Source organism: Sarcophilus harrisii, chromosome 1, assembly GCF_902635505.1.
Source record: "Sarcophilus harrisii chromosome 1, mSarHar1.11, whole genome shotgun sequence".
Classification (NCBI taxonomy): Eukaryota; Metazoa; Chordata; class Mammalia; order Dasyuromorphia; family Dasyuridae; genus Sarcophilus; species Sarcophilus harrisii.
This window is the reverse complement of record NC_045426.1, coordinates 689,377,743-689,504,837: the sequence shown is the minus strand read 5'-3', so window position 1 is coordinate 689,504,837 and position 127,095 is coordinate 689,377,743. Positions and strand designations below refer to the sequence as shown.

General features: G+C 43.1%; 4 protein-coding genes and 1 pseudogene across 5 annotated transcripts; 2 read left to right on the top strand and 3 right to left on the bottom strand.

The window, feature by feature from the left end:
- Positions 1-8,075: 8,075 nt before the first annotated feature.
- Positions 8,076-11,304, bottom strand: ERP29 (endoplasmic reticulum protein 29). The gene is given in 4 exon segments (XM_031948608.1): positions 8,076-9,022; positions 10,046-10,083; positions 10,085-10,170; positions 11,032-11,304. Coding segments are annotated over 4 exon segments (774 nt in total). The 5' UTR covers positions 11,179-11,304; the 3' UTR covers positions 8,076-8,519.
- Positions 11,305-12,796: 1,492 nt separating this feature from the next.
- On the top strand, positions 12,797-82,766 carry TMEM116 (transmembrane protein 116). 2 transcript variants are annotated; one of them, XM_003761138.4, is made up of 11 exons: positions 12,797-12,911; positions 30,247-30,293; positions 31,490-31,553; positions 52,198-52,329; positions 71,420-71,524; positions 73,928-73,971; positions 74,374-74,457; positions 75,819-75,957; positions 79,126-79,270; positions 80,102-80,175; positions 82,004-82,766. In XM_003761138.4, exons 2-11 carry the CDS (start codon positions 30,280-30,282, stop codon positions 82,208-82,210), a joined length of 1,008 nt encoding a protein of 335 aa, XP_003761186.1. In that variant the 5' UTR covers positions 12,797-12,911; positions 30,247-30,279; the 3' UTR covers positions 82,211-82,766. The 2 variants fall into 2 exon arrangements, with proteins under 2 accessions (XP_003761186.1, XP_031804467.1); XM_031948607.1 differs by lacking the exon at positions 12,797-12,911 and adding an exon at positions 27,718-27,863.
- A 2,735-nt stretch (positions 82,767-85,501) lies between these two features.
- Positions 85,502-88,497, bottom strand: LOC100931641 (disintegrin and metalloproteinase domain-containing protein 1a-like). Its single transcript, XM_003761147.3, has one exon. It carries the CDS (start codon positions 87,828-87,830, stop codon positions 85,629-85,631), a length of 2,202 nt encoding a protein of 733 aa, XP_003761195.2. The 5' UTR covers positions 87,831-88,497; the 3' UTR covers positions 85,502-85,628.
- A 6,402-nt stretch (positions 88,498-94,899) lies between these two features.
- Positions 94,900-98,029, top strand: LOC100931906 (disintegrin and metalloproteinase domain-containing protein 1a-like). Its single transcript, XM_003761148.4, has one exon. The coding sequence runs from the start codon at positions 95,295-95,297 to the stop codon at positions 97,860-97,862; it is 2,568 nt and encodes an 855-aa protein (XP_003761196.1). The 5' UTR covers positions 94,900-95,294; the 3' UTR covers positions 97,863-98,029.
- Positions 98,030-120,361: 22,332 nt separating this feature from the next.
- On the bottom strand, positions 120,362-122,966 carry LOC116420829 (annotated as a pseudogene).
- Positions 122,967-127,095: the final 4,129 nt, after the last annotated feature.

The window sequence follows — 127,095 nt, the reverse complement described above, 5'->3', positions numbered from 1 at the left end:
GGCGTGGAAGAGATTAGACTACTGTCTATGCCCCAAGAGCTCTTGGTTTTATTTCACCGGTGTCTCGTAAGTGTGAGATCCACCCTCCCAAGCGGACGCGGAGGTGCAATCACGTCGGTGGGCAGCGCTCGATCCCGGCGCGCGGGAGAGGAAGATGACCGGTCTGGGACCCGGGAGCAGCACACAGCTCGCCTGCTCACGGCCCCCCTCACCTGCGTCTATTTTAACCGTTCCAACTTTGTGTTTCCATTTTGCAATCATTATGTTCAATCAGAATTTGTCTTTTTTTTTTTTTTTTAACGTACGGGGTTCCGTTGTACCTGCCATTTTGTTTTCTCTACTTTCTCATGAATTATTTGATGTAATTTATGAATGTAGAAGGCCGCATCTGTCCTTCTTCAGAATTAAGTGACACGGGCATAGCAAACCTGCTTTAAACTGGATGGGTTAATAATTTATATAAAAGATAGTTTCATTACAAGTTAGCCTGGTTCCTGTCATTGTTGTTCTTTCCCGTAGGGACCCACCTCCCTAATAGTGACCCAGTCCTGGGCTTATGCATGGAAGGGATTACTTGTGCATCTTGACATGCTTTTCCAAGAGAATCGGTCCTTAAAAAGCGAAATGGCTTTGATGATAAGAACGAGAGCCCTGGGTCCATGTCCCGGTAAACTGTTGTGATGGAGGAGGTCCAGCTGCTTACAGGGCCTTAGCCCAGGGGGTCCCCGGGCCCTGGCTGGCTCCCAGAACAGGGAGAAGAGTTAGCCTGGGGGAGTGGAGGAAATGTCCAAACTTAGACAAAAAGGTAATGATCTTTGGCAAGGGAAGCCTTTCTGTATGGCTGCGGCCTCCCCCTTTCCAGGTCCGCAAAACTCATGTTAGCTCTTGGTAGTGTGAGTGTGGACTTTGTTCCGATTTTACAGATGAGAAAACTGATGCTCTGTTTTCTGGGATCTCCAGGATCCCAGAGGTGCCCCACTGCATGGCCCCGTGCTCAGTGCAGGTGCCAGATGTGGGGCAAAGGACTGGATTCAAATCCTACCTCTGATCTTAGCCAAGTCACTTTCTGCCTGTCAAAAGAGAGGGTTGGACTTGGGCTATGAGGTCCTTCCAGATCCATGCCCAGGGCCCATCTGGCTTCCTCTCCGTCCTGCAACAAGAGCCTCCCGGGATCGGGCACTGACTGAGGTCGGGCACCGTGGGTCAGGCCCTGGTCACCAGGAAAAGGGCGAGCGAGCCCCCTCAGGCCTCTTCTAGGGTCGTTCCCCTCTGGGACTCGGAAGCTGGAGGAGACTTCCCGCCATATCCAGTAGATGGAGAAGGGACCAGGCTGGCCACACGACCCTCCTCCCAGCCTCAGCTCTCCCGCCAGGCCAGCCCTGCGGACTGCGACCGCCCAGCTCGGGAACAAGCACTCATTAAGTGCCTGCTGTGTGCAGCCGCCGCTTCGTGCTTTGGTACAGAGGCTGGCGTGAGTGAGAAGGGCTGTGTGTGTGAGCCAGGGGAGCAGGGGCCCCAACGCAGCTGGGTCATGCCGGGCCAGCCCCTTCTCTGTGGAGAGTTAGGTGAGCGCCCTCCTCCCACGGACCTCCTCCCCAGCAGCACTGATGGCGGGGCTGGCTCACTCTGGGCAGTTCCCAGGGCCCTTCCACTGGGGTGGGCTCCGGCCGGCGGCCAGCCCACCTCTCCTTCTCTATGGTTCCTTTTATGTCCTAGACTGCTCCCAACCCCCCAACCCTCCTCCCTCTTCCCCGCCCCCCCTCCGCCACCTCCACCGTCCCAGCCTCCGCAGGCTACAGGCAAGGGGCAGCCGGGCTCCATGTCTCAGTCACGCAGAACGTTAGTATTAAAGGCATGAGCCTGTTCCTTGAGGAGCTTGGGGTCAGGGGAAAACTTGGCTGTTTCCTAAAGGAAATCTAATTGACTCTTCCAGCTGTTCAGTTCTGGGCCCAATTCATTCATGTGAACTTTTTGGCCCGGTTGTGTAGCGCTTTCTGTCTGTCTCTGTCTATCTCCCTCTGTGTCTGACTCCAAGTCTGTCTCTCTGTCTCCCTCTTCTTTCCCACCTCTATCTCTATCTTTGTCTCTATTTCTCTCTGTATCCCTCTTTCTATCTCTCTCGTTCCCCCCTCCATCTCTATGTGACTATGTCTCTGTGTTTCTCTGTCTCTCTCTCTCTGTCTGTCTCTCTCTCTGTCTCTCTTTCTGTTTCTGTCTCTCTCTGCCTCTGTCTCTCTTTCTGTCTCTCTCTCTCTCACTCTGTCTCTGTCTCTTTCTGTCTGTCTCTCTGTCTCTCTCTGTCTGTCTCCTTTTCTCTGTCTCTGACTCTGTCTCTCTGTCTCTCTCTCTGTCTCTGTCTCTCTGCCTTTCACTCTGTTTCTTTCTCTCATCAGTCTCTTTATTATATACCACCCTTCTATTTCTGCATCTAGTTTATCTACCTAAAATCTCTACGTTCTACTACTTCCCCATCTCTGTAGCTCCCATCTGCTTCCTACCTTTCCATTTTCCCTCTCTTCCTGTCCTCCCTGATGACAGCATCTCCAGATTGCTGTTCTTATTCCACGTCTTCATCTGGGCCACAGACAGCTTTTTGTAACCTTTTTGTTTTCAAATCATATACATGGATAACTTTGAACACTGACCCTTGCAAAACGTTGTGTTCCAAATTTTCCCCTCCCTTCCCCCAGCCCCTCCCCATAGACAGCAAGAAATCCAGAATATGTTAGACATGTGCAATTCTTCTGTACGTATTTACCCAATTATTGTGCTGCACAAGAAATATCATGTACGCCGAATTTGGATTTTACATATATTTTTTTTACCATGTTTAACATATTGGATTATATGCCATCTAAGAGAGGGGGTAGAGAAAGGGGGGGGGGATTGGAACACAAGGTTTTTCAAGGTTCAATGTTGAAAAAATTATCCTTGTATATGTTTTAAAAATAAACTTCAATAAAAAATTTAAAAATATTAAAAAGGAGAAAAATGAGTAAGAAAACAAAATGCGAGCAAACAACAAAAAAGTGAAAATACCATGTTGTGATCCACATTCATTTCCCACAGTCCCCTCCCTGGGAACAGATGGTTCTCTTCATCATAAGATCATTGGAACTGGCCTGAACCATCTCGTTGTTGAGAAGAGCCAGGTCATAGACATCTTTCATCCACTTGGCTTTCCCTGTGTGGATGGTTGAGTCACACTCCTCTGCCTAGTCCACGACCTCTCCCAGGAGGCTCTGTGGTATCCCAGCAGCTCTCACTGTTGTCCTCCAATGGGAACACCTGAAGGACCTCAACAAGCCCGGGGACTCCCAAGAGGATGCTTCTCATGGGCCGACAAAAGGAAGAAATGGACCTGGGGGAAGGGGGAGAAGCAGTTTGCCCAGAGCCACCCAAGTAAGAAATAGATGAACCTCATCCAGTGGCTCCAAATCCACCAGGAACTGAAATCCATCTTTTTTTTTTTTTTTTTTTTTTTTTTTAAACAGGGATTCTCTTTTTCAGATCAACCATAGGACTTTACTGGGACCATCATGAATCTTATTTTTTATTTTCATTTTTGGTAACTGCATTTCAATATATTTGGAGTTTTTTTTGATGACTGGTATTTTATTCACTTAAAACCATGATTCTGAGAAGGCTTCCATAGTCTTCCCCAGGGGGCCCAGGATGTAAGGCTGTCTAAGGCAGCCCTCTCAATTGGCAGTGATGTTGAGGAAAGCTGGACTAGTTAGGAGAAATCGGGTTTCCGATACCTCCTCTGACGTGATCGCTGGTGATCTGTCACATCTCAGAGCCTTGGCTGCTCCATCCAAAAAATAACAGTGATTCCTGTAATTCCTATAATCACCTCTCGGGTTTGTTAGAGGCAGAGGCGAGTCCTAGTGGATAGAATTAGGAAAACCAGAATTGGAAATCTTCGGATAACTTGTGTGAAGACTCTGGGCAAGTCATTCATTCTGTTTCCCTCACTTTCCTCATCTGTAAAGTAGGGATAATAAATAATTGCACCTGCCTTCCAGGCATTGATCCATATTGATCCAGGGAGGATCCAATGAGTCAATAAGAAGAGCATTCTGCAAATTAAAACATCGTGTAAAAAGCTAGTTATTCATAGGATTGAGATCAAGTGAGAGAATGTTTGGAACATAACTTGTAGACTTTAAATCTCTGTGCAAATGTCAGTTGACTTTAGGGGTCCTGAGAGTGTAAGTGATTTGGGAATATTCTCGTAGGCCATAAAGAGTGGAGGAATGACCTCTCAAATCAGATATTTGAGAAGAGTTTAGGACCGTGCCTGGTATAGACACTTTGCAAATGTGCTTGTTCCCTCCTCGAGGTGATGCTAAATTGGATTTGGGATTAGGGTAAATCATTCATATCAAGGCCAGATTTGTGGGTTACCAAATCAGCGCAGCCCAAGCCCTTCCTGTATATGACAAAGGCTGGAGACCCAGGCAAGAGAAACACTCCCCTGCCTCCAACCCCTCCTGAGCAACAGCAAGAACACCATGGGGGCATCTCGGGTACCAGCAGTCCTTGGAGAGTCACCCAAAGTTCTCTGGTCCCGAGCTGGAGAAAGCGTCTGGACTCCCAGTTCTGCCCCCCATTACCTAGAAGCCTCAGTTTCCTTATCTGTAAAGTGAGGGGTTCCCATAAATAAATCTAATGATTCCCCTGCCCTTTCTCCAAATTTCCTTTTATTTTTTTCTTCTGTTGAGGGCATGTAATGAAATGCTTTCTAAATTTTCATTGGTTAATATCTATCCCATAGGGATAAATTCATAGCCTCAGACACCCTTATTTGCCTCATCTTCTCCCACATGCAATCTGTTGTCTTTTTTTTTTTTTTTTTTTTTTTTAAATGCTGAGGCTATTGGGGCTAAGTGACTTGCCGAGGATCACCCAGCCAGGAAATGTTAAATGTCTGAGGTAAGATTTGAACTCAGGTCCTCCTGACTTAAGGAGTGCCAACTTCTGTGCCACCTAGCTGCCCCCTCCCAGTCTTTCTGATTACACATCCAATACATGTCTTCTGCCTTCAATTGGCCAGCCCTCCCTCCTATCCGGACTATGGCAGTAGCCTCCTAATTGGTCTTTCTCTTGAAACCTCTTCTTTCTCCATCAATCCCCTCAATACAATGGAAGAAAATATCCTACCTAAAGTGGAAATCTGACCTGTTACACCCCTGCTTAAAAAACACTTGGTGACTCCCTACTGCCCCGAGTCTCCTATTGCCTCCTCCTCCAGTGTGGGGAGGCCATCGCCATCTGCCTCCTACCAGTAGATCCAGGCTTAATAAGCCTGGGTAACACACATTGCTCTCCTTCACACTTTTTTTTAATTATATTTTTTTTATTTTCAAAATATATACAAAATATATGAAGTTTTCAACATTCGCCCTTGCAAAAGCCCATGTTCCAATTTTTTCTCCCTCCCTTCTCCCACCCACTGCTCTAGACATCAAGTAATCCAATATATGTTAAGCATGTGCAATTCTTCTACACATATTTCCACATTTACCTTGCTGCACAAGAAAAATCAGATCAAAAAGGGGGAAAAATGAGAAAAAAAAAGAGCAAGCAAACAACAAAAAAAGAGTCTAAATACTATGTTGTGATCCATGATCAGCCTCCATAGTTCTGGATACAATGACTATCACAATTCCATTAGAAAGTGACCGGGCTCCTTGTTGAAAAAGAGCCACGTCTGTCAGAATTGGTCATCGCATAATCTCGGTGCTGGCTCCCACATTCCTCATGGGGACCACCACATGTCCTGGGCCCACGTCTCCACCTCCACATCTTAGGCCTGAGTTGTCTCCTCCTAAAGGAAGCATTTTCCTTTTCTGGCACTCTATCTCCTCACATCAGCACATATGCACACCACTGTTTACACGTGCATATGTAGGCCACATGCAGTTCGGAAGGACCGGACAGTTGGTGTTTGGGGGCTTCGTCCTGCCCCTGAGGGGCGTCCCTCAGAACGCCACCGGTTTACCCATGGGAGGGGCATCTTAAAAATGCCCATGGCAGCAATAGGATAAAGCAGATTAACTCCCCTTTTCCACTTGTGTCACAGGAGCCTTGCCAGTGGGGTCCAGGAGGACCATGTAGTCCAAACTGTTTTTACAGAGAAGGCAATTGAGGCAAAAGTTTACCTGAGCACTAGGGGTTGGAGATGAAGTTTGGACCCAGATGCCCTGAGTCCAGAACCAGCCCATCAATATGGCTGCTTTGTGATTATTGTGGATCCCTTTCTGGGGGCTGCTTCCCTGCTATTCTGTGGCCCCTCCAGGAGCAGCCCCCAACCCAGGCAGGCTTTGTTGTAGGATCCTCCATGCAGAACTGACCTGAATCAGGGGAATAGGCTGGGAAGATCACTGGGTTTAGAGAGGGACATACCCCCCATCTGCCTGTGATCTTGGGGTGGGTCAGCCTCTCTGCTTCATTTTATTCATCTGTAAAATGGGCACGAGGAGTGGTGGTCTTGGGGGGGACAGGGAAGTTGGATAACACTTCTTGAGTTTTCCCTAGCCATGGATCTATGATCAAACTCAATTTTAGAAGAGACTTAAACAAAGACTTGTTCAGTGACCCAGCCATGAAGTAGCAGAATCGGAATCCGAACTCAGGTCTTGATACCAGATCTGGCCCTCCTCACATGGGATTCCACGTGCCTCCTCCCCCTCCGTGCCCCACAGAAATGATTTTGGATAGAGCTGGTGGGAAGGGAGGGGAAACAGCCCTGTAGATGTGGCTGACTCGGTTGGGCCTGTGCGACCCTCGTCCTGCTTAGATGGTGACCGATAAGGGGAGGAGGGAGCTCAAGCTCCCCAGAGCCTCCCATGCCCCTGCAGAGAACTACCTCCCTCTCAGGGGAATGGCTAACAGGGTCACGGTGCAGTAGTGTATTCTGGTTCCGGGTCCTTCCAAGGACGTGCTGGCCCAAACGCCATGGGCAGGGACGGTGATTTGTGCCAGGGAGGAGGAAACGAGCAGGTGGGGCTGCCTGGGTCCAGTTCCCCTGAACCTGCTGCCTGTTTCCTTATTTCTACAACGTTGGTCCACATGAGACCCTCTGGGCTTATTTCATTACCTGCAAATGGCGAGTGTTAGATCTGATATATTTTTTTCTTTATTCATTTTTATTTTTCTGGTATATTAACTTTTTACTTCATTTTTATTTTTAAAACACATGAAGGATAATTTTTCGCCACTGACCCTTGCCAAACCTCGCGTTCCAGTTTCTTTCCCCTTGTGGCAATTAATCCATATGTTAACTTTTTAAATACACATTTCTTTATGAACCATGTTGGGAGAGAGAAAAAAAAAAAAGCAAAGCAATATAGCAAATGTTGATTGACATTCAGTCTCTGTGGTTCTTTTTCTGGATGCAGATGGCGTTTTCTATCCAGTTTACTGGGATTACCTTGGATGGACGCACTATCTGTGCTGCTGTGGATTTATGATTTTATAGGGAATGGAAAGAAGATTTATTAAAAACCTACAAAATGAGGCAAACAGGTAGAAGTGATTCGCCCAGGCTCACACAGCTGCCAAGCTCTGAGGCTGCAGCAAACTCAGATTTTCCTGACTCCGGCTGCCCCGTTTTTTTCTTCTAAATAAGACCTAATTTTAAGCACAAAAAAGCCAATTTGTGGGGTCTTGATCTATGAACCTGCTCCTCCCCAGCAGTTCCCTAACAGAGTGGTCTGGGGGCTCTGGCTTTTTAAAACCCCTCAGAGTTGGGGGGGCAGGAGGCTGGGAATGGCTGATTTTCATGATGGTGGCAGGAGTTCGTCCCACTGTGGAAATCTGGATACGTACCCGGCAACTAGCCATGTTCGGGTCGGAGATTTAAAAGCTAGTCCCACATCTTGGGGAGAAACCGGAGCCCGGACTGGCCATGTCGCAGCAGCACCGTCTGAGCCCAGGGCCCCAAACCCACCATGCTGCCTGGCCCAGCCTCAGAGCTGCCGGCTAAGCCCGGGGTCTCCACGGGAGGCAGTGCTGGGACCCCTGGGCCATGAGCAGTGACAAAACTACACACAGGGACTGAGGGCACAGACTGTGCAGGAAGTGAGAAAATATATTGTTCCACAGAGTGGGACACAGAAAACACAGCAGGGTCCATCCTTGCCTCCCATTCACACCCCGCAGTGACCCCAGCCTCCCGGAGAAGCTTTGGTTGCTCAGAATCAGGGATCCCAGGGGGGACCATCTGCGACAGGACGGGATTCGAATCCGGACCCACTTGATGCTCATCACCCTCAACTGCTATCAAAAATGGGGGGCAGGGAACCCCTGGGCAGCAGGAGGAGGGGAGAGGGCGGGGAGGGGGCTGTCTACCAAGCCGGAAGAGACTCACAGTCAGGGGCCCAGACAGCGCACTGTTTATTATAGAGATTAGCACCGGTCCTTCTCTGGGGCAGGTTTACAGCTCTCCCCTGGGTCACCATTCGCCCCCCGAGATTCCTGATCCTTCCTGCTCCCGCCCCCCGGCGCCTTCCTCAGAGCTCTTCTCTGCCTTCGCCCTTCTTCTGGAAGGCGGTGAGGATGTTGAGGGTCTTCTGAAGCTCCTCCTTCTTCCCTTCGCTCATCTTGTTCTTCTCGATCAGCTTGGAGATCCTGGCCGTCTCTGTGGCCACGAAGCCCTCACCCTGGTCCAGGATCTTGCCCATGATCTTTAGGTACTGCTCGGCCCACTTCTTCTCGGCCTCCTTGACCCCCTCCAGGCTGGCCTGGCCCTGCTCCATCAGGGCCTTCCGCTGCTCGGCCCCCGCGGCGCCCAGGAACTGGGCAGCCAGCGTGTCGTAGGGGAGCAGGCAGCCGGGCATGCCCAGGTAGACGCCCTGGCCCTTCAGCCAGCGCTGGATGGCGCCCACCTTCACCGGCCCCGCGTAGGGCACGGGGTGCTCAAAGTCCCCGTTCTGGAAGAGGTAGAACGCCGGGTAACTGTCCTTGCTGAGCTTGTACTTCTCACCCAGTTCCAGGTTCAGCTTGTCGCCGTAATCTGCGAAAGGAACCGGTCATCAGGGGCAGGGCCAGGGACCCCCCAGATGGCCCTGCCGCCTCCTCCCCCCGACTCCCCCTGGCTGCGCCCCAGAGAGAGGGAGGGGCAGTGAAGACCCAGCCCTTCCTCAGAGGCCCAAAGGAGCTTCATTGTCACAGGGAGCTGGAAAAGGGAGAGACAGAAGGGAGACAGAGACAGACAGAAGGGAGACAGACAGATACAGAGATAAAGAGACAGACAGAAGGGAGACAGAGACAGAGAAAGGAGACAGGGACAGAGAGAAGGGGAGAAAGAGAAGAACAAAAAAACAGACAGAAGGAGAAGAGACAGAGAAAGGAGAAGGGAAAAGAAAGAAAAAATAAAGAAAAGAGAAAGAAGAAGGGAGACAAGAGACAAGAAAGGGAAAGAGGGACAGAGAGAAGGGAAAAAAGAGAAGAACAAAAAGAGACAGACAGAAGGGAGACAGAGAGACAGAGAAAGGAGACAGAGGGACAGAGAGAAGGGAGACAGAGAGACAGAAAGAGAAAAGGAACAAAAAAACAGAGAAAGAAAAAAGGAAGAGAAAGGGAAAAGGAAAAATCGGGGACAAAGAGACGAAAAGGGACAGAAACAAGAAAGGAAAAAGAGGGACAAGAGAAGGGAAAAGGGACAATAAAACAAAGAACAGAAGAAGGGGAACAGAGACAGAAAAAACAGGGGCAGGGAAAGGGAAAGAAGGGAGTCAGACAAATCCGGGACCCCAAAAGAAGAGAGAGTCCCTCCCTCATTTTGAGCGCGTGTTAAAAAACAGCTTTTATCTTTCCAAATACAAGAAAAGACAGTTTTCAACATTCATCCTTGCAAAACTTTGTGTTCCAGACTCTCCTCCCCTCCCCTAGAGGCAAGTAATCCAATATAGGCTAAACACGGGCAGTTCCTCCCTATGTCCGCACTTGTCTTGCGCCATCAAAGGCCCCCCACCCCTGGCCCGGGCCCCCAAGTCGCCTCCCCCAGCCTGTGCCGCCAGCCCCCGGCCCCCCCGACCTGAGATCCCCACCATCAGGAGGTCCCGGAGGCCGCCCCGCCAGCGCCTTGAACTCGTCCTGCTTTTCCCCGTAGGGATACTGGGTGTCGAACTTCACCAGGACATACTTGCTTTTGGGGATGACCTGAAGGGGGGAGAAGAGGCTGAGCCGGGAGAATGGGGGAGGCGCGGGCGCCCCGAGAGGCCCAGCGGGAGAGAGCAAGACCAGCAGAGCTTCTGCCTCTGCCCTGGATTCGGATCCCCCTGCACAGCCGGACCCGTGGGAGCGGGAGGGTCAGAGCCCCGGTCCCGCCAGTTTGTTGGGGACAAGGAAATCCTGAGAAATGAGGGCATCTGGGCAAAGTAAGCAGCAGGGGCAGCACCGGAACTCGGCCCCGGGGCCCAAGATCCGGGCTTCCTCCGTGTCATTCCATTCTCCGTGCTGCACACAGTAGGCGCTGGATAACTGCTCAGGGAAGCCCTGGCGCCGAGCTCCGAGTGGGGGGAGGCTCCCAGCCCTACCTTCGGGGGTCCCGGTACTCTGTGTTCTAAGGCCCTCTAAGCGCCCCCAGCCCTCCCCTCCCCCCCGCCAGTTTTGATCCTGCCGTTCTAAGGCCCCTCGAGGCTAGAACACAGCTAAGCGGCAGGGGTGGGATTCGAACTCGGGGCCCAAGACACAGAGCACGTGGCTCCCCAGTGGCCGGCTAGCAATTGACAAAAGGCAGCTGGGAGGGGGGAGGGGAGCAGCTCCCGGGCTCAGGGGCCCGAGCGCAGCCAAAAGCGGGGGAGGGGCTTTAGGGGCCGCCCAGCAGCCCCCGCGGCGGGAGCGCCGGCAGAACCTCCCCCCTTCCCGGGCCCCCGCCCCCTCCCGAGCCTCGGGCTCCCGCGCCGCAGGCGCGGCCCCGGACTGGGCCGCGGCTCCCACTTGTCCCCCGGGGATTGGCCCCCAGTGGCGCCGCCCCCGCGCCCCGCCCGCCGTCCCGGCCTCCCCGGGCCCGGCGCCCACCTTGTAGAAGGTGATGGTGTCGAGGGGCAGCGCGCCCTTGGTGTGCAGAGCGCGGCCGCCCGGCGGGGCGCCCAGCAGCAGCAGCAGCGCCAGCAGCAGCGCCCGCGCGCAGCGGGGGAGCCCGCCGCCGGACCCCGCCGCCGCCATCGCGCCCCCCGGCCTGCGCTAGCCGGCCCCAGCAGCAGACGCCTGGCCGCGGGGGGCGGGGAGGGTCACGTGGCGCCGCCGCCCCCGCCCCGGAGGGGGAGGAGCAGCCGCCCGCCGCCGGCCGGGCCTGGGACCCGGGGAGGGGCAGCATCCTAGGGAGGGAGGGGAGAGGGGGAGGAGCAGCCGCCCGCCGCCGGCCCGGCCTGGGACCTGGGGAGGGGCAGCATCCTAGGGAGGGAGGGGAGAGGGGAGGAGCAGCCGCCGCGCCGGCCGGGCCTGGGACGGGGGAGGGGAGGGGAGGAGTGGGAAGAACAGCCTAGAAAGGCTGGAGGGGCGGGGGGAGGAGCCGTCTGGTGAGCCCGGGAGGGCGGAGTTCCAGGCTGAGGGTCCGCCCCTTCCCCCTCTCTCAGCCAGCGCCAAGCGCCCTTTCGTTGTCCCGCGGTGGGCGCCGGAGTCCAGAGCAAAGGGGGCTTCCCCGGGAGCTGCTCCTAGCTCCGGCTCCGCTGGCCTTCAGGCCCCTCTTCCTTCGGGGCTTCCCCGCCGGGCCGGCCACAGCAAGCCTGGCTCTGCCCAGGCTATAATTTAATGCAGCAAATGCGACTTTAGAATGACACAGCGGCTCTGAACAGCCCCGCAGAACGGCCGTCGTTCGCTCGCTCGCTCGCTCTAGGTAGCGAGGGGAGGGGGTGTATCAAACTCGTCACATTTTTAACATTCATTTTAAACTTTTGAGTTCCAAAAGGACTGAGCTTGAATCCGACCTCAGAGATTTTTTTTTCCTGAGGCAGTTGGGGTTAAGTGACTTGCCCAGGGTCCCAACCCAGGAAGTGTTTGTTAAGTGTCTGAGCCGGGATTTGAACTTGGCTCCTCCTGACTTCAGGGCTGGTGCTGTATCCGCTGCGCCCCCTGGCGGCCCCTGAGAGACATTTTCCAGTGTGTACTCCTGGGCACCTCATTTAATCACTGACCACCTCAGTTTCCTCAAATATAGAATGGAGGAAATAGTAGCACCCGGTTCCCAGGGTTGATGTGGAGATCAAACGAGATTGTAACTGTACAGTGCTTAGCGTAGTGCCCTGCACATAGTAGGTCCCATATAAATGTGGCATTATTATTATTATTATTAATAGCATCTACTTCCCAAGGTTATTGTGAGAATTAAATGAGATGTTTGTGAAGTGCTTTGCAGACTTTATGTAAATGCTCATAAGTATATTATGTATAATTCCATATGCTTACTTTTTTATATTATATATAATATAAATACAATCTATAATTATATATTGTATAATATAAATATAATATATAATTATATATTATATAATATATTATATATAATATAAATAATTTACAAATTATGTATAATTTTATATATTATGATATTATATATAATATATAATAAAATAATATTATATATAAAATTTTATATAAACAATATTAACTGTTCACTCATTTAACAAGCTAGAAACCCCTACTGTGGGCCAGGTATACACCTAATGTGCTGGGTGCTTTGGATAGGAGACCAAAATAAACCAGTTCCCTGCTCTTGACACGGCTTCATTTTTGCTGTTGCATCCCTAGCGGCCAGCACAGAACCTGACATTCAGCTGACATTGAATGAATTCTTTCTGGATTGTACTTTGGGAGAATTTTGAGGGTTGAAAAGCTTCCGGGAAGTGTATTGTGGGAGAATCACTATCACCATTTGCGGATAATGAACCCAAAATTCAGAGGTAAAAGAAGTTACTTACTTGGGTTACATGTCTGGACTCTAACTTGAGTTGAACCTTATACATACCATTTAATTAAATAGACATGTATAGATATATACAATAAGTAGTTCCTATCTGTCTATAATGGACAAAGGAAGAGACAGGGTGTCTCTACAATCCCTTCCAGCTTCATTATCCTATGATTCTGTAGTCTAGGGATGTGTACTCAAATTAGGAGGAAGGCAAATAACTATTATGCAAAGCAGAATGAGATCTATATAAAGGAGAGATCCAGACAAAGGATTTAAGAAATACAATGAGGGAGAGATCACTTTTACTTGATGCTGGCCACAATCAGAGAATCAGTTGATCAGTATGTCTTAAATAAGTTCCTACTAGGTGCAGGTACTAGGGATGCCCAGAGAAAAGCTAACAGACTCTGCCCTCAAAAAACTTACATTCTAGCAGGGGAGGCAAGGTATATATGTGTAAGACACATGTCTTGGGAGGCTGGCCAACGAGTCCGGTCCTGATGAGCTTAAAGAGCAGGCTCATCTTCACGTGGACTTGAACTACAAACAGTTCCAGTCTGTAGCAGGAATCTTGGCGCCAGAGTCTGCCTTCTCCCGAGTAGGATCCTGGCTCCAGGTGTCAAATTCTCGATTCTTTTTGCTGGCTCAATTTAATTCCAGCTGGACTTTGCTCCAATGGATGCTGCCAAGTGTCTTTATGCCAAGTTGTCATAGCACTTAGCAAAGTGCCTGGGTGTGAGGTGATACCTCAAAGTTGTTTTGATCTACATTTTTCTAGTTAGAGTATTTTCATATGGTTATTGATGGATTTCTTCCTCAGAAAAATGCCTATTCATATCCTTTGGCCATTTTTCATTTGGGATCAATTGGGAAACAGCTCTTGTTCTATTATATATTTATATACATATTAAATGTATCCTATATATCATTATTATGTTAAACATTAAATATATAATTATATCAATGATTATTAAATATTAAATTATATTAAATATATCATATATAATATATACTTATACTATGTATTATATATTTATAATATGATTCAGTTCCCCTATATCTTAGAAATGACACCTTTGTCAAAGAAACTTGCTGGAAAGCTTTTTTTTCCCCTGTGTACCTGCTTGCTTTTTAACTTTAACTGAATTGATTTTGTTTGTACAAAACCTTTTTAATTTTATATAAGCAAAATCATACCTTCTTTGATCTTCTCTATCTCTTACTTGTCATTTCCCTTAGCTAGAGATCTGTCAGGTAATTTCTTCCTGGATCCCCCAATTTATTTATGATGTCAGGCTTTTGTTTAAGTCACACATCCACTTGAAATATACGTGTGTGTGTGTGTGTGTGTGTGTGTGTGTGTGTGTGTGTGTGTTGAATGTCTTTGTATTATCTGGTGTGAGTTGCTGGTCTAGATCTAGTTTCTGCCAGATTACTTTCAAGTTTTCCCAATAGCTTTTGTCTTGCCCAGTAACTGGAATCTTTGGGTTTATCAAACCTTGTGTTACTTATCTGTTCCTTTGATCTGTGCCTTATCTGTTCCATTGATCCCACCTCTATATTTTTTACTCACTTCCAAATTGTTTTGAGGATTACAAGCTTTGTAGCATAGTTTGAGATCTGGTTTCCTTCTTGTAAATTGAAGATAATAATAGCATCTATCTCCCAGGGTTGTTGTGAGGATCAAATGAGATAATAATTATAAAGCACTTAGCAAAGTGCCTGGCACATAGTAGGTGCTATATACATGTTGAATGTTGTTGTTGTTACCAAAATGCCAACTCCTGGGCATAAGATGGTTCATATCCTTGCAGTTCCTCTACTAATTCAACATCACTACATAAAGGTAAGGAGAGACTTGGGACTATTTGTAGACAGGAGGGGAAGAACAAGCAGATAGAGACAATATTAGCAACATTCTAGAAACCATCTGTTGGAGAAGATGGGATGGGAGGGGATCGCGGGTTCATCTGAAGTGAGAGAAATGAGAACATGGTGGGAGATGAGAGTCAAGGGATGACGATGGCATGGAGGAGGAGGAGAAAGAGGAAGTTCCTGGATTTTCTAGTTTCACTTGAGACAAAGTCTTCGGTGGGGAAACTGAGGAGGAGAAAATGTGGGAGGCTTGAGAAAGTCTGGAACAGCCATTGTGGAGAATAGAATCGATAATCAATTAGGGAAGAGTGAAATAAAATGTCTATAGTGCAGTAGATAGAACTCTGGACCTGGCGTCAGGAAGCCCTGAGTTCAAATCCATCTCATCTGTAAAATGAGGATAACAATAACATCTCCCCCTGAGAGTTGTGATGAGGATTAAATGGAATACTATTTGTAAGGTGCTTAGTTCAGTGCCTGATAAAAGCTGGATACTATTATTAGCTACTTTTCTTGCTATGTTATCTTAGTAAATTATTTTGGTTTGATCTTGTTCTATCTACTGATTGTTAAAGGTAAACTTCCTGATTATGATGTAGCTGATGTAGACCCTCAGTGGTTCTCAAAGTATGGTCTAGAGAATCCTGGGGATCTCTGAAACCCTTTTAGAGGGTCTACAAATTCAAAAATAGTTTTTATTTCCAATATGGTAAATGTCTATAAATATAATCCAGATAAACAAAAACTCTTTGGAGAGATCCTCAATCATTTTTAATAGGATAAAGATATTGAAAACAAAAGTTTGAGAACCACTGCCCCAGATGATGGCAGGCACCTAAAGTTGGGGTTTGGAGAATTCACAACGGCCATTCTCTTTGGCAAAAGGCAGATTTATTTACGGGAATAGGTATCAGACAAACTAAAGGGATGCAATAGACACCAGGAATAGTAAATATGAAAGAGAGTTGGGAGAGCATATGTAAGACAAGTTCCTCAGTGGAACTCACAATTACCCAGTAAGTGGAACTCCCAATTACCCAGGGTGCATCCCAAGAAGTTGGGTCATATCCTTAGCTGCCAGACTAAATCCTGAAAGGGACTTAGTCCCCTAAAAGAGTTAGTTAGCTGTGAGGAGAAGTGGGGTTGGAAGCATAATGGAGTTAAGAGAGAGACTTAGGGATACCGGGGAAGGGGAAAGGGAAAGACACCACGAGACAGAGTGCCATGGAGGATTGATCCAAAGGAGAGCAGCAGCCATGGGATGGGCCATAAATAAATTTATAGAGAGAATTTAACCTCAGGGAAATGACTGGGATTTCTGACAGGACATGGCAAGGAGAGGCTGCCCAAGACTCACAGAGGGTAGGACTCAGGGGTTTGACATAGCTTTGATTTCTGACTGGGTGACCTCCCCAGAGGGTGGGACCTCGGAGCTAAAATGAACCCTATCAATGCCTTCTTCCATCTTGCCACAGGGATCAATTTTTCAGCTTCTCACTGCCCAACAATTAGAACCCATGAGCTGTAGTTTTAGAAAAGTGGGCTCACAGGGTCCTCTTTAGAATTGTTTAATTCTGGATTTTGGGTGTGAGTATTGACTGAAGGAGGTAACCCAGAGGACGTGCAGCATGTAGCTAAGAAATTCAAGGTGATTTTTTTTTTTTTTGAGGGAGCTAGAAAAACCCAAAAGAGCCTCAGGGAGGAGATAGCCAATAATGGACCAGCTTGTATGGACTCCAAGAGCCAATTCTTAAATTGGAAATCACTAAATGTCACAAATTGGGACTTGATCTGTTGTTTTCTTGATCGTCCAGACCTAAAAAAGGGGTGTGTATAATGCAAATTAACCTTAAAAGTATGTTGAGCTTTTTGGAGAGATGTTGAAACACATTTACCAGCACACCCTTGGAGGTGTCTGGTGCTGAGCTTTGAAAGAAACAAGAAATTTTAAGAGGTAGAAGTGAGGGCCAGGTATGAGGGACAGCCTATGCAAAGGCACAGAGGTGAGATATGAACCGCAAGGTCAGGTAGGCTGGCCTTTAGGCTTCCTGAAATGGAACACTGGGTAATAAGCCAAGAAAAGAAGGCTAAAGCCAAGTTTTGCAGGGTTTTAAATGGGGAACAGGAGTAGCTAGGTGATATAGTGGAGAGAGCACCAGACCTGGAGTCAGGAGAACCTGAGAACAAAGCCAGCCTTAGGCACTTAACAACTTGTGACCTCAGGCAAGTCATTTTACCCTGTTTGTCTCAGTTTCCCCTTTTATAAAATGAGCTGGAGAAGGAAAGGGTCAATCACTGCAGTATCTTTGTTAAGAAAACATCCAATCTGACTTCACACTAGGCAATCACTTTACCCCATTTGCCTCAGTTTCCCCTTCTATAAAATGGCCAACTACTTCAGTATTTCTGCCAAGAAAGTCCCAAATAGGGTTCAGAAGAGTTGATTGAATATCAATAACAATAAAATGATAAGCAGGGTTTCTAAGAGAAAAACCTGGAGATTGTTCCGCTAACTAGGAAGATAAATGAGAGAGAAGAGGGCTGTGAAAAGCTAGAGAGGAGAGGGTATGGAGGAGACTGGAGTGGTCAACTGTGTTGAATATTAACCAGAAGGAGCCAAAACCCGGTTATCTATTCCTGATCTTGGGGACATTGTGAGCAAAGGCAGTGAGTAAGACAGCAAGGGTGGCAGGGGATAGAATCCTGAGTTTAAATCCTTCCCAGTATACTTTGCTATGTGATCCTAAGCAAGTCACAATCTCTTAGGCTTTTAGTTTCCTAACTTATAAAAAGAAATGGCAGTTTCCAAGATGCTTCTAGCTCTAAATGAAGGCCCCTAGGGCAATAATATTTAGAGGTCAGAAAGAGATCCTGAGATTTAGATCTGAAACAAAAGAGAACATGAAGTCCAGTGTCATCATGTTGTTGCTGAGTTGTTTTTCCACTCACGTCCCCATGACCCCATTAGGGGTTTTCTTGGCAAAGATACTGAAGTGGTTTGCCATTTCCTTTTCCAGATCATTTTACAGATGGGGAAACTGAGGCAAACAGGTAAAGTGACTTGCTCATGGGCTCCCAAATTTGGTTGGCAGCCAAGAAAACGTGGACATGCGGGGGCTACCTAGAAAAGTTCTTAAACTCTAGTTGATGTTGCAGTCAAGAACATGGCAACTGTAAACTGTCCCGATCTGGCCACTCCTTGAACAATCTGAGGCCTTGTTCTCGGCAGAGACAAGAGATCTTTGTCTGAAAGCATCTTTCATCAGTTGGCAATGGTTATTAGCGCTCTCACCCTTATTATAGGCCTGATGAGCTCTGCCCGTGAGAATCACTGACTCAGGAATGTTGTCCATGGCAGATTCACCCCTATCACGAACATTTAGGATCCCCTTCTCTCCCAACAGTCTTCCTCACTTAGTATTTTGTGTGTCATACTGCTAAAAATACACTGAATTTGGAAGCTATCGGGAGAAATGCATTCTGGCTCTGCTAGGATAAGTCCCTTGCCCTGGCTTAACCTCAGTTTCCTTGTCTGAACAAGAAGGAAATTAGATTGAATAATGTCTAGATCCTTCCAGTTCAATATTCCATGAATAATCATGATAATAAAAATAAGGAGATTGGATTAGATAACCTCTAGATCCTTCCAGTTCAATATTCCATGAATAGTCATGATAATAAAAATAAGAATAGTTAATATTTAACTAGCACCTACTATGTGTCAGCCGCTGTGCTAAGCACTATACAAATATTTCATTTGATTCCCTTGTTTACTTTTCCTAGATTATTTTGAATTCATTGCAGCCGACATTTGGGGGCCATATCTTGGGGGACAATCTCTCACAAGACTTCATTTAAGAGTAGAGTATGATCCCCATGTAAATAAGCAGAGAATAATAAGAGACAGGAACTTCTTCCACTTGCTCCTATAGCAAGAGTTCTGGGACTGGTAGATAAGTGTTAGGAAGCTGTCTGAGGACTTGGCTGTAGCTAAACAACACACACTTGAACCCCGGTCTTCTTGAGTCTAAAGCTAGCACTCTTTCTATTTCCCTCACAAGCAACTGGTACAATAGAAGGTTCACTGGATCTGGAATCCAAGGACTTCTGGCCTCGATTTTCTCATCTGTAAAATGGAGATACTGGATTTGATGTCCTTTAAAGACTAAATGATGGTGCAGTGGATAGAGTATCTCAGTACTGATGTCAGGAGGACCTGAGTTCAAATCCAGCCTTAGAAACTTAATATTTCCTAGCTGGGTGACCATGGGCAAGTCACTTAACCCCAATTGCCTCAGCAAAAAAGAAAAATAAAATTGGCAAAGTGGATAGAATTGGGGGAAACATCTTCCTCAGTTCAAATCTGGCCTCAGATGCATACTAACTTTATAACCCTGGGCAAGTCACTTAACCTTGTTTGCCTCAGTATCCCCATCTGTAAAATAAGCCAGAGAGGGAAATGGGAAACCAATCCAGTATCTTGGCCAAGAAACCCTAAATGGATCATGAACGGTGAGACATGACTGAAATGACTGTACATCAACAAAGTCTCGTCTCTTAATCTGTGCACCTAATAAAAAGCAAATGACACTTGTTGAGTATATCATAGTGAGGATTCCTTTTGCAGCTGGATTGGACTAGGTGGCCACTGAGGTGCCTTCCAACCCCAAATTCTGGGATTTGGGGACTTGTCTCAATTACCTAATCTAGGCCCCAGTTTCCTCTTTAAAATGATGGAGTTTAACTTAATGATCTCTGCAATATCTTCCACTTCTAAGTTTATGATCCTTGATAGTGTAATTTGAATTTTATAAAATATTTCTAGGTATGAGAAATGCTGTCTTTATGTAAAGTGTGTGTATTATACTACTAACTCTAACCTCCTGCTATCCTACCTCAATAAGTGTACAAGAGGGAAGGAAGACCTACACATATCTATTGAATCAATCTATCAGAAGCATAAACCAAATGTGACAAAGGTTTCGATATCTTTATGGACTAATCAAAAGTAAACAACTAAGTGTAATTACCTTGGGAGACCTGAAATCCTTTTTAAATAATTGGATGAACCTGAAAGGGCCATTGGGATTGGCCAAAAGAATGATGCTCACTGACTCACTAATGTATTATTGGTGGAGTTGTGAACTGATTCGGCCAAAGGGCTATCAAACTGTGCATACCCTTTGATCCAGCAGTGTCTCTACTGGGTTTGTATCCCAAAGAGATCTTAAAGAAGGGAAAGGGACCCACATATGCAAAAATGTTTGTGGCAGCCCTGTTTGTAGTGGAAACTGAGTGGATGCCCATTAATTGGAGAATGGCTCAACAAGTTATGGTATGTAGCAGGAAGATTTCAGAAAGGCCTGGAGAGACTTACAGGAACTGATGCTGAGTGAAATGAGCAGGACCAGGAGATCATTATATACTTCAACAACAATACTATATGATGATCAGTTCTGATGGATGAGCTCTCTTCAACAATGAGATGAACCAAATCAATTCCAATAAAGCAGTGATGAACTGAACCAACTACACCCAGCGAAAGAACTTTGGGAGATGACTAAGAACCATTACATAGAATTCCTAATCCCTCTATTTTTGTTCGCCTGCATTTTTGATTTCCTTCACAGGCTAAGAGTACACTATTTCAAAGTTTGATTCTTCTTGTGCAGCAAAATAACTGTTTGGACATGTATCCTTATATTGTATTTAATTTATACTTTAACATATTTAACATGTATGGGTCAACCTGCCATCTGGGGGAGGGGGTGGAGGGAAGCAGGGGAACAATTGGAACAAAAAGTTTGGCAATTGTCAATGCTGAAAAATTACCCATGCATATAATTTGTAAATAAAAAGCTATAATGATAATAAAAAAACAAGTTATGGTATAGGAATATTATGGAATATTATTGTTCTATAAGAAATGATCAGGAAGATGATTTCAGAAAAGTCTGGAAAGACTAACATGAACTGATATCGAGGGAAGTGAGCAGAGTCAGGAGAATACCATGTATAGTAACAATAAGATTAGGTGATCAACTATGATAGATCTGGCTCTTCTCACAATATGGTGATCCAAGAGAATTCCAATAGACTTGGGATGGAAAATGCCATAAAATGCCATCTGCATCCAGAGAGTGCGAGCTATGGAGACAGAAAGCAGATTGAAGCACCTTATTTTCATCTTTTTGTTTGTTTGTTTGCTTGCTTTTTCTTTCTCATGGCTTTTCCTTTTTGATCTGTTTTTCTTTCATTACATGACTTAATGATTAAAATTAAATGATTTTACATTAGATTTTATATTACATGATTCTACATTACATGACTAATGATTAAAATTAAAATGATTAAAATGATTGGACATGTATAACCTACATCAGATTGATTCTATCTTGGGGACGAAGAAAGAAAGGGAGGGAGAAAAATTTGGAACTCAAAATCTTGTGCAAATGAATAATCATGTAATTAGAAAAAACTACTGTTGAAAAGTAAAAAAAAAATACTGCTCAACTTTGGGTTTCTGTCTCTGTTAGAGAAGGGATTCTTGCAGGAAGGCAATAAGGCTTCAGGAGAGAAGCCTTGAGGAGACAGAATCTTCCCTCCAGCCCCCCACCTTTGTGCTTGTTCTTTGGGACAGCAAAGTAAAAGATTATATACACCATTTTCAAATTTACCCCATTGTTCAAGTGACAATTTTATGAACTTCTGAATATTGGCAGATTTGGGATTCTGAGTCAATAGGGTCCTCCGAGCCAATGGCAGGGCACCTCCAAGCACCAATGCATGATGGGAGTAGCATCTGCACCGGGATCTGAGAGATACCCTAAAGAGAACTAGACACCTATAGAAAAAAGCAATTCTGGAATTCTATAGGGAAAATGCCTCTTAGAGCCCGGTGGAAAACTACCTCCAAGGGAGAAAAGGACTCCCAGTAATCTGAAGCTGTTAATCTACCTCTTAGCTGCATGAACTTTCTAAATCTGAGTCCATCTTGAATAGAGACCTTGGCTGTGCAAGGGAAGAGAGTGCCCTAGTTGGGAGGATGTTTCTATGATAATTGCTGTTATACTTGCTTAGTAAATACCCCTTTCTAAAAAACAAAATCAGGCTGGCTAATTAAAAACCATTGGGGAGCATATCAGATGGGGGCTTGTAAATAGCAATAGAGGATAAGGGAAAGGAGTAAGCATTTATATAGTACCTACTATATACCAGGCACTGTGCTAACACCTTTTACAAATATTCTCCCATCTGATGCTCATAACAACCTTGAAAAATAGATGCTACTGTTATCCCCATTATGTAGCTGCTGAAAACGAGGCAAAAAGATTAAGTGACTTGCTCAGGGTCGTGTCTGAAGCCAAATTTGAACTCCCTAGACCCCTGAGGGCAGATGTAGTTTACCACTGTTTGGGAATCCAGCCTTTAAATATTAATGACGATCTGGGGAAAGGAAACTCAGTTTAAAACATCTTGATAATTATTCATTCAATTATTTCCATCCTCATTTTACACATGAGCAAACTGAGACCCAGAGAAATTAAGTGATTTGTCCAATATTATATAGCTGGTGAGCAACTTGTAGCATCATTTGAACCTAGCTGTCCTGATTCTAAATCTAGAATTCCTTTCACTGAGCCACAAGACCTGTTCCTTTCCTACTTTTTCAGTTTTATTCCTTTATGTGTATTCTACAATCCAGGTCTACTGTCCTATTGGTTGTTCCTCAAACAGATTCCTTCATTTCCCATCTCCATACCTTTGTTCTAGCTGTCCCCTACACCTGGGATGCCATCCCTCTGCCTCCTGGTTTCCCTGGCTTCCTCCAAGATTCAGCTCAAGCAAGACCTTCTCCGGGAGCTCTTTCCCTGTGTCCTCAGGTGCTAGTGTTATCTCCTCTGCACTAACCTTCCTACTACTCTGTCTGTATCTTTGTATTGTTTTTCACGTTAGAACAGCACCCAGTGTTCATTCCATTAGAGTGGAAGTGGTTTTGCATTTGTTTTTATCCACCTAAAATTTAGCACATTTAGTAAATCTAAAGGATTTCAACAGGTAGAGAAAAGAAGAGGGAAAAGAGAGTGATCAGAGGCCAGAGAATAAGCATATTTAAGGGTGGCTAGCATGTTCAACCAGATGTTAATAAAGCCTGAGTTCAAATGCTGCTTCACTTATTAACTGTGTCACCCAAGTCACTTGGGTATCTAGAGAACATCATAATGCACGGATCACCAAGCCTCGAATCAAGGAGGCTCACTTTCCTGACTTCAAATATGGTTTCAGACACTTACTAGCTGTGTGACCCTGGGCAGTCACTTCGCCCTGTTTGCCTCAGTTTCCTCATCTGTAAAATGAACTGGAGAAGGAAATGGCAAAACACTCCAGTGTCTCTGCCAAGAAAACACAGTGGGCTCATGGAGATTGGACATGACTGAAAGAATTGAAAAACAGCAAAACAATCACTTAAGTGCTGCCTGTCTCAGTTTCCTAATCTGAAAAATAGGAATAATAAGATCACCTACCTCTCAGGGTTGTTAGACTGTTATGAGAATGAATTGAGATAACATTTGTAAAATCCTCTGCAAATCTTAAAATGTTATATAAATGCTCCATATTATTATTGTTGTTAAGAATCAACTCGAGAAATCTGTAAGAGGAATGGAGACGAAGTAGGGTAGTATTTGACTGCAGAATTAAGGAACTCTGACAAACAGAGTAGTTTAAACTTTGTAGCTGGGTAATGGGGAGTCATGGAAGATGCTTGAGTAGTCAGGAAATGAACTAAGCAATGAATGTATAAGGAAGAAGAATTTGACAAATGAAGAGTAAACAAAGAGAAGCAAGACCTGTTGTATATCTATGGATTGAGGAATCCTTGCGGGTAGGATTTTAAGATCACAGATTTAGAGATAGAAGAGCAGCCAGTCCATCCCCCTCATTTTAGATTTAAGGACGCAGATCTAGAACCCCCAAGTCCCCTCAAAAAGTCACCAGTGAAGCCAGTTTTTTGACTTCCTCCTTCTTTCCACTATTCCAAGGAGTAATGGACACCTAGGCTAGAGTGATGGTAATGAGACCAGAGAGAAGGGATCTGAGGCATTGGAATCCGAGCCAATTAGCTATAAGAGGGGAGGGAGAATGAAGGGTTAAAAATAGCATGAATTTAGGGCAGATAGGTTAGGCAGTGACTAGAGCCCCAGCCCTGAAGTCAGGAGGATCTGAGTTCAAATTTGACCTCAGACACTTAACACTTCCTAGCTGTGTGATCCCGGGCAAGTCACTTAAACCCAATTGTCTCAACAACAACAACAACAACAACAAAGGCATGAACTCAAATATTGAGCCTCTGGGTGGAAATCCCAGGATGTGTTTGGGAGCAGATTAATCCAGCTTGGTTTTATCTGAAAATCATGAAGGAGGCTTAGAGGAACTGATCCCTGAGGGCCTTAAATGGCAAGCCAAAAACAAAAACAAAAACAACAACTAGATTTTATTCCATTTAGAAGAAAGGAAGTAATCATTTATTAAGCACTTACTATGTACAGAAAACTACACTAGGCTGTTTATGACTATTATCTCATTTGATTCTGGCAACCCCAGAGGAGTAGGTGCTATTTTAATCTTCTTTTTACAGTTGAGGAAACCGAGGCAGACAAAAATAAAGTGTTTTGTCAGGGACACATGCTATTATTATTCTTATTTGACAGATGAGGAAACTGAGGCTAAGAGCAGTTAAATGACTTGCCAAGGCTCACACAGATATTAAGCTAGCAAGAAAGAGAAACAGGATTCAAATTCAAGTTTACCTGGTCCCAGGTGCAGGGCAGCATCAGCTGAACTACTCAGCTGCCTCTGCACAGGGATGATCACTATGATTGGTATAAGGATGTCCTAATTAAGGAATATTGCAAAATGCACCTTCTTTACAATTTATAACCTTCACAACGCTTTCTAGGACACTGAGATATTAAGCAATTTCCGAAGGGTCAGGTTACATGGGATCTGTCATAATTAGGATTTGAACGCAAGTCTTCCTGGCATTGAGGCCTGCTAATTAGTATCAGTTAATTTTTTGGAGAGGGCCGGGGCAATTGGGTGGCTCGGGAATATTTTTATGTGGAAAAATGGCACTTGTGCTGAATTTCTAAGGGATTTTGAGAGGCGAAGTGAGGCGAGGATACATTGTAGGGATGAGGTTAGAACAGTGTAGATGGGAAATGGAAAAGCTTGTGTGAGGAATAGTACAAAAAACATGATGGCCATTCTGCCACACAAGAGGTGAGCTGGGACAGGGAAACAGAGGCTCAAATCTCCTGCCCTCAGGGAGCATCACTTCCATTTATTTATTCCCCAAACAAGATAGATTCTCTTTCTTTTTTGTTTTCCTTTTTAAATTTAAATTCTTTTTAAAATTGGAACAAGAAAGAACCTTTTTATTTATAAGTCATATGCATGGGTAATTTTACAGCATTAACAATTGTGAAACCTTTTGTTCCAATTTTTCCCCTCCTTTCCCCCATTCCCTCCCCAAGATGGCAGGCTGACCAATACATGTTAAATATGTTAAAGTATAAATTAAATACAATATAAGTATACATGTCCAAACAGTTATTTTGCTGTACAAGAAGAATCAAACTTTGAAATAAGGTAAAATTAATCTGAGAAGGAAATCAAAAATGCAGGCGGACAAAAATAGATTGGAAATTCTATGTAGTGGTTCTTAGTCATCTCCCAGAGTTCTTTCGCTGGGTGTAGCTGGTTCAGTTCATTACTGCTCTATTGGAGCAGATATGGTTCATCTCATTGCTGAAGAGGGCCAGGTCCACCAGAATTGATCATCATATAGTATTGTTGAAGTGTATAATGATTAGAGTCTCTGTTCTTCTATTGAACCTCAAACTCTTGATACACTTTATGTAGCCCACACTACATTCTGCATTAAAAATATTTCTATATTTGTCATATCTCCCCTAGTGGGCTGGCTGTAAATTGCTGCTGCTTTTTGAGGTGATCAGCATGAAGTGACTTGCCCAGGATCTCACTTCTGGCTAAGTGTCTGAGGTTGGGTTTGAATTCAGCTCTTCCAGACTCCAGGGCCAGTGCTCTCTCCACTGCTGCACTTCTCGAAGCCAGGGACATGTCCGATTTTTTAAAATATCCCCCACAATGCCTGGTCTAGAGTAGATGTTCCATAAATATTTATCCAACTGATGTGTCTTTTCTTTCACTCTTCAGTCACCTTTATCCAAATCCCCAAATTCAGTGTTGACCTCCCTCCTTCAGCAAGGAGCAAGGCCTGAGTTCAGTGACCAGTTCTGCTACCCAGGTGCCCCTACCTCGTCTCACCTTGGTCACACGGGCAATGGGAAGGATGTGAACTCGGTAGCTGTTGTCTCCAGAGCCAGCATCCATCCCCTAATACCATGATGAGATCTGTTCCGCCAGCTCTCCCCACGATACAAAAACACATCCCTCCAGATGTGGACAGAACTGGGGGCAGCCGGAACCCTACAAAGTGGGCTGGAAAAGAGTCAGGAATGAAACAGAAGTTTAATTTCAAAGTTCGGAAACTGCTTGCAAGCAAAGAGGCTTGTCCTAGAGCCCTGCTCCTAGTGGGTATGGAGGTGAAGAGGTGGCGGGAGGGGGGGGGGGGAATAGGACCTGGGAGGGGGAGGAAATGAGGCAGTGTTGGGGAGACCTTGATACTTACCCCAATGACTGTGTTTTGAGCACTAGCCCCGACATTGAGGGTAACAGCAATATTGTAACAACTTTGATTCCTGATAGGGCTTCCCGACCAAAACAATTCTGAGTTTTTGCTGTGGCTGAAATCATCCCCAGGGGAGTGCAGAGGATTGTTGTTATGTCAAGTTCAGGGCACAGCCTGTTTGCTGTGCCTTAGCTCTGGAAAATAGTGCATCCCCTGATATCTTGCCAGTAGTCTCCATGAGATATCCTTGCCTTCATGGGTTAGAGCTGGAACTCTTAACTCATATTTCAGAAAGAGAAACTGAGGCACAAGGAAGTGAAATGTCTTGATGAGAGTCACTCAGGCTACTGGGTCAGAGGAAAATTTGAAACCCGGGCTTCTGACTCCAAAGCCAATGTTCTTTCCCTTCTTCCTGCTTCAGGGCTCAGCTTGGGGTCACTTCTTCTATGAAGCTTTCCCTGATCCACCCCTTTCCTCTTCGAACTTGACAAGGTAGAAATGTATAGGGGTTCTAATTTTGCCTCTCAAATTTATTCCCTTGGGATCTAGCAACTATATTCTGGGGTCTCTGCCTCTCCACTGTAGGGGAATATTCCATGAATTCAGCCTCTCCAGGGGGCCTGATGTCCCCAGATCCAACTTCTCTGCACCTCCTTTCCCTCATTTGAATTTGGAACAAGAAAGAATCTTGCCTGCTTCTGGGTCCTGGTGACTCTCTTTTTAGGGTGACTCACTGAGCATGAGCGCTCTTAGTTGTGAGAGCTCAGTCACTGCAGCAGGGCCCCCTCTCTGCTGCTGCCTTCTTTCCTAGTGATCTACCCCTCCTCCTACCACTTGAGATCTCATTTTCTCCATTCAGTTTTTCTCCTCTTATTCCCCCTTCCCTCCCCCTCCTCCGATCCCACTCTTCTCACTATTTTTTATCCCTCTTCTCTGAGTCTTTGTTCTCCTTTTACTTACTCTCCTAGACTCAATTCTTTGGATGAGTTACGAGAGGTCCACTCTGAGCCTGGGCTCCTTATCTGTAAAGGGAAGGATATTGGATGGCCTTATCTCCAGGGCCCATGAACAATTCTACCATATTGTGCGTCAATGAAATCAGAACTCAAGTGAGGGAGAAATGGGTTTACCTGTGCTTTCCTCCTCCCCCCTCCTCCACACTCCCTCTTTGACCTCAAGGAGCCTGGCTGGAGGGGTAGGGGAGGAGCTCTCCAGGGCTGGACTAGGGGTGGAGTCAGCCAGCTGAGGCTTCGGGGATTCAGAGCCAGGGGAATTTGACCAGAGAGCACTGGGACCCGGGGCCCCATGGCCCTCCCATCCGAGGCCAGCTATCTGGAAGACAAGTGGGACGTGGTAAGGACGCCGAGGGGACCCTGAGGGAAGCGCCAGCTCTCTCTTTTTTTCCTTCCTTCTTCTTCTCTTCATCCTCCTCTTCCTCCTCCTTCCCTCAGTTTCCTTTTTTTTCTCTATTTTCTATTCTTTCCCCACCCTCTAGAACTGTGGCAATTGAACTCTATTCAGTGTCTCAGAAGCACCCCCCCCCATTCTTTTTCATTTCTCTTGTTAGTGGTCTTACATTTCTTTTCTTTTCTCTTCTCCCCACCTCTCTTCTTTTTTTCTGTCTCTATTTCTCTTTCCCTCTTCTATCTTTTTTATACTCTTTCTCATCCATTTTTCTCCCCTCTCTCTCCTTATGTTTTCCTTTCCTCTCCCTCTCTCCCTCTCTCTCTATATCTTTCACTCTTTTCCCCAACTCTCTCCTCTCTGTCTCAGTCTCTCTCTGGCTCCCTTTTTCTCTTTCACCCTCCTTCCTTTCTCTCTCTGCCTCTCTCACTCTTCTTCCCATCTATGTCCCATCTCTGTCTCTCCTCTCTTTTTCTCCCAGTCTCACTCTGTTTCTGTCTCTGTCTCTCTCAGCCTCTCTCTTACTCTTTTTCCTTTCTCCCTCCCTGTCTCTCTCTCTGTCTCTCTCTCTCTCTCTCTCTCTCTCTCTCTCTCTCTCTCTCTCTCTTTCTCTCTCTCCCTCTTCTCTCCCCTTCCTCCCTTTCTTTCTCCCTCCCTTCCCCCATCTCCTTCCTGCCTCCCTTCCTCTTTCTTTCTCTTTCCCCTTTTCTTCCCTCCCTTCCCCTCTCTCCCCCCTCTCTTATTTTACTCCTCTCCCCATCTGTCTCTCTCCCATCTCTTTCTGTCTCTCTTCTCAGTTTCTATCTCTCACTCTTCCCCATCTCTTTGTCTCTGTCATACCTCTTTTTCTCTTTTCCTCTTACCTTCTATCCATTTTCTCACTTATTTCTACCTTTTTCCTTTTCCCTCTTCCTCTATTCTTCCCATTTCTCAGGCACAAATGGGCTTCCCAAAGGTGATCCATGAATTTGAGCATTTTGAAGAAATCAAGTTATCCAGTCCCCAATGTGGGGTTTTTACCCTTTAACTTTAGGACCCTTTGAGCTCGTGGAGAGAAGGGAAAGCCCCTAGTTTAGCAGCTATTTCTCCACCCTTTTATTCTGTTCCCCTTCTTCTCATCTTCATCCCTTCTATTCAGTCTTCATTTGCTATGGAATTTTATAGAACTAAGTCGAAGACCATGTTCTACCACAAGCCTTTACTGATCCCCCAGCTCCTAGTGTCCTCCCTCCCCAAACTGTTGCTATTCTTGTTGAGTCATTTCAGTTGTGTTCAACTCTTCATGACCCCATTTGTGTTTTTCTTGGAAAAGATACTGGAGTGGTTGGCCATTTCCTTTTCCGGTCCATTTTACAGATGAGGAAACTGAGACAAATGGTGAAGGGCTTGCCCAGGGTTACATAGCTAGTAACTATCTGAGGCCAGAGTTGAACCCAAGAAGATAAGTCTTCCTGAGCAGTTCCAGTTCTCTATGAACTATGGTGGTTCCTAGCCTTCCTCAACTGCCTTGCTTTTAGCTGTCTTGTATTTATTTAGGTCTATTTTCTTTATATTTATTCTATATATTTGTGCTTATCTCCTTGATTAGAATGTAAACTCATTGCAGAAATTGTTTCATGCTTGATATTTGTATCTCCAAACGCCTAGCAGAATATCTGGCACATAGTAGGCACTTAATAAATGCTTATGGTTTGATTTTGGTTAGACAGTTGTGTGATGCTAAGTGACATTGGAAGCAGGCTTCTGGTCAGAGGGCCTGGGTTCAAATCCAAGCTCTGCCTCCTTGCACTCTGTATGACCTCTCTGGGCAAAGTTTCCTCATCCATAAAATAAGAGAGCTGGGGTAGATGATCTCTAAGGTTCCTTCTAGCGGGAATTCTTAACCCGTTTTTTGTCATAGATCCCTTTGGCAGTATGGTGAAACTTCTGAACCCTTCTCAGAATTATGTTGTTAAATGCATAAAATAAAATATGTAGGGTTACAAAGGAAACTTGATTATAACATATAGTTATCAAAATGTTTTTTAAAATCAAGTTAATGTGCCCCAGACAAGAATTAGTGTCTTAGAGGTAGGATCCAATGATTTTAGGCAAGTTACTTTAACTTTCTAGGTCTCAGTTTCCTCATTTATAACATGAGTAATTGTTCTAGGTGGGCTCTAAAGTCCCTTGCAACTCTGTAATCTTATGATCTCGAGCTTCAGTTTCTCTATCTGGAAAATGAAGAAATTAGATCAGAACTCGAATCTCTTCTAGCTCTTAGATTTTTGGTTTTGGTTTTTTCCCACTGAAAACCTTACTTCCATATTTCTCCTTTTCTTTCCCTACTTAGGTTTTTTCTTCAATACAATGGATTCAGTTTGTCATGGCCACTCTCAGGTATGTATGTCCATTTTACCTGGCTAAGGTAGGGAAGACTTTGCTGAGTCTTAGCAAAGCTAGACCTGTTTTGTCATAATGTTCTTCCCTTTAGAATGGTCTAGTGTTCTTTCCCCTAATGATATCTCAAAAGTAAAGCATGATGCAACCAGGTTGAGACTCTTCCCCCCCCCCCCCAATGGAATGGTTGACATTTAAAGCATTAGCTGAAATATTTAGAGTACTTTAAGGTTTGTGGACCTATTTGACTTATGTCTACCAACCTATTTGATCCTCATAATAATCCTGGGGAAGTTGTTGCTATTATTATCATTCCTATTTTATAGATGAGCAAACTGAGGCAGGCAGAAGTTAAGCTAACTAATAAGTTGTACTATAGGAGCAGAGTGTCATAGATGAAAAGCTAGAGGAAAGCTCCCAGGCACAACCCCATCATTTTAAAGAGGAGAAACCTAAGGTACAGTGCCTTTCCCAAGAGCACACAGCTATTTATTTAAGTGTAGGATTCAAATCCAGGTCTTTTTTATTCCATATTCAACATTCTAGTCATTTCTTTTTTCTTTCTTCTCTCTTTCTTTCTCTCTCTCTCTCTCTCTCTCTCTCTCTCTCTCTCTCTCTCTCTCTCTCTCTCTCTCCTTCCTTCCTTCCTTCCTTCCTCCCTCCCTCCCTCCCCCTCCTTTCTTTCTTTCTTTCTTTCTTTCTTTCTTTCTTTCTTTCTTTCTTTCTTTCTTTCTTTCTTTCTTTCTTTCTTTCTTTCTTTCTTTCTTTCTTTCTTTCTTTCTTTCTTTCTTTTTATTGGGGTTAAGTAACTTGCCCAAGGTCACACAGCTAGGAAGTGTTACGTTTTTGACACCAGCTGGTGCTCTATCCACTGCACCACCTAGCTGCCCCATTCTAGTCATTTCTTGCAAAACCTCCTTACAGTTATGCTTGCTGGCCAAACAAGGCCACTTACTTTTTAATTAGTCATGTCCTGATATAGCCTCACCCCCACTTACAATCCTCTCTTGTAACAAAGAAAAACTGTTAAAAAATCTAACTACACAGTGCCCACACCTGAGGGTACATACAATATTCTACGCTAATAGCTCTCCACTGTTTTACTCAGAGGGAAAAAATGTGTTTCTTCACTGATTCTCTAGATCAATATCTTTAAATGGCTCTTGATTAATGAATGACTCTTTTTTTTCTCCCAGCATTATAGGATCAAGTTCAATCATTGCCTATACTATCTTCCAGAATATAATGAAGTCCCCAGAGGTAAGCAGACCTCTACTTTTGTTTAGGTTCTGAGTATTTTTATGATTGAGTTCTTGGAATAATAAAATCATAGAGCTAGGTTTGGAAAGGACCCAGAGGCCATCTAGTCTAATCCCCTCATTTTTACAGTTAAGGAAACCGCTAGCTAGCTAGCATTTATGGAACAAAATGCTTTACAAATATTATTTCCTTTTATCTGCACAACAATCCTAGGAGGTCACTGTTTTTATTATTCCCATTTTTCAGGAAAGAAACTGAGGCTGATATAAATGGGACAGGATTCCTGAGGAATCTTGAGGCAGGATTAGAATTCAGATGTGCCTGTTTCCAGGTCACTTGGCTGCTTAGGGAGATTAAGTTATTTGCTTAATGTCAAATGGCAGCCAATGGGCAGATACTTATCTGTGTATATACAAATCAGCTTGTTAGTTGGGCAATGCTAATTACATGGCACTCATGATATATGGAGACTTATGTCAGGTCTGATGAGGATGAGGAAAAATCTGCCTCCAGTTCAGCTAAAACTGGATGTAAATCTAGGCCAACTTGCCCTAACAGCTCAAGAAAAACATTAGAAGAGCAGTAGTAATATTAATAATAACAGTAGCTCATATTCTTTTTTTATAATTATATAGCAATGGAATTCGCTATTTTTATTTTTATTTCTCTTCTCCAGATGCCAGGTTATCAGCTATCATTTCTACTTTTGTCACTGTACTTTTTTCCTCTTTGATTTTATTTCATTTTTTAAAAAATAATAGCGTTTTATTTTCAAAATATATGCCCAAATAGTTTTCAACATTCACTCTTAAAAAACCTTGTGTTCCAGATTTTCCTCCCTCCCTTCTCCCACCCCCTCCTCTAGACAGCAAGTAATCCAATTTATGTTAAATATGCAATTCTTCTATACATATTTCCACAATTATCATGCTGCACAAGAAAAATTAGATCAAAAAGAAAAAAAATTGAGAAATAAGAAAAGCAAGCAAACAATAACAAAAAATGAAAATTCTGTGTTGTGATCCACATTCAGCCCATTTTCTAGATGTAGATGGCTCTCTCTATCAAAAGTCTGTTGGAACTGGCCTGGATCACCTCATTGTTGAAAAGAACTATGCCATCAGTATTGATCATTGCATAATATTGATGTTTCCATGTGCAATGATCTCCTAGTTCTGCTCATTTCCCTCAGCATCAGTTCATGTAAGTCTCCCCAGGCCTCACTGAAATCAGCCTGTTGGTCATTTCTTACAGAACAATAATATCCATAACATTCATAGACCATAACCCATTCAGCCATTCCCTAACTGATGGGCAGCCACTTAGTTTCCAGTTCCTTGAGTGGCTCATATTCTTATAGCATTCTACACTTTCCCAAAGCCTGTCACTACAACACCCTGGAAAGCTAGCACTAGACTTGGATACAGTTGTAACCCCAGCTCTGCTAATGTTCTGGCTGTGTGATTCTGGGAAAAGTCACCACCTGTGAGCCTGCTTCCTCATCTGTTAAATGAGGGAACTGAACCAGATGAGTTCAAAGATCCTTTCCAGCTCAAACTCACCAGGATGTTGATTTAGAACTGGAAGGGATATTAGAGATCATTTGGCTCAACTCCTGCGTTATACAAAAGAGAAAAATAAGGTACAGTTGAGATCATTCAACCAAAGAAACAGTGGAAGAATACTGGATGGAGCAGGGGAGTTGGAGTTGGGAAGAGCTAAGTTCAAATTTTGCTGTAGACACTGATTAGCTTTGTGACACTGGGTAAGTTATATAAATTCTCTGAGCCTCAGTTTCCTCATTTGTTAAATCAGAGTTAATAATGGGGCAGCTAGATTGTACAGTGGATAGAGCACCAACCCTGGAGTCAGGAGAGCCCAAGTTCAAATCTGACCTCACACTTGACACGTTTTTAGTTGTGTGACCCTGGGCAAGTCACTTAATCCTTATTCCCTTGAAAAGAAAAGAAAGAAAAAAGAAAAACAGAATCAGAATCAGTAAATAGGTATGAAGGACCTGTTGTGTGCCAGGCACTGTGCTAAGTGTTAGAATACAAAAAAAAGGCATTAGACAGTATACCCTCAAGGAGCTTACAATCTAATACAGAAGTCAAGACATAAAAAGAAACTGAAAAGGATTGGGAGGAACTGGGGAGGGGAGTGATACCCAAGCTAGGGATATGATGAATTTATGAAAAGGAAGAGGGAAATGATCTGAGGAGGTGAAAAAGTTGATTTCCTCTTTCAGAATGATGGGTTTCTGGCTAACTCATAACTCATAAGGTCATATTCCTTCAAATGGGGATCCAATAAAATAATGAATCAATTGCTTTGCAAACTTCCGGGCAATATAAATGTTACCATTATTTTTGTTGCCATTATTGCTGTCCTAGATCATACAGGAGGAGTTGGAATTTGAACTCAGGCCCTCTGATCCCAAATCTTTGAGGTCAACTGCTATCCACTATACCATGGGGCCTTATTGGGAGGCCTGGATTCAAATTCTGCCTCAAACAAATGGCAGAGCTGGGATCCGAACCCCAGGTTCTCTCATTCTAAGTCTAGCACTCTCTCCTTTACATCGAGATAATTCTATTTTTACTATTTTTTTTACTAATTTAATTTACTAATTTTTACTAATGAGGAAATTGGAGAATGGAAGTTGCAGAGATGCAAATTGAGACACAAGCATCTAGGTGGTGCCGTAGGGCATACTCTGAGCCTGGAGTCAAAAGTTATACAGGAGTCATAAGTTTACATTCTAGCTGTGTGACCCTGAGCAAGTTACTTCACCCTGTTTGCCTCAGTTTCCCCATCTGTAAAATGATATAGAGAAGGAAATGGGAAACCAATCCAGTAGCTTGGCCAAGAAACCCTAAATGGGTCATGAATAGTCAGATATGACTGAAATGACTGAACATCTACACATTGATACTTGATGCAAGGGAATTTTTTTTTAATAACTAGAACTATTTAATAAATGGGCTTTGACCCAGAGATAAATGGACTGTTTGTGGTCTAAGGATCAGTTGGACTAAATTCAGAGACATTTATTACCATGTTGACTTCAGGTATGACCTTTTTGACCACAGCAGCTCTTGAAGATCATCTCACAAGCTTTAGGAGGGTGTAGGAGCCATATCATAGAGAGGCAACCTAGATCTGATGAAATCTAGGATTCTTAACATACTCAGGTATTGATAGGATATAGCCAGGAGTTAGGTCAGTTCTATTAATTCAAATCAAACAGCATTTATAAATCCCCAGCTATGTGCCAGGGGGCCAGACTGCCAAAAAACCTGGCTGGGTCCTGCTGCATTGTATTAAGGGAAAATAAAATAATATGATGCAGTATAAGTAAATATGAAATATATTCATATGAATAAATAAAATGTAGAAAATAAACAAAGAAATTTCAGGATAAGTTTGTTCTTTAGTCATGTCTTCAAATATTTCCCTATTTGAGGTTTTCTTGGTAGAGATAATGGAATGGTTTGACATTTCCTTCTCCAGATCATTTTACAGATAAGGAAACTGAGGCAAACAGAGTGAAGTGATTTGCCTAGGGTTACAAAGCTAGTAAATGTCTGTGGCTGGATTTGAACTCATGTCTTTCCAACTCCATGGCCTGAACTCTGTCCACTGCATCGCTTAGCTGCCCTTCGGTGCCAGGTTAGGTAGAGGGGGCTAACAACAGGTGGGATCAACAATTAGCTCCTGGAGAAGGGGGCTGGTGTGTGTATCTTGATTGACACTCTGGGTAGAGATGAAGAGTAAAGTATTTTAGACCTGGAAGCCAGGCCTTGAAAAGGAATGGATAAAGGAAGATGGAATATCAGGGAGAGGACCAGTTTCCCTGGGATATAGAAAGCACTTGAGGGTGGGGGGGGGTAGTAGGAAAACAGACTAGAAAGTTATGGTCATGTCAGGTTGTGGGCAGGAAGAAGGATCAACCCTGTCATTATCCTGGTATAAAGAGGAAAAATCTTCTGCCAACAGGTTGGCATTTTTTATGCAATTTACTGACTCAGAACAGTGATTCTCAAACTTTTTCTCCTCAGAACCCCTTTATGCCTTTAAGTATTATCCTTTAAGTATCATTGTGGGACCTAAAGAACTTTTTTTTAATGTGGGTTATACCAATCAATAATTACCCTAGTAGAAGTTAAAATAGCTTACTATCATTAGGAAATAGTTTTGACCTCATTGGACCTCCTAAAAGGTCTTGGAGAATCTCAGAAGTCCCTGCTCTATACTGTGAGAACCATTGGCTTCCAGAGTTACTTTAAACTGAGTTACTGAAAAGTTAGGTACCTTTCCCAGTATCACATGGTGGATAGATGGCAGAGGTGGGACTCACAGGCTTTGAGGCTGTCCACTTCTGTAATGCTGCCACAGAAGATGAAATCTGGTCAAGAAAGGCTTTAACTGCCAAAAAGATTCTCATGTCTTGTCTTAGAGGTAATAGAGAGCCAGGGAAGGTGTTTGAGCATGGATATATCAGAGCGATCAATGAAGGCTCTGCTGACAACTTCAAGGGAAGCTTCTGTGGAGGCTGAAACTCATCCTGATGGAAACAGGAAACAGGGGGCGGGGGGGATTAGAAAATGACCCTAGGATGGGAGAATCTTCTACTTCCATGGGTCAGTGATTGTCTGTGACTGAGCTCTGACTCAAACTTTCCTAATGTTCCTTTCCATTGTGGGAGTTTGAGTCCTGAGGTGGGTCAAGGATTGTGAAAGCGTGATTCAGGGAAGGCTGAAGTGCCCTTCAGAAGGAAAGAGGGAACATGACCTTCTGATCCAGTGTGGGACTAAGGCTAATGCTAAGGAAGCACCAAACAATGCAGAGATTGCTGGATTTGGAGGCCCTGGGCCTCAGGTTGAATCTTTGCTCTCTCAACTCTGAACAGTTTGTTTCTTCATTTGGCACATGTCGGTTCTGTTCCCTCAGTTAGATTTTAAAATGTGGGAGGACGGAATTTCTCTCATATTTCCTTTGTATCGTCTTGCCTCTCTTGACCTCAGTTACTAATTCTGAAAAGTGAGGAAGTTGGATTTGATCAGTCAACAAGGGTTTCAAAAACTATTTATTTCCAATGATCAAACATCTATTTTTCTTCCCTTCAACCCCTTCTCAGGGAGAAAAAAATCTAAAACAAACTTCAACAAGCATTCATTAAGTGCCTACTATGTACCAAGCACTGTGCTAGCTGCTGGGGACAAAAAAACTGTAGTGAATCCATTCCAGGAGTTTATAATCTAACCAAAGAGTTAACTTTTCACACATAGTTTAGATAGAATATATCTACATATCTATAGATACAATATATACTATGTGCATATACTATATATATATATATATAAATAATAGATACCATAGTCCATGTGTCTGTAGATACAATGTATACTATGTATATATACAATATATGTGTGTATATAATATATAGCATACATAATACATAATAGATACAATATATCATATATCTAAAAATGTGATAATATATACTATGTAAATATACAATATATATATAATTTATAATATATAATAGATACAATGTACCTATATGTCTATAGCTATAATACATACTACATCTACTAATATACAACATATACTAGATACAATGTCTATAGATCTATAGATACAACATATATTATGTACATATGCTATATATAATAGATAAAAAATATTCATATATTTATAAAGTATATACCATGTATATATAATATATATACAATTTATAGTATACGCAATATATACTAGATACAATATATCTATAGATATAATATTTATTATGTACACATACAAAATATATATAATAGATATAATATGTCCATATATCTATAGATATAATGTATACTATGTGCGTATACTATATATAATAGATACAATATATCCATATATCTATAGATACAACATACTATGTATATATAATGTATATACAATTTATATTATATACAATATGTAATAAATACTATATATTTATATACTTATAGATACAGTGTATATGTAGTATATACCAATATGCAATATATAGTAGATACAATATATACTATAGAATGATACAATATGTCTATATGTATAGATACAATTTAATTTTAGGGCATTAGTAGTTGGGAAACAGAATCCTGTAAGGCCTTATGTAGGTGATGACTGTTATTTGAATAGTGAAGAAAACTAAGAATTCAAGAATGAGGAATGGCATTTTAGGCAGGAGGAACAGCCAGTGCAAAGGTATGGAGAAAGGAGATGTGTTCTGTATGAAGAACAGTTTATCTGGACTATAGAATAAGGAGAGGTGGATCTGGAAAGGTAATTGTGGTCAGGCTGTGAAAAGTTTTGAATGACCCATGGAAGGGTTTCTATTTGATCCCAGATGTAATAAGAAGCCATTGGAGTTTAATGAATATGATTGGGTGACATGGTTAGATATGAACTTTAGGGAAGTCACTTTGATTGTCTGTAAGGTCCTTCCTAATGTAAAGCCATGATCCTTTGTTAAAGAAAGATCAGTGCCTAGACTGGATGTTTTTCAAGAATTAGATGGTACAGGGCAGTTAGTTGGTGCAGTGGATAGAGCACAACCCTGAAGTTAGGAGGACTTGAGTTCAAATCTGGCCTCAGACACTTAACACTTCCTAGCTGTGTGATCCTGGGCAAGTCACTTAACCTCAATCGCCTCAGTAATAATAATAATAATAATAAATTAATAAAAAAAAAGAATTAGGTGGTACTATGTCACTTGCTGACTGGGTGGTGACTCAGAAGTTAGCTAGACAGAAAGAAGGAAAGAAGGAAATGGCAAAATACTTAACTCTCCAGCTCTCCTATCAAGGCTGCTTGAATTCCAAGGACATAGAGGATTTTTTTTGGGGGGGGAGGCAAAGCAATCAGAGTTAGATCATACAGCTAGTAAGATTTCTAAGGCTGGATTTGAACTCAAGTCTTCCTGATTTTTGTCTTATGTCCCAATCCTTCTACGGTATCTTCTCCCACCTGTTTCACTGAAAAGATTGAGACTGTCCATTGGAAGTTCCCTCCTTTCTCCAATTCTAGACTTTCTCAGTATATCCCCATTCTCTCTTCCTTTGCTTCAGTTTCAGAGGAAAGTGTGATTTTTTTTCTTTGCCAATGGCAGTTTGTCTGCTTGTGTCTTTGATCCCATTGTTTCTCTTGTCTTTCTCTAGCTTGTCCCTTCCTAATTTTTAATCTTTTTATTCACTGGCTGCTTTCCTATGCCTGTGACCATTCCAAGGGCTCCTCCATTGTGCTGAATAGCTTCAGTGGAACCTGGATCTCTTCAGGTTGCCATCTTTCCTTTCACAGCCAGCTGGAGTGCTCAATTTGGAGATAGAGGATATGAGTTTGAATTCTGCCCTCTGAGTTTTGAATTTATTTATTTGCCACCTCTATGATGTTGGACAAGTCATTGGATTACTCTGGGTCTCAGTTTTCTCAAATGTAAAATGAAGTTTGGCTAAATGATGTCTAAGATTACTTCAAACTGTAAATCAATGGTTTTAAGATTATAGAAAAAGCTGTCTACTTTTGTGCAATTCACCATTTCTCTACTCCTTGCAATCTGGTCTTCATTTCCACAAATCAGCTGAAATTATTCTTTCAGATGTTACCAATGATGTCTTTTTTTTTAACTGAGACAATTGGAGTTAAGTGACTTGCCTAGGGTCACACAGCTAGGAAGTGTTAAGGGTCTGAGACCACAATGATGTCTTTATTGCTAAATCCAAGGGCTTTTTCTCAGTCTTCTTGACTTCTCTCTAGTTTCTGACCTTATTCACCAGCCTCTCCTCTTGGCTGGCCTTCTATGACATTATTCTGTCCTACTTGTCTGAACTTTCCTTCTCAGTGGTCTTTGAGGCTCATTGCCCATATCCCTATCTCCAGGGCCATGTCCTCACTCCTCTCTCCTCATCATCTCCCATGGTTCAATTCTCCTTATCATTCAGGCACTTCCCAAATCCATGTAACTTTCATTTCCTTCCCAAGTCCTGATCCCAAATCTCCAACAAATTTGTTGGACATTTATCCAATGGCTTGCCAGAGGTGTCCCAAATTAACACAAACAAAACAGAATTTTTCTCCATGAACCCCCTCGCCTCTTCCCTTTTTTCATCCAAACCCCCTCCATCCTTCCCAGCCACCCAGGTTTGTAACCTAGGAGTCATCCATGTTTCCTTTCCCTCATTCCTCTGATGACCAATCAGTTGCCAAGTCTGGTTGCTTTTATCTCCATGATATTTCTTATATCTCTAGATTTTTTTAATGTATGCTACAGCCCTCTTTGTTCTGACCCCTATTCCTCCCTGATGGTTGGAATACCTCCAAACTGGTCCCCTCTACTCCATCCTCCATACTTGCCAACATGACATTTCTACAACACTTCTAAGTCATCTGGTCAATCCCTTACTGAATAAACTTCAGGGGCTCCCTATTGCCTCTCTGAAGGAACGAAAATTGCATAGGGCATTGGACTTAGAGGCAGGAAAACTTGGGTTCAAATACTGCCCCCGATGCAATTTAACTGTGGGCAAGTCAGAGCTTAACCTCTCGATGTCCAAGTTTCCTCATTACACGTTGATGAACTTCTAAGGTTTCTTCCAGCTCTAAATCTATTATCCTTTGATGACAAAGCTTCCACAATCTGCCCTAGCCTGGTTTTCCAGACTGATTTTTATATTATTCTTAATTTATCCTATTTCCAGACAAATTGTCCTAGTTGTTCTCAGAGCCTGGAATCTCACCTCCAACCTTTGGACCGTTGTCCTGACTGTTCCCTCCTCTTGGAAATTCCTCTTTCCTCATTTCTTTCTCTTAGTGCATAGTCTGTCACAAGTACCACCTCCTTCAAGACCCTTTTCCTACTTGCTCTTGTTGTTAATACCCCCCACACACACACACACGATTTCTCTCTCTCTCTCTTTCTTTCTCTCTCTCTCTTCCTCACTCCCCCCTCTCTCTTTTCATGATTTTTTTGTACATATTGTGAATAGATTGTACCTTCCAATACTTCCAATAGAATGTAAACTCCTCCAGGGCAGGGGCAAGCTCACTTTAGCCTTTGTGTTCCCAGCACTAGATACTTCTTGTTATTGAGTCATTTCAGTTCTGTCAACTCTTTGTGACCCCATTTGGAGTTTTCTTGGCAAAGTTTGACATTTCCCTCTCCAGCTCATTTTACAGATGAGGAAACTGAGGCAAACAGGGTGAAATGACTTGCCCAGGGTCACTCAGCTAGTAACTCTCCTAGGCCAGATTTAAACTCAGGAAGATGAGTTTTTCTAACTCCAAACCTGGTACTCTATGTACTATAGCACTACATAGGTGAGCACACTAAATACTTAGTAAGTGCTTAATAACTATAATTGTTGAAAGAATCATAGGATCCCAGATTTAGAGTTAGAAGAGATCTCTATTAGAGACTATTCAGTCTAATTCCCTCTGTTTGCAGATGAGGAAACCAAAAGTCTGGGATGGGAGAAAGAGATAAGGGAGATGATTGGTAATGATTTGACCAAGATCAGATAATAGATAATATAGGAAGGGGAAAAATTGGAACAAAAGGTTTGGCAATTGTCAATGCTGTAAAATTACCCATACATATAACTTGTAAATAAAAAGCTTTTAATAAAAAAAGAAAAAGAAAATTTAAAAATTAGATAATATAGAATTTGAATCCACATCTTCTGACTGCAGAGTCAGTGCTTATATATCATGCTTCTTTAAAAGTCATTTGGTCCAATCCCTTCATTTCATCTGAAACCCATTAAATTTTCAGTGGGAACATTTATCTCTCAGAAATTACTCTAATTGAGGCCTGATTTATTGCCTGTTTAGAATTTAGACTTTGTGAAGTATATTTAAGAAAGTATTCATAACGTAATTAAGCTCTAAAGTGTGGGTGCTTGTATTTTCCATACTGGAGAGAACCTGATTGTTAAACATTTACCAGCATGCTTTTGGTTTGTTTAATGTCATTTGGAGAGGAAGTATCAGAGCTGGACATGGAGTCCAATCATAGTCAGAACTCTGATTCCGAAGTCCAAAAGGGAGCATTCCCATAGCTGCCTTGGCAGGGAGGGAAATCTCTGATGTCTACAAAGCAAAAGATGGACAAGCATTTGTAGATAATGTACCATAAAGGAGTATTTGTTTAGTTATGGCTGGACTCGGCGACCTCTGGGATCCTTCAGTTAAAACACAGCCATTTTTTGACTCTACCATGTTGCATTTTTTAGCCTGAATTTACCCAGATAAAAATGTTCCAAGGGGGAAGGGTAGAGGGCCAGATTTCACCCAGATTGGTATCATACCTTTCTGTCCTCTCTGCCCTTACCCAAAAGATGGCTCTGAGCCCAGACCCTTCTGGGATACATCCCTGGGACACATTTATACAGACTCCCTGTGCCCTCAATTCCTAACATTGTTCTCAGCTTAATATAAGGGGCTATGCAAACATTCTATTGCCTTCAGAACTTAAGTTTTTTCTTTAGTATTTTCATGGTTTTCCCTTTTGAGTGTGTTTTCTCCTCCTTTGCACCTGTTCTCCCCAGGGTAAGGATGATACAAACTGTAGGAATTCAATAAATACTTGTTGATGGTTTGGTAGATTCTTATCTCCAGTTTACAGAGCACGTGGTTTTCCACTTGAGCACAGCCGGGCACTTTTCCTTACCCCCCTCCCGTCCTTGCCTGAGGCTTCTGGTACATTTCTCTTCCCAACAACTCCCTGGGCAAACAGAGCTGTTTCCTGGAGCTGTGACCACTCATGTTTTTGTTCACAGAAGCCTCACCCCTCATCCGCCCCCTCTACCTCACACTTTATTATTTGGTTTTAATTTTTCATCTATTAACAGTAGCGAGCTCAGGGCAGGTCACAGCTCAGTGGGATCTGTGAATGTGTTTGTCGTCTCTCCAGGCTCAGTCAGGCCAGAAGGCACTGGAGGTTACACACGCAAGTTGGCCAAGGTCACTACCAAGTTGCAAAAAGGAAGATTTTTTTTTTTCTGGATGGAAGGAAAAGCTTCTTAACAATTACTCTGAGGGTTTTCCCCAGTGGAATGAAAGTAGTGATGGGTTTGAGGTAGCCATATCTAGTTTGAAATAGACATGTGACAAATTCACAATGGCCATTTTCTGCCAAAAGAAAAGTTTACTTGGCAGAAGAGTTTGCAGACAAAAAAAGAGATAAAATAGACGCTAGGAGTGCTAAATAGGAAATCGAATTGGGAGAGCATATAGTTAGTAAGGAAAAGATAGATTCCCCTGGGGAACTCACAGATAGGAGAAAAGAAGTCCTCTGTGAAGTGGAAAAAAGCCATTGATTGGTGGGTTAGATTAAGCAGAGTTATGGGGTAGAGTAAGGAGAAAGGTGCCATTGAAAGGAAGGCACTATGAGAAAGAGCCTCAGAGTGCGCTCTTTGTGAAGAGAATTTAGAAAAAATCAAATCCTTTATAAGAGAAATATGGTCTTGGGGTTTCTCCGGGACAAAAGAAGGAAATCAAGAGGGAGTCAGAGAGCTAGGTGGAATATACTGGCACTCGATCAAGAAGGACCAATCAAGATAGTCTGAGAAGAAAGTTCTTCCTTTCTGTTTATCATGTCTTAGTGATGGTCTTAACTTTAAAAAATTTATTATTATAGCTTTTTATTTACAAGATATATGCATGGGTAATTTTTCAGCATTGACAGTTGAAAAACCTTTTGTTCCAATTTTTCCCCTCCTTCCCCCTCTCCTTTCCCCCCATGGCAGGTGACCAATACGTGTTAAATACATTAAAGTATATGTTAAATACAATATATGTATACATGCCCATATAGTTATTTTGCTGCCCAAGAAGAATCAGACTTAGAAATAAGGTACAATTAGCCTGTGAAGGAAATCAAAAATGCAGGTGGACAAAAATAGAGGGATTGGGAATTCTATGTAGTGGTTCATAGTCATCTCCCAGAGTTCTTTCGCTGGGTGTAGCTGGTTCAGTTCATTACTGCTCTATTGGAGCTGATATGGTTCATCTCATTGTTGAAGAGGGCCACATCGTGATAGTCTTAACTTAATAAGACAGTCTGGGAAAGCTAAATTCCCATCAAGGTTGTCTCAAAAGTTGCTGTGAATGTCTATAAAATGCTAACTAGATTGGAGACTGGGTGAATTAGCAATAGATTCTGACCTCACATTATTTTATACAAACAGAATTTAGGCTTCTTCCTGATGGGAAGAGAGCAAAATCATATCAGTAGGATCATAGATTTGGATTTGGAGGGGATCCCAGAGACCAGCTAGTCCAACCCCCTGGTTTTACAGATGAGGAAACTGAGCCCTAAAATGGTAAATTGATTTTCCTCAGGCCATACTAAGGTTATACTAATAGTAAATAGCAGAGGTGGAATTTGAATCCAGGACCTCTGATTTCAATCATCATCTTTCTACTCAGTCAAGGTGCCTGTTTTTAAATTTGGTTCCTCGTTGCCTAATGGGGTGACTGATGCAGAGTCTTGTTGAATGAATGAAATAGTGAGCCCCTTGCCCCCGCATCCCCCTCCCACTGGAAGTCTCTTCAGTTGGATGAACACTTCCAGGTGTGGGATTCCTTTCAGGGCTGGGTTAGGTTGCATGGTCACTGTTTTAGTGTTTAATTCTGAGATTCTGTATTTGTGTGGTTGTATGGTGTGGGAAAGCATCAACCTAGAAGTAAATGTAATTCCTTCACATCATGAGGGCATTCACTCAATCCCTTTTCATCTCCAGTAAAAAAACAGATAGGTTGGCAAATTCTTTTCCACAAGTGGCATAACTGAGTTATTTTTTGTTTTTGTTTGTTTTTGCTGAGGCAATTGAAGTTAATTGACTTGCCCAGGGTCACACAGCTAGGAAGTGTTAAATGTCTGAGGCTAGATTGAAACTCAGGTCCTCCTGACTTCAGGGCTGGTGCTCTATCCATTGCACCACCTAGCTGCCCTGGGATAACTGAATCTTAAGGAAAATGTTGGATTACATCATTTCAGAGCTGGAAAAACAAATTCAGAAGCTAAAGAGATGAATGTTTTCCTGAACAAAAAAAAGCACCAGAATCACTACAAAATGGTCAGTCAGCCTTTGAGTGAAGACCTCTAGTGAGGGAGGAGCTCACTGCTTCCTGAGTAGATTCTTGGGAAATTTCTCCTTACATTAAACCTATCTATAATGAAATTTGCCTCTAGCTTACCATTCCAGGCCTGTTATATACCTAACATATATTGTGTATAATTTTTTTATACATCTCCTATCTCCATACCTTTATCCAAGCTGTACCTCTAAGCCCATGCCTGATATGCATCTCATCAGAGAGTCCCTAGCTTCCCCTGAGGCTTAGGTCAAAGGTTATCACCAATAGGAACTGCTTAGCACAGTGCCTGGCACGTAGAAGGTACTCAATGACTATTTTCTTCCTTCCTTTCCTGATACCCACAGTTGTTAGTATTCTTTCCCCACCAAATTACTTCATATTTATATTGTGCTTACTTTCCAAGCCTGAAAGAAATGTACTTAATTTGCTGTGTAGATTTGTTTTTCCTTAATGATTCAGTTTGATAAATAAACATTTATTAAACACCTACTATGTATCAAGTTTGATAAATATTTATTAAACACCAACTATGTATAAAGCTTGATAAATAAACATTTATTAAACACCTACTATGTATCAAGTTTGATAAATAAACATTTATTAAACACTTACTATGTATCAAGTTTGATAAATAAACATTTATTAAACACCAACTATGTATCAAGCTTGATAAACATTTATTAAACACCAACTATGTATCAAGCTTGATAAGTAAATATTTGTTAAACATCAACCATGTCATTGGAGATAAAAATAAAAAAGACAGTCACTACTCTCAAAGAATTTACAATCTAATGGAGGAATACAACATGTAAAAGAAAGTTCATAAAGGGGGGGAATACAAAGGTACACCTGGCACAAGGGTGGGGGGTGAGTATGGCCATAATATTCCATGGAGTCAAAACCAAACAGGGCAGCTGAGAGTCAGCTGGAAAGTTCAGATCTGAACCTTCTCTAAGAGAAAGATTTGGGAAGAGCTTATTGCTCTGCCCTCCAGCCCACCAGTCAGACAGGAGAGGCAACTGAGGCAGTTCAGAAAGTATCAAAAACTGAATCAATCAATTTCTTGATTCGGTAGAGCCAAGAGACAGCTTTGTATTACCAGCTCTCAGCATGGCAGATGGAATGCCATAGCATTTATATAGTCTGTGAAAGATTGTAAAGTGCTTGATACATAATTAGTGTTTAATAAATATTAATAATATTTAATTAAATTTAAAATTAAAATTTAAAAGTAAAAAAATAATTTTTACATAAAATTAAATATAAGATATTTCTTCCAGATTTGGAAAATAAACACAATATAAATATCAAGTAATTTGATGGGGAAAGGGTACTGATAAGTGTGAGGATCAGGAGAGAAAGGAAGGAAATAATCATTGAGTAATTTTATCTCATTTGAACCTCATGCCAATCCTGGAAGATAGATGCTATTATTAGTTGTATTTTACAGGTGAGAAAACTAAGGCAGACAAGTTAAGTGACTTGTCCAAGGCCATATAGCTAGTAAGTGTCTGAGACTGGATTGGTCTTCCTTGACTCCAGATTCAAAGCTCTAACTGCTGTACCACTTAACTGCTTTTTGAAAAAGTGAATTAATAAAGGAACCAACTACCAGCCATTCTTCCTAGTTCTCACCTCTGGGGCCAAGGAAAACAAGAGTTTCCAAATGACAAATTTTCAGATACCTGAAGGCAGGTCTCATCTCCCCCAGAGCTTTCCCTTCTTCAGGATAAAGATCCCCAGTTCTTTCAAGTGATACTCACAGTCTCCTGTCTGTTCCCCAACCTAGGCCCTTTCCTGACTATGCTCCAGTTTGTACTTTTTCTTCCAGAAGTACTGAGCTGAGCACAGTGTTCTAGAAGTCTGACTAGGGCAGAGGATGATGAGATTCTCGTCTCTACCGACCAGGAAATTGTGTCCCTAGGTGGCTTAATACAACATGAGCCATACGAGTCAGTCTTTGAGGGATCATGGGCAAGTGGAAAACTACTGCAGGATTGGAGGAGGCAGATGTTGTCCAATGTTCAAAAAAGGAAAAGAATGAAATCTGCAGACTAGAGGCCAGCAAACTTGACTTTGATTATTGCCAGGACAGGTTATGGAAAGGATTGTTAGTGAACACTGAGAAAAGGAAGCACTGATCACAGACCGATGAGCACATGGCTCCATTAATTACAGGTCATGGCGGCCTAATTTCATTTTCTGCCTTCACAGGCAGGGTTGTTAAGACAGGTAGATCAGGGAAAGGCTGTGGGTGTAGATTGTAGCAAACCTTTGATGAAATTCTTGTGGAAAAAATGAGGAGGGGGCAGGAAAGGGAGCAAGCTTTTATTAAACTCTTACTATGTGCCAGGAATTATACTTAGTATTTTGTAAATCTTAACTCATTTGATCCTTACAACAATTCTGAGAGATAGGTGCTGTTATTATCCCCATTTTACAGATGAGAAAACTGAAGCAAAGAGAGATCCAGAGTTATGCAGCTGATAAGTATCTGAGACCAGATTTGAATTTAATTTAGTCTAGATGAGTAGATTGAGACCCAGGGAAATTAAGTCTCTTCCTAAAGTTGCACAGTAAATATCAGAACCAAGATTTTAATCCAGGTCCTAGGAATCCAAGTCCAGCTCTCTTTTCCAATATACCATATTTCTCCTCATGACAGCAAACTTGCAAAAAATAAAATTTCCAAGCAAAAACGCTGGCTTTAATCAACTAAAAAAGAAATTTATTTTAATATAAAATTTTATAGTTGGTTTCAGAAAATTAATTTCATGAGTACAAAATGGAGGACAACAGTTCATGTGAAGAAGGTCTAGGTTTGTTAGAGGCTGGCAAACTCAACCCTCTGATCAAGCAGCCAGATAGTCAATCCATTAGGCAACCTTAAGAAAACTGTAGTATCTGGGGTAAGGAATAATTGGCTCTCTGCACTTTGCCCTGGTCAAAGCCCATTGGGAGTACTAAGTCTAGTCCTGAGTACCACATTTTAGGAAGGGTTTTTTCCTTCTTCTTTCTTTTTTTCTTTCTTTCTTTTCTTTTTTTTTTTCCTGAGACAATTGGGGTTACGTGACTTGCCCAGGGTCACACAGCTAGGAAATGTTAAGTGTCTGAAGCCAGATTAGAACTCGGGTCCTCCTGACTTCAGGGCTGGGGCTCTTTCCACTGTGACATCTAGCTGCCCCTCAGGAAGGGTTTTCATAAGTTCACAGGAAGGGGGCCAGGATGGTGAAAGGCCTTAAGTCCACAGCATTTGAAGCTGCTAGGAATGGAACATGAAAGGCAGCTTCATTATTTCTGGGGCTATCACGTGGGATTATTCTTATTCTCTTTGACCCCAAAGGGCAAAAACAGGAACAGTGAATGGAAGGTTTAAAGAGAGAAATTTAGGCTTGAAGTAATGGAAAAAATCCTAATGAGAATTGCGAGAAGTAGAATGGACTGCTTTGGGATGTTGTGGATGGTTCTTACTAAAGTCTTGAAAAGGAGTCTAGAGGAGCACATTAGGTGCTCTCAAATTGGATGTTGCATAGACATCTCAAACTCAACATGTCCAAAACTAAACCCATTATCTTTCCCCCCAACTTTCTCCTCTTCCTCATTTTCTATCACTATAAGGGCATCACCATTAACCCACACCAACAACCCAAGTGTCCTGGATTCCCCATTCTCTTTCCATCCCCTTATCTAACTTAATAACATTGCCAAATCTTGAGGATTCTGCCTTCTCCCCTGTCACAGCCACCAATCTCTCCCCATTCTCTCCACTCAACTGTCAAGTTGATTTTCCCATAGATCATATCATACTTCCATTCAAAAAACTTCAGTTGCTCCATGGTCAAATATAAAGCCCTCTGTTGGCTGATCAAAGCTCCTTGTAACCTGTCTCCTCCTTCTGGTCTTCTTTTACCTCCCTGCCTTCCTACTCTGTAATTTTATGACAATGGCCTTCTTTGGTCAAGACACTCCACCTCCCAACATCGGGCATTTGCCCTGACGTATCTCATGTCTGGAATGCCCTCCCAATTCCTTCAGGTTTCAGCTAAAATCCCACCTTCTACAGGAAGTCTTTTGCAACCTTTTGTAAGTCTCTCAAATTAATTTTTGGAAAGTGTTACTCCAACACTATATTATTTTTCCAATGATGTGCAGAGATGGTTTTCAAGGGGGAGGATTCTGAAAAGATGGCAGAGTACGTTGATAAATTTCAGACTCTCCAGATTTCCCCCATAATAAGAACAAATTCGCACCTCAGGGAGAACATAAATTGGTGAAAATTAAGAAGATTTGGGACAGAACTGGGATCCTCCCTGTACAACTCAACTAGATCTGAAGAAAGATCCCGTGCTGGGGATTAAGCTGAAGTGTAAACACCTCAGGGCTAGCTCTGCAGAAATGCCAAGTGGGGACTCCTGGGGCTAGTAGGGTAAGACTGGAGCCTCCCCAACTATTTGTGGAGTCCAGGTCTAAGGACTAGAAGACAGAGTGAACCTTGACTGATCAAGGAACACCAGGCCCAGCTATGCTGCAGAGCTGAGGCCTTGGACGAGAAGGAACCAGCACAGCAGGAGTGCAGAGGTAGTGGGGCAGGAACAAAGCTGTCTGCTGGAGGGGCGATTTTTTGGTTTGGGGTTCCTAGTCGGGGTGGTGAACTGAAGTGATGCTAGAAGTACCATCTCCCCATTCCATGATTAAACTAATTACACTAATACCTCTTATTATTAAAAACAAACAAACAAAAATGAACAAAGAAGAAAAACCCCACCATAGAAACTTACCATGGGAACAGGGAAGATTGGGGTTCATCTTCAGAATAGGACACTGAAGTAAAAAAATCTTCTAATCCAAAGAGTAATGTTAAATGGCTCTCTTCCCAGAGAGAATTTATGGAACTCCAAAAAGAATTTAAAAGTCGAATGAAAGACATTGAGGAAAAACTAAAAATAAAAAATAAAAACCATTCAAGAAAAGCAAGAAGATTATTTTTAAAAAGTTGACCAATTAGAAAAGGAGATACAGCGTCTCAAAGATGAAAATAATTCTTTGAAAATTAGAATCAGGCAAGGGGAAGCCAGTGAAGTGATGAGAGATCAAAAAAGAACAAAATAGATTATAAAGAATGAGAAAATAGAACAGAATATGAAGCATCTTATAAGAAAAACAACAAATCTGGAGAACAGATCAAGAAGAGAGAATATAAGAATAATTGGATTTCCAGAAAATTGTGACCAAAAAGAGAACCTTAACACAGTGCTGGAAATAATCTAAGAAAATTGTCCTGGAGTGATAGAATATGAGGCAAATAGAAAAAAATCCATCGATCACCACCTCACAGAGATCCTTTGTGGAAAACACACAGGAATAATATTGCCAAATTTCAAAATCCCCAGATCAAAAAGAAAAATTTGCAAGAAACAAGAAAAAAACAATTCAGATACACTAGAGCTACAATCAAAATTGTACCGGGCTTATCAGCATGCACAATAAAAGACGGCAGGTCCTAGAATCCTATCTACCAAAAATCAAAAGAACTACATCTTAGGCCAAAAAATATCATATCCAGGAAAATTATCTATAATGTTGGATAAGAAAACAATGGCTATTTAATGAACTTGCAGATTTTCAAGACTTTTTATCAACTAAGCCCAAACTTAACAGAAAATTTAATATATAAGAGTCAATATCAGGTCAATTTCAAGAAACTCAACATGGACAATTTGTTTAAACATGGACAAATTTTTTTTTAAACATGGGAAATATATATATGCTTAAAATTCACATCAACAGTAGGGTAGCTCAAAATACAAATTAGCAGTTAAGGTAAAAATGATAATCATGTTATACAAATGAGGTACAGAGGAAGAATAGACACAGAGGTATTAGAGGGGGGCAGATGGCTTGTAGTTCTGAAAACCTACTCAGAAAGGGGATGGGTTCAATAGGCAACATTATATGTATATATGAAATAAGGGTGGAGAGATGGGAAGATGGGGAAGCAAAGGATTGGGGAAGAAGACAAGGGAGGGATCCTTGGGTGGGAGCAAGGCAAGTTAAGGAGCAGAATTAAAACAAAGATAGGAAAGCAAGGATAGGAAAGGGATGGGGGGGGTTATGTATATACTTATATATGTATACATAAATATATCTTTTCTTAATTGTAGCTTGCTTCAGGGTGGAAGGGAATGAAAGGGCGGAAAAAATAAATAAAGTGTGCAGCAGAGAACCAAAGAACAATTTACAAGAAAGTAAAGAAAAAAATGGATATTCATGAATATAATTTCTTCTATTTATATATGTATATATATATATATATATATATATATATTCTTGATCTGGTAATTTGTTGTTATATATTTTGAATCCTTCTTGATGTTGTGCTGGGCACATGACAATGTCCTTTTTTGCTTTATTTTGTTTTGTATTTCTTTTCTGTTTTTTCCAATAAAATACATTTTTGCCAAAAGATGGTTTTCAACATTCACTTTTGTAAGATTTTGAGTTCCAATTTTTTTCTCTAATTTTTAATAAATAAAATTCTCTCTCTTAATTCTTCCTAACTTCCCTCTAGGGTTTATTTCTATGTATATCTTGTTTGTACATAGTTGCTATTAGGCTGTAGGCTCCTTGAGGGCAGGGACTGTTTTTTGCCCTTCTTTGCATCCCCACTGCTTGACAGAGTGCCTGGTACACAATAAGTGCTTAATAAATGCCCATTGGCTTGCTCTCCGACCTCTGGGCAAGTCATTTAACCTACCTGTGTGAATCCCAGTTTCTTTACCTCCTTTTGTATTAATTGTTGTCCTGCCTCCCATCTCTCAGATTTCACCCTGTTATCTAAGGATTCTTCCTCAGGTTTAGAGCTGATCATTTCATGCTCAATCAATTTCAATGCTTTCTCATAATCTCTAGGAGTAAAGATAACTTTTTCAGTTTAGCGATAAAGTTCTGACCAGTATGGCCCCAAACTCTCTGAAGCATCGTTGTTTATTATTCCTCTTCTCTTACTTTAGCCATACTGGCCTTCTCCCTCTTCCTTGCACAGAGCACTGAATCTCCTCCCTCCATGCATTTGCACTAGCTGTGCTCCATGCTTGCAATGTCCTCCCTTCTCACTTGTGCCTCGTGGAGCTTCTCTCTTCCTTTAACTCCATCCTCTGCATTAAACTTTTCTTGATTCTCTCCAACTGCTGGTGTTCTCCCTGCCTGAGCACCTCGTATTTAACTGCTTTGAGTGTGTTTATATTTATTCCCTTTTACATATCTTTGTTGGCTCTGTAAGGTCCTAGTAGTTAAATTCTTCTGTTCTTTGTACTTCTGTTTCCAGAGCCTAGACCATAGTAACTGCTTAATAAATACTTTTTGAATAATGGCTTGGTCCATTATAATGGATAATTGAATAGTGGATGTGAGACCTCAAAGGTGAACTAATCCAACCCAAACCTTACTGGAAACCCTTCTGCAGGTTTCGGTAGCTCTTCCCTTCCTGCATAAACACTGCCTCCCTTTGCTTTAACAGGTGAGACCCCTTCTGTGCTTGAGTTTCTCGGACCTGCTTCTGGGGATGTGTTGGCTCCTGGGAGCTCTGTTGTATGGGACCCCGATGGCCAACGAGGACGTGATCTGTTATAACCTTCAAGCCACAGGTCAGGTGAGTCTCCCCAGGGGACCAATAAGGCGGGATTTCCGGCTGAGTCAAGATGATGTCTTCCAGGGGGGCTCTCTCATTTGGAACTCAAAGCTCGTTCTCTTCTTTCTGGGCTGGTCTACTCTTCACATCTACTCCTAATGGGTAACAGGCCCCCACCGGGATAGCACCCTCATCCCGCCCAGCATTCTGGGGATGGAGCGAATCTTTTGTATGTCCAAGGCCTGTAGACTGAGGGTGTCAGACACGGGTGATAAAGCTGAAGCTTTTAATAGGCAGCATCTCCATAGCATTTAAGGTTTGCAAAGAGCTTTATTCAAGTAATATATTTCACGTAATCTCCACGATAACTTTGGGAGATGGGGGATGTTATAATTCCTACCTAAGCAAGGTTAGAACTTAAGTCTACCTTACTCCAAGTCCAGTGCTTTACCCCATGTGCTGGCAGGGGGTAAGAAAGTCTGAAGTTGCAACTAAGTGGATGGAGAATAGGGAAAGTGTAAAGTCCCTAAAATCAAAAGAAGGAGAAAAAGACAGAGACAGAGAGACACAGATACAGAAACACAGGGTGGGGAGAGAAAGACAGAGAGAGATAGATACACAGAATCAGAGAGAGAGAGAGAGAAAGAGAGAGAGACAGACAGCGAGAGAGGAAGAGAGAGAGAAAAAGAGATACAGAGAGAGGGAGAAAGAAAGAGAAAAGAGACAGAGATGGACACAGGGACATACAGTGAGTGGGGAGAGACAGTGAGAGAAGGAGAGAGAGAAAAAAGAGAGAAATAGAGAGAAAAAAAGAGAGGAGAGATACAGAGAGAGATAGAAATAGAAAGAGACAGACACAGAGACAAAGAGGGGGAAAGAAAGAGACACAGAGAGGGGGACAGACAGTGGAGAGAGGGAGAAAGAAAGAGAAAAGAGAGACACAGAAAGACACAGGGACACACAGAAAGTAGGGAAAGACAGCGAGAGAGGAAGAGAGAGAGAAAAAGAGATACAGAGAGAGGGAGAAAGATATAGAGAGGAGAGAGAGACAGAGAAAGAGAGATAGAAAGAGAAAGAGACAGACACAGAGACAAAGAGGGGGAAAGAAAGAGACACAGAGAGGGAGACAGACAGTGGAGAGAGGGAGAAAGAAAGAGAAAAGAGAGACACAGAAAGACACAGGGACACACAGAAAGTAGGGAAAGACAGCAAGAGAGGAAGAGAGAGAGAAAAAGAGATACAGAGAGAGGGAGAAAGATATAGAGAGGAGAGAGAGACAGAGAAAGAGAGATAGAAAGAGAAAGACAGAGAGAGGGAGAGAGACAGAGAGAGAATTGGAAGGAGGAAAGGTGGACAAGTAGCCAAGGCTTCACAGAGGGAAGGAAGATGGTCACTGGATTGGATGATTCAAATGACATCTGAACAATAATAATGATGAATAATGATGAAAATAATAAGAGCTAACTTTTCCACAGCACCTACTATGTGCAGGGCACTGTGCTAAGCACTTTACAAATATCATCTTATCTGATCTCTACCACAACCCTATTATTTTACAGATGAGGAAACTGAGGCAAACAGTGACTTTCATGCAACTAGGAAGTATCTGAGACCAGATTTGATTGTGGTCTTCCTGATTCCAGGCTCGGTGATTTGTGCACTGGCCCACCCAACCACTTCTTTATATAAACAATAATAATGATAATAGCTAACATTTATGTAGCATTTACTATGTGTCTGTCACTGTGCTTTACAATTACAATCTCATCCAATCCTCACAACAGTCCTACAAGGAAAGTGCTATTATTGTCCCCATGTTACAGTTGAAGAAACCGAGGTTAAATGTATCCACGGAGCCTCCCGGCTGCTTTGGGAGAGCCATCTCGATAGATTGAGAGGGTAACAGAAGCATGGGGCACAGCGTGGTCATGGAGCTCTGGAGGCCTTGGAGTAGATAATGCTTTTAAGAGATTGAGCAGAGAAGAGGGGAAGGGTCACTGGACGGGTCCATTAATTATGGCTGAGCAGAGCAATTCAGAGCAGATGAGAGAGGGCAGCCCTGGCTGGGAAGAGCAGCCACATGGGGCCGGTTCACTGAGCCAGAAAACAGGAAAACAATCATTGGCCAAAGTCAGCATTCCCCAGGAGGGGCACAGATGGGGCAGACGAGGCCGCCGGGGTCCCTGGCCCGGCCGCCTCCCGGAGCTACTCTCCTTGGGTGGAGGTTCAGGTCTGAGGGGGCTTTCAGATTGCAGGAGCCACGCTGGGCTCTGGGAATACAGAGAACACGATGACTCTGTCTACCCTTCCTGAGCTTCCACCCTTTGGGGAGAGATGGGATGTGCATAATAAATAGATACAACAAAGTGGAAAGGTGAATGGAGAGAGGAGCTGGCAGAGCTTCATGCAGGAAGAGGGCTGTGTCTGGGCGGACGCTGAAGGACGGGAGGGATGCTCTGAGGCCGGGGCAGGGAGTGGGGGCAGTGAGCGGGGGCAGTCCAGGCCCAATGAGTCACTAGAGCCCACATGGGAGGGTTATGTTGGAGCAGCAACAAAAGCTCATCCACATTGTAGAGGGAGAATAAAGAGGGGGATGGAGACTGGGCCTGGGAGTTAGATGGAGGGGGCTGCCTGCCATCCCAGAGGCCCCTGGGGTGTTTGGCTGGAGAAGTGACCTGGACAGAAACTCATTTGGACTCTGAGTGGAGAATGGAGCCCCAGTGGAAGCTGGGAGACCAGGAGGCCGAGGTGTGCTGAGGCCCCAAGCTGGGGAGGATCAGTGCTAAAACCTGGCCAGTGCTACCACTTTAGTTAAACAGGGACAGCAGCACTCACTTCCTTCTTTTATAACCTACTGTTACTGAGGGCCCATGATGTGCCAGGGCCTGTGTCAGGGGCTAGAGTTTACCAAAGGAAAATGAAAGATAGCCTGTCCTCCAGAGACAGAGACAGAGGAAGAGGGAGAGAGAGAAGAGAGAAGAGAGAGAGCGACAGAGGGAGAGGGAGAGAGAGGAGAGAGAGAGAGAGAGAGAGAGAGAGAGAGAGAGAAGAGAGGGACAGAGACAGAGGGAGAGGAGGGGAGAGAGAGACAGAGAGAGAGAGACAGACAGAGGGAGAGAGAGGAGACAGAGAGAGAGAGACAGACAGACAGAAAGACAGAGAGAGAGACAGAGACAGAGGAAGGAGAGAGAGAAGAGAGAGAGAGAGGGAGAGAAAGAAGAGAGAGACATAGACAGAGGGAGAGGGAGAAAGAAAGAGAGGGAGAGGGAGAGGAATAGGGAGAGGGAGAGAGAGGAGAGAGGAAAGAGAGAGACAGACAGAGAGAGAGGGAGGGAGAGAGAAATAGAAACAGAGAGATAGAGAGACAGAGGGGATAGAGACAGAAACAGAGACAGAGAAGAGTCTAAAGGGGATAGACAGACAGAGAGAGAGAGAGAGAGAAAACAGAAACAGAGAGTGACAGAGACAAATACACATACAGAGAGAACTGCATTGGCAGGATGAGGTGAGCCTTAGATGGCAGGTGGCGGCTGAGCTGGTTTGAAGGAAGGCGGGTTCCTCTGAGCGGCCTCGGTCAGCGTGTGGGTCACTTGTCCTGTGCCATGTCCAGGCTTGATCTGAGAATCCCACCAGCAGCTCCCTCAGAGAGCAAAGCAGCTTAATCACAATAGAATTTGTAGCCTCGGGCAGGGCTAGTTCTGGCTGTGAGAGCCAGTTGTTAAATTTTCCGTGTGAGAACTGAGGTCTTGGAAGTCTGCCAGTGCTACAAAGTAAAGTTTGATTTCTTGCTTTGCCAATTGTCTAGATTGAAAGTGATGGAGAAAATATTAAAAAGAGAGATTAAACTTCATAGTGGGCTCTGCACCACTTTTCCCCCTTTGGAAAGTAGGCTGTTAAACATTGACCAGCACAAGAACACTGAGCCTGGGGTCAGGAAGCTCTGAATTCAGATTCGGTCCTAAGAACGTCCTAATTATGTGACCCTGGGCAAGTCACTTAACCCTGTGTGCCTCAGTTTCCTCATGTGTAAAATGAGGATTATAATACCGGAGCACCTCCCCTCCAGGGTTGTTGTGAGAATCAAATGAAATAATGATTGTCAAGCGCTCAGCACTGGGCCTGGCACATTGGCATCCTGGCCAGAGCTATGTAAATGGTAGCTATTTTGCTCCTGCCTTAAGAGTTAGGAGCTCACCTAAACCTCCCAAGACAAATAGGAATCTGGCTTATTTTAAAAGATCTTGTTGTGCATCTTTTCAGTCATGTCTAACACTCCTTGACCCCTTTGGGGTTTTCTTGGAAAAGATAGTAGAGCAGTTTGCCATTTCTTTCTCTAGGTCATTTTACAGATGAGGAAACTGAAGCACACAGGGTTAAGTGACGTGCCCAGGGTCATATAACTAGAAACTATCAGAGGCCAGATTTGAATCCAGGTATTCCTGACTGCAGGTCTGATGCGCTACCCACTGGGCTGTCTGGCTGCCTTTGGTGATTAAGATAAGGGTATGGAATATCTCTCTTTCAAAAAGATATTGTGATGATAGAAACCATAAGATTAAGTAATTGATTGGATAGATGGGGTAAATGAGTGTGAGAAATGAAAGATAACCAAAATCTTATTTATTTCTTTTTCTAATCATTTTAATAACCAGCTACATGCAAAGACAGTTTTTTTCATCTTTCACCTTTGCAAAACCTTGTGTTCCACACTTTTCTCCCCCTCCCCTAGACTGCAGGCGATCCAATATAAGGGATAGTCAAAAATTTTTTAAAAATATATCTTAAAAATTGTTTTTCCTTGTAATTGGCAAAATTAAATATTTTCAAAAGAGAAATAATATAAAAGAAAACTGGAAATTGTAAATTAAAAAATAGTAATATAATCCAGCTTCCATCAGAAAAATACATATTTTACAAATTTAAATTTACAATTTTAAAGATGACATCAAAGTTTGGCAAGTTTGGAGAGTGGTTCATTTAACAAATGTGTTAGGATTCTTACAAGGTGCTAAATCACTGGAATTGATGGGCACTCTGGGAGATTCACAAGTCAGGATTCAGTCAGGAGATTCACGAGTTCAGTGGAGAAGATTCACAAGTCACAGCTCCCACAATCCCACTCTCGGAGGAGGAGTCAACCTTTGAGTTCACACCTTTAAGAGATCATATATAAGGAGCTCCCACAAGTCAACTAGAGACTTTTGGGAGATTGAGAAGCCAGGATTCAATTGGGCAGGACAAAGGATTCAGAGAGAGCTGGAGGCTGAAGCTGGCAGAGGCAAAGGACAAGCAGCAAGAGCTCTTGGAACCAAGGAGAGAGATAGGCCTCTAAGAAAACTAACCGGGCTATTTTAGAAGAGACAATAAAGGACTGGACTTTAACTCCTGGCTGCATATAAGGTGATTATTGAACTGAACTGAAACGAAGGCTGCCTCCAGAAGCTCCCCAAGAAACTTGCTCCCAGAGAATGATTATATTTGAGAGAAGAAGAGAACATTACACAAATGGGAGAAATTTGGAAGTGAGGAGGATTTTGATAGAAATATGAGTTCTAAGCTCATGTTGAACTTGAGACACCTATGGGATGAGATCCAGTTCAAAATGTCCATAAAGCAATTGGTGATTCTTGCAAGAGTCCAGGAGAAAGACCAGGCCTGGATATAGAGAGCTGGGAGTCACTTGCATAGAAATAGTCATAGCACCTATGGGGAGTTAGTAAGAGACTTCAAAAGGAAAGAGGGTCCATGAAGGAAGCCCCGGGGCCCCGAGTTTGGTTCTGTGGAAACAAATACACAAAAAATAAAACCTTCACCACACTAATTTGTCTTTTCTTCCCTTAAAAAGTGAACAACGGGGGCAGCTAGGCAGGGCCCCAACCCTGAAGTCAGGAAGATCTGAGTTCAAATCTGGCCTCAGACACTTAACACTTCCTAGCTGTGTGACCCTGGGCAAGTCACTTAATCCCAATTGCCTCAGCAAAGAAAAAGAAAAAGAAAAAAAAGTGAACAATTAAACAAAAGCTCAAATCTTTAAAATACAGTATTTATGTGTTTCCTTCCTTATGGTTTGGCTGCATTAGTTGCCTGATTTCACCATGCTCTATGGGAAAATGTACACCCTATAACAGGCAGGATTTTCATTTCTTTCTGTCCATTTCCTTGAATATTAAGGCTTTTTCTTTCCCCATAAAAATTTTTCCTTTTTTTTTTTCTTTTGAGAGACATTTGGGGTTAAGTGACTAAGTAGCTAGTAAGTGTCTAGAGTTTGAGTCTGGATTTGAATTCAGGTCTTCCTAACTCCAGGGCTGATGCTGTATCCACTGCTTCCCCTAAGACATTTTAAGAAATTCTATTAATTTTGCAGGTAGCTAGTACTGTGGATAGAGTCCCAGGCCTGGAGTCAGAGATATTCATCTTCCTGATACCTATTGACCCTGGGCAAGTCACTTTACCCTATTTGCCTCGGTTTCCCCATTTGTAAAATAATATGGAGAAGGAAATGGCCAACTACATCCTGCCAAGAAACCCTGAATGGGGTCAGAAAGAGTTAGACATGACTGAAATGATGAATAACAACAATAAGTTTACGTCATGTGGAAGCGGGATTACTTGGCTTGGCCCCCAGCAGGATGGGTGGAAGGTATATGAAGGCAAACTCGAGCTTAGAAAGAAACTTCCTGACCAAGAGTTATTCCCATATGGTGCGGGCTGCCCTCCAGAGCTAGGAGTCACCCCATTCCTGGAAGCCTTTGAGCGGATGGCTAACAGGATCATAGACTCCAAATCCAGAACTGGAGGGAACCCAGAGGCATCTAGTTCAGTCCCCCCACCTTTTTTTTTTTTTTTAAACAGATGAAGAAACTGAGGGCCAGAGAAGTCCTAGCACCAAAGGTTTACAATTCTGGTAAGGAAAGGATTCTTAGAGGTCCCCTAGTCCACCACCTCATTTTACAGGTGAAAACAAGGATGTTACTTGTTTGGGACATCCTAATGGACTGGGTTATCCCTTCCAGCTCTAGGATTATGATCTTTTCCCAAGGTCTCAGTTTCCTCATTTTTAAAATGAATCAGATGGCTTCTGAAGTCCCTTCCAGTTTAGAGATTCTGGGGCTCTACTGCCTTTTGGGATGAGGGGGAAGATGGGGAAGAAGAACGGTTAGGCAAAGAATGGTCGAGAAAATTGACAATTTTAGTTTAAAAACTGAACCCCAGAGAAAGTTCTTGGATGGAATCCTAAAAGTTACCTAACTGCTGGAGAGGCTCAAATGAGGCAGAATGACCCCAGAGCCCTGGCAAAGTTTGGATCAGCCTCCCTGCCTCCAGGCCAGCCCTCTCTGCTCTTGAGAAGAAATAGGGCTGAGTCACCCAGCTTAGGATCAGGTGATCAGCCACGCAAAGAACGCCTTGTTTCTACAAGTGGATGGTGGAGAGGCCCTCGACCCGGAGGCAGCAGGAGAGCCTCTTTTTTTTTTTTTTTTTTTTTTTTTTTTTAAATTTAATAGCCTTTTATTTACAGGATATATGCATGGGTAACTTTACAGCATTAACAATTGCCAAACCTCTTGTTCCAATTTTTTACCTCTTATCCCCCCACCCCCTCCCCCAGATGACAGGATGACCAGTAGATGTTAAATACATTAAAATATAAATTAGATACACAATAAGTATATATGACCAAAACGTTATTTTGCTGTACAAAAAGAATCAGACTCTGAAATATTGTACAATTAGCTTGTGAAGGAAATCAAAAATGCAGGTGTGCATAAATATGGGGATTGGGAATTCAATGTAATGGTTTTAGTCATCTCCCAGAGTTCTTTTCTGGGCATGTAGCTGTTCAGTTCATTACTGCTCCATTAGAAATGATTTGGTTGATCTCGTTGCTGAGGATGGCCTGGTCCATCAGAACTGGTCATCATATAGTATTGTTGTTGAAGTATATAATGATCTCCTGGTCCTGCTCATTTCACTCAGCATCAGTTCGTGTAAGTCTCTCCAGGCCTTTCTGAAATCATCCTGTTGGTCATTTCTTACAGAACAGTAATATAGCAGGAGAGCCTCTTAAACTAAAACGTCCTATGTTAAGGGAAGGTTTTGAACATCAGTACCACCTCTCTGTAGCTCCATGATCCTCTGTTTGCCTCAGTTTCCTCATCTGTAAAATAGCAACAATAACACCTACTTCCCAGAGGTTCTGGGTTGTCATGAGGATAAAATGAGATAATATTTTTAAAAAACACTGGAAATCTTCAAATGCTATCTAAATGTGATTTTGTGGTAAAGTCTTGTCTGACTCCCTCTGACCCCATTTGGGGTTTTCTTGACAGACACTGGAACAGTTTGCCATTTCCTTTTCCAGTTCATTTTACAGATGGGGAAACTAAGACAAACAGGGTGAAATGACTTGCCTAAGGTCACATAGCTAGTCTGTGTCTGAGGCTGGATTTGAATTCAGATCTTTCTGATTTCAGGCCCAACACTTTATCCACTGCGCCACCTAGTTATCCATAGTAGGGTTTATGGAACTTTTTTCTTTTTTTTTTTAATTTTCCCAAATACATGTAAAGATAGTTTTCAACATTCATTTTTTGGTAAGATTTTGAGTTCCAATTTTTTTCTTCCTCTCTCTCTTCCCTTGAACAATCTGATATGTACAATCCTTTTAAGTAAATTTCCATATTTGTCATGTTCAGAACAAAAGAGGGAAAAAACCGAGAAAGAAAAAACAAACAAACAAAAAAGCTTAAAATTCTATGCTCTGATCCACATTCAGCCTCCATGGTTCTCTCTGGGGATGCGGATGGCGCTTTCCACCCCAAGTCCATTGGAATTGCCTTGGATCACTGCATTGCTGGGAGAGCCAAATCTATCATATTGATCATCACATGATCTGGCTATTACTGGGTACAATGTTCTCCTGGTTCTGCTCACCTCCCTCAGCATCCGGTGAACTTTTTTTTAAGATTAGTACTTGAAGGCAGTAAGGAAAGCACAGCTGATAAATAGAGATTGAAGATTTTGGGGTCAGGGGTGGAAGAATTGGGAAGACAATCTGCTGGAAAAGATAGGAAGGGATAGGTTTAATACACATGTAGGGGGCCACCTCCTTATCAGAGAGAAGGTAGAAGCCCAAGAGAGTGGGAGACAGTGCCAAGAAACTTTAAGATGAAGAGAATGAGGGGAAGGGGAGATAGGGAAGTCACTTAACCTCCATTTCCTCCAATTGTAGAATGAGAAGATTAGGCCAGATGATATCTAAGATTCATGTTTCTATGTCCCAGGGTCTCAGTTTCCCCGTCTACAATGAGAATAAAAACAGCACCAGCCTCACAGGATGACTGTGAGGATCAAATGAGATGTCATGTGCAAAGTCCTGTATAAATCTAAGCTATTATTTTTGTAACTAAAGGAATTTGGTCATTCAGTGTCTTATTTTGTAAATAAACTGAGGACCAAGAAGTAAAATGAGTTCTCTAAAGACTTCCGGCTAATAAGTGGCAGAGCTGGGATTTGAAGCCTACTACTCATTTTAAAAAATAATAACTTTTTATTTTTCAAAATATATGCAAAGAGTTTTCAACATTCACCGTTGCAAAACTTTGTGTTCCAAATTTTTCTGCTTCCTCTTCCTCCCCCCAGTGAGCAAATAATCCAATATAGGTTAACTCTGTGCAATTCTTCTAAACATATTTCCACATTTATCATGTAGCTTTTTATTTTTCCAAATCCATGCAAAGATAGTTTCCAGCCTTCACCCTTGCAAACCTTGTGTTCCATATTTTTCTCCTTCTCTCTTCCCCTTCCCTAGAGAGCAAGAAACAATATAGGTTAAATACATGCAATTCTTCTAAACATATTTCCACATTTATCATGTAACTTTTTATTTTCAAAATACAAGCATTCACCCTTGCAAAACCTTTTGTTCCATATTTTTCTCCCTCTCTTCCTTTTACCTCTCTCCCCTAGACAGCAAGTAATCCAATATAGGTTAACTATGTGCAATTCTTCTAAACATATTTCCACATTTATCATGTAGCTTTTTATTTTTCCAAATCCATGCAAAGCTAGTTTCCAGCATTCACCCTTGCAAACCTTGTGTTCCATATTTTTCTCCTTCCCTCCCCTTCCCCTAAACAGCAAGTAATCCAATATGGGTTAAATCCGTGCAATTCTTCTAACCATATTTCCACATTTATCGTGCAGCACAAGAAAAAAATCAGGTCATCATTGCTCTGTCTGTGACACTACACTGCCTCCCTTAGAGTATCATTAGATACGAGGACATGTCACCCGGTAAACTTGTAATTTCCTTTCCTAAGGTTCCAAAAAAGAATAACTTCTCATCTCATGACATCTCAACTTGAACACCAAATACTCGCTTTTGTGGTTGTACAAGTACAAGATGGAAGAGGTCATGGTTAGATCATGGTTAATTCTGAAAAAGATCTGGGGTTTTCAATGAACTACAAGCTGAACATGAGTGAACAGCATGATAAGGCAGTCGGTATAGTCTTGGTCTGAATTGAGAGCTGCAGAGAAAGGGGGGTTAGACCCCTGCAGGGGTAGGTAGACAACAGAGTGAATAGAGTGCTGCACCTGGAATCAGGAAGATTCACCTTCCTGAGTTCAAATCTGACCTTTGACACTTACTAGCTTCCTGACGCTGAACAAGCCACTTACCCCTGTTTGCTTCAGTTTCCTCATCTGTAAAATACCACTGTAGTATCTTTGCCAAAAAAAACCCCACCAAACTACCAAATGGGGTCATGGAGAGTTGGATATGACTGAAAAACAACTGGACAATAAACAACACAACAATATCAGTCCCTCTGCATTTCGCCCTCCTCAGACCCCATCTAGAGTATTGTGTTCAGTTCTAAGAACCATGATTTGAGAGAAACATTGGTAAGTTGAAGAACGTCCCCAAAAGGGGATGGCCAAGAGTTTTGAGATCATGTCATTTGAGGATTAGATGAAGGAAGATTACCCCAGAGAAGAAAAGACTGAGGGGGACAAGGATAGCAGTATCTGAGCACTGGGAAAGACCCCATTTAGGAAGACCAAGGTCCCCCCCAGCATCCTGGGCCATCACCAGTTGTCTTGCCACTGGACTTGGCTGACTCCGGAAGATGGGATGAGCCTGATGACTTTGTGCAGCTCCATTTCACTTGAATCCAATTCACAAGCAAGTCAAAACATCATCTCGTGATGTCCTCCCTCCTCTTCAAAAATGAAGCTCAATAGCAAGAACAACACAGAGGAGAAATTAGACTTTTTCTATTTGCAATGGGTAGGACAGGGATCAGTGGGTAGAAATTGTGAGGAGTTCTTTTAGGCTGGATGTCAAGAAAAATTTCCCAACAATTAAGAGCTGTGCTTCAAGAGGGGATGAGTTCCCCCTTCTTGCACGACTCGAAGTAGAGGCTAGCTGTCTCATCGTCAGCCGTGTCACAGTGGGGACTCTGCTTATGGGTTACTGAGGTCCCGACATCACTCAAATGCTGATTCTTCTCTAGGATGGTTTCTTTGCAGGGTGTCTATAGAGCTGGATGAAGGGTTAAGGTTCTGTCTCTCTCTGGAATTCTAAGATATTTATTCTCCTTTTCCATTTGCTCAAGGATTTTCTTTTCTTTTCTTTTCTTTTGCTGAGGCAATTGGGGTTAAGTGACTTGCTCAGGGTCATACAGCTAAATTAAGTGTCTGAGGTCACATTTGAACTCAGGTCCTCCTGACTTCAGGGTTGGTGCTCTATCCATTGCACCATCTAGCTGTCCTCCAAGCTTTTCTTGAATGGGGAAACTCTTTGCCTTGGGGAAATGGATAAATCCGACCCAGGGCTGCTCTCTCCCTGCTTTTTCATTGTCTGCATCATGGCTTCCAATCCCTTATTCAACTGAAACTCCTCTCTCCAGAGTTTACCAGTGATCCAGGAATCACCAGACTCAGTGGTCTTTTCTCAGTTCTCATCTTTCCTGATCTCTCTACAGCCTTTGGAACTATAACCCCCTTTTCTTGCTACTCTCTTCTCTCCAGGTTTCCCTGATAACATACTCTCTTGATTCTCCTCCTACCTATCTAACCATCTTCTTTGCTAAACCTTCACTCTACGATCACTGATGGTGAGTGTCCTCCAAGGCACTGTTCTCCGCTATTCCATTTTGTTTTGTGACTTCATCCATTCTTACAGATTCAATGAACATCTCTATACTGATGGTTCCCAGCCCTAACGTGTTTCCTGACTCCGGGACTTTAGTTCTACTAAGTACCATGATACCTCCTGGAAAATCTACCATTGGTCATTTCCTGACAAAGGGTTTACTCGGCAAGTCGCCACCAGAGTAACTTTATCTGATTTCTACACTATAGCTTGAGACTCAGAGATCACTGTGAGTTCAGCTGACTGCCCAATAAGCTGGTGAGTGACCATAGTGGTGACAGTGTAGAAAGAGAGAAGGACCTAGAGTTCAGGTGCTACCTCTGCCTCTTAGTGACATTAGAGAAGTCACTTCATCTCTATGGTCTCAGTTTCCCCATCTGTAAAACAAGGGAATTGGACTAGATGGTCTCCTTTCCAGTTCTAAATCTATGATCCTATGATGTGTGTGTGACATCTGCATTGGAAAGTTCTGCTGGGACCATCTGGCTCTGACAGATTCGTTATGATTAATCCTCCTGGCCATTGCTATTCCTGGATTCTTCCATGCTGTAGCTCTGCATAAATCAAAACCTTTTGTATTCTCGGTCAAAACTGTGGGGCCTCAAGCTTTGTAGAGCTTGATCTAGTCCCTGGAATTATAGTTGAACTACTATAGTAGAACTAGGACTGGGGGATGCTGCTAGGATGAGAAGAGGGAGCAGGTAAGAGGAGAGTCTCGTTTTGGGCTTCTAAAACCTCACTGTGAGGAATCCCAGGATTTTTCCTTCTGTAGCTAAGTTAAGTTGGAATGTGGATGCCCCAGGGAGACAAGGTATGAAGAAATAGCAATGCATTCTTTCTTTCTTTCTTTCTTTTTTTTAAATATTGTTTGACCCCCTCCAAATACATGTAAAGAGAGTCTTCAACATTCACCTTTGCAAAACTTTGTGTTCCAAATTTTTCTTCTTCCTCCCTCTCACAGACAGCAAGCAATGTAATATAGGTTAAACATGTGCGATTCTTGTAAACATATTTCTGTATTCTATATATCAGATCAAAAGATGAAAGAAAAAAAAACAAGCAAACAAACAATAACAAAGTGAAAATACTATGCTTTGATTCACATTCGGTCACCATAGTTCTCTCTCTGGATACAGATGGATCTCTCCATCTTGGAATTGCCTTGAATCACCTCATTGTTGAAAAGAGCCATGTCTATCAGAATTGATCATCACATAATCTTGTTGTTGTGTAAAATGTTTTCTTGATTCTACTTGCTTCACTTATCTTTAGTTCATGCAAGTCTTTCCAGCCTTTCTGAAATCAGCGTGCTCATCATTTCTTTGGGATTTTTTCCCAGTTGTTTTAACTTTTTTTTTTAAATAAAGCTGTTTCTTTTCAAAACATATGCATAGGTAATTTCAACATTCACCCTTGCAAAATCTTATGTTTCAATTTTTTTTCTCCTTATCTTCCCCTCACCTCCTCTCCTAGACAGCAAGTAGTTCAATATATACTAAACATGGACAATTCTACACATATTTCCACATTTATCATTTTGAACAAGACAAATCAGATCAAAAAGGGAAAAATGAGAAAGAAAACAAAATGCAAGCAAACAACAAAAAAAGTAAAAATACTAAGTTGATTTACATTCAGTCCCCATAGTCCTCTCTCTGGGTGCAGATGGCTCTCTTCATCACAAGATCATTGGAACTGGCTGAACCATCTCATTGTTGAAAAGAGCCACATCCATCACAGTTGATCATCACATAATCTTATAGCTGTATACAATGTTCTCTTGGTTCTACTTACTTTATTTTGCATCAGTTCATGTGTCTCTTCAGGCCTTTCTCAAATCATCCTGCTGATCATTTCTTATAGAACAATGATATTCCATAGCTTATTCATATGATGGGCATCCACTCAGTTTCCAGTTCCTTACCACTACAAAAAGAGCTGTTATAAACATTTTTGTACAGGTGGGTCCTTTTTCCTCTTTTATGATCTCTGGGAAACAGAACCAGTAGAGACACTGCTGGATCAAAGGATATGTACAGTTTGATAGCCCTTTGAGCATAGTTCCAAACTGCTCTCCAGAATGTTGGATCACAACTCCATTAACAATACCTTAGTGTTCTAGTTTTTCCACATCCCTTCCAGCATTTATCATTACCTTTTCTGGTCATCTTAGCCAATCTAAGAGATATGAAATGATATCTCAGAGTTGTCTTAAATTTGCATTTCTCTGATCAATAGTGATTGAGCATTTTTTCATATGACTAGAAATCACTTTAATTTCATCATCTGAAAACTATCTGTTCATATCATTTGACTATTTCTCAATTGAGGAATGCTTGTATTCTTATAAATTTGAGTTAATTTTCTATATATTTTGGAAATGAGGCCTTTATCAGAAAAACTGGATGTAAAAAATTTTTCCCAGCTTTCATAGAATTCTTTCTCAAAGTAGGTCCTTTGTTGACTCAGAGCTGTTTACTTTGAGGATTGGATGAAACCTATGCAGCCTTCCTTTCTTTACCTAACTTGGCAAAGTGCTTTGCATGTATTACATCATCTGAACCTCCCAGTGCCGTGAAATGCCTATAAGGATAAGAATTGGATTTATGATTTCCTTAATCTAAAACTCTCAAATGAATAAACTCCTTCTACCAATACAGATAGTCACCTTCTATGCAGTTTATAAGTTAAGTGACTTCCTCTTATAGCTTCCCTATTATCTCCATTTTTTCAGATGAGGAAGTTGAGGCAGAGAAATGCAATGACTTCGGGCTGTTGAGTGGTGTGGTGGACAAAGCACTGGCTCTGAATTCAGAGTAGCTGGTTTTAGATCTGAGCTGATGGGAAACCTGACGGCAATTAGGGGTTAAATGACCTGACCACAGTCACTAATTAGCATCTGAGGCTAGATTGATAGGTCTTCCTGATTCCAGGTCCAGTACTCTATTCACCCCACCACCCACTGCCCACCGATGCCTGGTCACCATTCTAGACCATTCTTTCCCACCTCCCTTCACAGACAATGAAACTGAGACCCAGAGAAATTAATTCTCATGTACAAGATCATAGACGGTAAAGGGCAAGAGTCTGAGAGCTTGATAGTCTGGACCAGAAGAAGCCAGCAAAGGAGGAAGAATGCAGCTGGGGAAGGTATCTGTCCCAGGGACATATAATAATCACAGTATGATCTTGTATCTATTAGCCAATCATGTGATCATAAAGATCTGACATGCTCCAGGGAATCATTTATGAAAATATGTGTTTCAGTTTCAGTCAGTCAACAAGCATTTATTAAGTACCTACTATGTGCCAAGCTTAGGTTGTTATTATTGTTTGTCCTTTGTTCTTGAAGGTGACCATGACATCAGGAAGGTGACTTGCATGACTTGCAGATGAATTGGATTTGAGTGAGGGGGAGGGCTGTGCAAGGTCACCAGCCTCACTTTCCCCTCCAGAGCAATCTGGTTCAGTGGGCAGAGATGGATAAGGAGAACTGGAGGTGGCCCTGGATGTAGTGGAGGAGCTTGGCATTTTTAGCTAAACCCTAGGAATACAAAGGCAAAAGCCCAATCCCTACTCTCAAGGAGCTCACAATCTAATGGAGGAAGTCAACATGTAAACAAATATGTACAAACTTTCTACAGGATAAAGAGGAAATAATCATCAGAGGGAAGTCACTCAAATTAAGAAGGGTTGGGGAAGGCTTCCTGTAGAGAGTGAGATTTTAACTGGGACTTCAATGGATCCACAGAAGCCAGGAAGTGGAGATGAAGAGGAACTTGATGGATAGCCAGAGAAAATGCCCGGACTGGAGAGATGTAGTGTCCTGTGTGAGGGATAGCAAGGAAATCAGTGTCACTGCATGGCTGAATGGCTGCGTAGAACATTGGCATAAAATTTTTTTAACTTTTTAAATTTATTTTTATTATTTATTCATTCATTCATTTATTTACTTGCTTATTTATTTATTTTTCCCAGATAAATTTAAGAACAACTTTTTTTGTTATACATGTACATTCATTTTTTAAAATATATTTCCTTATGAATCATGTTGGGAGAGAAAAATCATAACAAAAGGGACAAACCATGGGAGAGATAAAAAAAAAAACATAAGAAAAAAATGAACATAGCATGTGTTGATTTACATATAGTCTTCATAGTTCTCTCTCTGGATGCAGATGATGTTTTCCATCCAAAGTTTATTGGGATTGGAATAAAGTTTTTAAAAGATGAGAAAGTATAGAGGCATCAAGGAGATTCAGTGTATAGAGTGCCAAGTCTGAAGACAAGAAGAACAGAGTTCATATCTGGGCTCAGATATTTCTTGCTGTGTGACTCTGGGCAAGTCATTTAACTTTGCCTCCTTTTCCTCATTTGTAAAATGAGTTGGAGAAGGAAATGACAAACCACTTCTGTATTTTTGCCAAGAAACGGGGTCATGAGTCAGACAAGAATCAGAAATAACTGAACAACAGCTTCTTTTATCTGGATCGTGGCAATCTCTTCCTCCTTGCTCTTTTTGGCTCGAGTCTCTGTCTACTCTCATCCATCCTCAACACCATCACCAGAATGGTTCATTGTCCACTCTGGGATGCTGCCTGCCAGTTGTGATTGTTACTTCTACAACCTTCAACATATTTCCCAATGTAATGACTTCCCTGTGTCCCCATTCTGTGCCCATCATCACTCTGAAGTCATGGCAACCAACTTTCTCAGAAGGATCATGGGAACAGCATCATAGAATCTCTCTGATTCTTCATCCTTTTGCTAGGGATGGGATGGAAGACTCATGAGTTTGTTTAAGGTTATTTCTTTGCCCTTAGCTTTATAAATATTACAATGCGACCTTGCTTTATGTAGTTTATTATATTCCCCCCAAATCCTAGACCCTCCAACTCACTTTTTAAATGGATACCTTTTATTTGTACATCACCTTTAATTTGAGAACTGAGCCTAATGTCAGGAAGATTTATCATTCTAAGTTCAAGTCTGGCCTCAGACACTTACTAGCTGTGTGACCCTGGGCATGTCACTTCACCCTGTTTGCCTCAATTTCCCTCTCTGTAAAATGAGCGGAGAAGGTAATGACAAGCCATTCAGTATCTTTGTCAAGGAAATCCCAAATTGGATCATAAAGAGAGGTGACTGAAAAATGAATGAACAGCAACAAATATTTCTCTCTTTCTCCTTATGCAATGAGCCACCTCTTATAAGAAAAGATGAAAAAAGAAAATGGGAACAGGAAGGGAACAAGGAACAGGAAAGGGAACAGGAAAGGAACAAGAAGGGAACAGGATATATTTTCTCACTTCTCTGTTGTCCACCTTGGTCATTATAATTCCACAATAGTCACTCTCTCAGTTATATTTATGGGCTCTTGAGAAATTCCCTATTTAGAGGGGGAAAACTTCTAAAGATTTTTGTTGTTGTTTTAAAATGTGAAAATTCCCCCCCCCCTTTTTTTAAAATCTGGATCAGCAAGTCTCAGAATATTGGTTTTAATTCTGGGGATATCAGTTAAAGAAGAAAATCCAGTACCACCTTCAGAGTCAGGAATCTCTGACATATACTGGCTGTGTGACTGTGGGCATGTAATTTGCTTCCCTAAACCTCAGTATTTTTATCTCTAAAATGAGGGAGTTGGACTAAATGATCTCTAAGGTCCCCTTCAGTTGTATGTTTTTCTAAGATGTTATGATCTGCATTGGTGGAATTTTTTTCCACACTAGTAAAATCACAAATCCACAAATCCAGACTCCATTGCCTACCACTTCTTGCTCTCTCCAAAACTGACAAATTGGAGCATGACCAGGCCTAGAAACTATCATCTGATAAGAGTTGAAGAAACTAGAACTGTCTGAAGGGAGAAGAAAACATTTAAAGTGCACACAACAGCAAAGGGATTTTATCCAGGAGAGGAAACACACTGTCCTTGTAGCTTTGGAGGAAAGAACTAGACTTAATGATTGAAAATTATAGAGAAGGGGAATTTTATTAAGGGCTAGAAAGAACTTTCCAACGACTTAAGTTGGAAGGAGTTGAGAAAGGAGTTAAGAAATAGAAGGAATTCCCTTCGCCTCAATAAACACTTATTATGCTCTTATTATGAGCAAGAAGTAGTCTACAATGTCCTGGACTCAGAATCAAAACTTGGGTTCAAATCCCACCTCTTGTACTAGTTGTGAGACCACTGGCAAATCATTGAGCCACTGTTTGTTTCAGACAGTTCCCTAGAACATAATTACTCGGTTACGGTTGAGTTGCAATGCATGTTGGTGAAGTAAGTTTCCACATAGGACATCACCCATACTGACAAAAATCCCAGATTCTTCATGTATTCATTTATATTTAAAACACTGTGCTCGGCTTTGGGATAGGCTGCTTTGTGAGGGGCAATGAGCCCTACTGCAAATATTTAAGCAGAGTTTTCATGACTGCTTATCCAGAATCCTCTCTAGGACTGTAAGATTTGTACATTGAATGGGAATTTGAATTAGGTAACTTCCAAGATTTCTTTTGTAACTCCAAAGAATTTCTGTGCTGTATCAGGTTGGCTAGAAACATAATACATCCAGGGAGGTGTTAGAGCCAATTGTTAAATTTTCATCATAAGCATGAAGAAAGTGTTAATGGTACAAATTAAACTTAAAAGTGTATTATGGGTTGGTTTGTTCTTCTGGAAAGCTGATTGTTAAACATTTACCATAACACTCTTGGAAACAGCTGTAAACTCTCTGTAGGGGCAGCTGCTGGTGGTATTGTGAATGTACAGAATAAACATCATTAATCTCAAAATTCACTATAGAGGCTGGAGCTGGGCACTAGTTGGGTTGAGTCACAGACTGGCTTTGAAGTGCACCCTATACTGGTGAACCAGCAAATGGTTAGTGCCATTAGGAGAATTTGGGAGGCCAAGGGAATGAAAGATTTAACTGGCTGTCTGACTTTTCCTAGATCTTCTACATCTCATCCTTTCTCTACACTGTCAACTACACGTGGCACCTTTACATGGACCTGAAGGTGAAATACAACCAGAATATCTACTCAGCCTCCACAGTGGTAAAGTCTTTTTAATTTTTTCTTGAGAGAGAAGGTGGGGGACTACTGGTGAGGAATGGAGTTTATGCTGTCAGGCTTGGCTGCTAAACTGTTTTAATCTGGCCCAAGGTGGGACCCACTGGGGTGGGCTGGGGTATATGAGGAAATATCTATAGTGTAAAAATGAAAAGCGTTGATAACACTTTTTTAAAAGTTAATTTAAGGGGAAGCTAGGTGGTTCAGTGAATAGAGGCACTGGCCCTGGAGGCAGGAGAATCTGGGTTCAAATCCAGCATCAGACACCTAACACTTATTAGCAGGGGGACGGACCTAGGCAAGTCAATTAATCCCAATCGCCTCACAACCCCCCCAAAAAACAACAATTGAGGCTATCTCCAGTTTGGATGAGCTCCTCCTCCTTGAGGGTCTTCAAGTAGAACTTGGAAGACCACATGTCATGTGGATTTTTAAGAAGATTCTTGTTTTTGCATGGACTTCACATAATGATCACCAAAGTTCCTTTCAACTGTCTAAATCAGAAGAAGAGAAATAGTGGAGAGGTTGAGAGTGAGCTTTAAGGCTGGTTCTCTCTCCAGGATGCTGTGCTGCCCATGACATTTATTTTGTATATGATTTGTATCTAATATCACATATATATGTATATATATAATATAATTTGTATCTAATATCATATATATAATATAATTTATATCTAATATATAATATATATTAGATGTGTGTATCAGCCTGTCAATTAGCATTTATTAAGTGCCCATAGTATGCCAAATATTGTGATAAGCCCTGAGAATACAGAAAGAGGTACTTTGGAAACCATAGATATATAAGTGAAAGATTACTACTAATGGGTAGTTCCTAGTGGTTAGAGTACTGGGCCTGGAGTCACAAAGAATTATCTTCATGAGTTGAAATCTGAACTCAGACGCTTGCTAGCTGGGTAACCTTGGACAAGTCACTTTACCCTATTTACCTCAATTTCTCATCTGTAAATGGTCTTTACCAGTCCTAAGCCAGTCCTTTTGACTTATGTCTTGTCACATTGCTCACTGAGGAGAGAGAGAAGCTGACTTCTCAAAGCTCTGTTTCACTTAAATCCAGTTCACATGCAAGTCCAAACAATACCCATCTTGCCGCTGGTCCTCTTCAAAAAGGAAGAACAACATCTGTTTCTGTAATAAATACTTATTGATTGATTTCTTCTGTGTGTCCTGAGCTCAACCCCGTGGCCTGCCTGGAGTAAATGATTATAAATATCTCACATTTAATTGAAAGGCAGAGGTACTTAATAGCTGTTATTGAAGTCAGTCTCTTTCCTGAGGCTCCATAGCACAATTCTGGCCCATGTCTGCTTTATTCTCTTATTATGGAGTTTTTCCATCCCCTATTAATAACTGGATAAGGAGGGAATTTGAGTTACAGGCTTTCCACTCTCTACCTTAGTGGTTTAAATACGCCCGTGTCTTTTGATGATAGCAAAACCCAGGGAATAAAGGGGTTCGAGAAAGGGCCTTAAAGAGAGAAAGCATGAACTCCTTCCATTTTCCTCAGCGTTGTTGCTCAAAATGATCTGGATCCCTAAGTTGGCCCAGAACCTGGGAGCTTAGAAGACGGCTTCCACTAGTTCAACCCTTCCCTAAACATCTATCCCCTATAAAAATACTAGATCAGGCACTCTAATATGTCCAAAAAGCACTGGATATGTCTAGGTTTATGTCCCAGCTATGATACTTATTAATTCACTTTATTTCTCTGGCCCTCAGTTTTTCCATCTGTAAAAATGAGAGAATTGTACTTGAAGCCTCTGAGATAACTTCCAGTTCCAGTTCATAGCTCTTGGGATCCTTGACTAGGGTCATCCAGCTTTTGTTTGAAAGCTTCTAGGGAAGAAGAATCCACTACTTTGGGGGACAGTCCATTGCATTTTGGGGGCATTTATCTACATTGTTCCTAAAATTTTTTCTTTGTACTATCTCTCCCTTACTCTTGGGTCTATCCCACAGAGTCAATTAACTATCTTTTATTTGTTGTTAAGTCATTCTTCAGTCGTATCTGGCTCTCTGTGACTCCAAGGCTTTCTCAGCAAAAATACTGGAATGGGTTGTCATTTCTTTCTCCAGAATCATTTTGCAGATGAGGAAACTGAGGCAAAGAAGGTTAAGTGCCTTGCCCAGAGAGAGTCACAAACCTAGTAGGTGTATGTGGCAGGATTTGAACTCAGAGCTTCCTATTACAAACACCTAAAAGGCAAGGGTTGTTCCTCTGTCCCCTTAACCTGTGGATCCCTCGGGCGCTGCAGTGGCAGGGAGGTATTGCTCTGAATTAGCAAGAGGGGATCTGGTTGGTGTTTATCACTGTGGGATCTTTCCCACGAGGCAGCAGGAAACTGATCCCATTTGTCACTTTCAGGACTACAGCTCCAGAGCTGGGTGGATAGCTCTTGTTTTGGCCAGGTGAGATTCTGCCCCTTCTTCCTCTTCCCGTAAGTGTTTGAATTCTCTGGATGCTACGGACCAAGTACAAAGAAACGGGAGAATCATTATGGCCCTCAAATGGTGGGGAATATTACTGGGTGAAAAGGAATGGATGTGATGAATCTGGAGAAGCAGCAAGACTTAGAGGGATTCAGAGGGAGCAGAAGCAGGAGGACAAAATAAACAAAGTTCTTGGACAATTATGGTAGTGAGAGAAAAGAGATGTTAGTGTGTGTGTGAATGTGTGAGTGAGAGTGTGTATGTGAGTGTGTGAGTGTGTGTGTGTGTGTGTGTGTGAGTGTTATGGGGAGAGAAGGTAGTCTGGAGGGAAGGAAAGTTCACAAAACGCTACGTTCCTAATGGCGTGTGTTCTCTTTCCAGCCTAATCCCTCTGCTGTTGGTGGTCCCTGTATTCTGCCTGGGAAACAGCAATGAATGTTTCCATAACTTCAGCCAGAGTCATAGGTACGTAAAGCTCAGCTTTTTATTCTGCTCTTTCTCGTTTTATCTTCTTCAGTCAGAACCATTCTCTTCCTCACTTCTCTTTCCAGTCTTATTTCATATTAATTCCCTATTCATTCACTTTCTGTTCTAGTTAAATTGACCTCCTATTAATTTCATCTCTCTGTCTCTGTCTCTCTTTATATCCTCTCTTCTTCTCTTTCTGTCTCTGTCTCTCTGTCTCCCTCCTCCCCTCCCCCCACTCTGTCTCTTTACTTTTCCCCTCTCTGTCTGTCTCTTTACATCCTCTCCTCTTCTCTCTCTGTCCCTGTCTCTCTGTCTCCCTCCCTCCCCTCCTCTGTCTCTCTCCCTGCTTCCTTTCTCCTTCCTTCCCCCTCTTTTCTCTTTCTGTGTCTCTTTCTCTCCTCTCCCTCCCTTCCTCTTTCTTTCTTTGTTTCTTTCTCTCTCTCTCTTTTTCTCTCCTCTCCTTCCCTCTTTCTTTCTCTGTTTCTCTCTTTTTCTTTCTTTCTCTTTCTTCTCTTTCTCTACTCTCCCTCCCTTCCCTCTTTCTTTCTGTCTGTCTCTCTGGCTCTGTGTGTGTATCTGTCTTTCTGTCTCTGTCTGTCTTTCTGTTTCTGTCTGTCTCTGTCTCTCTCTCTCTCTGTTTTTCTATTTCTTACTCTCTTTCTGTTTGATTCTATTTCTCTGTCTCTGTCTGTTTTTCTTTCCTTCTTACTCTATCTCTGTTTGATTCTATTTTTCAGTCTCTGTCTCTGTTTTTCTCTTTCTTTCTTACTCTCTTCTGTTTGATTCTATTTCTCTGTCTCTGTTTTTCTCTTTCTTACTCTATCTCTTTCTGTTTAATTCTATTTCTCTGTCTCTCTCTTTTTGTTTCTCTGTCTCTGTCTCTCTGTCTCTCATCTCCCAATGCACCAGAAGTCATATTTCCCTGAAAATGAAGCATCCTTCAGGAGACCACAAAGCTTGCCTGGAGATGGGGCTACGTCCGCATCAGTGAAACCGCAGGCCCAGTTCCCGTCGCCTATCACTGATTAAAAACAAGACTAGCCAATGTGCACATAGGGATTTAAATTTTGTAGACACTGCCTCCTTTAACTCTCCTAACAGCCCTGTGAGATGGATGCTGTCATTATGCTATCAGGACCGAGGCACATATTTGTGTGTATGTATATGTGGTACATATGTGTACAAGTGTTTGCATGTTTGTATGCGAGTGTGAGTGTGTGTGTGAGTGGGCAGTGGGATCGGCAGTGACCAGGGACCGCAAAGCACCCTGGACATTCCAAGGGGTCTCATTGCTCTCCCTTAGCCATCTACACCTCCTGAGAGGTGCCCCCTGACTCCCCTTCCTTCATCCCTCCCAGGTGTCTGCTGATGCACTCGCCGCCCCCGGCCATGGCTGAACTCCTGCCCTCCGCCAGCACTTCCGTCTGCAGGACTCTCTACTTTTACGGGCTCATCTCCTTCCTGACCAGCTTCCTGCTCAGTCTCCTCACTATTGTGGTACACTGCTAGCTTGCTTTGGGAGGCCAGTGGTCCAGAGGGCCAGGACTGGGTGTGGGATCTGGGATAATTTATATAATAAAGATCCTTCCCTAAATACTCCACATCCTCCTCTCAGAGTTGGAAGGTTCCTTGGTATCATGAAGCAAAATGACATTGTGGATAGAGCCCCGGACTGGTATTTGGGAAGACCTAGATTCAAATCCAGCTTTTTATACTTGCTACCTCAATTCATCATTTATTAGACAAATTGAGGATGGCTGTGATGAAATTTGCTCTTTTACTCTTTGCACATTTCTTTTTTCTTTTTTCTTTTTCTTTTGCTGAGGCAATTGGGGTTAAGTGACTTACCCAGGATCACACAGCTAGGAAGTGTTTGAAACCAGATTTGAATTCAGGTCCTCCTGATATCAGGGCTGGTGCTCTATCCACTGTGCCACCTAGCTGCCCCCCTTTACACATTTCAAAACCCATTGGCATCATCCACCATTCTTTCTTCCTCTACTCCAGGGTCTGATGAAGAGGGGCCCCTTCTCCTCTCCCAGGACAACCCTTCTACATATTCCCTAATCTCACCCTTCCCATGTCCTTCACCATCCCCATAACCATCACACCCTCTCCAACCTTCAGTCTCTCTTTGGATTCCTTCCCAGCTGACGGCAAATACTCTCCTGTCTACCCTATCCTTAAAAACCCCCTAACTTCTCAAGATCCAACCAACCCCCCACATTCTCATTCCATGTTCTCCCTCTCTTTTGAAACCAAACTCCCAGAATTCTCATTTCTTGTCTTCTTCCTCTCTTCTAAGACTTTATTCTGGTTTCCAACTTTATTATTCAACTGAGTGAACTTCTCTCTGAAATCACAGTGACCTGTTAGCTAATTTTAATGGCTCTTTCTCCCTCTTCAGTCTTCTTGATCTCTCTGCAACATTTGACAATACCGATCACCCTCTCTTCTCAAGGACGCTCTCTTCTGGCTTTCTTGACCATTTTTTCTTGTATGTCCCCATTTCCTCAAGTCTTCTTTAATGATTCATTCATGATGATGGTTTTCCTTCATATCAAGCCCCCAGTTATGCTATACCACAAAGCTCCATTCTGGGACCTATTTTCTTTTCTCTCTATGCTATGTCCCTTGATGACCTCATTAGTTCCCACAGGCTTAATTCTTTCTTTCTCTCTCCCTCCCTTTCTCTCTCTCTTTCTTTCTGTCTCTCTCTCTATGTTTTTGTTTCTCTCTCTTTTTCTCACTCTTTCTATATTTATATGTTATGTACATAATATATATTATATATATCTATACCTCTTTCTGTTTCTGTCTCTGTCTTTCTGCATATTTATATATTATATATGTATATATCATTCTCTGTGTCTCTCTGTCTCAGTCTCTGTCTCTGTGTGTATCTATATATTATATAGGTATATATCTTTCTCTCTGTCTCTGTTTCTCTCTTTCTTCTTCTTCTCTCTTTCCTTTCCTCCCTCTTTCTTTCTCTCTCTCCCCTTCTCCCTCTCACATATATACATATGCAGCTATAAATTATATATAAATTTATTTATCAATCCTAGAATTTCTTTTGGGGAACTGGTGGCCCAGTACATAGAATTTCCAGTCTGGAGTCAGAAAGTTTCATCTTCTTGAGTTCAAATTATGGTTTCAGATACTGTGTGATCCTGAACAATTCACTTCACTCTATTTGCCTCAGTTTCCTCAACAGTAAAATGAGCCCAGAGAAGGAAACTGCAAACCACCCCTATATCTCTGCCAAGAAAAAATCCAAATGAGATAAAGGAGACATGACTAAAATCACCAAGCTACATGTGTCTTCTCTGAATTACAATCCTCCATCATCAACTGTCTATTGAACTTCTTAAACTCACCATGTCCAAAACAGAGCTCATCATCTTTGCTGTCCAACTCTGTCCTCTTCCTAACTTTGCTATTTCTGTCAAGGTCTCGTCTTCCTTCCAATCAGCTGAGTTTCCCTCCTTCACCCCACAGATCCACTTTGTTGTCGACTTATTGCTCTGTCATCGCATCTCTCCTCTGTGCCCCCTTCTCTCCTCTCACTTTTTGAGCTTTTCCTCACCTCTCACCTGGATGACTGCAACAGCCTCCTGATTGTTCTTCCCATCTCAGGCCTTTGTCCACTCTAGTCCATACTCCAAGTAGTTGCTAAAGTGGTCTTCCCAAAATGCAGATCCGATCAAGTCATTAATCTCACCATACAAGCTCCAGTGGCTTCCTATGACCTCAAAAATACACATATAAACTACTGTTGGGCCTTTAAAGCCCTTTACAACCTGGCCCAAGTTCCCTTTCAATCTCATTCCTTCCCTTCTCATCTAAGAAAATCAGCCATGTGACCTTTCTACTTTTCCGCTGACCACACCCCATAGCTGAAATCCTTCTTTAAATTTCTAGTTTCTCCCAAGTTGCTCAGTTCAAGATCCACCTTCTACATATTGCCTGACTTGAGCCTCCCAGTGGCTTGAGCTCTCCCAAAATTTGAATAAATTTTCATGTATATCATTGTATATATTGATATAAATGTACACGATGTACATTTCCTTGAATGTAGGTACCTTGAATCTCCATTACGCAATGCAAAGTAGGTGCTTAATAAACGCTTATTGATTTACTGATGGAGGAAAGGCTGGAAAGGTAGGTTAGAGGCCAGTGATGAAGAGTTTTAAATGTCAAACAGTAGAAATTGTATTTGATTCCAGAGTTCCTACTCATTGGAGTTTGCCTTGAGGAACCAGGTTATTTTCAGTTAAATTTTAAATGAACAAAAATCTAGTTTCTCTCCTTCTCCTGAGTGTAAATCCCTTGTAACAAAGATTCATAATCAAGCGAAACAAATTCCCACATTGGTCATGGCCACAAGTATATGATTGACAAGATATAGATCAAATTTTCAGATTTGTGGTTGGGCATCATATTGATCAGAGTTCTTAAGTCTCAAAGTTGATTGTTTTAAGGTGAGTTGTTGTATAAATTGTCCTCTTGGTTCTGCTCCCTTCACACTGCATCTGTTGTTCATACAAATCTTCCTAGTGTCTCTAAAACTATCTTCTCTTTCGTTATGACACAATCATATATATATATCCTCCATATTGGACCCTCCACATTGCCTCCATTTACCTCCTGTTCCTCCTCCAGATCCTACTCATCCGGGCTCAGATACTATATAAGAAGTTCGTGAAATCCACTGGCTTCCTGGGAGACGAGCAGTGGGCTGTGATCCGTGTGGTCGAGCAGCGAGTGTGTTTCTATCCAGCTGCCTTCTTTTGTTGCTGGGGTCCAGGTGAGCAGCAGAGGGTTAGGAATCCCAGGGAAAGAGGAGTTCCAGCCCAGAAAAGGGTCGGGAGAACCAGCCTGTCAAACTACCAAAGCCTGTTGTTCTCTAGTTCCATCCAGCACTTGTGATCTCTTTTGGGGTTTTTCTTAGCAGAGATACTGGACTGGTTTACCATTTCCTTCTTCAGCTCATTTTACATATGAGGAAATTGAGGTTGATTCTTTAGTTTTAGGTCTCTAATCGTAAACCTCCAACCCAATAAGGAATCACCCAGCTTTTGGTTGGTAAACTTAGATTGAGAGAATAGCGTCTTCTTCCAGCAGATCTGTCCACCATTAACGCCTAAACACCAATAAAATCCATCAGAAATGGAGGGATGAGACCCAGAAATTATCTGTCCCTTCAGACTTGAGGCTGCATGTCCACCAAACTCTTGAGTTTCATTTCCAGCAATCCTGGCCAGAGTTTTGTGCTCTGGGGCACAAGGAAGGCCGTGGAAATTTTTCCCAAGTCAGAATGGAAAGGACCCTAGGTGGCCATTTTGTCCAGTGTCTCCCTGAGCCAGGTTCCCATCTCCAGCCTCCAACCAATGGCCATTGTCTTTGTTTGAAGTCTTGGGGTGCAGACCAGATGCTCTTCCCTCCCCTTTCTCAGGCAGCTGCCTCATTTGGGATGGTTCTCACTCTTAGGAAGTTTTCCCCACATTAAACCCAAATTTATTTGTGTTTTTATTTTATTTGGGGGGGATTTCCATTCATTATTTGGAGGCCCTAATAGCCTCCAAATTCTTAAAGCCATGATGCTAGATCTCTCTAAGCTCGCCCTCTGCATTCACAGCCGTCATCTTGGTGATCATAAAGTTGACCAGGCCAGAGAGCACCCAGCTGCACATGGCCCTCTACATTCTCCAGGTAACCCATTCCTTGCCTTTGACCTCTGCCCCTCCTTCATCCGACCTCTGGCCTCCTACCTCCCTCAGCCCATATAATTCAACATTTCCCACCGACTACACGGAAGCAGGAATCAGTGAGGAGACTATTGTCCCAGAATGCTCAGAGACATCCAAGAGTGCAGGGCTCCAGGTGGCTTCAAATGGGATGCCTTGCTAGCAGCACGATGGAGTAAAAGGAGGCCCAGCCTTGGAGTCAGGAGGTCCTGGATTCAGATCTTGCCCCTGACATATTCTAACCAGACTTCTGGCAGGTCATTTAGCTTCTCAGTGATTTAGGCAACTTTCTAAAACTATAAGCAGCTTATTTGCATCAAGGCAAAGACGTTTACACCTCGAATTTCTAAATCGCAAACTTGGATCCCAAAAGGGGAGTCCAAAAAAAAAATGGAATTACAGATCTGGACCCCAAAAGAAAAATTTAAAAATATCAACGAAATAATAAGTCTAGAAAAATGAAAAACTATCAATGGAATCACGAGTCTGGACAACAAAAGAAAAAATTTAAATATCAATGAAATTACAAAAGAAGAATTTAAAAATACTAATAAGCTACAAATATGGACTAAAAAATTTTTTTAGTGAGGAGGCAATTGGGGTTAAGTGACTTACCCAGAGTCATACAGCTATCCTGTATTAAGTGTCTGAGATTAAAGTCCTCCTGACTAAAGGACTGGTACTCTATCATTGGGCCATCTAGCTGCCCCAAGTCTGGACCAAAAGTTTTAAAAAATGCAAATGGAGGGGTGGGGTATACATAATGAAAACAAAAGCTCTAAGCTGTACTCTCTTGAAACTCAGGTAGAAAGTAATCTATTTCTTTGTGGGGGAGAAAGGAGAATATTTGGGAAGAATTGAACTTCTGGGAAGCTTGAAGGTGGTGGTTTGTTTGCGGGTAGTGATCTGACCGAAAGATTAGGCTGACCTAAGAAAAATCATAGATCATAGATTCCGGGAACTTGAGAATGGAAGGGACCTTAGGGATGTTCTAGTCCAACTTTGTCATTTTATAGAAGAGGGAACTGAGAAAGAAGGAGGTGATTTCTTATCCAGGGATATGTCAGGAGTGGGACCTGAATCCAGTTCTTCTGGGCTGCTCAGCTGGCCCTCTTGCACTGTCTTTTTGATTTTATGTACAGCCTGGGAAATAATTATCCCTGTGAAAACTCAGGTTGGTACAGAGAGAGCCAAGAAGTCATTGAGGAAATAGGCAAAGCCTACGGAAGCCTACTCTTTAAATTTCTGAAGCCCGGGATGGGATGTGGCTGCCAGAAAGAGGTCTCCTGCCTCTGACTAGTGTCCTGGTGGCACCGAGATGGCCACAGGCTGTGTCCACTGCATGTTAGGACAGGGGACTGATGCTAGAATCAATGAGGGAACCTGAGCAAACATAAGACCTGTAATGAGGGTAAGGCAACTAAGGTATGATCTCTGGGTGCTGACATTTAGAGGGTATCAACTGCAGTAACTTTCTCGTGGGAAGCTGTATCTCCATCCCTTGGCTCATCTCCCCCTGTCTTTTCAGCAATGAGCAGCTTTGCAGCAACATAGAAATCTTGAGGTGTCCCAAGGCAAGCTATCTTTCTCTCCTTGCTGATTGTTCCCTGAGCCTCTACTCTTACCTCTGTGCCCCAAAACATCCTAGTTATGGTTCTAAGAAGTAGAAATATCCTTTGAAAAGGCAAAGACTGATGGGTGGCTGAGAAAGGGATGGCCCCGTTCCTTGGGCTGGGGGGGGGTCTTTATGGGGGGCTGCAAAGTGGACATCATTAGCTCTCTGGTTCCTCCAGGCTCTGACAGCAGCATCTCAGGGGCTGCTCAACTGTGTGGTCTACGGCTGGACACAACACAGATTCCACAGACTGAGGAGGGAGACCCGGAGGGACGTGGACACCCAGACCCCCCTGCTTCGCTCCCAGAAAAGGTTTTACACGGGAAGTCTGGCTGCCCTAGCATCTAGACCCACTTCAGCAAATGCTGCCTCTACTGTTCTCTGAAACTTGAGCGGAGCCAGCAAGACAAGGACAGTGTGCAGGACTGTCCCAGGCAGTGATGGGGAGAAGGGCTGTGGGATGCAGCTGCCGGGAGCCGCTTGGAACTCTTGTTTATCCCCGTTGTTCTCCTCCTCTCCCACTCCCCCCAGAGTTTCAGGCCTCTGAAGGTTATTGGAGTCTGGAGAGCATTGACTTGGGTCACCGTATCATTCTATTTCTCCTTTGATCAGTCCCATTCCTTTCTAGTTGTGAAAATCTCTGTTCAGGGAGATGAGTCCACCTTCACACTCTTAGGATGGTATTATTACCTCAGGGAGGCTCCGAGTTGGGGAACTCTCTTTAGGAAACAATAAAGCCCCAGAGAATTATTTATACATATCATTGTTAGATGTACAACTCTGTTCCCTTGGATATGGGGAGGAATAAACATTACTTCCTCCAACACCTTGTCGGAGAGTAACCACAACAAAGGACTGAGTTTCCTTGTCTTGCGGGTGGGGTATTGGGGGGTGTTGGGAAGCTCTGAAAAAAAAAAAAAGTAAAGTCAAGATTGATCTGATTTTCATGGAATGAAAGGGCTTTCAAACACTCGTCTTTCCGCTTTCTTATTCGCTCTACTCTGAGTCTCTCAAAGTCACCACATGCTGGTGGGACAGGAGTTTGAAGGCAAGCTAGACTCAAGTGATCAGGAGCTCCAAAGTATCAATAACTGGCCCTCATTTCTGGGCAAGTCGGTTTTGTATCACAGAATTATAGGACTGGTGATCTAGAGTTGTAAGGGACTTCCAGAAACATCTAGTCCAAGACCCTCATTTTATTGTTATTCAGATATCTCTGTAGTGCCTGACTCTTTGTGATCCCAATTGGGCTTTTCTTGGCAAAGTGAAGTGGTTGGCTGTTTCCTTCTCCAGCTCATTTTACAGATGAGGAAACTGAGACAAACAGAGTGAAGTGACTTGTCCAGGATCATACAGCTAGGAAGAGTCTGAGCTAGTGTCAGGTCTCTCTATCTCCAAGTCTGACACTAAGCATATGCTATCTAAGGAGACACTTTACTTTTTTAGGGCTTCAGATGAAAAGATTGGACTCTTAAGAGCCTCTGAATCTTGGGATGGGGTGAGGGAGCAAGAAAAAGATGAGGTTAAGTCTTCTGGGATCCATCAGGTGCTGTGATTGTCTTGCCCACCTTCTCCTGAGCTTCCCAGGGACTTGAGTGCGGTCTCTCCAGCTGCAGGGTCACTTTGGCTCAAAAGACAAACTGGGGCTGGGGCAGATCGCCCCACAGCCTTGCAGTTAGTGGGAGAGTGAGCTGGACAATTGGCAGAGGAGTGTGGGAACTCCTGAGTTAGGCGCTTATGAAGGCACCTGGGATCCCCTGACAGGGGAATTAATAGAGGTTGAAAAGTCTCCGTATCAATAGGTCTTTGGGAGAAGATTGGGAAAGTTCAGAAGTGGTTCTTAAGAGTCCTGGGCAGTGCCATCCACCCCTTACTCCACACTGTCTGAGCAGGGCATTAGAAAAAAGTTAAATATATGTATGTCCGTGTGCATGGATGTGTGTACATGTATATGTTTACATGCATATGTGTGCATGTGTGTGCCATGTCTGTGCATATATATGTATACACACAGACATAGACACAAACACAGACATATCAGACTCTGGGATTGTACACACATGCATATAGATAGATATAGACACAGACATATCAGACACGGATTCTACACACATGCATAGATAGATACATAGATGTAGACATAAACACAGACAAAGACACAGACATATCAGACTTGGATTCTATATACATGCCTATAGATAGATAGATATAGACATAGACATAGACACAGACACAGACATAGACACAGACATATCAGACACGGATTCTACACACATGCATAGATAGATACAGACATAGACACAGACATATCAGACACGGATTCTACACACATGCATAGATAGATACAGACATAGACACAGACATATCAGACACGGATTCTATACACATGCATATAGATAGATAGATATAGACATAGACACAGACACAGACATATCAGACATTGATTCTATACACATGATATAGAGAGATACAGACACAGACATAGACATAGACATATCAGACAGATTCTATACACATGCATATAGATAGATACAGACATAGACACAGACACAGACATATCAGACACAGATTCTACACACATGCATAGATAGATACAGACATAAACACAGACACAGACATATCAGACTTGGATTCTATACACATGCATATAGATAGATAGATATAGACATAGACACAGACACAGACATATCAGACATCGATTCTATACACATGATATAGATAGATACAGACACAGACATAGACACAGACACAGACATAGACACAGACATATCAGACACAGATTCTATACACATGCATATAGATAGATAGATATAGACATAGACACAGACACAGACATATCAGACATGGATTCTACACACATGCATAGATAGATACATAGATATAGACATAAATACAGACATAGACACAGACATATCAGACTCTGGGATTGTATACACATGCATATAGATAGATACAGACACAGACACAGACATAATCAGACTCTGGGATTGTACACACAGGGACTCCTTCTCAGAACTGGGTTTTTAAATAACTAAGGTCAATGTCAGCTTTCAGTTGGAGGTTAATAAGATACAGATGTTATTTGTTTTCCCATATCTCCTCCTCCCCCCAAATCTACCCACAGACCCTGATCTGGAGATGAAAGGGTCATCTGCTTCAATCCCCTCACCTTACAGATGAGGAAACTGAGGTAGGCACAGTTGAAGTGACTTGCACCAGTAGTATCATAGATGGGATTTGAGTACTCATACTGTAGAAAGAGCTTAGCACTGTGCTGAGCGCACAGTCAGTGCTTCATAAGTACTTCTGGCTTGACAGAGGTGAAGTGCTATTTGCTCGGGGTCCCATAGCCAGGGACTGGGTGAAGCTGGATTTGAATTCAAGTTTTCCTGATTCCCGCTGCCGCTAGGTGCCCAACCTGGAGCTCCCATCTGGCCTCAGACAGTTTCAAGCTGTGTCAGCCAGCCTGCCTCAGTTTCCTCATCTAAAAAAGGAGCAGGAGAGGGAAATGCAAACTATCTCTGCCAAGAAAACCCCAGAGGGTTTACACTAAAGAGCTTAACTTCCTGCCTCAGCACCAGCCTTGCTCGCTAAATGCTTGAGGAGAACTGAAAACTCTCTGCCAGTCCCGTATGCACCCCGTGAGGTCTGAATAGGACTGCTGTGGAAGTGACATTCATTTATTTTTAATTAAAAAAGAAATTGGGTGGTCCAGCGATTTCCTGGCAAGCCTGGTCCCTGGGGAGGAGGCTGGGGACCTTGCTCTTGCCAGACTGTTACAGAACTGAGCCAGGGGCTCGGGCCTATGCACCCTCTCTGCCCACTGGGCCAGCCTGAATCGCCAGCTCTTTGCCCTGTGTCCCCTTCATCTTCCACCAAAAGCAAATCCCCGCCAAGACAAAGGGCATGAGCAGCAAGACGGCAGCCATCAGAGACCAGAGCAGGACGGCCAGCTTCTGGTGCAGGACCCCAGCCCTAGGGGAGGGCCCGCTGTCCAGGCTGCCGCCGGGGCCCTGCAGCTCGCAGGTGGGCGGGCGGTAGCCAGAGTGGCAGTGGCAGTTCTGCAGGTTGTTGCAGACCCCCCTGTGGCGACATCGGAGCGGGCTACAGTCGGAGGGCAGCACGGCCTCGATGTCCAGGCAGGACTGGTTGATGCAGATCTTGTGGGGGCCGCATGACGTGCCGTCCTTGACCAGGCCGCCGTTGGGGGTGTCCAGGGCTCTGGGAAGGTCTGCCCCCCAGCACCATGTGCCTCCCTCCAGGAACTGGACCAGAGTCTCGTGGCTTCTGATGCTGGGCAGCCTCTGGACGTCCTTACAGTATAGGCTCCCGCACAGGGCGTCCTCTGGGTGGCACTTGGTAAATACCCGGACTGGCCCTTGCCACTCGCTGCCGCAGTTCCCGAATCGGTCCCCCAGGGTGTTCATGCGATAGCAGGACGCGGGGGCCGCCTGGGAGTCTGCCCCAAACAGCTCCTGACACTGGCCCTGCAGGCTCCGGCAGCGGCCCCGGTAGCAGCGGCCCTCGTCCCGGCAGGGGGTGCCATCCTGCTTGTAGCTGTCGGGCCGGCAGTGTGGGGATGTGCCGTCGCAGTACTCGGGGAGGTCACACTCATCGGCGCTGGGCCGGCAGGGCGTGGTGGCTTTGGCCAGCCTGCACTTGCTGCAGCAGGGCCCGGAGGCGCAGTCGGAGCCCTTCTTCAGGTGGCAGGAGGGCAAGCAGCAGGGGCACCCTGGGCCATCGCCGCAGTCGCACTCCTCCCCTTCCTCCACGACCTTGTTCCCACAGTAGCTCCTCCCGAAGGGGCTCATTGGCTTGGGCTTGCGGTCCAGGCATGTCCCCCAGCCCCGGTTCAGCATCTCTTGGAAGCTCCACAGGCTGCAGTTGCTGAAGCCCCCCTCCAAGGGCACGGACTTGTGCATGAAACAGGGTGGCGGGTTAGGGCACTGGCAGCCAGGGTGGTCATGCTTCAGGCCCAGATTGTGGCCCAGCTCGTGGGCCAGAAGGGCCGCAAAGCGGGGCACATCTTCATGGGGGAAAGCTTCCACCCCCGTGGCATTGCCGGGGCTGCAGACGCTCCCCACAAAAGCCTGGCCCTGGTGGCTCCCCAGATCCTGCCCGGTGACCAGGTGAGCAGCGTTGTGTCTCGCCCTTTGGGGCAGCTGCAAAGCTCGCCACCGATTAAAGCTGTCGAGCGTCTCCTGGAGGTCCCAGGAGATCCGGACCAGGTCCCTCTCGGACCAGATCTCCACTCCGGCCAGCACTACCTCCAGACTCACCTGCTTCATGTGCTGGTTGACTAGAGCCAGGGCATCCATGAGGGTCTGGATGGTGGTGGTCACGTTCCTGTCCCACATCTGGAAGCGGGCATTGTCCACCACCAGAAAGAGCTCCAGGTACTTGGGGTGGGCCCAGGCGAAGAGGAAGCTGGGGGAGGCGGGCCCCATTGGGCCCAGGCCTTTCATGCTTGCCCAGAACTCCGGACTTTCTCTCTCCTTGACCCCGCAGGTATCCCGCGCTACCTTGGACAGGCGGTACACGACATGCTCAAACTTTCTGGAGGCGTTGACTGGCAGGATGCCGAAGGCCATGGTCTGGATGATCAGAATCCCCTTGAGCCCTGAGCAGGTGCTGATGGATGCAAAGGAGCCCTGGTCCCCTACCAGGTACCCATCGTAATAGCAGTCGTTGCGGATAAAAGGCGCGTCCAGCCTTGGGATCCCATCGGAGTAGGTATAAACGGGGAAATTCTGGACAAAGAGCCCCTTTTTGCGCTTCAGGCGGATGACGTGCCATCTCCTCCTCATGGAGAACGAGTAGTGCATCTCGTCTGCTGGGTCTCCCCTCCTCCAGCCCCTCAGCCTCCTGGGGATGATGATTTCATAGAAAGAGAAATACACTGATTTCTGGGTGCAGCACACGCAGGGAAGCAGGGCCTCCGCCAACAGCAAGAACACTCCCAACTTGGCATAGGAGGGACTGAGTCCAAACTCTGAACTTTCCATCTGGGGACCCTGGGTGGAAACTCTCTCTCCTCCTCATCCGTGGCCCCTTGACTCTCCCGATGGGAGTGCAGCTGGATCCACAGCCACAGACATGACCCGAGAGAAGCCGCTAAGGATGCTGGGTCCCCGGTCCTCTGGGTGACATCCCCAAATCTCGGCAAGCTGCCTGCAGAGGACCCCCAGGATCCCCTATGACCCCCTCCTCTGCCTGTGATCCCAAGGCAGGGTCTGATTGTGTGATGTCCCTATGACAACAGCTGCCCAGGGCTCTCTGAAGGTCCTCCCCGAATGAGTTTTTTCTGCCCTTACATTGGGGGGAATCCCACCACTGCACCCTAACCTTGGATGGAACACGGTGTCAAAATAAAAATCTTGTCTCCTCCTTCCCTCACCCATGGAACTATGGGAAAACCCCTCCCCCCCACTGGACCATCCGTTGCACTGCTGGCTTTGAATCCAAGAGTTCCAGGGCTGTGTGGGTGGGACCTAGAGCTCTGCTCTGTCTCCCAAAGCAAGATCGTTCCTTGGTCTGCACCAGTGTGTTTCTCTCTAGCTCACAGCCTCCTCTCTGACCACTGATGGACCAAAGGTTTTGGACCTTGTCTCAAGCTAGAGCATCCTGGACACAGGCTAGCCTTCTCACCATGGGACCAGGTTCTGCCATGAAGACGGCCTCCAAAGCAAGGAATTGACCTCCTCACTGTCCCCCCTTCTCCTCTTCTCCCACCCTCTGAGAGCCTGCCCTCTGTTCCCTGGTGAGCCCTCCACAGGTTCATAAATCGAGAGCTCCAGTCCAACTCCCTCCTTTTACAAATGAGTAAACTGAGGCACAGGAGTTCTATCAGACTTTCCTGAGGTCCTACAGTTAGTAAGCATTGATGGGATCTCAGGTCTAGAGCTGAAAGAGGCCATCTAGTCCAACCTCCTCACGTAACTGATGAGCAAACTGAGACTCCGAGAGTTGGAATAATTTGTCCAAGTAGCAGGATGGATGTTCAGATCCAGGTTCTTTACTTCCAAAGTCAATGCTCTTGTCTGCAACACCATGGAGGACACTGGATATCCATTCTGTCTGACAGATGTCACCAATCATGATGTTGATGCTCAGGGAGAAATTAAGCAGATATAGTAGGGTCTGGGGTATGGCAGGGTCTTCTCAGGCAGTCCCAGGTAGGAAGAACATGGGATGGGATCAGGGAAGAAACCAGACAGGGATTTGGTGCTTTGGTATGGGACGAATAGAATTGTTTCTGGTGATCAAAAATGTAGACTCCCCCCATCCAGTGTTCATCCTCTGTATTCTGAGCCTTGTGCAAATTGTTCTCAAAGGTCCTGTGTTCTGAGCTTTGTGCTAATTGCCCTAAACCGGCTCTGTCCAAGGAGCATCATTTGCTTTCCTTTTCATTTTTTTAATGTTTTGCAAATACCTTTTGTTTTTATACCACAACTACCTCTTGAGAGGTATCAACAACCGTCTCCATTTCTCAACTCTGGGTATTTTCACTAGCTGTCCTTCAAGTCTGGAATATTCTCCCTCCTCATCTCCACTTCTTGGATTTTCTGGCTTCCTTCTAGTCCCAACTAAAATCTCACCTTCTACTGGGAGCTTTTCCTGATCCCTCTTAATTCTAGAGTCTACTTACGTTAATGTTTTGCTATTTATCCTGTACATTACTTGATATCTCCCTCATTTGGTTGTCAGCTGCTCAAGAGAAGGGACCATCTTTTGTTTGTATTTGTATCCAATACTTAGCATAGCTCGGCACTTAATAAATGCTTATTGACTGGCACATAGTTGGTGCTTAGTAAGTGCTTATTTTCTAATGAGGAGTTAGCCCATAAAAGCTCAGGTCTTAAGAGGATGCACAGTGTGCTCTCCTGATGCGGCCCCCGGCATGAATACTTGCTGGTTCTGTTTCCGAGCATGTGCCATGATGGGCCCTGCTCTCTATTTCAGAGCAGATGCATGTATTCAGACCATTTCCTGTTCTCTCATTGGGTAGTGAAAAGGAGCCTTTTTAATTGACCACTGAATCAAGACTGGGTGGGTGGACTTCAGTGACGCACACTCTTATTCTTTCTTCCCTGGCTCTGCTCTAGTGAGGAGGATGAACTTCTGGAGTCCTCCTGGAAGGGGAGGAGTGGCCAGTGAGAACATGGTCTCCTAGGTAGGTGTCTGTCTGGGAAGGGTCTTCTTCCTGTTTGGATCTCCTTTCCTTCATTACCTGGCTTTGTGAAATCTTGAAATATCCAGGAATTGGTATCCATACTAGAGCTTGCAGACAGCTGAATTTAGCAAGGAAGTTTACAATGTCCAGTGTCCTGTAAGCCAGAGAGTGACTCCATGCATTTCCATTCAGAAATGAGTCCCCTCTCCCTAGGAACCCATGTAGTTGAGAGAGGCATTTGCTCCTGGTTTTGGAGGAAATATTTCTTGGACTTCTGTTCTAGTGATGTCTTGTCAGCAAATATCCCTTTTTAACAGCTATTTTGTGTTGATTGGTTAAATAGACAGAGGGAGGAATGACTGAATAAGTTATGGCATATGAAAGTATTTGAAAGAATATTATTGTTCTATAAAAATAATGAACAAACTGATTATAGAAAGACCTGGAAAGATTTACATGAGCTGATGCTGAGCAAAACAAGCAGAACCAAGAAGACATTGTACACAAAAACAGTAAGAATGTTGTAATGACCAACTATGAAAGACTTGGTTCTTCTCAGTGGTTCAGTGATCCAAGGCAATCCCAGTAAACTTTGGATCCAGATAAACATCCAGAAGATGAAGACTGAATGAAAGGTGAAGATCTGCACTTAGATTTAAATTTTTTATTTTAGATTATACATTTAAATTCATTTTTTATGTATTTTCACATAAATCATGGTGGGAAAGAAAAATCAGAACAAAAGGGCAGAGAAAGAAAAAAAAGTGAAAATAATATGCAATGATCCACATCCCATCTCCATATTTCTTTCTCTGGATGTTTATTGGGATTGCCTTGGATCACTGAATTGCTGAGATGAACCAAGTCTATCATAGTTGATCATCATACAATCTTTTTATTGCTGTGTACAGAAGGCTTGCACTTTCACTGGCACTTAGCCCCTTTCTGACTCACAGAAAGAAAAAAGGTCTGTGTGAATCAGGAAACAACCAAAAAGTAATCAGGATTGATTGCAACATCTAGCTAGTATTTAGGGAATCTCACAAACTAAAATTAAATATTGGTCAATTTTAAAATAATATTTTAAATGAATATGTGTTACTCCTACTCATTTTTGTGATAAATTATGTTCTATCTGAATTTTAAGAATTGTCTTGTTTCTTCCCAAAATCAAAAGGGAAATTCATTTGAGGGAACAGAAGGGAGAATGCCAAGCTCTCCTCTAGGAACTCCCTGTATTAAAATAACTTGGGAAAAGTAAAACCTACTAGTTGCACCTATGAGACTCCGTAAATATTAATTGATAAGTATTGGGTTCTTTCTGAGATTGTAGTATTGATATTTGGCCTGTCATCCAATAACCTGAATTAGAGTATGAACTGAACAACTAAAATCTTTAAAACTAGTATAAATGTTTTGTACTCACCATTTAGGGAACTGAATATTTGCATCTCTGCTTGTAAGTCAAGAAATTCCAGCTAAAACAATTTGGATATCCCTTATGAAAATTGTAGGATTGTTAACTAAGTTTTTTGGAGTTGTTGTCATACCGATTTAGACTAAAGCTGGGAATCACTGTGTGGAAAGGAAGGGATGAGATGAAAACCTTAGTGGATTGTTTTTGCTTTTTAGAGCAATTCACCTTAGGATCTGAGGATATGAAGTAGCCTTCCCCTTTTCACAAAGTGTCAAGGAGCATAGACCACAAGGATAGCTGGGGTGAGCAGGTAGGAGCTACAAGCTCAGCTCTTTCTCTGGGGTTTCTGTACACTTCCTTAATTTGTAAGTTTTCAGATTTCTTGAAACTATCTTGTGAGCAGGATGATCAGCTCTAGGAAAAGAGCTTGTATGGGTTTTATAATTCTCAAACAAGGAATGTATTGTAAATCTACAAGTTTGTTACATAGAAATGATTTCTAATGATTCAGTTTTACACTAGGATAGTGTAAAATTCAAGAAGAAGAAAGGAAAAACATGTGAAAGATGTTAAGTGAAATTTCTTGTATGTATGTATGTCAGGCCTGGTAAACTTTGTTATTATGATAAGGCTAATTTAATTGGTTGTACTGAAGTCACCTTAAAGATGTTGCCATTGTTTAAAGGATTTCTAGAAATAGTAGTTTCATGTTTTATGTCACTTTGAACATTGTTAATAATAACTGAACATGTTTTACTAGAAACAGTTTCATAATATTTGTGGGTTTTTTAATACAATTTATAATTTTCATAATTCTACATTCCAAATCTTTGGTTGCTGACTATTGAGCATATTAAAAACAAAATCAATTCTGTAACTTTGAACTTAAAACTGTGATTAGGGAAACTTGCTATTTGAATTGAAATCTCTTGGAACTATTATAACTGCCATTGTTTTGAGTTTTAAATTCAGGTATGATTGTTTGACAGATCATTAAGTCAGTAATCTAGCATTAGAGAGAAATGCCACAAGCTACTAAAAGGGAATGTGATCCTGGAATGTTAGAAATGGTGGCAAGAGCTGAGAGGACAACCTTGGTTTGAGCTCTGGCTCAATTTTTCAACTGTGTCCTGTGCTTCTGATTATTCTTGAATATAGCTATGGGGTGGAACTGTTACTCTATATTTGGTTGTCAACTATGACTCTTACCTGAAGAAAAACAAAGCTGATGGTGCTTTCAGTTATAATCATGTTCCTTCTTCCTTTTATAGCAAATTTCAGAGCAAATGGTCTAGAAGCTAATCTTCTAAATTAGCTAGTGAGAACTAATGGTATAGAAGCCATGAAGACAATGTAAGCTATGTAAGATTTTGCTGTTTTCTATTTGAAAACATGTAATAATTTGGCCTAGCCATCTGCCTGTTACTAGATATAAATCTGTATTAAATAAGGTCTTTAAATCTTTCAAAATGATGTAAGAATCACTGGTATTAACACAACTGTTTGTGGGACTTAGCTGTTATTCTATTGATTATTGAAACTAAATCTGAAATATCTTCAGTATGGTTTGGAGAAGAGAATTTTAGTGCAATCAGTTTTCTTGGAGGGATGCAATTCATGGAATATTTTGTTTTATGTCATTGAAAAAGTTGATTTTATTCAACTTGATGACTAGTATGGAAATAACATGTTTGTACTGTGTATCCTGAAGTACAAACATGTTTTCTTATAAATAACTTATGTCAAATCATAATCTTACTCTCTGGCTCCCCATTATTACATTCCATCCTATAGCAGGTCCTTGCAAAAGAGAGGGGATATATTCTTTCACCCTCCAGGTGGTTTTAAACACCCCCAGGCCAGCTTCAAATCCCCAAAGGCAAGCCAGTCAAAACACCTCTTCAATTTATAGCAAACTACAAAGAATGCCCTCCAGTCCCTTGTGAAAACTATTTCCACTGGTCACAAAGTAGGAGAAACCATTAGGTGGGTTTGTCAGGTCTGCCCAATTTGTGCCCAAGTGAATCCTGGAGATTCTGTTAAACCCCCTCTCTTTTAAAACCTGTTTAGAGGAGAAGTACCTATGCAGAAGATTGGCAGATAGACCGTACATATACTTCATGAAGGGGTTTCAAATTACTTTTGGTTTTTATTGACACCTTTACCAACTGGGTGGAAATCCTTCCTTGCACTTTAACAAAGATTCTGTTACAAGAGATTATACCTTGTTTTGGCCTTCCCAGCCCTTTATTGAGTGACAATAGCCCATCTTCATATTGCAAATGACCCAAACTGTGGCTGAGACACTTAAAATTAATTGTCTCCAGTTTTCTTGACATCCTTAATTTTCAGGGAAAGTGGAGAAAATTGATCTTTTCAAATCAATAGCTTTCTCCCATATGTCTTGAACCATTTTTTTTTTTTTGCCCCTTTAACCACATATACCAAGGATGAAGTCTCTGCTCTTAATGCTCTCTCTTCAGCTCTCCCAGCTCCACCTGGGGGGTGTTCCTGTCATTGGGGGGATAACTTTTGAATCAGGTTAGGACAAAGCCCAACTTCAAGTACCATCTGTGCCCCAAGAGATCTCAAGAGGGACCCCCTCAATCAGTCATCCTTTCTACCCATTACCTTATAAACACTTTAGCACATGTACCCTTGACCACCCAAGTGACCCTTTTACTGTTTGCCATGCCACCATCCCAACCCCCTGCTTGCTAGATTTATTTCCTCTAGGCCAGATCCAAAAATAAAATGAGAAAGAAAGGGGAAAAAAGCAAACAAACAATGACAAAAAAGATGAAAATATATGTTGTGATCCACATTCAGTCTCTGTAGTTCTTCTGGCAGATGGCGCTCTCCATCATAAGTTTATTTAGAATTGTCTTGAATCACTTCACTATAGAAAAAGCCACGTCCATCAGAATTGATCATCATATAATCTTGTTGCCATATAACGATCTCCTGGTTCTAGTCACCTCATTTAGCATCAGTTCATGTAAGTCTCTCCAGGCCTCTCTGACTCCCTGTCCCTTTCTACCCCTGGAACCCAAGAGAAACTGCCCAGATTCTGCTGTTCCCACTCTATGCCCTCACAGTACCATGCTGTCTGTTCTTTATATTGGCAAGTGACATGTATCAAGTAGGATGGTATTCTCTATGTAGCTATCCTTTCAAAGAAAGGGGCAGTGGACCATCTCGAATTCTTGAATAGCATAAATAGTCACCTAATCTGACTCCTCAGACATAATGGCCTGGCTGCCCCTTGATAAGGGTCAGGTCAAAACCTCTTTTGGTGGGAGGAAGGTCTGAATCAGGGACCTCATTAAGAATGTGAGACCAAAGAAAAAATAATACTGGCTCTGGACAAAGGGAAAGCAAGCAGACTGAGCCCCACCCACTCCCTCCCCCCCCTCCCCCCACCTAGATGTCTTGGATTCAAAGGGTGGGGTGGGGTTTCCATTGTGATGGAGGATAAAAGGGAAGGGAGAGATTTTTTTTTCACCAAGTGCTGTCCAGGAACAAGATACTAAGACATCTGCAGTCATTATACCTACTGTGAGGGCAGAAGAAATTGATCTCAGAGACCACAGCGATTTGGAGAGGGCTGAGACTGCCCACTGCCATAGGAGAACGCAGACTGGAACCCTAAGAGCCAAAGAGGGGGGGAGTCAGAGGGCCCCTTGAAATCCTAAGAATTCTCTGAGAGGGGAATAAACAGCCTACAGAGCTTCAAGGTCATGTCTTTGAGAGGAGCAGGATCCCAAGTGAGGAGTTAAGGGCTGACGCCCAGCATCATCAGCCGCTTCCCTCAGGTCATGTCTGGGGATGTAGCCTGAATTATGCCCCCTGACTCCCCGCCTGGGGAGCCAAGTGGCCATGGATGAGGAAGAGAGAGAGGTTTCTTTCAGAGTGCCCTGGATGTGGGAATGGGGTCTTGGGCTAGAGTCCTCCCATTTCAGTCTAGGATTCTTTCTATTGATAGTGGTTCTCCTTCCCGGCATTCTTTGTGCCTTAGGGCCAGTCAATTATTCTTCCTATGAAATAGTCATCCCCAAGAGATTAAAGGCCAGGGAAGGGGAAAGAGCAGCAAAAATCTCCTACTCGTTATTTATGAGGGGCAAGAGGCAGGTGATTCATCTGAAGCAAAAGAGAGGGATGTTTGCCAAGAACTTCCCCGTGTACACCTATTCCGACGACAAGCTGGGGCTGGACATGCCTTTTCTCCCCGATGACTGTTACTATGATGGATATGTGGAAAGCAACGTGGGGTCCCTCGTGTCTCTCAGTACCTGCTCGGGCCTTAAGGGTTCAATAACCATGGAGAAAACCGTCTATAACATTGAGCCCATTGACACTTCAAATAAGTTTGAGCACGTCCTGTACCAAATGAAAAGGGGCCAGTCGGATTCCTGCAAGGGACCCGAGAAAGACCATCTCCAATCCAGTCGCCATTTAGAAGGGAAACAAGATGGCTGGGACACTGATGAATCTGGGGAGGATGCTCCGGCAAAATCTCTGAATTACATCTGGTCCCACACCAAGTACGTGGAGATGTTTGTGGTGGTGGACAACAACAGGTTCCAAAAGTGGAACAGAAACACCAGCAAGACCACCCGGATGGTGATGGACGTCATCTCGCAGGTCAACACCTACACACGCAAAGTCAACATCAAAGTCGTGCTGGTCGGCCTGGAGATCTGGACGCAGAGAAATCTGATCGATCTCCCGAGCCAGATGAGGCCAGCCCTCCTCGTTTTCAACAGGTGGAGGATTCAGACGCTCTTCAGGAGGGCGGTCCACGACGTGGCCCATCTGATCGTGGGGCATAATCCCGGCAATGTGGTGGGCAATGCTTACTTCGAAGGAGCCTGTGTGTACGGGAACGCAGCGGCCGTGGAATCCTTCTATCACGAAGATGTAGCCCGCTTCGCTACCCTCATGGCCCACGAGCTGGGCCACAACCTAGGGATGGAGCACGACCACAGGGGCTGCTTGTGTGGGGAATTCTTTTTTTGCATCATGCATGAGTTGATCGCCCACGAGAAGCTCTTCAGCAACTGCAGCACGGACAACCTGTACGAGTACCTGCGGGTTCACAAAGGGGCCTGCCTCCAGGACAAGCCGGACCCCCGGCACATAATGACACTGTCCATCTGTGGGAACCGAGTGTTAGACAGAGGGGAGGAGTGTGACTGCGGCAGCGAAGAGACCTGTGCCCGGGACCCTTGCTGCCTGCCCACCTGCAGGATGACCCGATACTCTGCGTGCGCCTTTGGCCCCTGCTGTAAAGGCTGCAGGTTTCAATTGAGCGGCAGGGTCTGCCGTCCCAGGAAGAATGAGTGCGACCTCCCCGAGTACTGCAACGGGACCTCCATGTGGTGCCAGCCGGACGTCTACAAACAAGATGGCACCCCGTGCACGGGGCAAGGGTTTTGCTATCGGGGGCGTTGCCGGAGCCTGGATCTGCAGTGCGCCGAGGTCTTTGGTAAAGGCTCCCGGGCCGCCCGGGAGAGCTGTTACCGGCTCCTGAACACCCAGGGAGACCGGTTTGGGCACTGTGGCGGTGACTCTCCTGGGCTGTACCAGGTTTTTTCGAAGTGTGAGGAGAAAGACATCAAATGTGGGAGACTCATGTGTGAGAACGTGCAGAGGCTACCCCGGACTCGGAAGCACCACACCTTGATCCAGGTGCGCCACGAGGACACGTGGTGCTGGGGGGCGGACCTCTACGTGGGGGAGGAAGTTGCGGACGGAGGAGGGGTGGCCAGCGGGACCGTGTGCGGCCCGAACAAGGTCTGCCTCAACCACACGTGCTCTGATACCAGGTTGCCCGACCTGGAGTGCGACGCGGCTGCCAGATGTCACAGGAGGGGGGTGTGCAACAACTTGAGACACTGCCACTGCGATTCTGGCTATGCCCCCCCAACTTGCGAGGCAAGAGGTAACGGGGGGAGTGTGGACAGTGGCCCGCCTCCCACTCCTAGAACCCACATTTTTGCTCTGCGGACTACAGTCAGCCACGGCACAATGCGCACTCCCGCCCCCGCGAGCAGCCCGGCCCCCATTCTCGCCCCCACCGTCAGCCCTGCCCCTGCCCCTACCACCGTCACTGCCAAAATTTCCACCGCCACCACCGCTCCCGTCCCCACCACCAGCATCATTCCCCCTGCAGTCAACCCTTCCCCATCACAGCAGGCCAATCCCCCAGGGATTATCATCACTCCTTCAGGCAAGGTCTTAAGAAAAGGAAACAAGGAAAAAATACTGGCTATTTTCTTGTTCTTGGTTACCCTTATCCTCCTTGTGAACAGTATAATCTGGTACCTTGTCATCCTGGCCTATGCCCAAAAAAGGGCTGTGATCAGAAAAATGAGAAAAAAGAAATACCCCCGAAAAAAGACCCCAAAAAACGCACTGAGAGCTCAACGCGGCAGAAGGATCTGAGGGAGAAGGAATGGGACTGACTGTCCAAAAAGGAAGTGCCCTCTTCTAGGACGTGTTGAATGATACCAAGCCATGCCTTGGACGCATGAGCGGTCTTTGAAACAGGAATCATTTGAATAAAAGGATAAGTGAAAATACAACTGTTCCCAGGTGAGATATGGGTTTGAGCTTGGGGCTGGATAGAACTGGGTTCTCGATCTGTGCGAACACGTTGGTATTCAATGAAAATACTTAAGACTGGGAGCTAGACTTCTCTGAGAGGGCTGGGATCTTTGACAGACAGGAAATGCAACCTCCGGCTTAGGTTTTGACATAGAGAGGTCAGAGTGACTTCAGGAACAGGACAGGGTATCTAAGGTGAGGATGCTACATTTTTCTCTTTTTCCTTGGGACCTGTTCAGCGTAGTCCTAATTTCTCTGAATTGGTCACCAGTTAGGTCGTCCCACCTTTCAGACCTATGGGAAAAATTATTCTCCTTCCCAGTATGCCCCTGGACCCTTGGCTTCCTTCCTATCCTTCTCCTTCCCCTAAAAAAAAAAAAGTGTCTGAGCTTGAGGAATTTTGACCTAGGGGAAAGGCTGAAGTGATCTGAACCCAACAACCTATGACCTCAAGCATTCATGCTTCAGCAGAATCCATGAGACCCAACATATTCATCCAGCCTTCGAAGATTTCCAATGACAGGGAGATCATTCCCTCCCAAGACAGCCCTCATTGCTCTGGAATAGCTCTCATTGTTAGGAATATATTTTCCCTTGCCATCAGGGTTCAAAACACTTTGTAGCTTTCTATCCATCAGTAGAACTGATACTATCTCCTGAGTCCAAGCTTCCATACACCATTCAGAAGATAATGCATCCCATCCACACCTTCAAGTCATCCCTATGATCAAAGAATTTAGTTCCCTCATGGGATCCTAGAACCAGAACAGGAAAGGCTATCAAAGGCAATCTAGTATGCTCCATTTAAAGCAGAAGCCTAAACAGACTAGCTTTCTAGCCCAAAGTAACAAGGGAATAAGCACAAGAGTCAGATTTGAACCCAAGGTCACTTTTTACTTCTCCTACAAAGCTTTCCTTCCAGTCCTCGCACACCATCCTATCAGTCCTTCCTGAGATATGACTTGAAGTGTGATGGGGGGAAAGGGGGGTGTACATAGGCAGCTAACTCTGTGATATATGGTTCCAAGAGAAACTGAAATTCTTTTTTTTTTTTTTTATTATAGTAACTTTTTATTGACAGAACCCATGCCAGGGTAATTTTTTTTTACAACATTATCCCTTGCACTCACTTCTGTTCCAATTTTTCCCTCCCACCCTCCACCCCCTCCCCTAGATGGCAAGCAGTCCTATATATGTTGACTATGTCCTAGTATATCCTAGATACAATGTATGTGTGCAGATCCAAACAGTTCTCTTGTTGCTCAGGGAGAATTGGATTCAGAAGGTAGAAGTAACCCGAGAAGAAAAACAAAAATGCAAACAGTTTACATTCATTTCCCAGTGTTTTTTTTCCTTTGGGTGTAGCTGCTTCTGTCCATCATTGATCAATTGAAACTGAATTAGGTCTCTTTGTCAAAGAAATCTGCTTCCATCAGATTACATCTTCATACAGTATCATTGTTGACGTATATAATGATCTCTTGGTTCTGCTCATTTCACTTAGCATCAGTTCATGTAATTCTCTCCAAGCATCTCTGTATCCATCCTGCTGGTCATTTCTTACAGAACAATAATATTCCATAACATTCATAGACCACAATTTACCCAACCATTCTCCAATTGTTGGGCATCCATTCATTTTCCAGCTTCTAGCCACTACAAACAGGGCTGCCACAAACATTTTGGCACATACAGGTCCCTTTCCTTTCTTTAGTATCTCCTTGGGATATAAGCCCAGTAGAAACACTGCTGGATCAAAGGGTATGCACAGTTTGATAACTTTTTGGGCATAATTCCAGATTGCTCTCCAGAATGGTTGGATTCGTTCACAGCTCCACCAACAATGTATCAGTGTCCCAGTTTTCCCACATCCCCTCCAACACTCATCATTATTTTTCCCTGTCATTCTAGCCAATCTGACAGGTGTGTAGTGGTATCTCAGAGTTGTCTTAATTTGCATTTCTCTGATTAATAATGATTTGGAACACTTTCATATGAGTGGTAATGATTTCAATTTCATCATCTGAAAATTGTCTGTTCATATCCTTTGACCATTTATCAATTGGAGAATGGCTTGGTTTCTTATAAATTAGGGTCAGCTCTCTATATATTTTGGAAATGAGGCCTTTATCAGAACCTTTAACTGTGAAGACGGAGAAACTGAAATTCTTGACAATTGATTTGAAGGCAGACTCTTAAATGCTGCTCAGATTCTTATCACTTCATGTGTGGATGGAGGCTGAAATTTTCAAATCAGTTTCCCTGCCCCTGTTTTCTCCCCTCCCAATCATCCATGTACAAATCCCCACTGCTAGATTATTTTTCCATGTTTCAATGCTTCCCACATGGGTGCCTTCCCCAGTGAAGATACTCCTTCCAACAAAGCAGACTCTAGGTCCTCAGTGAACATTTTGCAAGAGTCACATAGGCCAAAATAACCCATCACCTTGTGACCATGTCACATGAGCAGTATTCATCTTCCTAAACAACTTTTATTATGTAAGTCTCCTGGTCAATCTTTACAGGTTCTTCATCCAGAGGTTAAGGAGGGAGGGGAAAAGGGAACAGGCATTTATTAAACACTGATTATGTTCCAGGGACTGTGCTAAACAGTTTACAAATATCCTCACAACTCTTAAGAGGCAGGTGCTATAATGACCATGGCAAACAGCAGCCAAATGACTTGTCCTTAGTTCACACAGGACCTTGCCTAAGTGTCCAAGGTCATCAGATTTTAACTCCTTATTGTTATCAGTGCTTTCCAAGGTCTACTTGACTTCATTCTCCAATGTATCTGACTCTAGATCAGTAAGCACACCATCATGGTATCCAAGACATTAAGAGCTTTCTTGTATAGTTTTTCTGTGTATTCTTGTCACCTCTTTTTAATCTCATCTGCTTCTGTTAAATTCCTACCATTTTTGTCTTTTATCATGTCCATTTTTTGCACAATGAAAGTTTCCTTTGATATCTCTAATTTTCTTGAAGAGATCTCTCAGATCTCGTCTTTCCCATTTTATCATTTTTTCTATTTTTTTAATTTTTAATTTTTTTTCTGAGGCAATTGGGGCTAAGTGACTTACCCGGGTCACACAGCTAGGAAGTGTTAAGTGTCTGAGGCCAGATTTGAACTTGGGTCCTCCTGACTTCAGGGCTGGTGCTCTATCCACAACACCACCTAGCTGCCCCCATTTTCTTCTGTTTCTTTAAATTGCTCAGGGTTGTATGCTTGCTCCCACATTTTTAATCAGCAAATGTTGTCAGACACCTTCAATGAAGACAAATACAGCATCAATGTCAGTTGCCGCATTGACAGTAAATTATTTAAAGTGGAAGGAGAGTTGGAATGTGATTTTTTTTTTTTTGGTTCAAAAGTGATTGTGCTCTCCATGCAGCCTCTGAAGGTCTAGATGCAACAAAACATGGATTGATTCTCGATTGCTTATGCTAATTTTGGCCCAACAATTAACACTAAAAAAACCGAGGTTCCTCACCAGTCAACACCACTCCATCCATCAATGGAATCATCTGTTATTGCAAATGGAGAGATTTTGAATGCTGTGAATAAGTTCACTTAACCTTGGCAGTATACTTTCCAGGGATGTACACATAGCTGATGAGGTTGATAGCTCGGTGTTTGGGAAATTCTGAAAGAAAGTGTGGGAGAAGAGAGTGTAGAGGTCACAGACAGTGGGGGAACTCTGGGTGAGGTATAAGACCCTTCAGCCTAAGGGAACCTGCTGACAATGTCTGGTTCAGCTCCTCATCTCTCCTAAGGACTCTCAGCCTTCCTGAGAAATCAGGAGGCGGTGATAACCTGTGTTGTAGTTGAAGCAGAATGATAACAGGTGGCAAAGAGACATCTACATACAATAGCAAGTTGTGTAGTCCTGCATACTCAGTGTTGATTTGGTTATATAAGGGTATTAGGGTATATAAGGGGGAGAAAATTGAGAATAAATGGATTCTGGATTTCTACCATCCTCACTGGTCACTCCTCCACTAAGACCAAGGACTCAGACTGGCCCCGAGGTCCTCTAGAGAGCTAGTCCAGTCAGTATATTTTGGCACCCCAGCGTGGGGGCTAGAAAGCACACTATAGGGGAGGTATTAGACTGACTACCAAACTGAAGGTCTATAAAGCCATCATGCTGACCCTCATTGTCATATACCTGTGAAATTTGGACAGAATACCAACACAATGGTGGGAAACAGAATCACTTCCATTTGAATTGATTTAGTTTATGAAGTTCATCTGGCAAGATAAGGTCCCAGACACTGAGGTCCTTTCTTGAGCTGAAGCATTCATATTCTACTGCAGAGAATGCAACTCAGTCTGGCCAGGTTGTTCAAACACCAAACACTTCTTTCCCTTTTGCTTTATAAAGCTTCACCAGATAGTTGTTTTAATCTTTTGCTCTTTTTCTTTAGGATGTTTTCTGTTGTTGTCTCTTGTATGATATTGTAAACATCTGTTCATAGTTCTTCAGGTGCTCTCATCTACCAGATCTAATTCCTTAAATCTATTAATCACTTCCACTATACCTATATAGTTTGGGAAAAAAAAAAACAAAAACAAAAAAAACACCCGTGACCACCAGGATTGGAAAAGATTAGTTTATGTCACAGCCCTAAAGAAAGGTGCTGCCAAAGAATGCTGAGATTACCAAATAATTGCATTCATTTCACATACCAGTAAGTGCTTGAGATCCTGCAAGCTAACCTTTAGCAATATGCAAACCAAGAATCGCCAGAAGAGCAGGTTGATTTTTGAAGAGGCAGAGGAATTGGAGACCAAATTGCCAGTATTCACTGGATTATGGAGAAAGCAAGGGAATTCCAGGAAAACATCTGGTTCTGCTTCATTAATTGCTTTTTTTTAAGGAGAATAAAATGAAAAAAAAATATGCTTTTAAGTTTTTTTTTTAAAGAATGCATAAAAGAGAACAGAAAGAAAAAAATACACATAAGCAAGAAGCTTTGAAAGCCATAGGTTGAATTAATCATGTTCTTAAATAGAAAAGTAAGTGTTCATTGAAATTTATTGACTACTTTAAAGCTCTTAACTGTGTGGGTCACAGCAAAATGCGACTAGTCCTCAAAGAGATCGGAATACTAGATCATTAGTTGTCTCTCAAGAAACCTGCAAAGAAGCAAGAATTAGAACTGAACATGAAACAACTTATTGGTTTAAGATTGGAAGAGGAAGATGATAAGGCTGTATAATCCCCTTATTTAACTTATATGCAGAACATATCATGCAAAATGCTAGGCAGGATAAATCAAAAGCTGGAATTAAGGTTACCAGGAGAAATAATCAACCATGTCAAATATATAGACAACATCATTCTGGTGGCAGAAAGTAAATAATTAAGAAGCTTCTTGATGAGGATGAAAGAAGAGACTATAAAAGCTGCTTGAAACTTAACTAAAATCTTGGCCTCCCATCACCTCCTGGCAAATAGAAGCAGAAGAAATGGAAGCAGTGTCAGTTTTTTATGTTGTTAGTCTCAAAGATCATTTCAGATGGAGACTGGAACTGTGAAATTATATATTTTCATAATTACATGCTGAAATTATGTGCTTGCTCCTTCGAAGGAAAGCTATGGCAAATCCAGATCACATACTGAAAAGCAGACATCGCCTTGCTGATAAAGATCCATAATGTCAAAGCTGTTTTTTTCCCAGTAATGTATGACTATAAGCACTGCAGGATTGATGCTTTTGAATCATCATGCTGGAGAAAACTTCTGAGAGTCCCTTGGTGATCAAGGAAATCAAATCTATCAATACTTAAATTACTTTAGACTACTCATTGGAAGGTCAAATGCTGAAGCTAAAGCTTAAATATAGAATGAGAAGATGAATGTCATTGGAAAATACCCTGGTGTTGGGAAAGATTAAAAAAGATTTAAAGATTAAGAATAAAAAGGAGATAGCAGAGGATGAGATGGATAGATGGTGTCATGGAAACAAATATGAACTTGGAGATAGTGAACAGAAAGGTTCTGTGTGAGCTGTGATCCATGGAGTCATGAAGAGGGGACATTTTTAACTTCAGTTATATCTTCTTAGTATATATCCCCTCCTAAAATCAAATTGATATTGCTCTTTGCTGATTATCAAGGAGATATCATAATCTTGAAGGGGGACACTTTTAACCTTTTATCCTACTATCTGTTCTCAGAATATATCTTCTAAATCAAATTGACATTGCTTGTTTCTGATATCAAGAAGGTATTAGCTATTTAAATGATATTGAAGAGACAATAACTGGAACAGGCAATCAATACTAGGAAAAATTAGGAGAAGGCCATATTTGAAAGATGAGTCCATCACTCTGTGCATTATGATGCTATCTAATTGCCCAATATAGATGGTCAAAGAAAACTAATTCCCTCAATGACAACGTACAAAAATGAGACCTGTGTCTCATTCTAGGCCCTAAATCCACCATCTCCCCGTTATGAATAGGATGCTTCTTCAATGCTCCTTTTTCTCATCTGATTCTCACAACAATCCTGTGAGATAAGTTCTCTTCTTATTCCCATTGTAGAGATGAGAATACTGAGTTGCACAGAGATAGGCAAGCTATGACTTGCCTAGCTGGTGAATGACTAAATTTAAATACCTGTGATGGTGTTCCTAGCTCTCCCTGGCTACCCACCTCCACTCTTTACTTTCATGGCATCACGGAGGAGGATCTCTAGGAGAAACTGGAGATTTTTAGCCCTGAAAAGAGAAAATTGGGGAACAGGAGGAAATGTGATATGTCTCTTCAAAAATTTGAGCAGCCAATCCATAGCAGAGGGATTGCCCTTGTTCTACTTGACTCTACAGAACCAACCTTGGAAGCTTACCTTGAAAATGGTAAGGATCAGGCCTCATTTCCAAAATATATAGAGAATTAACTCTAATTTATAAAAAATCAAGCCATTCTCCAATTGAAAAATGGTCAAAGGATATGAACAGACAATTCTCAGATGAAGAAATTGAAACTATTTCTAGTCATATGAAAAGATGCTCCAAGTCATTATTAATCAGAGAAATGCAAATTAAGACAACTCTAAGATACCACTGCACACCTGTCAGATTGGCTAAGATGACAGGAAAAAATAATGATGATTGTTGGAGGGGATGTGGGAAAACTGGGACATTGACGCATTGTTGGTGGAGTTGTGAACGAATCCAACCATTTTGGAGAGTAGTTTGGAACTATGCTCAAAAATCTATCAAACTGTGCATACCCTTTGATCCAGAGGTTACTACTGGGATTATATCCCAAAGAGATTATAAAGAAGGAAAGGACCTGTTGAGAATGTTTGTGGAGCCCTTTTTGTAGTGGCTAGAAACTGAAACCAATGGATGCCCACGTTGAGAATGGCTGAATAAATTGTGGTATAGAAAATTATGGAATATTACTGTTCTGTAAGAAATGACCAACAGGATGATTTCAGAAAGGCCTGAGAGACTTACAGAACTGATGCTGGAGGAAATGAGCAGGACCAGAGATCATTATATACTTCAAAAAATATAGATGATGACCAGTTCTGATGGATCAGGCCATCCCCAGCAACAGATCAACCAAATATTTTAATGGAGCAGTAATGAACTGAACTAGCTATGCCAGAAAAAGAACTTGGGAGATGATAAAACCATTACATTGAACCCAATCCCTATATTTATGCACACCTGCATTTTTGATTTCCTTCACAAGCTAATTGTACAATATTTCAGAGTCTGATTCTTTTTGTACAGCAAAATAACGTTTTGGTCATGTATACTTATTGTGTATCTAATTTATATTTTAATATATTTAACATCTACTGGTCATCCTGCCATCTAGGGGAGGGGGTGGGGGGGGGTAAGAGGTGAAAAATTGGAACAAGAGGTTTGGCAATTGTTAATCCTGTAAAGTTACCCATGTATATATCCTGTAAATAAAAGGCTATTAAATTAAAAAAAAAAAAAGATAATTTCTTGAAAAAAAAAAAAAGAAAATGGTAAGGATCAATCAAGGACCATAACTTGTAAATATAATTCTGCTCATCTTAAAGTGCTCTTCAAGTGACAGGTGTTGTTCTTAGTGCATTATTCCTCAGGAGGTATTCTCAGGTGAAGGCTGGATGTCCCTGACTCAAAGATGGCATAGGGATTCAAAGGAGCCTAGCTCTACAGCCAGATGGGTTCTCAGAGGCCAGTTGAGCCAAACCCTTTCCCCACTTTACAGATGAGGAAACTGAGGCTCAGAGAGATGAAGGGTCACTAAGATCATACAGGTTATAAGCATCCAAAGCAATCATTCTCTGTCACTCTTCCTCTGAAATTAGTCACTGCACTCAAGGTGCCTCTTGTCTCTGTTCCTTTCAATGTTGATGAGCTCTGGCTGACACCTCCATTTTGGGGAGAGAGCTTTATCAGTCTTCCCTTATTCTCTAGACTATGTCCCCAAATAAATGTCTCCACCCTGCTCCCATCAGCTTATCAGCTCCTCTTCTATGTCTTATGACATTAAAATGTAAGTCCTTCAGGGTAGGGGACATAAGCAACCTTAGATCTGAATCCAGGTTGTAAGGACAAAGTGAGATTGTACTTCTAAAGCTCTGTGTTAATGCAGCTATGGCATTTAGTGTTGGCTCCTTAAATTTTGTGATTTTCTGGATTTCGTCATCATGATACACTGCATTTTATGCTGGATGTCTTTGAAGCAGGTATTCTAGGAATATTGGTTGGACCACACGGTCTTGGAAGTCCCTTCCATCTCTGCAATTTGAGGATTCTTTTTTTTTTGAGACAATTGGGATTAAGTGACCTCCCCAGGGTCACACAGCTAGAAAGTGTTAAGTGTCTGAGACCAGAATTAAACTCAGCTCTTCCTGAATTCAGAGCTGGCTATCCCTAGCTGCCCCAGTTTGGGGATTCTGATTAAATTCCATGCAGGCGATTCCAAAAACTCCTTTAGCTCAGTTTTCACCCTTGAACCTCCTGTCCTATATTTTTAGCCCTCCATGAGATATCTCTACCTGGATATCCTAAACTGAAATCATTAACTTCTTTGCAAATTTTATTCCTCTTCCATTTTTCTTTGTTTTTCTTGAGGGCATCACCTGTTCTCAATCATCAAGACTCAAAACTTGCAAGCTATCTTGACTTTTTCATTCTTTGTCATCTTCTATGATTGGATAGTTGCAAAGTTGATGGACTATACTTCTGAAATATCTCTCAAATTTGTTCCCTTCTCTTCACTCCTATGGCTAACACCTGTTTTAATCATCAAGGTTTATCATACTTTGCCTATACTCTTGGAATATGTACTTTAATGGTTTCCCTGCCTCCTGCAATTCTTCTTTCCAATCCATCCTTCACACGGAGATCAAATAAGCTTTCTGATATTTCTATATCAAACCAATCATGTTTGGGCTTACATTATTAATATTAGGGAAGTAAATTAAAAGCACTGGATCTGGAGTTAGAAAGACCTGAATTAAAACTAATCTCAGATACTTCCTAGCTGTGTGGTACTGGGCAAATCACTTAATCTCTATATGGCTGAACAAATTGTATATAATTATCATGGAATACTATTTTGCTTTAAGAAATTGAGCAGGACATAGAAATCATGTAAGCCTTAGATAAGTAACAACCTCTGACTCCCAGTTTTCTCATTAGTTAAATAAGCACAAATTTAGGTGTTTTTTCCCCATTTGGTGAAATGAAAAATTTTTTTGCTTATCTATTTTTTTAATAATTATAACTTTTTATTGACAGAACCCATGCCTGGGTAATTTTTTACAACATTATCCCTTGCACTCACTTAGTTCCCTCCCTCCACCCCCTCCCCCAGATGGCAAACAGTCTTATACATGTTAAACATGTTATAGTATATCCTAGATACAATATATGTGTGCAGAACTGAACAGTTCTCTTGTTGCACAGGAAGAATTGGATTCAGAAGATAAAAATAACCCGGGAGGAAAAACAAAAATGCAAACAGTATAAAAATACTTTGTTAACTGTATACAAAAGTATTATTATTCAATAAAAATTAGTTACATGGCTTAAAAAAAAGAAATTGAGCAGAATACTCTTAGAAAAATCTGGTAAGACTTGCAAAATGAAATGAGCAGAACTGGAACATTGTAAGCAATAATAACAATATTGAATGTCTTAGCTGCTCTCAGCATTCCAAAGATTCAAGACAATTTTGAAGGACTTATCACCTTCAGAGAAAGAACTAATGGAGTTTGAATGCGGATTGAAACATATATATTTTTTATTTTTCTTGGGGTTTTTTGGGTATTTTCTTTCACAACATAACATGAAAATTTTATGATTGTACAATTAAAATTACTTGCCTTCTCATGGTGGGGGAAGGGAAAGCAAGGTGAGAGATTTTAGAACTAAAAAATATCTTAAATGAATGTTAAAAATTGTTTTTACATGTAATTGAAGAAATATAAATTTTTAAAAATCTTTTCCTGCCAGATGTCTCCTAAATGTCAACTTTTTTCCTCTCAATAGTATTGTATTTTTCCAAATACTCATATCATATAGTTTTCAACATTTATTTTTGTAAGATTTTGGTGTTACAAGTTTTTCTCTCTCCTTTCTTTACCTCCCCCTCCCCAAGACAGCAAGCAATCTGATATAGTTTATACATGTAAAATCCCTTTTAAGCACATTTTTGTCATGTTGTGTAATAAAAATCAGACCAAAGGAGGAAAAAAAAACCCAAGAAAGAAAAAGGTGAAGATACTATGCTCTGATCCATATTCAGTTTCCATAATTTTCTCTCCGGATGTAGATGGCTTTTCCAGCCCAAGTCTAATAGAATTGTCTCTGATCACTGAATTTTGCTGAGAAGAGTTAAGTCTAGCATAGTTGATTACACAATGTTGCTATTACTGTGTACAATGTTCTCCTGGCTCTGCTCATTTCACTCAGCATCAGTTCATGTGAGTCTTTCCAGGTTTTTCTGAAATCATCCTGCTGATTGTTTTTTATAGAACAATAATATTCGATTACATTCATATACCATAACTTATTCAGCCATTTCCCAACTGATGGACATCCACCCAATTTCCATTTCCTTTGACACCACAAAAAGAGCTGCTGCAAATATTTTTGCACATGTGGGTAAGATCTTTCCTTTCTTTTATATTCTCTTTGGGATACAGACTCAGTACTCACTTTCTATTAAATGCCTGTCTTGATATCTCAAGCTCAAAATAATCCCTTACTCAACTCTCTCATACAATTGGCTTTGATTAATCAAAATTCAAAAGTTCTTTTCACAAATGAATTCAGTTGGGATATGGTTCATGGGTTTAGATCTGGAAAGGATTGTCCAAATCTCATTTTACAGAAGAGGAAATATTCACCCACAGAGGTTAAGGGTATTGTTTAAAAATCACACAGATAAAACACAGAGCTAAATTTTGAACTCAAGGCACCTTGATTTTAGTCCTGAACTCTATTCACCATTTCCTAGTCTCTTCCCACAGGATGTGAGATCATCTCTGGGAACTGTAAGCTCTTTTTTTGTATTTTTTGTGTGTGAGGCAATTTGGGTTAAATGACTTGCCCAGTCACACAACTAGTAAGGGTTAAGTGTCTGAGGCCACATTTGAACTTGGGTCCTCCTGATTCCAGGGCCAGTGTCCCTGTATGCTCTTTCTTAAAATCAATCAAGCTGCTGCATAAGGAATTTGGAGTTTTATCCCAGGATGATCCAACATCTCCCAGGCTCTAAATAGATATTATACCTTGGGACCACAGACGAGTCACTGAATGACATAGTTTCATCATTTGTTAATTTGTGATGGAGTGTGTATTGGGGATGGGGTTTAAGTTCTTTATTATATTAAAGGTCCTTTCTAGTTCTAAATTTTATAATCTTTGGAAAGGAAGCTTTATCAAGAAGTAATAAAAGGAATTACTTGACTTTAGCTATAAGCTAAAGTCTCCAGATTTCTCTCTGAGAAAGCTTAACTTTACTTCCTATGGAGTCATAAAAGAAAGTAGATTTAGTTTCTCCAGTTGTGGGGCCACCATGGCTTAAAGGCAAGGCCGAGTCTGGAACCAGAGAGAGCATCAGAGCTCCAGAAGCAAAGACAAATCATTATGAGCCAGTTGAGTGGGATTAGCTGAGTGTCTCATATTCCTGATGGCTGAGTGCAGCTCTCCTGGTCTGTGAGTCCGTGGTATATAAAAAAGTCAAGACATCTGCAGGTTGGAAGACTGTCTAGGTGCACAGGGATCCTCAAACTTTTTAAATAGGGGGCCAGAATATTAATAACCAAATTGACAAAAACCATATGATCATCTCAATAGATGCAGAAAAAGCATTTGATAAAATCCAACATCCATTCCTATTAAAAACACTTTAGAGTATAGGAATAAATGAACTTTTCCTTAAAATAATCAGTAACATCTATTTAAAACTAGCAGTAAGCATCATGTGTAATGGGGACAAACTGCAACCATTCCCAATAAGATCAGGAGTGAAACAGGTTGCCCACTATCACCATTACTATTTAATATTATATTAGAAATGCAAGCTTTGGCAATAAGAGCTGAGAAAGAGATTAAAGAAATAAGAATAGGCAATGAGGAAACCAAATTATCACTCTTTGCTGATGATATGATGGTATACTTAGAGAACCCCAGAGATTCTACTAAAAAGTTATTAGAAATAATCCACAACTTGAAAGTTGTTGTTATAAAATAAACCCACATAAGTCATCCACTTATAACCTAACAAAAATCCAACAGTCAGAGTTACAAAGAAAATTCCATTTAAAGTGACTACTGATAGAATAAAAATTTGGAATTATTCAAGGTAAAATCAAAACTTTATGAGCAAAACTAAAAACATTTACAAATTAAGTCTGATCTAACCAATTGGGTATTAAATGCTCGGATTGGGAGGCAAAAATAATAAAGATGAAATACCCTAAACTAATTATTTATTTAGCCTATACCAATCAGACTTCCCAAAAAACTATTTTGATGACCTAGAAAAAATAACAACAAAGTTCATATGAAAAAAAAAAGGTCAAAATTTAAGGGAATTAATGAAAAAAAATCAAATGAAGGCGGTAGTACCAGATCTAAAATTATATTATAGAGCAGATTATAAAACCATCTTATTGGCTAAGAAATAATAGTTGATCAATGGAAAGGTTAGGTTCAAAGGACAAAAACAGCCAATAACTTTAATTATCTAGGTTTGACAAACCCAAAGACCCCCGTTTTTGGGATAAGAATGCTTTTTGAAAAATTGTGGGAAAATTGGAAATTAGTACAGAAACTAGGCATTGACCACACCCCAAAATACACAAAGATAACAAAATGGGCATGATCGGCATAAAGAATGAGATCATAAATCAATTGAAGAGCATAGGATAGTTTACCTCTCAGACCTGTGGAAGAAGAAGGAATTTTTGACCAAAGAAGAACTAGAGATACTACGACTACAAAATAGAAAATTTTTGATTTATCAAATTGAAAAGTTTTTACAAACAAAACTAATCGGAAGATTAGAAGGGAAACAATAAATTGGGAAAACATTTTAAGCAAAGGTTCTGATAAAGGAATCATTTCCAAAATATAAATTGACTCTAATTTAAAGAAATAAATTCTAATTGATAAATGGTCGGATATGAACAAATTTTCAGATGATGAAATTGAAACTATTACCACTCATTAAATGTTCCAAACATATTGATCAGAGAAATGCAAATTAAGACAATCGGATACCACTACACACCTGCGATTGGCCAGAATGACAGGGAAAGATAATTTGGAATGTTGGAGGATTGGGAAAACTGGGACTCTGATACATTATTGGTGGAATTGTCAACACATCCAGCCATTTGGGAGCAATTTGAACTATGCCCAAAAAGTTATCAAACTGTGCATACCCTTTGATCCAGCAGTGTTTCTACTGGGCTTATACCCCAAAGAGATATTAAAGAAGGGAAAGGGACCTTTGTGCCAAAATGTTTTTGGCAGCCCTGTCTTGTGGCCAGAAGTGGAAATGAATGGATGCCACAATTGAGAATGGTTGGGTAAATAGGGGTATATGAATGTTACGGAGTATTTTGTGAAATAAAGCAGGACAAATACAGAGAGGATTGGCAAGACTTACAACTGATTAGTGAAATGGCAGAACCAGATGATCATTATATACCCAAAAAATATTATGAGGATGTATTCTGATGGAAATGGATTCCTGGCAAAGAGAAGATCTACTCATTTCAATTGATCGGATGGACAGAAGCATAAACCCAAAGAAAGAACATAGGTGAATTTAAATTTTGCATTTTTGTTCTTCTTCCCGGTTATTTATACCTTCTAAATTCAATTCTCCCTGAAATAAGAGAACTGTTGGGTTCTGCACAAATTTGTTCCAAGATCTACGAACCTATTTAAATGTATATGACTGCTTGCCATCTGGGGGATGGAGGAAGGGGAGGGGAAAATCGGGACAGAAGTGGTGGGGATATTTGAAAATTACCCTGGCATGGGTTCTGTCAATAAAAAGTTATTTAAAAAAACAAAACAAAACAAAATTGTTTTTCAGAAGTTAAAAAAAAAAGTATAAAATGAGACTTAAAAAATAAATAGGGGGCCAGTTCACTGTCCCTCAGACTGTTGGAGGGCTGGACTATAGTAAAAACAAAAACTTTGTTTTGTGGGCCTTTAAAGAAACTTCATAGACCTGGGTGAGGGGGATAAACGTCCTCAGCTGCCGCATCTGGTTGCTGGCATAGTTTGAGGACCCCCTGGTCTAGGGGATAATATAAGCAGGAAGGGTGAGGCAGCAGGCTTAGGAGGAGAAAGATGATGTTAGGAACATCAATCGAATTGGTCAGAAAATCTATGAGAGCTGATCCAAGGAACTCAAGTGCTGTGTCCCAAGTGGATTCAGGGAGGCCATTTGTAGGAAGGTCAGCAATGGGGCTGGGCAGATAGGCCTCCGAAGGGTCTCTGGCCTCTCTATGGTTGACTGAATCACACCCTGTCCCCTTCCAGGACATCCTTCCAGAGTTTTCCTGTAATTAATTTTAAGTCACCAGAAAATATCAAGTTAGGGACACCATTGAATTTATTCTTTTATTCACACCCTCTCCGTCTCAGGGAAAACAAAGCACACGTTTTTCTGGGACAGCCGTCCCACTTCCATTTCCATGGTATGTCCCATTCTTAGTGCCCTGACCAGGCCGCGGGGACCACTTCCGCCCAGGCAGGCAGGTGTCGGAGCATTCCGTACGCAGCCCAAGGCAGGCTGAGCACGTCGGTCCCCTTATGGATGAGGTGGATTCACTTTTTCAGAAGCTTCACAAATGTCAGCACAATTTTCATCCCTAATTGGCCAAGGGATACTTTGGGAGAAAAAAAGCACAAACACGATAGCGAGCAGACTCATGAGGAGGAGGATATTGACAGTCAGGGCTGAGATTACCACAATGATGGCTGGGATTTTTTTGTATTTATTAGGACACTCTGGAGCGCTTGTGCCCACTGGGAGGGCGCTCTCAAAGGTGGGACGGAGGCTGAGAGGGGGCGATTCAGAGCCCTCCTCATACACCTCAGATTTGGCTCCAGGGGTGACAGCTCCAGGCGCGCGGCCAGCGGAAGGCAGGTTTTTGGTAGACATCGGGACTCTGACCGCCAGAGTGACAATGCCGTCCTCCGGAGCGGGGCCGCTGTCCACGCTGCCCCCGGCCCGCCCGACGCGGAGGGGGCGGAGCCGGGCGCCACAGTGGAGGCGGGGTTTTGCAGACCCCGGGCCGGACACGGGTTTTCGGCTCGCACTGCCCCGCCCCCCACGCCGGAGCAGGCGGTTCACAGACCCGGGCGGGGCCGACCACGGCCCCGCCTGCACGGCCCCCCCTCGGCCCCGCCGCCCAACAGGTCCGCCCCCAGCACCACGGGTCCGGGGGGGATCAGGGTGTGGTGCTTCCGATCCGGGGCAGCCTGGGCATGCTCACAAGCAGCTTCCCGCACAGGGCGTGTGGGCTCGAGCCCAAAGGGCCTGGAGGCCGCCCCGGGGGCCGGCCGGTTCCCGGTCCCCGCTGTCAGGACGGTGGGCTGGGCGGGCCGCGAGCCCGGCCCGAACAGCGGACTGCCGCGAGGGTTGGGGCCGTAGAGGGCCCTCGCCCCGAGGGGGCCCCCGCTTGTAGCCCGGGCGGGAGTGGGGACGCGCCGCGAGTACTGGGAGGTCGCACTGGTCGGCGCTACGGGGGCCTGGCGGTTTCCACCAGCCTCACCGGGCAGCAGGGGCCGGCGGGGATTGGCGCCGGCCCGGGAGGGGGCAGCAGGCCGCCCCGGGGGGCGCCGGCGCGAGTCGCACTTTCGCCCGGCCCACCACCCGCCCCGCAGGGGCTCCCGGCGCCCGCCGCTGGCCGCGTAGAGGCGCCGCCGCTGGGGCGGACGGGGTAGAAATCCCGAGGGTTGTGAAGCGCCCTGCAGGGGACCGGGCCCCTTGAGGGGGGGGCCGGTCCGGAGGCAGGCCGGGGGTCGTGGCCATGCCCAGGGTGGCTCCCAGTCGGGCGGGAGGCCCCGGGCGGGCGGGATCTTCCGGGGAAAGCCGACCCCCGCCGCCGGGCGGCAGGCCCCCCGGCCCCCTTCAAGAGGGGCGCCATTGAGGGGGCCGTTGCGGCCTCCCCCGCCAGCCTGCCCCCAGCGGTTGAAGGCCCGCAGGACGTCCCCCAGGTCCCCCGAGACCCTCACCTGGTCCCGCTCGGTCCAGATCTCCAGGCCCACCAGGACCACCCGGAGCCCGACGGCCCGGCTGTAGGTGTTAACGTGGGCGAGGGCGTCCGTCACCGCGCGCACCGTCTGGGTCACGTTGCTGCCCCACCTCAGGAAGCGCCTGTTGTCGACCACCACAAAGAGCTCCAGGTACTTGGTGTGGGACCAGACGTAGCTGACAGAATTGGCGGGCTCTTCTTCCCCATGGCTGTAATCCTCATTCCCTGTTGGATACAGACTGGCCGTGGGTATGGGGGTATTTTCTTCACTGACTTTACAGGAGCCTCTGACCTGCCCATCCAGGTAGTATAAGACATGCTCAAAATCCTTGGAGGTGCCAATGGGCTCAATGCCGTAGACTAATTTCTCGACAGCTATCATGCCTCTGAGGCCCGAGCAGGTGCTGACAGACACCAGGGACCGCAGCTCGCCTTCCACGTATCCATCATAAAAGCAGTCATCTTGGATAAAAGGCACGTTCAGGCCTAAGGCCTCCTGAGTGTAGGTGTAGACAGGAAAGTCCTTGAGGAACAAGCCTCTTTTCAACCTCAGATGAATTACCTGCCTTTTGCCTCTAATTAATAGCATGTAGGACAGTTTGTCTATTGATTGTTCCCTGCTTTTGAAAGTTACTAATTTCTTGGGGATGACTATTTCGTAGTAAGCGTAATGTTCCTGGGCACAACATGTGCCTGGGAGAAGGATGCCCACCCACAGAAAAATGATCTCCAGGCCAATGATGGACGAGCACAGTCCGAGACTTATCTGAGGCCCTTTGAAGGGATATTTTTTTCTCCTCTCATCCATGACCTGGCTCCCTGGAAGAGGGACCGGGGGATGTAACTGGTGAGACTAGAGTTGTAGCCACAGACATGGCCCACAGGAGCCAGCTGCTGATGCCTGAGAGTCTGTCCCTAAGTGCCTCATCTTTGGTTTAATGACATGGTCCTTGCCATGCAGGTGGCCTGCAGAGGATCCCAGGTCCTCCGGCCACTTTCTGACTCCCACAGATTTCTCTTCTGGTCTTTGCCACAGCCTGATTCTGTGACCTTCCTAGGACAGCAACAGTTCTAGTGTTTCGTGGGCCATTCTGGGCTCCATTCTTACTCTGATTTTGTCTCCTGAGAAGGCTTTACCAAAGAATACCTCAGTCCTGAACAAGGATCAGGATAAAAAGATTAATAAAACAAACAAACAAAAAAAAACAATTCTTACTCTTTTCTTAACTGGGCTCAACATGATAAAACACCCCTCCCCCACTGTGCCAGGCATCTGTTGCCCTGGCAATTCTAAGAATCCAACAGTTCCAGCCTCCTGTTCTCAAAGACCACATCACACCTTACTATGTTCCATATTGTCCCTCTTAGCAGGCCATTGCCTTGTCTCCTTGATCCCAAAGGCTCAGTTTCTAATCTGATGGTGACTTCAGAGAATAGCCTAGGTATTCACATTCTCTCTTCAAGGGGCCCCTGATGTCCCCCCTTTTCTCAGAGAACATGAATACTTTTTGTCCTCCTTGGCTGCCATATGCTAGTGACAACTGAAATTGCTGTTATGAGACCCCAGATGAAAACGGAATACCCTCAAATAGGGGGCACATAAGAATCTGAAAAATTGTAAGTGCTCCCTCCTTGTACCCAGGAAAACAAATGATTTAGCATCCAAATAGTATGCCCTCTGCTTCTATTATGATTTAGCATCCAAATAGTCTGCCCTCTGCTTCTATTAATGCATGCTTTAGAACAAAGCTTTTTAAATTGTGAGTTGTGACCCCAGTCACATAACTGATTGTGAGGGTTCCAAAATTATAATTTGTTATCAATCAATGTTTGATTTGTGTACATATTTTATATACCTATAATACCCGGGGTCATGTAAAAATTTCTCAGGCAAAAAGGGATCACATATGCAAAAAGTTTAAGAAATCCTGTAGTAGCTGGCAGCTCATTTTCCTGGGGATCAGTGTTGGACTTGAGGTCATGAAGTAGCTTCTGATTGTCCCCATATATTTTTGGACAAAAGACCAATCATGCACAGAAAAATAGGCCAAAAATGAATTGGAAAATTAAGTAACCTAATCCCAAAGAATAGGTGGGTCAAAAAACAAATCATAGACACAATAATTTCAACCAAGAGAAAGACAACATACCAAAACTTATGGCATGCAGCCAAAGTAGATCTTAGGAGAAATTTTAGATCTCTAGATGGTTACATGAATAAAATAGAGGAAAAAAATCAATGAATTGGGCATGCAACTAAAAAAGCTAAAAAAAAACCCAAAAAACAAAAAACTTTAACCCCCCCCAAATAAGTAGCAAATTAGAAATTCTGAAAACCAGAAGAGATTAATAAAATTGTAAATAAGAAAACTGTTGAATAGAACTAAGGGTTAATTTTATTTAAAAAATAGATAAACTTTGGTTAATTTGATTAGAAAAAAGTAAGAAATATTTAACATGTAGGGGACTACCTGCCATCTAGGGGAGGGGGTGGGGGGAAGAAGAGAAAAAGTTGGAACAGAAGGTTTTGTAAGGTTCTATGTTGAAAAATTACCCATGCATATGTTTTGTTTATCCATGTATATGGATAATTTTTTTAAAAAAAGAAAACCAAATTACCAGCATCAAAAATGAAAAGGGTAAATTTACCACCAATGAAGAGGAAAGTAAGGAAATAATTAGGAGCTATTTTGCCCAATTATATGCCAATAAATCTGACAATGTAAGTAAAATGAATGGATATTTACAAAAATATAAATTGCTCAGATTAACAGAAGAGGAAATAAAACACTTAAACAGCCCCATTTTAGAAAAAGAAATTGAACAATCCATCAAGGAACTTCCTAAGAAAAAATCTCCAGGCCCACATGGATTTGCGAGTGAATGAATAGCTACCAAACATTTAAAGAACAATTAATTCCAATACTATATAAACCATTTGGGAAAACAACGAAGAAGGAATCCTATCAAATTACTTTTTGACACAGCTATGTCAGGAATCAGGAAGAACAAAATAAAGAAAATTATAGACCAACTTCCCTAATGAATATTGATGCAAAAATCTTAAATAAAATATTAGCAAACAGATTACAGAAATTTATCACCGGAATTATACACTATAACCAAGTAGGATTTATACCAGGAATACAAGGCTAATTCAATATAAGGAAAACTATTGGCATAATTGACCATATCAATAACAAAACCTAACCGAAATAGATGCAGAAAAAGCATTTGATAAAATATAACTACACTGCAGAGCATAGAAATAGAGTTTTCCTCAAAATGATAAGTAACATCTATCTAAAACCATCAGCAAGTATTCTATATAGTGGGGATAAGCTAGAAGGATTCCCAATACAGGGGTGAAACAAGCATGCTATTATTCAATATTGTACTAGAGATCACGGTTATCATTACTATTATTCAATATTGTATTTGAAATGTTAGCTTTAGCAATAAGAGAAGAAAAAGAAATAGAAGGAATTAGAGTAGGGTAACAAGGAAACAAAATTATCACTTTGCAGTTGACATGACAGCATATTTAGAGAATCTTAGAGAATCAACTAAAAAGTACTAGAAACAAGTAATAACTTTAGAAAAGTGGCAGGATATAAAATAAACATATAAACAAGATGTTACCAACAAAACCCAACAATGAGATAGAAAGATAAATCCCATTCAAAATTATTGTAGACAGTATAAAATATCTGGGAGTTTACCTGCCAAGAAAAAGCTGCGAACTATATGAACACAAATTACAAAACATCTTTCACATAAATAAAATTAAATCTAGACAATTGGAAAAATACCAATTGCTCATGGAATAGTCTGAGTTAATATAATAAAAATGACAATTCTATTATTTTTTCAGTGCCATACCAATCAAATTGCCAAAACTTCTTTATAGAGCTAGAAAAATAATTTTAAAAAGTCATCTGGAAAAACAGGCAAGAATATTGAAAGAATTAATGGAAAAAATGAAAAGGAAGGTGGTTAGCCATGTCAGACCTAAAACTATGTTATAAACAGTAGTCGTCAAAACTACTTGGTACTAAAGAGTAGTGGATCAGTGGAATAGATTAGGTACACAAAATACAATAATTAATAACTATAGTAATTTACTGTTTGATAAACCCAAAGACTCCAACTTCTAGAATAAGAGCTCACTATTTGACAAAAAAAATTTCTGGGAAATCTAGAAAACAATATGGCAGAAACCAGGAACTGACCAGCATCTCACATCTTATATACCAAGATAAGATCAAAATGGGCTCATGATTAGACATCATGGGTGATACTATAAGCAAATTAGTAAAAACAAGGAATAGTCTACATATCAGCTTTGTGGAGAAAGGAGGAAATTATGACCAAAGAAGAACTAGAGGGCTATCCAACCGTGTATTGGTCCAACTATGTCACTTAGATTTGTATCCCAAAGAGATTAAAAAGAGGGAAAAGGACGCACGTGTGCAAAAATGTTTGTAGCAGCCCTTGTTGTAGTAACAATGAATTGGAAATTGAGTGGATGCCCATCAACTGGGGAATGGATGAATAAGTTATGGTACATGAATGTTAAAATATTATTCTATTCTATAAGAAATGATAAGCAAGCTGATTTCTCTTCATCGTCTGCCCCAAAGTGACTCTAGCTACTCTTATTCCACCCACTAGTCCCTCCTACAAGTCTATGTATACACCAATTATCGAGCCAGCACAGAATAGTGGGAGGGTCCATTTTCCAAGAATAATTTGGAGTATTATAGAGTATTGTCCAATTGGTAATTAGCCTTAAGTGCTGGGTTGTCCATCCTCAGTGCATCAACTTAAGAGTTTCAGCCCTTTACAATTAACAGTGCAGTTGATTTAATTTGTAATTGATTGAAAAGACTGAATCTAAGCGATGGAAGTCAACTTAATGCTTTTATCATTAACTTAGGTTCAGGAATAGGTGACATGCCCATGCAATTTATAAATTTCAGAAAGTCAGCCAGATAGAGCCATCTAATTGGAAATCAAAAGGACTTGAGATATTAATGATAGCTAATGTGCATATTGCACTTTAAAATTTACAAAGCTCTTTACACAGGTCATCTCATTTGATCCTCACAGCAGCCTTCTAAACTGAGGCCAGTGTTGTTTCTACTTTACAAATGAGGAAATTGAGACAAAGGGAGATTAAGGAATGTTCTCAGGATCACATGGGTCTTTGTGACTCCAAATCAATTTCTCTACCCAGAGGGCAACCTCATTGTCTATTCTAACTTATTGATTACTGATCAAAAAAATTTAGACATAGGGGCAGCTAGGTAGCACCAGCCTTGAAATCAGGAGGACCTGAGTTCAAATATGGCCTCAGACACTTAACACTTCCTAGCTGTGTGGCCCTGGGCAAGTCACTTAACCCCAATTGCCTCAGCAGGAAAAAGAAAAAATTAGACATGTGTCTAAAGTACCTCCAGTGAGGAAAGATATGGAAGGTCAGTATTGGCCCCTCTGGTCATCCACTATATTAGGATACTTATTCTTAAAGGGTGTTATGGCACCTCTGTGCCCAAATGTTGAGTCCTCTATAATCCAAATTCTCAGAGCTTTTAGGAAATAAATCAGGTATGGACAGTATTTTATTCATTTATTTAGATTCTTCCAGCTCCAGATGGATAAGGTTGGAAAATTCCCAGTGTCCCAGTAATTTCCCAGCCATGGTCTTCTCCTGCTCCTCTAGAGGCCATGAAGGCCAGGGAGGCCAGTTACTTGGTGTAACTCCATTTGTCCCTATCTAGTGCCTTCCCTTTATGACATGCTCATCCTATGTCTCATTTTGTGCCTTCCTCTTCCTCTTCCTCTTCCTCTAACCCATGTAAGGACTCTTTTGCTGAGTGCCTGGACTTAGTCTCATAGAATAAATATAAGGAAACAAAAGTCAACAGGATGGCTAAGAAGAAGATGGAAATCAAAATCCAGACAAAGAATGTGTTTTCTGTGTTTTCTTCTTGATACATGGTAAGCATGGGAGGACAGGTGATGGCTGGGTAAGAGAGAGGGGTAAAGTCAGAAGTAGAGGAATCTTCAGGGGTAGGGGGCTCTAGAGAAGTTGCAAAAGGGTGTTCCTGAGCAGATAAGGCGGTTTCCTTGGGAAAACGTACACTGCTCTCAAAAGGAAAGCTTCTGATGTCCACATAAGGCACTCTGACATCCAGGGAAGTCCTGTCCTCCGGAGCGGGGCCTCTGTCCACGCTGCCCCCCGGGCCCGCGGCCTCGCACGCGGGAGGGGCGGAGCCGGCGTCACAGTGGCAGTGCCGCAGGTTGTTGCAGACCCCTCGGCCGTGACACGTGGCCTCGGGCTCGCACTCGGCCCGCGGCCCCCCCACATCGGAGCACGTGCGGTTCACACAGACCCCGCCCTCGGGCACCGCCGCGTCCTCAAACAGGTCCGCCGCCCAGCACCACGTGTCCCCGAGGGGGACCTGGATCAGGGTGTGGTGCTTCCGCATCCGGGGCAGCCTGGGCACGTGCTCACACAGCAGCTTCCCGCACAGGGCGTGCTGGGGCTCGCAGCCCACAAAGGCCTGGCATAAGCCGGCCCCGCCGCCGCCGCAGTTCCCAAAACGGTCCCCGCGCGCGTTCAGGAGGCGGTAGCAGCTGGGCGGGGCCGCTCGCGAGCCCGGCCCGAACAGCGCCTCGCACTGGCCGCGCAGGCTCCGGCAGCGGCCGCGGTAGCAGCGGCCCTCGCCCCGGCAGGGGGCGCCGTCCTGCTTGTAGCTGTCGGGCGGGCAGTGCGGGGACGCGCCGTCGCAGTACTCGGGGAGGTCGCACTGGTCGGCGCTGGGGCGGCAGGGCCTGGCGGCCTCCACCAGCCTGCACGCGCGGCAGCAGGGCCCGGCGGCGCACTGGGCGCCCGGCCGCCTCCGGCAGGAGGGCAGGCAGCAGGCCGCCTCCGGGCAGGCGCCGGGGTCGCCGCAGTCGCACTCCTCGCCCGCGTCCACCACGCCGTCCCCGCAGCGGGGCTCCCGGGGCGCCGGCGCGGCCGCGGGCTCGTCGTAGAGGCAGGCGCCGCGCGGGGGGCGCACGAAGGTGTAGAAATCCCCGAGGCTGCAGTTGCTGAAGCCGCCCTGCAGGCGGACCGGGGCCCCCATGAGGCAGGAGGGCCGGTCCGGGCAGAGGCAGGCCTGGTGGTCGTGCCTCATGCCCAGGTTGTGGCCCAGCTCGTGCGCCAGGAGCGCCGCGAAGGCGGCGGGATCTTCGTGCGGGAAAGCCTCGACTCCCGCCGCGCGCCCGGGCGCGCAGGCCCCGCCGAGAAAGGCCTCCCCCGCGCGCTCCCCCGCAGCGGCGCCCACTATGAGGTGGGCCGCGTCGTGCCTCGCCCGCCGCGCCAGCTCCCGCGCCCGCCAGCGGTTGAAGGCCCGCAGGACGTCCCCCAGGTCCCCCGAGACCCTCACCTGGTCCCGCTCGGTCCAGATCTCCAGGCCCACCAGGACCACCCGGAGCCCGACGGCCCGGCTGTAGGTGTTAACGTGGGCGAGGGCGTCCGTCACCGCGCGCACCGTCTGGGTCACGTTGCTGCCCCACCTCAGGAAGCGCCTGTTGTCGACCACCACAAAGAGCTCCAGGTACTTGGTGTGGGACCAGGTGTAGCCGAGGGCCTCGGTTTCCGCGCCTCTTTGCCTTCCGCGCTCTCCTTCTGCCCCCGGCTTCCGGCTCTCGGGCCTTCCTCCGCCGTCACTCTGCAGGAGCCTTGGAGCTGCCCCTCCCTGCGGCACAGGACGTGCTCAAAATGTCCTGATGTTTCAATGGGTTCGATGCCATAAACGGATTTCTGGAGGATCATTATGCTCCTGAGGCCCGAACAAGTGCTGATGGACACGAGAGACCCCGGCGCCCCTTCCACGGATCCATCATAGTAGCAGTCGTCTGGCATAAAAGCAGTGTCTTCCTTGGGGACGCCTTTGGAGTAGGTGTAGACGGGGAAGTTCTTGACAAAAACCCCTCTCTTCAGCTTTAGGTTTATCACAAAGCTCTCACCTCTCACGGGTAGCAGGTAGGCTACTTTTCTTTCTGGGTCTTCCCTTCCCTTGACTGTTATCTTCCTAGGGATGACTATTTCATAAGCGTAATCCATTGGTCCTGGGACACAGGAAATGCCGGTGAAAAGCATCCTAACCAATAATAAACTTCCCAAACTGATGAGGGAAAATCCCAGACCCACACCTAAGCCTTCCATCTTGGAAGCCTTCAGTGGGAACCCTGTCTTGGGCTCATCTATAAGCACTTGGTTCTCCAGGAGAGGGTGGGCAGACCTCAGTAGTGCTATGTCACAACTATAAACCAAGTGGAGGTCCGGATGATGTTGGGCCTCTGTCCCTCAGGTCTCTTCCTGCTGATCTTTTTTTTGTAGACTTCTAGAGTGTATTGGTTCTCAAGCCTAATGAATCCCGAGGTTTTCAGATGGATTCCCTCACTTCCTCCATGCACCTCACTTTTGTCCTTCAGACTGTATGTATTTCTGTGACCTTCCTGCTCTCCTTGAGGTACCCTGAATGAGCAATAAAAGATTATTGCCATCACAATTGGGGTACTGTCTATCAATCTCCTTGCCCAAGACAATACTAGGAGAAGAAAAAAAAATCTTTTTTTTCTACCAGGCCACAATGGACACCTTACCCCCACAGCAGCAGGCAGATCTGTTCCTCTGCTAGATAGTTGAATCCCACAATTCCAAAGCTGGGGGTCACTGTTAGAATCCTTACAAAGTGATGTCAGTTGCCTAATTTAGTGATGTCAGTTGCCTAATAAACCTAACTTAGCAAATTCTCTAGCTCACTAATGTATTTAAGTACTCATTGGAGTTCACACTTTTGGGAGATTCACAAGTCAGTGTTCAGTATGAGATTCACAAGTCAGAAACCCATAATCCCACTGTCTTGGAGGAGGAGTCAGCCTTTTACACCGAGCATAAAAAGAGCTTCAGTGAGCCAGTCAGGGTCAGTTCAGAAGAAGCTACTAGTCGGAGTTGAATTAGAGTGAGAAGTCACTTGGGAAACTTGACAGAGTGAGAGTTCAGTTTGGGAGATTGAGAAGCTAATCTGCAGTTGGGCAGAACCAAGATTCGCAGAGAGGCTGAAGCTAGCAACAAGAGCTCTCGGAACCAAAGAAAGCTAACTGGGCTATTTTGGAAGAAATAATAAAGAACTACTTTAACACCTGGCTGCATTTGAGGTGATTATTACTCTGAACTGAAACTAAGGCTGCCTCCAGAAAACCTCCCCAAGAAACCTGCTTACAGAGAACCATCATATTTTACAAAAGAAGAGAACACCACAGGTCACAAGGCCCTGGGCTTGGTGTTCAGGGATGATCAGGATTCCTAAGTAGAACGTGGTCTCTTCAAAGATTGGTTTTGTCTTTTTATTCTAGTACCTGGCACACGGTAGTTTTTTCAATCAGTGTCCAAGGTTACACAGATAATGTGCAGCAGGGATGGGTTTTAGGTCCTCCCCAATTCCAAATCTGGTGTACTTTCCAGTGACATATATTGTGACATCCCTCCACTGGCAGCCTCAGGAGAGTGATCTTTCATTGTCTTGCATATACTGTAGTAGAAAGTTGATGCTCCTGTGATTTATAGGAGGAACCTTGTCACTATTGGACTCTAGTCCCCCAATTTTTTTGAGTTCACATGAATTTTACTCAAGGAAAACCAGCAGCAGCTCCCATGGCAAGGATTGGGGAGGGGACTGTTAGAGCCATGTTCAAGACAGGCTATGTCTACTCAAATAAGGGTCTGGGAAGATTAAGGGACACTTTCTTGACATAAAAGTGTGAAAAAAATGAACCCATTTCAGCCCCCTCTCCCCATTATTCTCTTTGTTATTCTTGTTTCTTTGGGGGTATTGATCAAAAGGATGGTCTCATCTGAGCTGTAGCATGATAGAATGAGAGCTGGGTTCCCATCTACTTCTGACTTATGCTTGGTGTATGACCCTAAAAATGTTACTTATTCTAAATGTCCCCAGGGAATTTTCCAAAACTTTGCTGAAACTGTGATAATGCAGAAAACTCCTACAGGCATTTCCCCTTACCAATGAAGTAATAGATTTGGATTTCCTTTTTCACTAATCAAAATAAAATAAAGCTCTTATTTAGTCTGTATTATGGATTTTAAAAATTCTCTTAGTGGACTAGCAAGGCTGCATTTATTTTGTAAAGAGGCAAATTCATTCCCCTGTTCTCAGTGTTACTTTCAAAAATCAGAACATCTTCTGATAAGTAGCCTTCTTTTTACATACCATTATCATTTTCTACCTCAACTGTTTAATATGAATGCCCCATAGGAATCTCAAAGTCAACATGTCTGAAACTGAATTCACTCTCCATCCAAAATGATCCCTCTCCCAAAAATCCCTGTTTCTGTCTAATGCAGCAGTATCCTCCCAGCCATCCAGAGTCACAATTTTGGTGCTAATCCTAGCTTCTCACTTCTCCCTTATCTCCCACATCTGAGAAGTTGCAAAATCTTGTGGATTCCACCTTTTTACATGTTCTCTCACATCCAATGATGATCATCTCTCTTCTCATATAAACAATATCTTAGTTCACACTTAATCAGCACTCATCTCATCCATATTGCAATAATCTTCTAATCAGTCTTTCTGCCTCAAATCTCTCCCTTCTTTTATCCACACTCCACATCACTATTAGTTATTTCCTTAAAGTCATAGATATGATTTTGTCATTCCAATTTACAATAAACTGATTTTGTCATTCCAATTTACAATAAACTCCAAAGATCAAATCTAAGTTTCTCTGTTGGGCAGTCCTACACCTGGCCATTCTTCCACAATGTAGCCTCATCCGCCATCCTGGGATATAGAGTATGTTCAGGGAAGACTGGTCTTTCTGGGAAAAGACCTTTTATAAGGTTGCTTTCTACCTTTGGTGTCAACCTGATCCACCTAACTCTCATCTAAGAAGCTGTAACGTCCATCATGGCCATACCCCATTTAACCATTTTGGCACTTGGGCTAAACAAGGTTGAGGATAACCAAAGGTCTCAAACTCTATGGTGAGTTAGGGGGGTGTCTACCCCAAAGGTGTAAAGGCTTCCCCTGGTGGATTGAGTGGATCAGAACAATTTGTTCCAATGGCCCTAAAGACAGCTGAAGCAGGTGTTATGGAGGGCTTAGAGTTTAGTTAAACGTTGAAGATACCAAAGTCATCCCCTACCTCTCCAATCATCACCAGTCATCACCAATCATCATGATTCTGTCTTTCCACTGTTCCAGACTCTGTCTGGAAGATAGAGTGAGGCTGATGACTTCATGCTTCATTTAAATCCAATCTACACATGAAACAAAAAACATTACCATTTTGCCATTTCTACCCTCAAAGCCCTGTGATGATGGGTGAGCGACAAAGCATCAGATATGGATGCGCTGGGAGCTGTAGGCTCACCTTTGCACACAGGTGACCAAGCCATAGAGTCCCCTTCCCATTGGGAGCAACAGATTTGGCAGCCTCCTGTGTATCTGAGCAACCTTTTAAGGATTGCACTGCTCACCTTCATGTGTGAAGAAGGGGATAGCAAAGGTGCCCTAAAAATTGTGTGTTTACCCAACCCTGACCTGATTATCAGAGCAGATAAGGATCCCACTCTGTGAATGAGACACTAAAAAATCTTGCAAAAACTTTCCAAAATTTAATTCTGCTCACCATCAGTATATGGAATGTGCACACACTTATAGACAACACAAAACCCAGTACACCTGAAAGGAGAACTCAAGCATCACATCCAAATAGCAACCCTGAGTGAAACGAGGCTGGCAAATGAAGGCTAGCTTACTGAAGTAGGAGCAGTGTTCTGGAGTGATCACAGTAAAAGGGAGTACTGTGAAGCTGGTATAGGTTTTGCATTCAAAACTAATCTAGTAAAACTCACCTAACTTCCTAAAGGAATGAATGATATGCTCATAACAATGCGATTTCCATTTGCAAGAAACACCCTACCACCATCATCAGTACTTGTGCCACCACCATGACAAATGCTGGTAAGGTCAAAGAAAATTTTTATGAAGACCTGAAGACCTTTATCATCAATGTACCAAAAGAGGAAGCTTATAATTCTGGGTGACTTTAGTGCTAGAGTAGGCTCAGACCACCAGACCAAGGTGGGGAGACCTTGGGAGGAATGGCGTTAGAAATGGCAACAGCTGTGGTCACATGCTACTGAAGACTTGTGCTTCTCATGACCTTCTCCTCACCAACACTTCCATTTATCTAAATGGAAAATCACCAACAATTCCATTTATCTAAAT

Bases quoted from the DNA above. Each gene is read 5' to 3' on its own strand.
- LOC100931641 (XM_003761147.3), bottom strand. From the start codon at position 87,830: ATGGAAAGTTCAGAGTTTGGACTCAGTCCCTCCTATGCCAAGTTGGGA.
- TMEM116 (XM_031948607.1), top strand. From the start codon at position 27,816: ATGGCCCTCCCATCCGAGGCCAGCTATCTGGAAGACAAGTGGGACGTG. The intron at 52,330-71,419 runs GTGAGTCTCCCC...GACTTTTCCTAG, and splicing joins ACCTTCAAGCCACAGGTCAG to ATCTTCTACATCTCATCCTT. The intron at 73,972-74,373 runs GTGAGATTCTGC...TTCTCTTTCCAG, and splicing joins ATAGCTCTTGTTTTGGCCAG to CCTAATCCCTCTGCTGTTGG.
- LOC100931906 (XM_003761148.4), top strand. From the start codon at position 95,295: ATGGATGAGGAAGAGAGAGAGGTTTCTTTCAGAGTGCCCTGGATGTGG.